Source organism: Indicator indicator, chromosome 7 (assembly GCF_027791375.1).
Source record: "Indicator indicator isolate 239-I01 chromosome 7, UM_Iind_1.1, whole genome shotgun sequence".
Classification (NCBI taxonomy): Eukaryota; Metazoa; Chordata; class Aves; order Piciformes; family Indicatoridae; genus Indicator; species Indicator indicator.
The window spans coordinates 15554630-15683559 of NC_072016.1; the positions used below are offsets into that span (position 1 = coordinate 15554630).

General features: G+C 39.1%; 2 protein-coding genes across 4 annotated transcripts; one reads left to right on the top strand and one right to left on the bottom strand.

Moving 5' to 3' along the window:
• Positions 1–10976: 10976 nt before the first annotated feature.
• KIF20B (kinesin family member 20B) lies at positions 10977–50581 on the bottom strand. The gene is made up of 33 exons (XM_054382239.1): positions 50432–50581; positions 49856–49942; positions 49643–49750; positions 49328–49466; positions 47056–47240; positions 45288–45336; positions 44444–44632; positions 43107–43218; positions 42591–42662; positions 41959–42105; positions 40395–40557; positions 39156–39404; positions 38261–38400; positions 37523–37667; positions 36422–36695; positions 35783–35844; positions 35445–35564; positions 33789–33951; positions 27019–28219; positions 26449–26587; positions 25331–25453; positions 24788–24848; positions 24019–24144; positions 23626–23753; positions 22532–22687; positions 21540–21716; positions 20810–20965; positions 17398–17517; positions 15693–15896; positions 14611–14688; positions 13755–13890; positions 12321–12463; positions 10977–11054 (listed from the first exon to the last, which is right to left on the bottom strand). Exons 1-33 carry the CDS (start codon positions 50579–50581, stop codon positions 10977–10979), a joined length of 5580 nt encoding a protein of 1859 aa, XP_054238214.1.
• Positions 50582–71304: 20723 nt separating this feature from the next.
• PANK1 (pantothenate kinase 1) lies at positions 71305–96961 on the top strand. 3 transcript variants are annotated; one of them, XM_054382224.1, is made up of 7 exons: positions 71305–71557; positions 80224–80576; positions 88982–89235; positions 90812–90988; positions 91428–91551; positions 96191–96316; positions 96902–96961. In XM_054382224.1, the coding sequence occupies exons 1-7, from the start codon at positions 71305–71307 to the stop codon at positions 96959–96961; spliced, it is 1347 nt and encodes a 448-aa protein (XP_054238199.1). The 3 variants fall into 3 exon arrangements, with proteins under 3 accessions (XP_054238199.1, XP_054238200.1, XP_054238201.1); XM_054382225.1 differs by lacking the exon at positions 71305–71557 and adding an exon at positions 71977–72004; XM_054382226.1 differs by lacking the exons at positions 71305–71557; positions 90812–90988 and adding an exon at positions 71977–72004.
• Positions 96962–128930: the final 31969 nt, after the last annotated feature.

Sequence of the window (128930 nt, forward strand, 5' to 3'; positions counted from 1 at the left end):
TCTTCCTCCTCCTCTTTTTCCTCCTCCTGATCTCTGGCTTTTTCATCCTCTTTACATTTCCTACCATTTGCTCCCTCATCAGGCTAGATAAATCTGGCTGCTGCTGACTATAATAGTCTGTGAAACTCCAGCCCTAATTCAGAAGCAGAGCTCAGTACTGATAGAAAGGAGATGCCTTGGCTTTCTTCCCCTGTACTCCTGGCTGCACCCCTCTCACATCTTCTGTGGGGTCCTGTCACCAGCTGATCCTGCTCACTACATCAGCAGAAACCCACACCTCATGCAACAACTCCCACAGTAGCCTGTTAGCTGAAACATCTTGAATCCCAAATGTGAAAAATCAAGGTTTGCTTTGTAGGAGCATGCTACAGCTGCCCACAAACGTTTGTGGTGAGCTCACTACATGTTCTGTGTTTGAAAGAGGAGACATGACATTTGTAATACTGCTTCAGTGCTTGTCCTCAGATGAAGCTGTTTTTTGAGGCAGAATCTTGTGGGCCAAGACTTTGATTTTAAAAAGACTACTGACTCCTAGAAGAGTCCAGTGATGGCATTTGCTGAGAACTGATTTTTTTTCTAATGAAGAAGATTACCTTGCATTTCACCTGCTAATACCAGGAAACTGTGGCATGAGCACATCTTGCAAGGTATCTTTTTTTGTTCTCTCTACAGAGCACAACAATGCTCTGGTTGACACAAAGTAAAAAGTCACCTCTTAATCAAGAGAATTTTTATGTTGAGTTATAAATTTTTATTTACTGTTATGTATCCCTGGAGAGCCTGGAATCTCAGATGAAAATTACTTTCTTTACTTTTTTCCTTCAAAGCACATAAATCTCATTCCACCTTCCAAATATTTGTCTCTAGAGAAAACACATTTCCACTGCAATTGCAAAAGCTCCACTAAACCAAGAAGCCATTCTACCACATCCAAAATGCCATCAAAGCTCTCTCCTCCTCCCTGCGTCTGATGCTTCTTATGCCCTCTGAGTTTGGTCAGCGCTGTTGTTGCACCACAGGGCAAGACATTGCCTTGGAGTTGAACCCCCTGTCTCTGTTCACCCTTTCTAGCCCACAGTGTCAGGCAAGAGATTACAGTACTCTAGGAAGGATGCTGGCAGTCACCTCCAAATCAATCACCAGAGCTCCTGGTCTCCAGCAAGAGCCAGATTCAAGCTGATTGGAGCAGTTCAGTATTTATTCATCAGCTATTCCTGCTGAAGTTCAAGCTGAAAGAGAGCACAGGGTATATAACATTCATCAGCACATCTGAGCTGGGGGACATGCCTCATGCCCATGTCACATGAGCTCTGCATCCTACTGCTCCTCTGTGCTCCTGCAGCAGCAGTAGTACTTATCTCCTTACTGAACAAATACCCCTTCCCCAAACCACAGAAGATCAACTTGCTTTGTTCATAGGGCAGTTTTCTGTAGCTCTCTAAATGGTCTGTTGGGTGCTGGTGCCAACACTAGAAATGGGAGCAAGGACATCAGGGGGACAGGACTTGTATGTCTGACAGCAACAGGCCACTAGGTCAGCTCACATTCATTGCTGAATCCTATTCTCTGGCACAGTCAAGCAGAGTGACTGTGAAGCATGCCCTGGCTCAGCAGAGTAGTTGTAACCCTTTCTCACCCAAGGACTTGCTGTTCAGCCATCAAAGAAGTAGGCATGACATCCGGCCAGTGAAGAGGCATTTGCACTTCTGAGAAAACGTCAGAGATATTCATTCCCATGTCAGGGAAAAACCTACAGCAGTTGCAACAACTTTTGATTTAATTGTGAGTAGATCATGACTCTCTTCTATTTTGGATGTTCTATTTACATTTTACCTTAGCTTTCCTTGAGTTCACAGTAAGTTCAATGTAATTGAATAACAAGAAGTCATTTCCCACCCATGGATTGATAAATCTATGAAGTGGCCACAATAGGGCAGAAATGCTCTACATTCTTGCACAGAAGGGGGATTACAAAGAGAAGAAGTGTCACTAATTAGACTAACTTGTACAGACGAGGGAAAAATTAGACAAGGCTTTGACATGTAAGTCCTCATAAGTTTTAGCACAGGCTGTAATACCTGCAGAGCATGACATGCCATAAAGATCTGAAGCAGGTGGAGCTGGGGTATGATGGTGACCAGGACAGAGAAAGAGACCTCTTCCCCTGGGTGGGGAATAACCAAAGAAGAATAGAAGAAATTAATAGATCTATAGAAAACATGACCTTTCAGACAATGCTGAAGATCAGAGAACAAAAAAAAAGGGCCATATTTAAATATGTAAAAAATGGTTATAAAGGAGCTATACCCTATAAGGACAGAACAAGAAGTAATGAACTGCAGCAGGAAGATCTAGAGCACAGGGAAATCCAAGAGTAAAGAGAATGAGCTCTTGGATGAGACTTGCAGAAAGGTCTGGACTCTCACACACTGGAGGGCTTTGATACTGGAAGGTGCTACTGCCTGTCAGTGATGGAGCAGAGAGAGCTGATTCTCGGAAAACTCATTCAGTCCAACTTTCTTCAGGCTCTTATTCCTACAGCTTTTTCTTTCATCCTACTTCTAAGTTCTATGTGCTGCTATTTCTGAGGCCATTTTGACTCCACTCAGTAATCCTTTCCCTAACTTTTCTTGGGGATAATCTGCCGTGATTTTCCCTTAATTTTCTATTGTTTACTGAAACACTCAAAATACAAAAACCACATGAAAGGCATTTGAAGTCAGCAAGATCAGAAAAAAATGGGATATGATTATGCCTAGATATTTTCTGAAGTTTGTTTTGTTTAAAAGGGAAAAAATGAATTTCAGAGATTTACAATGTAAGTCATTGCCTGAAGATTGCTTTCCATAAAGGTTAACTGCAGCTACAGTTGAAGTTAAAAATTAGCTTTATGCTTTCTAGAGGAGTGCTATGCTTCTGTGCTTTTGTCATACCCCTCTAAAAGAGATGACACTTGACAGCCTGAAAACATTACTAATCTCTATTGCAGAAAAATTAGATCACTGACTGTAGGAATTTTTTTGCTGATAGACAACTTAGATAATACCACCTCAAATTTTTACCTTCAAGCTCCTATATTTCCTAGCATCAGAGATTCACAGCTTTCAAGGAATAGCTTTGACAGAATACAGATCAAACTTCAGAGAAGCAGGAATTCAGATTTCTGACACAAGATTTTTGTTTTCAGACTACTGTTGGATCTCTGTGAGGGTTCTCTGATTCCAGGAGTCCTGGCACCAAAACCATGAGCAAGAAAAAGTTTATCTAAGGTTGTGGAGACAGACTTGCAGGACTGCTTTTTGTCAAAAGGTTTGTGATATTTGCTAAGAGCAGGAAGCTATAAATGTGGCAGTTTTGTGTGTGTTTCATTTGGTTTCACCCTTTGGGTTTTTTTCAGTGCTACACAAAGAAGCATGGCAGAGACTAAGTACCCGTTGATGAAATTTAGTTAAAATAGCTGAGGCAGTCTGAACTTTATGCTTCTGCTGATTTTGAGGCTATGCTGCTACTCATTTCTTTTCTTAAAGTCACCTTGTCAGCATCTGCCTGTCAACAATTCCATGACAGCAGAGCTTTTGTTTGATCTGTGTCCATGAAACAGTGACTTTGTGTTGTTTTGGCAGGCTGTAAGCCCCAGGTTTCTTTTCATTCAGAACCCACAGGTTGTATCTCAAGTATTTGCTTCTGAATATTGGGCTTCACAAAGCCACAGGTCTAAATTCTGCTTAGAGGTAAGTTTTCATGAATCCAACACAACCACAAACAACTGCATTCAAGGACAGTTTTGGCAGACTGTAGTTAACATAGTAGGCAGTCAGTGCAGCTTGAATAATACAATAGCTAAACCAATTTATTTATCATTTAGGCAATTTGTTCCAATCCAATTTCTAAATCAAATCACCTTCCAAGCTGAGACAGGACACTTCAACAAAGAGGTAGGTATGTTCCCAGCATAATGATACAGTCTTCTCTTTCTGCTTTAGTTCTTAGTGTATATATGTGTGATTCACAGCATTAGAAAGTAAAGCTGTGAGGTATGGAAAAAAATGTCTAATCCATTATCTAAAATTTAATTGGTACATTCTCATATCAGTATTCTAGTGTACTAGTCCAATATCCAAGTACCTGATGTTCCAGAGTGTTCTGAATGTATTGCTGGGGTTTTGTCCATCACTGCACCTGTCATGAGCTGTTCCAAATAATCTATAATTAGTCTTACTACTACACAGACTCATTTTGCAAGTGCAAGGAAGACTGGCAGCAACCTAGAGAAAGACATTTCAAAAGAAAGATAATGTAAAAGCTAATCTTGAAATTCTCTGCCCACAGTTTTACTCTAATCAACAGCTGTCCATGAGGTAATAAATTAATTAAATTTCAGTCATTTTAATGCTGACATTAAAAAAAAAAAACAAACAAGTATTTAGTAATACATTGCACCTGGAACCCAGTTTTTTATTTAAACAATAAGATTTTATTAAATAATAGTTTATAATATCTCGAAAATTGTAGGTTAAGAAGTTGTGAGAAGTGTTATTGTGCTTCCTCTAGCAATAAGATCAGACAGTAAAGCTAAAACCAAAACCTAAGCTGATAGTTTAATTCTCCACATAAATTAATTCAATGCTTTCAGTCTCAGATGAAAAGGAAACAGTCATCAGCTTGTTCCAACTGTAGAGAACAAGACCCTTAAGTGTTGTTTTGCTGTAGATGATATTTTATTGAAATTCAAATATTAAAATACTATCAAGTAGCATAAATCTTCATTAAAAACCAGAATGAGCTGTGGAATAATGCTGTGTTTATTTCAAAATCTGGGGCATATTAGGAAAAAAAGAAGGGAAAATAAGGAAGGGTAGAGAAGAGAGACATTTCCTCTCATGATAGCACAATTTTAGCACTTCATAGGGTTCCTCCCTTCACCCTGTCTACAAGAACAGAAGAGCACATTGATATCATGTCCTTAAAAAGATGACAGAAATTAAGCTCAAAGCATTTTCTTCAGAATTAGTTTCAAAATGGTTGGTGATTCAAATTTAGTAATTGGGTAACGTTTTAGCTGGCTGAACTGGTTGGAAGAAAAAGGCACCCCAAATATCTTGCAGACAGGCTTTCTACTGAGCCTGATTTCAGAATTATTCATCAAACCCCTGAAAGCAAACAAATCAAGACTGTTTCCCAGTGGCTGTGGAGTGCCTAGTGCTCTGAAAGCTGTGCAAAGGGTGATTTACACTTTATAAGGGGAAAACTTACACAGGTGACTTTCACAGTTAGGAAAGATAGAGCTATAAGGAGAGAAATGTTGGAATGTGTTCAAGTAACACGTTTCTTGGGGTGTGCCTCTTGTGTTGTTTTTTTATTTCCTAAGAGGGAGGCACCTTATTTAGGTACCCATGCCTCACATTTAATATCCAATCAGGGGCCATGGCATTCTGCCCTGCTAAGAAAGGAATAAGTGACTTTTAAAACCATGTGCAAGCATAGAATTGTCTCTGTAAAACCACTTTCTTCAGGAAACCAGCCTTTACTTCAACACTTAGCTATGCTCAAAGCATAAACCTGCTTCAAAGCCATTTTTGAAAGACTTGCCTGTTACAACAGCAGTGTGTTCCTTCTGTAGGGACTAAAGGCATGGATTTTTTCATCTTTTCTCCAAATGTCTGCTCCTCATCAACATCTTAAATCCTAACCAGGAAGGCACAGATAAAACTGATTTGGGTATGTTTGGGGGTTTATAATGACAAAGCCAGAGTTTCTTCTGGGAGAAAGGGAGGATGTCAGCCTGTGCAGCATCTCAGCTATCATTGAAACCTATCTGTTCCCACAGATGATCATAACATTTTCTTCCAATAATGAAACACTTGAATCATGATCATAATATAGTTCAGAGGAAGAGGTTATGACCACATGTATGGGGAGCAAAGTGAGGTCTCCAAACACCTTTCAGGTTTAGAAGTCAAATCCCAGTTTCACTGCAATCAGCAACATGGTTCAAATAATGAAACAAACCCATGAAAAGTAACATCATATTAAATGCTGAGAATATGGTGTAGCTGGGAGTAAGTGCAGGTAATTTTATTCTATTTGCCACTGAGCAAGAGGCAGCTCAGAGTATTTGCAGAAATAAGCCAGCGAGTTTATCTGTTCCTTATCTGACTGCTAGGTGGGGTTCATGGCCCAGCTCCAGAGAGTAACACTAGACCATCCCAGAAAGCTGCAGAGAGGAGCCAGCAGTTCAGCTTGCTAGGAACACCTAGTAGCAAGAGAGCGGTACTAAAAAGTCAAGTAGTCCCTTCGTCACCTCACAAAGCCACAGCTCTGGTGAAGCCCTCTGACAAAACAGCTTTCCAAGATGTCCTATTGAGTCAGGGTGGCTAACTGTCAGATAACACAAACTGGTCAAGACTTATGTTACATGTTTCAATTACTTTACATGAAGCAGCTTCTTTTCCCTGCCTGCTGCTCATTGTGAAAAGGCACACAAATAAGTCTGAAACTCTACAAACACTGTGATATTTCATAAAAGGTCAATTTTGTAGCAGCAAAGCACAAGATCAGTAAATAGTATTTTATTTTTTTTACTGGTGGAAGCTAGCAATTAGGTTGTTCTCACACCAATGTTGTGTTTTTTAAAAATAGTTCTTCTGTGATGTAATTACAAGTTATAAAATGCCTGATCTGGGTGAAAGTCCTGGTAACATCTCTTCTTCCAGGGTATTCACTCTCACTTTTTCTATACCTTTGCCTTCAACATCACACAATCAATACCTTGCAAATTTCTGGAAATATTTGCTCAAGTAATTTCCAGGTTGCAGTTAATCTGAGTCAGCCTCACTGGCCTTACTGATCATTGCAGGAAATAGCATTCCATTTTGCAATTTAGTCCTGAGACATTCTGCTGTTTACTGGGAGCATCTGTGGCTACTGTTGTGTCTGGATAATACCAAACAGTTAAGTTTCTGAAGTTCAAGTTTTTGAAGAAATTAAATATAAATGCATCATTTTGGTGATTTCCTGCCCCCCCACCCCACCCCCCCAAAAAAAAGTAATTTTCTCTAGAACACAAACCTGGATATCACTAACTTTCAAGCAATGAAAAAGCTTATTTTGTACAACAACATATACTGATTCTGTCTTCTTCAGAAAAAAAACCCCAACATATCTTTCTATTGGCAGCTGCTTTTGAAGCAATTCACTCCTATCAAACACTCTGAAGTACTCACTCATGTCAGCTTCCTTCCCCACTTCCATTCTTTGAGCAATTGTATCCGTAAGAGATTGCATGGGGATACATTTCCAGCCAAGAACCTTTCAACAGGCTCATCTGACTACATCCAAAGTTTTAAAGGTCACAGAGGGGAGGATTGGTATCTGGATTTTGCACAGAGCCTGTATAATCATTTTGGTGTTGCTTTGAGGCATTAGGACATGACACCTGTCAGAGCAGGATTACTGTTTAAGGGCTGCTAACCACAGATGACAAGAACAGAACATCTAAATCTTCCTTGATTAGTCATGCACATAGAGGCTGGATAGCTTTCTCCAAATCTAAACAATGAGATTTTCCACTTTATACAGAGTCTCCAAGATGATGAATTATACCTACTCACGAGGTACAACAAGATGATCTAAAAGAAGACATGCTGTTTAATGTACAGAGATGTTTTATCTACACAAACTACCCCTTCCTGTGTGGGGAATTTTCAAATCTGGCATGAGACAGCATTGATGCATCATGTCAGCAATTCATCTGAGATTAGGAGGACTCCTTTGAAAAAGCACAACACACTTCAAAAGAGACGCAATTTCATGTTACCCCAACCTTCTAGTTGTTTAATGAACTGAAAAAAGCTGGACTTTCAGATAAAGTCACAAACCCTGTCTTTTCTCCTGGATAAAAGTTTCAAAATTAATCTGGAGGCTTCAGTGCACAGCAGGAAAAGATCATATTAAAGTGCCAAATTGAAAAGTCAAAGCTTGTTTCTCAATACTCTTCATTTTCATTGATCATAAAAACCAAACCAGTGTTTTAGCACCTACACAAAATGTATTTTAAGTCTGTATAGTAGATTACTGATTTTGTTTAGAGTTAGCATTTCTTGAAGAAAAAAAGGAAACCCAACTTCATCCAGCAATACAAAATCTACAAATATTAAATGCTGCAACTTTGGAAACAAATTCTTCATTAATGAATCTGATCTCAGTTTTTATTAAGCTTTTGAGGACCTTTAGCTCTGCCCAATGAATTTCTCAATAGAAGTATCCTTTATCTTTGTTTTAAAGAAGTATATAAACTTCTGTGAAATATTACTGTGCAGCAATGGATGACCAGGTTACATCTGTGAATATAAACCTGTATTTCTCAGAATGCTAACCAAAACCCAAAATCCTGTGTGACAGAGCTATATTGCTTGTGACTAGGAATTTGCCAAAAGAATATTATGTATCAGTGTCCCATTCTGAGATTTATACGAAGCTTGGCTATATGGGATAAGTCAATTCAAAACGAAGAAAAAAACCAAAAAACCTTCTGCCCTCCTGCACCTCGCAGGTGACGTTCTCAGCATGGGTACGCAAGATGTCAAGCAGGGGCTCAGCGCCATCTCCTGGGGGTTTCGCCACACAACACTCCCGTTCACTGGCTTTGTAGACACCCAAGCAGACGTATTTTAAAGTATTGCTACTTTTCTTTTCTCACAGAACTAATCAAGTTTCAAGAACGTTCAAGTAAGTACTTGAATTTATTACACAAAGCCATCTTATTAATGAAAAAACAAAACTCAAAAATATTCTTTCATTTCTTACTTCCCTTGACCCTAGAAACATGCACCCTAACCTTCATGAGCTGTCTGATCAAATGCCAGTTTGTCCTTGTTTTCTTTTGCCAAAGAACAAAGCTTGACCTGTATGAAACAGTGTCATATTTTCCTTCCAAAAGTCTTCCTTATGTCTGTAATTGGAGTGTCATGAGGATGGCAAAAGAAAAAATGTTCATACTAGATGAGCTGAAGCTGAAGAGCAAGGTATAGTCCCTTCAAGATGAGGGTTGACCATTGGAAAAGTTTGGACAGCTTGACAGAAGTATAGCATAGGTTATTTTCAAATGTTATCCTTTACACGGTGATATTCTTAAAAGGAACTACTCAAAGACAACGGTGTTGATGTACAAGGCACTTTGCAGGTGTTACACCAGAAATAGAACCATTTTGCACTGTGGAAGAGTTTTCTTCTTTGTCTGTGTAAACAAGAGAGTAGAGAAGCAAGGCCACATCTTAAAACTCTGTTATTAAAGATGTAAGGATCCCAGCTTCTCCCCTTGGGAAAAGAAAACCTCATTTTAAGTATCACAGGTTTTCAATAGGCACTGAACTAGGTTGCCCTGTTTCGGAAACTAGATTTACTAAAATATGTAAACAAACACCCCCAATCCCATCACCTCAACAAAACCCAGAACTAACCAACCAACTGAAAAACCCCAGAAGCAGAAGAGTGGAGGTCACTTGCTACTCCAGAAGAATTTCTTTGGGAAGTCTCTTAGGATGCCAGCCCTGCATGACCCAATTTTGTATATAGAAAGTAACTTTTTTCTTTCAAGAAAAACAACTGTAATCTCATGCTTGTGCCAGTGAGTCAATCTGATTATTTTTTCTCTTCAAACAAAAGAATGTAGAGCAGCAGTTCAAGAAAATAAACAAACAAGCCACCTGCCACTGTTAAATCATGGAATCATTTCTGAAGGTCAGTAAGGTTGAAGATGCACTATCAAAAATGAGTAGCACTTACCTGTCTCTATGAATAAGCTATCTCTACCTTCTACAGACCAGCAAGTTGATGCTGATGAACTAGCATGGGTTGGAAGGAGGTGTTAAAAAAATGTCCCAGGCTGGATGCTGACAGAGAACTTCTGCAAACTTTTTGTGGTCAGGCCAATAGCAAACTTCAAAAGGCAATCTTGTAAACAAGAGACTTTCTATGATGCTAAACTTTCACCATGTATGTGCAAAACAGATAGATAGGGGACTCTAAATGGAAAGATAACAGAATCACAGATATGATGTGTCAAACTAAGATGCAGTAAGTCAAAATAATCCAGTTCTCCAAGTGAAAATGGTATCATTTTGTTGACAGTCATTCAAGAAAATTAAAATAAGAAAACCGCATGAGCAAGAACTTCAAGTAAATGATCACTTGGTATTGCCCTGCTTCATCCATGCCAACAGCAGGTCAAAGTAATTTCAGCTCTTTCTGAAAAATCACTAGTACTGCCCTTCAAACAATGCAAAATCCTACAAAATAAAAATCACTGCCTGTGACTGATGTCAGTATAACCTTTGAACAAAAGTGTTTTAAATGTTTTGTCAGTCACTGATTATAAGTTGAAAGTAGCTGTTCTAGGAGCAGAACTGGATGGTTACAATAAAATATCAATTGTCTGAGGGTGGGTCATGTCCAATAGCAGATTAAAATTATTTATGGGTCAATAATATGATTATAATACAAATGACTTAATTTAGAAGAGAAAAGACGGCTTAAACTATGCAAGTGATGAAAAACATTAAGTTTCTCCATATAGTGCCAATTCCTTAATTTTGTCCATTCACAGTTTTTGAACCTTTAAAGAATTTCAGGATATAGATGTTTTGATTCACTTTTTTTCCACTCAATGTTATGGTTGGTATACTGCCACCTGAAAAAAAGCTTCTTAAATCATTCACCATGGGCATGGTTCTAACTGCACAATGGATAAATTGTAAACACTTCCAAAGACACCAGCCCTAAAAAAGATTCAGACATAAGCTTTCATGAACAGTATTTCAGCTTTAATTAGACAGAGCTGGAAATCATCAGAACAATTCCATACATCTATATACACATTTGGAAGCTCAACTAAGTATCTATTACTTCCTATATACAATAGATGAAATATACAATGGAAATATGCTTTAACTAGGAATTATGAACATGCTTCTGCAAAATTATTTAGCTAGTTTTGATCGCAGTCTTTGCTTGATAATCTGATGATCACTTTCTTTCTCTTTTTGTTCTACAAAGACCTGAAAGAGACAATATTTCAAGAGTCACTCAGCATTTCTTCAGAGACAAATAACTTGCACTTCTAGACACAGACAACATGTTTTTTCCTAGAAGCTGCTTTTAGGATGACATTTGTCTACAATCTGTTAGTCACAGGATCACAGGGTGTTAGGGGTTGGAAGGGACCTTCAAAGATTATCAACACCTCCTAGCACAAAGTCCATTCTATTAGTGCATCACAATAAGCAACTAATACTGGGAACATTAAAAAAATCCATTTTTTCTAAAACATATTTATATAAAACCTAAATTAAAACAAAAATTTAGTATAAAACCACACTCAAATTCCTTTAGCTTTCTCTGTCCTGGGATTCTTTTCCTTTCACTTCTTAAGCCTCTCTGGTTTTGATCTGCATTTTCTTCATCCTCCAATAGAAAGCTTTTTGGTTTCTACCACATCCATTCATACAACTCACAGAAAATTCAGTAATGAATCTCACTATGGGCAAACGAATGCCATAGTGAAAAAAGGACTCAATAGAACAAGGAGATGTACTTCCAAGAGAGCAAGAGTACACTCAGCACTACAGTTACTGTCAAAACCTTAATGTTGGATTTCACCAAGCCCTCACCTATAAGACTCTTTATAGGCTGGCTCAGACAGGGTAACACAATTTAAGCACACACAGAAGGCTATTTAAATTGTGCTTTGCAAAAAAGCACAGATGTATCCACATCCTAAAGTAACCCAAATATCAACTGGGCATAAATGGAATCAGAAATTATCTCAGGTGCTTACTTGCCCTGCAAAGTTAATTATACAGACAGATCTTTCTCTCCAGTGTTTCAATTAATCTGTTCCAAATCTATGGATCCATTAATAGCATCTATTTCCCTTCTCCCTTTAGGCTACACTTACAGGAACACCTACTGGAAAACCAAATTTTCACTCAACTGCTGTTAGCAGAGGAAAAAAAAAGTAATCCTCCACATACCACAGCTAAGATATCAATAAATGTGATTTTAAAGATACCTCTGTGATTTCTGTATCACCTGTACACTAAGTCAGCAGTCAAACAGCAGAGGTGAGCAAAGAGAGAAAATTAAGTAAAACAGCAGAAAGACCAAAAGAAATAATTAGTTAGAATCAAGAAACAAGTCAGTAATTTCAAACCTCTTCAACAAAATAATCAGACCTCCAGGTTTGTCCTGTCCTCCTGACAGTTTTAAGCCAAGACTACAGAAACACATTACAGCAGGCAGGACAATAATCTGTAATCATTTACCGAGGAAGGAGGACTATCCAGAGGGCAATAAAGGTCACCTGCATAGAGTTTTCTCTTAGCTCGCTTTGGCTGGAGCTCATTTTCTTTGACACCTTCTGGTTCTGCAGACTTGGGAGAGCTTATTGTTGCCATCAGCTTCTTTGCTAGAAGAAAACAATTTATAGTAAATCAATGTCTTACTCATTTCGTGAGCCTCAATTTAATAGAAAAAGCAAGCTTTATTTAAAAAAGTTTAAAAATTAAACAGATGTACTCTGAAGTGTAAGTATAAAAATTCAGATGTGGTATTTAACCACCACAGTTTTCTATAACTGGAAAGTTTTCTGTAGCTTCAGATGTAAAAGCTTAAAAAGGTTGCATTTAAACAGTACATTAATAATCAATTAAGATTCAGATTTCACTGGAAGTTAAGCACTGCAAGAGTTGAAGAACAGGCTTGACTTCTTTGTGTTGACAATAAGCACAGGGTAGAGAATTTTCTATATATACCTGTACTGTTTTATCTAACTAATACTAGCTGTATAAAGAGATGAATGCATGCATATTGTGAGATAGGAGGAAATAAGAAATTCCAAACAACACTAGTTTACATGAAAGGAAAAAAATACAGGCCACAGTAACAAAGATGAAAAACTAGAACTCATTTTCTCAAATTAAGTATTTTCTGAGTGAAATTTTGAGTGGTCTGAATTTGGATTCCATTGGTAATGACATGTTGTCCTCATAGAAGCAATCTGACAAACTTGGATGTTTGTCAAGTTAGTAAAGAAATCTTAATTTTACCTGTCTTCACTGAATGACCAACCTTGTTTTAACCAAATAGTGTCTTTTAGAATTTAATGCTGGCAATTTCTTGTGACCTCTGCTAACTGTAGGTTTTGGGTTTTTTTTATACACAGAACTAATCTTTCCCTCTCAGATATGTACATCAAAAATCCTTAATATAATGTCCAGAGAAAAAAGAGACAGGAGAAAAAGGGATGGCATATAGAACAAGATAAGATTTGAAGTTCAGATTCAGCTCTTGAATTTTTTAGAGCAGTAAGACAAGTTTCTGAAATTGCTTTTAACTGTTTTACTGTAAGGAAGAATAAAGTAACTCAGGTATTTTGAGCCTAACAGTTATCACTGCTTTTATAATAACCATGCATGCACATATTCCACACTGTGTCCTTTCATTCCACCTGGTTTACCTTTCACCCTGAACCTAAATTTCAGAAGCATATGGTCCTTGCAATCAAGGCAGCCTTTTTCATGCTACCAGATTCACTATAGTGGGCCCCAGTTTAGCCTCCATTGTTTCATAAGCAAAATAACAACTGAATCCAGCAGACATGTCCTTTAACAACGACCACATTAGTAGTTCATGGTAGGAAAAAAAAAATTCACAACACCCAGAGAACATGGAGTAAGCCTTATTTATTCTGTACGAACCTTTAGAGTGAATAATTGTAGGAGAGCTTTGAAAAAGGTCTCCGATTTTTTGCAGTGTTCTGTCTTTCTTTTTAGGTGACTTTATACCTGAAGTAGATTCTTGCTTTCTTAAGAAGTATTCTTTTCTAGATGACATCTGTACAGAAAAACAAGGAAACCAACTTAAAGTTTAATTCCATTTTATTTGACTTCAATATGATTTCAAGCTGACGTTTTGCACATTGCTACTGAGTTCTCAATTCATTACACTAATGATACAGCAAGTGATGTACACAATCTCGTTTTATACACACAAGAGATTAAAAATCGTCGAAGTTTCACAGGATACATCTAAGGGTATGAGCACTACAGGAAACAATTTCTTTAAAAAATACCCAACCAATATATTCAAAGTTGTAGAGTATTTAGTTAGACAAGCTGGTTTAGTTATAAATAAAACAGAACAAAACTGCTAGGGGAAATAAATCTACTATTCATCCTCTCTGCACATGACCAAGTTACTGCTAAGGCCTAAACTCACCTGTTTGTAACTGTCATGCATATAGATTATACGAATCTTAGTCTTACTTCAGAAGCATTGCCTGTAATATCACATGTAGTAGCAGTACATTCAAACTAGTCTTCCTAACTCTTCCTTCATTTAGCATCATTGTACACTGCAGCTAGTACACACTCTTGGCAAATACAGGCTTACTCTCTAGTTAGGAGTTTAGTAGGAAGACAACATAAGTGTTTAAGAATCATACTAAAATACATGGATAAGGATAAAATACTGCTGCATATGAATGTTTACTGCTTTTGCAAGTCCACCTTTACAGAAAAGGCCAAACTTCAAAAAACTAGAATAAAGTCAAACCGTTTTCTTGTTGCTTGTAGAAGGTGAATTAATCATGGCAGGTTTTGTGTTTTTCTTGTTCTCACTTTTCACAAAATCCTAAGAAAATTAATATGACAGTATTATCAACCATGGGAGTGACTGAATGAGAAATGCTAGAATAGTAACAGGTATTTCACTCTCAATCTGAAATAAGCTTACTCATTGAAAGAGATTACCTGCCACCTACCTAAATCATCCACAGGTCACCTCACTCATATTCATCTGCTAGCTTCAAGAATACTGAGAAGTATAAAGATTCATAAACCCCACAAGGAGGATCACATATAAGTACCTTAGGGTTTCATAGACTTTAAGTGTCTTAAGAGATAGCTGTGTTTGTGGTAAACATAATAAAAGGCAAAGGAAAGAAACGTGCAGTTCAGGTAGGAGCAGTGAAGATTTTTACCACCTTGACGTGCTGTGGAGCCTTAGTCTCACAGCACGTTAAGAAAGCTGGATCATGTAACCTCACACTGAAGCAATTAAAGAGGAATTAAGGTCCACAGAAAACAGAGGTTCGGTTGCTGGTGCTGTAGTTCTATATAGTCCCTCCAAGTACAAAAAGATCAAAGAAAACACAAGGAAGAAAAAGAGTCAAAAGGAAATGGTCTTGAAACTTTGAAATGCACTAATTAAGCCCAGGATCTTAATTTGTGACTTTCTGTTAGAAGAGATTATAATTGGTATGAGTGCTTGCCTAAACCAAAAGCAGCAATTCTATAGAACCGATCTGTAATCTCACACATCAAAGCTGGAGACAAGAGCAAATGGTACCAGCAAGGAAAGAGAAATGGAAAACGTAAAGAGAATGTGCAAATCAGGGGGGTCAGATCCTGGATAAGCTATGAACTTAATCAACACAAGCCAGAGATCCACTATTTATTTGTGGGAGGGGGATCCACTATTGACTTATTTGTGGGAGGGGAAAAGAGGTTTAAACACACCCTAGGTACATCCTTAGGGCCTCAGAGCCACAAGATAAAGATAGAATCTTAATCAATTATCAGAGTACTGCATTGAAAACCTGCACAATACATTTTGTCAGTTGTGTTAGGCCATACCTCATCCATTTCTTCACTCTTCCTTTTCTTTCTTGCCTTGTTCACTTTAACTGTATGTGGTAAGGTACTGCCTTGGTGCCTCACCTCCATCTTATTGGGTTGCAGAGGGGTGAACTGGATTTCCATCTCTGGTTTGGGGAATCGACTAACTTTGCCACTTTCTGTGGACACTTCAGAAGAGTCAAGGACAATTTCTGAATGGTCCTGCCATCATATAGGAATCAAGAAAACAAGTTTTAGAACAAGTCAAAAAACCTCCTATAACATGTCCCTCCCCCATGGATTGCAAAGTAAGCATTCCATTTTCTATCTGCCAGCTTTTGCACCACTTATGAGAGCAGTTTTGAAATCTACTTCAACTATAGCAGAGTTTAAAAAAAAGTTAATTCTATCTACAATCACAGAACTTAGTTTTCCCTGCTGATCTCAGTCCAATACTTTTTCTCAAATAGCTTTCCTGAGAGGCAGACAGCTAGAAACACTTTCACAGCTGGCAACAGTAGAATTTCAATTATTTTCTTCATCTTAGCTCTGCTGCTCCTTAGAAGTAAGTAGTAACAGAAGTTTGATAGACAAAACTATAACCTTTCTCTAGCTTATCTTTAGGGAGCTTTCCCTTCCCTTTCTAGTGTAGAGAAATTAATTGTGTAACTGAGAAGGTCCAACTGACAAGTCGTGATCCAGATTCAGCCTGTGGGAGATTTCTACATGACTCTATGTTCTCTGGAGGAAGAGCAGGAATTCAGGAATCACCATTGCCTGAAAGCTGAGGGACTTGTCTTGTACCTACTTATAGCCAAACTGCAAGATCAGCACAGTGCCTGTAGGATGGAAAGGTCAGTTTGCAGAATTCTTCCTCTGCAGCACTTACCTTCAACCATCTACTCAACCCTGTTTTTCTTAGCAAAGTCAGCAAGAAAGTCAGAGCTGCAGTCTCCCCATTTCCTGCATCTCTGTGGCAGCAGTTGAGCTGCTGGCTATCATACAAAAATTAATTCAGCAGTTGTTTGAATGAAAACTAGAAGACAGGCTGTTGAGGCTGTGCAGGTGGCTGCTAGTACTGCTGTTCATCCTGAAGGGTACCTTTCTCTCAAAAGTGAAAATGACCAAAGCCCACGGAAAGCCAAAAAGGTATTCACCCTCTTGACAGGCTCTGTTGGGATTCTGAGTAGGAATACCAGTACCTCTGAACTCCCAAGAATGAAGTGGGCTAATAAAAAACATTTTGCTTTATTACTGCTACACTTCATGGAAGAATTAGCAATCAAAAAGTTACATGTGACTGGTAAGAGTCATTAGGTAACAAAGCTACATGCAGGAATCCTGCAGTGGAAGAAAGCAAATTCAATTTGCCTTGATATTGCTCATCCCTTTAAAAGGAGCTGATTAGGTTTTTTTGTTTTGTTTTGTTTTTAGTTTTTAGTTTGTTGTTTTTTTTTTTCAGGTGACTTCTCACTTCATAAATGTCAGTGAGAGGTAAGTTTTCAGAGCATGCAGTTGAAGTCAGATAAAATTGTTCACATGATTATCTGAGACAGCTTTTATTTCTACCAAAAAACACTAGTTCAGGTGATCTGGTCATCAAGAGAGATTTGCAGAATTCAACAATTGTTCAGATAAGAGGATACAAAGTTCTTCCCTATTCCACATTTAGCAAAATCCACACAACTGCATATAATTTTCAAATTTAAAGTTTTGTACCAACCTCGCTTACTGAAGAAGCACTACTAGGACATCGAGATAATGAATAATTCTCTTTAACTTCATCTCTTACTGGAATACCTTGTCCAGTTAAAGGATTAGTCTTGCTTTGTTTTTCCATAAACTGTAAATATTTAGAATAAATAAAGATTATGTCACACTCTAAACATCAAAATAATGAGTTTTCTAAAGTTACAGCACAAAAAAAGAGTAGACAGCTAATGAACACCTGGACTGAAAGACAACACAAGTTAAAGGCATGATGCAATCATAAAACATACCCTGCTGGGTCTTACCAACAGTCCATCTAGTTCAATATTCTGCCTCTGAGAGTGCTAAAAGAAGGTGCTATTGAAGGATAACCTGGGTGAATCCTGGTCACCTTGTCACCTGTTCACTCTGTCATCTCCCAGCACTCTCAGTTGTTGCATTGCAAGTGTCAGAAGGTATGCTTCTGCCTAATCCTCAGAGTATCCACCTGTGAATACATTTATTGATTTCTACTACAATTTTTTTCTAATCCCTGTTGAAAGGACTTTTGTTTCCACCACCTCCATAAGATAACTAGCTACTTCATATAGGAATGTGTTAATTTTATTTCTTTAAAATTATCTCCTAATAGTTTCATCAAGTGCTGCCCAGGGTTTGCAAGATGTTAAGAAGGACAGCTCTGCCTTCTGTTCAACCACCACAGCCATGACTTTGTAAGCCTCAGCTCCATAACCCTCTAGGTTGCCTCAGTCTCTCCTAATCAGTGACAGCTTCTTCACCTCTCTTCACAAAGCAGGAAAGACACATTACCTCAATTACTTCAGTTTTTGTTTATCTTCACTATGCATTTCCTGATAATTATTTGACTTTCCCCTGATTCACTTCAACACAAGCTTAAACATAGAAAATTTCACCTTAATATGAGGAGAAACTTCTTTACAGTGAGGGTGCTGGAGCCCTGGAACAGGCTGCCCAGAGAGGTTGTGGAGTCTCCTTCTCTGGACACATTCAAAACCTGCCTGGATGCATTCCTGTGTGGACTACCCCAAGTGATCCTGCTTTGGCAGGGGTGGTTGGACCTGATGACCTCTGGAGGTCCCTTCCAACCTCTAACATACTTTGATACAACCTAACAGTTTCTCATAATAATAATCCTGTTAACAGCCTCTCCTTATTCATGACACCAAACATTGTTACTACTGGCTTCAGGTAAGTACCTCAGCACCAGCTTTTCACAATGATTCTTCTCTGTAACTAACTTTATAGCAAAATAATTTTATGCTGCTATTACAAAGCTGTATGAAGCAGTAACCCTTCTGAGAGCTATTTTGTCCTCCTTTATAAATCACAAGCTTGATCTATATGGTACGAGCTGAACTGATGAATCACAGAATCAACCAGGTTGGAAGAGACCTCCAAGATCATCAAGTCCAACCTATCACCCAACCCTAACTAACCAACTAGACCATTGCACTAAATGCCTCATCTAGCCTCTTCTTAAAGACCTCCAGTTGACTCCACCACCTCCCTGAGCAGCCCATTCCATTAGGTGATCACTCTTTCTGTGAAGAGCTTCTTTTTAACATCAAGCCTAAACTTCCCCCTGAACAGCTTGAGACTGTGTCCTCTTGTTCTGTTGCTGGTTGCCTGGCAGAAGAGACCAACCCTCACTGGCTACAACCTCCCTTCAGGTAGTTGTAGACAGCAATGAGGTCTCCCCTGAGCCTCCTCTTCTCCAGGCTAAACAACCCCAGCTCCTTCAGCCTCTCCTCATAGGACTTGTGTTCCAGACCCCTCACCAGCTTTGTTGCCCTTCTCTGGACATGTTCAAGCAACTCAACATCTTTCTTGAATTGAGGAGCCCAGAACTGGACACAGGACTCAAGGTGTGACCTAACTAGTTCTGAGTACATGGGCAGAATGACTTCCCTGATCCTGCTGGCCATACTATTCTTGATAAAGGACAGAATGTCATGGGCCTTCTTGGCCACCTGGGCACACTGCTGGCTCATGTTCAGCTTACTGTCAATCAGGTCCCTTTCTGCCTGGCTGCTCTCCAACCACTCTGTCCCCAGCCTGTAGTGCTGCATGGGGTTGTTGTGGCCAATGCATAGAACACAGCACTCAGATGTATTAAGTCTCATGATGCTGGACTCTGCCCATCTGACCAGCCTGTCAAGGTGCCTCTGCAGAGCCCTCCTATCCTCTAACAGATCAACACTTGCCCCCAGCTTGGTGTCATCTGCAGACTTACTGACGATGGACTCAATCCCCTTGTCCAGATCATCAATAAAGATATTGAACAGGATAGGGCCCAACACTGATCCCTAGGGGACACCACTAGTGACAGGTCTCCAACTGGAAGTGGCACCATTCACCACCACTCTCTGGGCTCGGCCCTCCAGCCAGTTCTTTACCCAGTGCAGAGTGCTGCTGTCCAAGGCATAGGCTGACAGCCTGGCCAGGAGTTTGCTGTGGGGGATGGCATCAAAAGCCTTGCTGAAGTCCAGGTAGACTAAATCCACTGCCTTCCCCACATCCACCAGGCAGGTCACCTGATCATAGAAGGAGATCAGGTTGGTCAGGCAGGACCTGATGAAGTAGCAAGAAACTAGCTGAACAGTCTTATTTTGCAGTAGAGGGGAAAGAGATGAAGAAATGCATTTCGGCATTTAGTTCAGTTCTGCAACAAGAGGAGAATTGCATTTTCTAGCAGCCAGGGAAGGGACTGATAGGAAATGTGTCCAGCCTTCTTCATCATTAAGTAGTAATGGAGCTACATAGCATTAATTCAGCTTAGCAGAAGTATCTCATTAGATACTGTTCATGCAGCACACAATAGTCTTGGGTCAGAATCAAAAGTCTCAGTGCCGTTGCAAGCCTTTAAATTTTTGTTCAGAAAATATGCAAAGTTGGTCTTTTCATAGTATAAGTTTCCATTACTCTTCTGGTTTGGTTTAAAGTGGGCTGAAAGATACTGCTTTTTCACCTTGTGAACCCTCCTTGGGCTTGCAGCTTTTGTTACAGATTGACATCTATTACCAGACTTTAGATGCTACCATAAAAGCTAGGCTGAAATCCCCTTGATGCTGACATAATCAAACTGAGATGACACTATAAAATGCCATCAAATCTCTATAATCTGGATTAGTTAATGAGTTCTTCCTTCATGTACATAAGTTCTATAATGTAGAGAGAGGTGGCATTCTATTAACTAAAGTACTTTTTCTGAAACAGTATGAAAGGCAGAGGGAGAAAGAATGAAGAACAACTCAGAACTGAAGATACAGTTCAAGTAGGAAGAACTATGAAAAGTAACTTTCAGGAGATTCCTAATGTTGAAATATATAGTGAGAAATCAGCAAAATAAAAGTTAGTAATAACATATCATTAGTATACACTTCCTGTAAGTATAAGAAACATACCTCTTTGTTTACAGTCTGATCTACTGTATCTTGTCCTTCAGGTAAAGGTACTTCTGCCAAGGACTGAAGACATCCATGGTTAATTTTTGGCTTCAGTTCATTTAAAAAGCCATCTTTCTCAGCCAGCTGTTTTCTTAGTTCCTCTATATCAGTTTCCTTATCCTAATAAACATAGCAAAAATTGCCACAAATTTTAGAATTGGGAAAAGAAATTAAAGTATAAGCAACGTTACTTGGTAGTGTAAGTTTCAGAATTGTAGGCTAAACCAGTCAGATATCCAACAAAAAGCCAGTAATTTCATGTATGAAATGAAAAAGGTCATTAACAGCCTGGGAAGGTTTAATGCAAAATTTTTAATTGCATTCTACTTTTGTAGCGTTACAAGAAGTTCATCTGCTATTTGCTCATGAAGTCTTTGGTGCTGTGAAAAAAAGGCAGTGAACTGGATAGTTGTTTTGGATTTCCAGTCCAACCATGCAACAAAATGATCAAAACAGACTACACTGTTTTCAAAAGCTTTGTTTCTTTGAAATCGAAACAGCATCTGAAGCTTCACAATATTCAGTAGTTCAAATAAACAAACAAAAAAAGCTGCAAAGTGTTTAAGAATAAGAGCACCAAAACAGAGTGTCAGTGTAATGTTTTGTAGAATTAACAAGCACCATAACAACAAAAAAACACCCCAGACACAACAAAAGAATAATCACACAGGAACAAGAAAAAGATCACCTTTTCTGAATCCTTTAGTGCAGCCTGCTTCAGTTCTGCTATTTCTTTATCCTTTTGTATCATGTTAGAAGCCAAAGTCTTGAGCTGTATTTCCAAAGCTTCTACTAATTCATCTCTTTCTTCACGCCACTTTTGAAGATTGCTCTCCTTTTCTACCAGCTGTGCAGTAAGTCTTTCCTAAATGGGAATAAGGGAGGTTAGAATTGAACACCACTTCTACACTGCCTCAACTGTTATGATAGTTTGGCTTTGCATAGTTAATACTATTCTGTGGACTTAGTAAACTCACAAGCCTATGCCGATCTTAAATCTCACATTAAACTAGTTTCACCACAAATATGCAAAAAGCAAACCATGCTCCAATTCAGAAATCTGTTTATTTACACATACCAAAAATTCTTTGCAAATAGTATGAGAACCACCACTCCTGCTAGTTTGCTTTGTGATTTTGCTTACTTGAGACTTGTTAACAAAGTCACAAAGTGAAAGTCATCCTAAGCAACTAACAACCCCCCTCGTACTAATTGCAGGCCCAGAAAGTCATTGTTAACTACTTCCATATTGAAATACAGTTTCAGATTGTACAAATTCTTATGAATTTCACATTTAAGAAACTACAACTCTGATACAGTCCAGTGAACCACTATGTATGCACCTTGTATGCACCTTCTATCAGTAGACTCTATTTTGAGAGCCTACCACTAGCATTTTGACCAAGTATTTTTACTCTGTATCTGGAAAGAAGCTTTTTTTCTGTCACCTCCTGCTTGCCTTTTCTCTTCCTTCTAATGCCTCATAAGCTTTTTCATTTGTAACCCTTCTAGTCTTCCCTTTTCATACTGGGAAGATCTCACCTAGGCTTTGCCATGTGATGAAGTCAGGGAATTTTGACAAAGACCAGCAACCCTCAAGCACCAACACTGTTGAACACTTGACATGAGTTTTGCTGTGTACTAGACTTATACCACAGGACTTTGACAAGAGTCACTTACAATTTCTGCTTGTTGCTCTATGTGACGTTCTCTGCCCTCTGCAAATTTTCGTATTTCTCTGTTGCGATGGCTCTCAGCTTCTTTTACTTGACTTACAAGTCTCATTTTTTCCTCCAGCCATTTTTTTCTATCAGTTTGATACTTTGCCTGATTTTCCTAATTTAATGAAAACAGAAATAACATAGAGATAAAGCAGTCTTAAAATCTAGATTACCATTAAATGCATTCATTTAAAAAAGATAAACAGAAATACTTCCATAGTTTTAATCCAGCATGTTTCCAAGTGCAAGTGTTACATTCTCATTTCCTGTTCTCCATTCAAAAAACAATAGCTATTTTCAGCACTTCTAATTCAGACTGGCAAGTCTTGATGGAACACTACTTTTTGTTCCCCTTTTAAAAAACGCTATTGCACATATGTAACAAACACTATTAAAGTTAGACCAAAAGTACAGGTAAAAAGATCCCTTCATATTAGAAAAATCCCTGATCTTTTATACTGCCTTACAGGACATGTTAGAAAACTTCAAGACTGAAAGGCAAAGAACGTAATAGAATTTGAATGGTACACAGAGTATCGCACACCCAAGAATGTCACTTCTATCCACAACAACTTTGTCTCCTTTTCTATCACAAGCTAACATCTTGTCAGGTATTCTCCCACACAAGATATAAGGCACCAGAAAAGATGCTTGAGGAAAAAAAGCATGCTTTCTAATCCAAGGAGATCTTGAAAGAGTTTAATTCAGTTGCCCAAGCAACTGACAGGGAAGAGGTTCAGAACAGATATCAGGAGTTATACCAGTTAAGACAACTGTTAGAGGAGCCCAGCTACAGAAGCACCATCCATGGTAACAAAATAGTGAAGAATGTACTCCATTATGGGGCATCAGAGATGCTGTATATTACAAAGACACTGCATCTAGACTTCACTACACTAATACACTGCAGCTTTTAGAGGAGACTTCCTTTACAAGGGTTACCATTTACTGTAGCACACACTAGCTCTTGAAGATAGCAACATAAAAAAATTTAGACTTCTAATGAAAGTTATGGCTTTAAACCTAAGTATGAATTACGTCACTGTATTTTACCTCCAGTTCTTTTTGCAGTTTCATTAATTTGTCATTTTCATTTTTCTCCTCATTTTTGATCTTTTGCTGGCAGTTACTGTTGCTCTGGTTATTCAGGTCTCCATATTTCTGCTTCCATGCTTCAAGTTCTAGTCAGTACACAACATGAGGTTATATAACATACAGTTTCAAATGCATATTTGACCATATTCACATCCTTCTACTAGTTACTTGGATTTATTAACTGTGACAGAAAAGGGACAGTGGAAGCCTTTAAGTGCTACAAGCTTGTTAAATACTACATGAAATTAATGCCTAATGAATAGTCAGCAAATAAATCAGAAATTTACTGCAGCTATCACAATACATCCAAAACAATTATGCCTCCTTGCTGTACTTCCATGAAAAGATTACCCTGAACTAATCTGTTGGTCTCTTCTAATTTGGCTTCAAGCACTTGATCTTGTTCAATCTGAGTCTGTTCCTGTTCTTCTAACGTCATCCGCATATCTTCAATTATTTTTTCCTTTGCACACAGATCTGAAAGTTTGAAAATAAATGGACAGATGAAGCCCCTCCTCATTCCCATTGTTTTCTCACAAAGTGCTCTCATGACAAATTGCTCCCATTTCCTGAGATCAAAACTTCTAGTAGAAAGAAATAAAGCATCTCTACCAAACTACCCCACACCAAAATTCTTAACTGATGTTCATCGATGTGATTTAGCTGTTTCATTGCTAACGTCAGTCAGAGCATGGCCTGTATTATATGAACAACTAACACTTTTTGAATAGCTAAATTTTTATCAAACTTGCCCAAACTGCTCTTATGGTAGTTAATGATTCAGTGTTTCATTTTGTTAAAAAGGCCAAGTAAATTAACAAATAAATACAGCAAATCCATGCTTTCTCTGAACCTTGTTTCTTATACCAACACTATTTCTTTACTCTTGAACCAATCGTGATTCAATAAAACTTAGGTTCTGACATCAACGACTTCAACGACTAGTTTGGAGTTCTTAGTATTTTAAACTATAAATATACAAGTGTCTCTGAAGTCATTAATAACATGACAAGTCATTATGTTGCCATGTCAAGAAAAGCTAACACCCCAGTGAACAAAAAAAGACCTGCCTTCTACCCCACCAAAATCCTCCCAAAGCCAAGGATGGTTTTTTTCTGACCTTTACATGTTTTCTCATACTGTTTGGAGATTTCTTCCAATTTCTCCTTATTCAGCTGCTCCTAAATACCGCATGGAAAGCATTTAAAGAAAAAATATTAAAAGAAACAAATATTCATGCTAGAAATAAATAGCTTTTTATTCTGAGCTTTAACAAGTACTGAATGCAGTATTTAAGACAAACAGCCCAGAATAACTAAGTTTTCCAATATAAGGGAGCATTCAAGCTGATTGAAAAATAAAAAATAGGTTTAGAGAAAGGTATGTTAATAGCAACATCTAAGTGCCACTAATCAGAATCAGGGTATCTGCAGATGTTAAATACCTATTTACTAGACAGGTTATTCTGTTTAAAACAATATGAAAGTGTCCTGCAGTGAAATGTTCTTAAAAAAATAAAGCCTTTCATTCATCATTAGAACTAATTTCACCTGGTTACTCTTACTTTACCCTGTAAGCTTTCTCTTGTTGCTGGGAAAACTTGCCTTATCAATGGATTAGTTAGAAAACATTAAGAACAAGTAAAATTTCAGAAAAAAGATACCTTTTGAAGCTGCAGGATTGTGCGCTGTTTGATTTCCAGTTGTTCACTCAAGTTGTTTTTAGCTTTCTGAAGTTCATTAGTTTTATCCCTCAGAGATTTCTCCTCAGATCGCATTGTAAACACCTGCAACGATGCGCAAAGATGGCAAGTAAAGCTAACGTTAAGCTATCAGACTTAAAATCCCTCTAAGTTACCTCAATAACCAGATACTTTAAGAGTCAAATTTTTACAAGCATCTTAGCTACATCTCAGGGGCTAGAAAAGACTACTACAGATCTTTCCTAGAGCAGGATTTTCACCATAGAAGAGAGTATTACATTTAGCAGGGCAAACAAAAATAAACCCAAAGAAAACAGAGAATGCCTAACCAGGAAATAGCCTTATCAAACTACAGATTGAGTGGGCCTTTAAAAAGAGGACAGTTTCCTGACACCTGATTCCATCCAGTCCTTGCTTCTTCTCAAATAGAGAATATACACTGCATGTTGAGAAAGATAAGGTCCTTCAATATTAAGCTTCTAGGAAAGATGGTAGTACATTTTAAGGGCTTAACTTTCAATCCCAAACTCTTGCAAGTCGTTTGGATTTCAAAGCTCTTGTGATACCCCATGAGGTTCTAAGAAATCTTATTATTTGGTAACTAAATACTAGCAATTAAAATCCATGAAAGTGATTCCTTCCTTTTTGATTCCTTCTCCTCAACAGAAAACGTAGTTCAGATTTTCTGATTACCCAGTCTTTTCCTCCCAGAGATCGGTACTTTCCACAAATCTGAGGCTCTGAAGCCAGCACAAGTAATGTAAGGCTATTATTGTTCTAAAGATTATAGGATCCTCCCCCATGCCCAGATTAGCCATAGCTGTCACAAACCTTCAATAAGATGTACTACCTCTCTGCAGTATCTATACTAATCTGTGTTTTGACACATAGTCCTTAAGTTTACAGCTTCGATAGCAACGTAACTTAAGATTCACTGTTGCTCTAAATGCATGACTGAAAATAGCCTTCCTATGTATGAATCACTCCTAACAATCATAGCTTGAGATTGTGAAAACAGGTTTTAATAACAGAACCTCAAACAATCTTGCAAAAGAAACTTTTGGCCAATGGTCACCAACCTCTTTTTGTACTTGCTGAATTTGTTTCTTAGCGTCAGAAAATTTCTCTTTCAAATCTACATATTCTTCTTCTTTCCTCTGCAAATCTTTTTTCAAATTCTGGACAAGGGCAGAGCTCTCAGAAAGATCTTTACGTAGTCTGGTGTTAAAAATTAACGTATGTAAATTAGTGTTACACATCTCAAAGAAACAGCTTTTACACATCAACTCAGACTCTTTGATGATTTCATTCATTAATAGAATCTCAGCTCTACCAGATCAATGATAATCTTATTAGTTTTACTTTTGGATTTCAGCTTCTTGCTACGTAAGTAACAAACTACTGTTTCCTCCCATAATAGTTCCACATGATTTAGGTTTTTTGATAGACTATACGAACATGAGGAAAACATAGTCAGCAAAATATGCAAATAAAATTCAGATAGTGCATTAAGACTTCTAAGAGAAAGGGTTTGATTAATAAAAGCTGATAAACATGCAAATGCATTACATCAGAATACACTGATGTTCACAGAAGGTAGTTTTAACAAGTCTATTTCTCAAAGGGCTATGAGTTATTCCATTACTTACAATGCTATAGATTGTGTTTGCTCATGCTCAGTTTTCTCCTTTTCCTGAAGGGACTGTTTCATATTCTCCAAGCTGTTCATCAACTGCAGAACCTCCTCCTTCCGATTTGCATCTTGATCATTTAATTCTTTCAGTTTTCTGTCTGAATTGGCACATTTCTCTTGCAAAGATACTTTATTACTTTCTAGACTTAAAATAATAGTTTCCTTTTCATGAAGGACTTCTTCTAACTTTTCTATGGTATCATTTTTAGCTCTAAAAGATTCCAAGAGGCATTCAAGCTCTCTGATTTTTCCCTTGTAACTGGCAACTTCCTCCTCAAACTCTGCAATTACTCTGTGATCCTCCGCAGCCTGCTTTTCAATATCCTGGTTTTTCTTCTGGATTTGCTCTTGTAACTGATTCATAAGATCTTTCTCCTTTATTGACTGATTTTCAAACTCATTTAATTTTATTTTTAGTTCATTATTATAATTCTCAGTATCATCAAGTGCCTTTTTTAAGTCTTCAACTTGCTGAAGTAGTTCCTGAATCTGCTGACTTTTTTGTGAAGAAGCCTTAATAATATTTTTGCATTCCTCCCAAATACTTTCAACGCTAGAGTGAAAGGAACACTCTTGTCTCTGATCTGCTGTAGAAGCAGTCTGGGGCTGCACACATGCCAGATTCATTTGAACTCTGTCTGGTTCATCTTTCTGAGAGTCTAAGGAATCATTTAGATTAACTAAGTCAATATCCACAGCATAAGACTCTAAATTACCTTTATACAACTCTTCTACTTTGGACTGCATTGCTTTAATTTTTGAAACTTTATCAATTATACTTTTTTTTGCACATTCTACTTCACTATTTAGCTGAATAATCCTTTCTTCCTGTTCCCTGTTTATAGCTTTCTGTTTGTCCAATTCTGAAACAATCTCCTGATAGTCAGCTCGACATTGCTTAAGGTCTTCACTTAAGCTGGAAGCCCTTTCTTCAGAAGCAGAGATCTCGAGATGCAAGTTTGCTATCTGTCCAGTGAACTCTTCATTTTTGTTCTTTTCTTTTCTGCATTGGTCTTCAAGTGCAGCTAGTTGACCTTCCAAGGTTTCAGTTCTTTCCTTCAGTATTAATATTTCTTCATTGTTCTCAGAAGTATTTTTCACATATTCAGTTCTCTTTTGCTCTAGAGAATCATATTCCCAACTCTCCTTCATGTCTCCTAAAAAACCAAAACACAAACACCCAAAACATAATGAAACACCCCATACAGCTCAAGTCGATTACAATCAGTAACACAAGTCATTAGCAATACCAAATAGTGATTACTATATGGAAAATAGTCACCATATGAAAGCCACACTCTCATATCATACTGCATTTTGAAGTCTTCAAGTAAAACTCTCTGAATGGCTTAACATGCAATGGTTGCCTCAGACTTTCAGACCTAGTTTGCAGCAAAAAGTCTTCAACAACGTTAAAGAATATTTCATCATTGCTCTATTGCAGGATTCTGTTGAGGAACATGGGTTGGTGATGACCAGGCAGTGTTGGGTTAATGGCTGGACTTTGTGATATTAGAAGTCTTTTCTAACCAAAGCAATTCTCTGTTTCTAGGATTCTGTGATTCTACGATAATATTGGCATCCCTTCCTGACAAGTACCCACAACTCACATGTGGCTTTGGTAACTTCTAATTTTATTTCACTCAACAGATCCATCCAGCCAAGGAAATGGGTCTTTAATAGGTCCTCTGAAACATGGCCCAACAGCTCACACTTTCTGGGGCATCTTAAAATTTTCTTTGACAAATTCAGATACTCCAAACAAAGGGAGAAAAATGTATGTCTAATACATGTCTTTAATAAGCTCTTAACTCATCCTGTGGTATTTCTCCTTTCAAGCTTGTATTTTGGCAAGGCATTGGAACAGGCTGCCCAGGAAAGTTGTGGAGTCCCCGTTCCTGGAAATGCTCATGAAATGAACAGATGTGGCATTGTGTGACATGTTCTAGAGGTCATGGAGACGTTGGGTAGAAGGCTGGACTTGATGATCTTCAAGGTATTTCCATCCTTAATGATTCTATGATCCTACTCTGCACCACCAGGAAAAAGATCTAGCTAGATTTACTAATATCTGTGAGCTAGACAAAATTTGGTTACATGTAGTTTCCACCTTTGCTGGTTCAACAATCCCTTTAATACAGCCAGCAACCTCCCATGATATATTTAGAAAAGCAATGATATCATGGTTATACAAATAAATTAACAAAAGGAGGACAAGGGAGAATCTCCATCCATTATTGGATGCAGGAAGAAACACGTGACAAAGGCTGAGGAAAAGGCTGAGGTGCTCAGTAGTTCCCTGAACACTCACCCTCATGAGGTGGGAGGCAGAGAGGGTAAGCAGAATGAGGTCACCACTATTAAAAAAGTGTTAGTCAGTGACCTGCTACTTCACTTAAGATGCACACAAGCCTATGGGAGAGGGTGGATTACATCCAAGCATGCTAAAGGAGTTGGCAGATGTGCTCTCCAAGCCCCTTTACATTCTTGACCACAACTTCTGGCTATCTGGGGAGGTTCTGGTGGACTGGAAGGTAGTGGATGTGACACCCATCTACAAGACAGGACAAAAGGAAGACCCAAGGAACTATAGACATGTTAGTCTGACTGCAGTCCAAGGGAAAGTCAGAGAACAGATTACCTCAAGTGCTAATACACACCAGATAGTGGGCAACCAGAGGACCAGGCCCAGTCAGCATGAGTTTTATGAAAGGCAAGTCCTCCTTGACAAATCTGTTCTCCTCCTATGACAAAATGACCTGCCTAATGGATAAGGGAAAGGCTGTGGCTATTATCTACCTGGACTTTCATAAAGCCTTTGACATGGATTGCCAGTGAATTCTTGTGAAAAACCTGGATGGTCATGGCTTGGATGAGCACATGATCATCTGCTGGACAAAACATCGTCTGGACAGTCAGACCCAAAGAGTGGTGGTCAACAATGTTAAATCCAGCTGGGGGCTAGTCACCAGTGGTGATCCTCAGGGCTCAGTATTAGGACCACTACTGTTTAACATCTTTATCAACGATCTTGATAAGGAATTAGAGTGCAGTTAGTAAATTTGCAGATGACAGCGAGTTAGGTGGGATCATGGAGGTGCTCGAGGGTAGAGGCTCTACAGAGAGACTTAACAGATTGGATCAGTGGGCTAAGGTCAATGGCATGTGCCTCAACAAAGACAAGTGCCAAGTCGTGGACTTGCCATAATACAAGCTTAGGAAAGCGTCGCCAAATTGTCCAACACAAAGGGACCTGAGGATTCTAATCAACGAGTGGCGAAATGAGCCAGCGGCATGCTCAAGTCACAATGAACACCAATGGCATTCTGGCTTCTATCAGAATTTTGTGACCAGCAGGAGTGTGGAAGTGATTGTCTCTCTGTATTCAGCCTTCAGTGAGGCTGCACCTCAAATACCGTATTCAGTTTTGGGCAACTCAACACAGGACAGACATTGAGGTGCTAGCATGGGTACAAAGAGCAACTAAGCTAGTGAAGAGCTTAGAGAATGAGTCTTATGAGGAGCAGCTGAGGGAACTGGGACAGATTAGTCTGAGAAAGAGGCTGAAGGGAGGCTTTATTTCCCTCTCTAACTACCTGAAAGGAAAATACAGAGTCAGGTGCAGGTCTCTTCTCACAGATAATTAGTAATAGAACAAAGAGGGAATGGTCTGCAGCTGCACCAGGGTAGGCTTAGGCTAGACATTAAGAAAAATTTTTCACGAAAAGAGTAGTCAAGCATTGGAACAGGGAAGTATTACCATCCTTGAACATGTTTAAAGGCTGTTCAGATGTGGTGTTTTATAATATGGTTGAGTGGCAAACGTGGTAGAGGAGGGTTAATGGTTGGACCCGATGATCTCAAGGGTCTTTTCCAACCTGAATGCTTCTATAATTTATACTCAACATCCTCTTACTTTTAAAACGAAGTTAAAAATCCAGTCCCAAGTTTCCCAACTAGATTTTTAGACCTTCCTTTCCTTTTTTAAAATTGGTTTCTAAATTAGATAAGGATAACTCTTTATGTGTTACAGTGCTTCCATGTAAGGGGATTTAGAATGGGTGTAGATGCTTTGCACTGATACCCACAATCATGCAGCAAAGCAGGATGAATACTACTGCGAGAAGATACATGACACTTCCTACATGAAAACCTTCTGGAATGTAACAATGACACCAAGCTGGGAGCAGATGTTGATCTGTTAGAAGGTAGAAGGGCTCTGCAGAGGGACCTTGACAGGCTGGACAGATGGGCAGAGTCCAACACAATGGCATTCAACAAATCCAAGTGCCAGGTGCTGCACTTTGGCCACAACAACCCCATGCAGAGCTACAGGCTGGGGTCAGAGTGGCTGCCAGGTGGAAAGGGACCTGGGGGTACTGGTTGACAGCAGATGAACATGAGCCAGCAGTGTGCCCAGGTGGCCAAGAGAGCCAATGGCATCCTGGCCTGCATCAGGAATAGTGTGGCCAGCAGGGAGGTCATTGTACCCCTGTACACAGCACTGGTTAGGCCACACCTTGAGTACTGTGTCCAGTTCTGGGCCCCTCAGTTTAGGAAAGATGTTGAATTGCTGGAGCATGTCCAGAGAAGGGCAACGAGGCTGGGGAGAGGCCTTGAGCACAAGCCCTATGAGGGGAGGCTGAGGGAGCTGGGACTGTTTAGCCTGGAGAAGAGGAGGCTCAGGGGTGACCTCATTGCTGTCTACAACTACCTGAAGGGAGGTTGTAGCCAGGAGGGGTTTGGTCTCTTCTCCCAGGCAACCAGCACCAGACCAAGAGGACACAGTCTCAAGCTGCGCCAGAGGAGGTTTAGGCTGGAGGTGAGGAGAAAGTTCTTCTCAGAGAGAGTGGTTGGCCATTGGAATGGGCTGCCCAGGGAGGTGGTGGAGTCACCATCCCTGGAGGTGTTCAAGAGGGGATTGGACGTGGCACTTGGTGCCATGGTTTAGATAGTCATGAGGTTTAGGGATACAGGTTGGACTCAATCTTTGAGGTCTCTTCCAGCCTTCTTGATTCTATGATTCTAAGAAGAAAATGCCCCACCCCAAAATATGGGATGCAAGTCCTAGAGAAAGTACAAAAAACCTGAACTTCAGGTCAAGATAACTCACTGTCTTCCACAATAAACCGGTCATAGGCCACTAGCATATCTAAATTCTACAAGAAAGCTGGCAGTGTAGCTGTGCTCATTCTATTATGCCAAGTACATGTAACACAACTGGTTGAAAGTGTGTGTCTTTATATATGCAGAACACACCTATTAATAAATTGTATTATGAAACATTTGATAACTCAGTAGAAATCACTGCCTTATTTTCAACACCCACAAAATAGTCACTTTAAATGTCTGAATAGCTTGTTCTTACCAACAGAAAAATTTCAGTGCTGACATTAATTGGCACTGTTAGTCATTCACTTAAAATTCTTGTTGGATAAAAACCTATGACTTTTGGTTTTTGGAGGGAGGGGTGGGGAGGGATAAGTACTTCGTTTTATTTTGTTTTGTTGGGCTTTCCCCTTCTTTAACAAGCTTTATGAAGTTCACTACCCTTCTGCTAGCATTCCCTTGCTCTTTCACTTCAGAACGCGAGGAACAATAGCTCAGCATTACTTATTCAGCATTTGTACCTGTGTTTTCTGTTTTGTATCTGTTTTCTGTGATCTTGTAAGTTTGACAAGTCATCTTGTAAAACATTATCCCTCTTTATGAAGATGAAATGAAAAATGAGAAGCAGAAACCATCTATTGCTTTTTTAATCCCATCCTCACCCAATGTCTGGAAGATTTGCTTTTATGTACCTCATCTGCTGGAGGAAGGCAAGAAAGTAAAGGGATACAACAAGACGACCTTTCATTCTCATTTTACATGTGTTTTCCATAGTTCTATGAGAAACTGAACCCCAGCTGTGTCCTAAAGTTAGAAGTGGGCAGATCTTACAAATAGCATTTTGAACAAGTTAGTCACACATAGATCAATTAAGTTTTCCATTTCATTCAAATCTATTAAGATTACTCAAATCTTATCCTTATCCTTGAAGGTCTTCAACTGCAAGCAATTTATTAATCTCATTCTAAGAGGACAGATAAACTCACAAACAAAGCAAGTGAAACAAAAAAGACTAGAACTGCATGTAAGAGGTGCACAAAACATGCCAACTGTGGACTTAATTTTACTTCCATTAAAATGGAAAGGTTTTCTCCTTTGCCACCACTGTCACCATGCTGGTGCATTCACAGCATACAAATAGAATGAAATATGAAGTTTCACAACACATACTAAGGAACTGAAAAATTAGTAAGTCATTGAAAACATTTTGGCTTAGACAATTAAACAACACAACAACAACAAACCACCCTCACAAAATAACAGCACCAAAAGAACTTGAGGAAGAGATGTTACTCTCATCAGAAGTCCAGCAAGAATAAGTTTGGTAAAGAAATTGCTTAAGAACTACAGCACAGTCTGTAAGTATGTTAATGGATGACAAAAAGCAGCAGAAAAGAAAGTCTAAATATTTTATTTTAAACGTTTAGGAGTGAACAGTATTAGGACCTCCTGCAAAACAGATGATATTTACATCACAGTTGCTTCCATTCACAGTTTAACTTAGATCTATTTTCTCCTCATAATGCAAATCTTTACACTTCAGCTTTTGCTTCTGTTCTGGAACAGTCATCAAGTGTTTTTGGAAGACCCCCTGCTGAGCAACAGTAGAAATCGTACCTTTCTTTGTAGGTGGCTCTTCCACAGTAGGCTTATTTTCAAAGCACCGTTTCCTTCCCACTTCCAACACAGTTTCCTCACAATCTTCAAACTGGCTGCTTTCAACTACTATGCTAGAGTTGTTTTTCACCAGCTTTCTTTTAATGGAGGTTACAGTCCTGTCCTGTATTAAAATAAGATTACTTTAAAGCTTTACAAAATGAGCATTTAAGTCTTAGTAATGTTTTACATGCATATATGTTTAAAAAACTATGCAGGTCACATGTATAACAGTTGTCAGAGGAACAAGTCAGTTACAGGCCAGTTACTCAAATCAAAAGCAGGTACACCTTCAGATACTAATAAGCACAATGCTTTGCACTGTACAGAAAGCAGTGCAAGAGACTAGGAAAATACAAAATGAAAGGCTTGCATGCAATTCTTGCAGTGTCAAAGGAGCTGATGAAAAGCCCAATTTCTTCAAAGGAGAAGTGCTCAGCTGGAGAAGTCCCTCACTGTCTTAACCAGTAGAGTTGCAAGTATTAACTGCCTTCAGTAAAGCCACAGATCATTTTTGTCATGACAGATCTGATGCAATTTGAAAACCCAGTCAGTTATGTCACATATGCTTTAGTCTATATCAGACTAAGACTGAAGTTTCTTTACTTGCAAGATGACACAATGGCAAGTCATACTGGTTGCCAAGAACTAATTCATGGTCGTGTTTTGAGTTTCATGACACCGTCTTGTGGAAACGCCAGAGCTGGAGCTTTGCTCTTGGAAGGAGAAGTAATAGGAAGGAGTCACAGCTCTTAGCACTTTCAAAGCATTCATACTATTGAAAGGCCAAGTTGCTGTGGGGCACAGAAGGCATAGATGAAGCGTAGACAAAGTCTTAACTTTATAGTAGACGAAAGAAATAGATCATCTCATTTAAAATTTTCTCAGAACTACTTCAGGTTACTGGACAGCAGGCTGAAAAAAACCAAAAACCTAACTATATGTTTTCATTTTTATGCACAGTATATATTTAGCCAAGCTAGTCTGTTGGCATTCAGCAGCCAGCAGTAGAGTAGCCAGTTACAAGTTTCATTAATAGCACAAAAAGCAGAGATACCCTGGCCATCCACTCTGTTCGAACTGTTGATCTGAACACTTTCACCCTTGTTCTTTCCAATGCCATGTGTGTTGCTCTCTTCTGCTTCATCCCCATCCCCTTTGAAAGTGTGTGCATAGTGTTTATGAGCAGAACAGATTTTTGTGGCCAATTTATACAACCACTGTCCTTTCTCTAACTTCAAGTGAATTTGACCCTTTGCTGTAGCAAAGTTGCTTTTCCTCTCTTCCATTCAGACAAAACCAACAAAACAAAAAAGACAGTGACATAATTCTTTTTCCCATTGCTTAAGTCCTCTCACTTTGATGAGTTTTCTTCCCTTCCCTTTCAAAGTAGCTCTTTATAGTCTTGTCTGCAGCCCTCTAATAACTCCAAATCACTGCCTTTCAAAAGTCATTTTCCACTCCCCTGCCATTTTTATGTAACTTTAGTTTCAATGTCAACTTCACCTGCTACCACTTGAAGCAAGTAGCAGTTAAAGAAAGTGTCCATTTTTCCAAGTAAAGTCTATGAATACAGATTTTATTTGCATAAAGAAAATTGAGATATTTAAGACTTACATAGTCTTTTATGGTTTCTTCAAAATCGGATATCAAATCTTGTAGTTTTTTAATAACATCATCTTTTTGCTCCACAATGTCCATGAGTTCCTGAATCCTTTTATTCTGTGTATTCATTTTCTTGGAAAATAAAGAATAGTGGTTCAGTCTGTTTAATTAACTACACCATGTATTTAGAAGCAAAATCATTTAAGCTAAGCTTGATATATAGATATATCTAGATATATATACACACACACTTTTGAAAAGCTTGAAACATACTATAAAGGCATTTAAAGCCATCAGAATTCTGTATTGAAGCAAATAATTTTACACAAGTTTTCACTTGAGAAAGTTACCTCAGTTGCTTCTTTAAGCTGCTCAGCAGACTCATCCAATTTAATCATCTGTGTTTCCAAGTCTGTAACAGGAAAAGCAGCCAACATCAAATAAGCAGTCATTACACAGTTTACTCCACAATCCATTTTCCTAGATCTTCTGGTACCTCATTGGGTTTTGAATATATTTGGCCTTACAACCCATGCAAAACCAAAATTCCCATATTCAAAAAAAAACTGAAGAACTTGGCATGTCAACTTCTACTTACAGCAAACATTTCTACTATATCAAGAGACTTCTGCTGAAACCTTATTAAGAAGTATTGCTACTTTTTCCTCTATGAATGTTCCAGAAGATAAGTGAAAACACTGCATCAGCAAAATGTGTAGAAGAGTGGCTCTACTGTAATATCCATGAAATCAAGAATCATGCAGGTTGATAATTTAACCCACAATTCAGAAGTTTACAATTGATAGTTTTAAGGTTTGCCTTAAAAAGTAAATAACCAAGACCTGTGGATTCGTTCAACTTGAACATGCATAAAGGTGGTGAGCAATTGTTTTGCATACATTTTGGTTCACAAATCCAGCTCAACTGGATTATTTCTATTGTACAGTAGTGATTAATTTCCTGCTTTTCACATGACACACTCATCTCACCTTTGGTTTTCTGTGTCAGGTTCTCTTCAGTTTTGATTAGTTCATTGGTTGTCTTTGTCAAATCTTCTTTGGTCTTAGTTAGTTCAGAAGTAACTTTTCCCAGTTGTTTTTCAAGCCAAGCTACAGCTTCCTGTGGGTCCTCCAGGGACACAATATACCTATGTGCTTCTTCTGCCTGCTTTTTGATGTCAATGACATCATTCTGCAGAGAATCAATAAAGCCCTCAAGATCAACACAAGTGCCTGGCCCCTGTGTGGATCCCTGGCTTTCATCCTGAAAGGCAATTTATATCAATTCAGAAATAGCAAATAATTGCACAATAGCCATTAGGTCTACAAAAAAAAAAAAATTGAAGACCATTACAAATTCAAATTGGCTTCAGGTACAGTTAATTTCAGCTTCAAAGCACTCTTGTGGATTCATATCCAATTTGATTGCCAGTTTCTTGTCTACCTTCATACACAAGTCTCCTTTATCATGTAACAGCTACTTCAATAGCATTTAGTGACCCACTACCACATTGTATTTTATATCACCACAAAATCATCCCCCCCAAAGTCAATATAAAAGCTAGTACTTTTACCAGTTAGAATATTGAGTGAACACACCAAGTGAATAGTTTTACAAGGAATACGTCTGAAATCATGCATCAGTAAAAATTTGAGGTGAAATATGTTTGTAGCAACTTATGAAATAAAGTTGTACTCAACATATTGACTTTAGGTTAAGAATCTAGGTAGGTTTAAGTATGTGTACAATTCTCATTACTCTACTTGTAACTACAATAGACTTGAGAGAAAAAAAAAAGTGTCTCCACTACAGTCTATATATGCAGCCTAAGAAATCATCTTCAGATACTTTAAATAGGCACTTAATGCTTTTACCCTGATGTTTGTGCGTATAGCTTGTGCTGTAGAAATGCAGGAAGCTCCAGATTCCTAAATACATACCTTACTCCTATTAAATGCCATAAATATATCTTGCTGAGAACACAGTTACACAAGCGGCAATTCCTTGAAACCACAACTATCTAATCCTTGAGGTAGTTAGTAAGAGGAATTTTACTGAGGGGGAGAGGAAGAGGGTGAAGATAAAAATACCAGAGGTCCAGCTTGTTCCCTGCAAGGCTGATCATCCAATTTACTTTTTTCACTTTCAGTACAACTGTTTATAAGTTCCTTGAAGATTTCCAGGCGTCTTTCAGAATTTTCTTCAAGCTTTTCTCGTTCGTAAGAAAGGCATTCTCTATAGGAAGAAAAATATGCCAGCTAAAAGCTGCTAACCATATCATGAGCTATTAAGAAGCTGGTAATGCAGTTATCTATAAACAAAAAGATGTTTGTGTGGGGGTTTTTTTAGCACAATAGAACCACTTATAAAAACCACTTTGTAACATCCAAAACACATACACCTCCCTGCAAAAAGAGAGGGAGACAAAATATATACAGGCTATGAATAGCAGTTAACTTCAAGCATCTTCCTTAAGCTTCTTCAGCCAGAATACCACTTTAGAGTATCATTGAGGCTTCAGTAACAAAGAATCTCAGTGTCACTTTTATAGTTATCCTGTTAACAAAGCTCTTCTCTTAGTGAAAGCTCTACAGGAACAAACACTGCTTACACTATATACACTCCCCTCACTTCCCCCCCCAAAAAAGGCCTTTCCTACACAGTATTTTTTCCTGAACTCAATCCAAACAGGAACTGAACTTTCCACAGAGACAATAAGTTTCATGGAAGAGTGTGGTCTCATTTCTGTAATCCATCTCTCAATCAGAAGTGAGTTTAAATTTCATTTTTTAACTGGTAAACTTCAAAAACACTCAAAGCTAACTTACTTGAAATTTATTTCCCGCTCAGCAAAATGTTTGGTAAATTCTTCCATCACTTCTTCACGGATTTTTAGTTCCAGCAGTAACTTGTCCTTCTTTTCAGTAATAAGTTTCTCCCTCAACGTTTCTACAAGACTTAGCAGCTTCTGAAATTATCATTAATATTAATTTTTTCATGAAGAAATAAGCTTCTCAGAAGTGTTATTTTTTCCCATTCCTCAAACTCTACGACACTTTAATCTTCCAGCTGGCAAAATTTCTCAGTTCTGTTATTCGCTTGCTCATAAGCCAGAGGATTCATGGAATAGATTGAAATACCTGTTTGGTACTAGCACAGCAACTTTTAAATTTGCATAGAGTAAGTATTTACAAAGAACATCAAGCTTCTTACAAGAATTCTTGAAGTTGTCTTAAAAAACAGGCTTAAGCACTACAGGATTTGTCTTATTTTCCAGATGCTCATTTTTGAGGCAATATTAATTATGTCTCCATAAAACAGTCTCTAACTCTCCTTTGCCATCTCCTTGTCTTCCCTAGAAGTGACTCAAATTGTTTCTCCTTAAAGAATGGTTTTCAGAGATTTCTTGTATCCATATACAAACCAGTCTTCTGCATTGCTACAAAGCAGATAATACTTGCTGTGCACTGACCATAGATTACTAAGAAGAGAGGAAAGCCAAATATTTAATTCTTACTGTTTAGTCTATATTGTTGTAGTTTTACCCTAATAGACACTAAATCATGAGTAACTGTACTTTAGTTCTTAATGCAGGATTTAGCAAGAATAAGGATGATCAAAGAAAAAGAGGAGAAAAAAAAGAAAGAAATTGAGCAAACTGGGGGAATACCTTGCTTTTAAACTCCATGCCACACTAATTCTTGAAGTACCCCTGGCACATACCATAAATTCTTCTTTTCCAAGAATAACTTTTTCTCTGTCTTGCTGCACTGGTTCTCCTGTTGACATAGTATACTCTTCCTCTGACTCATCACCCTCATCTTCAATGACATCTTCTAGGCTTCTGTCCCACAGAATAGAAGCTCTTTTCCTTGGGATTGGCATCTTAGTGTAACTAAGTAGTGATTCATTTCCTGATTTTTGGCCGAAGGACTGATCTTGGGGAAGAATAGATGGGTCTACAACTATAACCTATCCAGAAAACAAAGAGCAAAATCATCAGTACTGACACTTGCAAGAGACACCTGTTCCACCTTCCCATGAGTATCCTGAACATAGTATTCCCCCAACTTATCCTCAGAGTCACTACTTAGATCAGATATCAGCTAGAGCATAAAGGAGGGCCTTCATAGTCTATCTTTTTTTCCTGAACCCAGGAACACCAAACCTCACACGCTCAACCACCTACAAGACAGTTGTCAATTCATGCACCAATAGAAATCTATTTCCCACACTTTCAATTTTTAGTTGCATTGCATGAATGTCATCTTTCAAACTATTTCTTGAACAGCTATATTACCCTTAGTCTGCTTATTAAGTACGCTAGAGTATGATTAGCCTGCTTTGACAAGCCCATATTCTAATGTCCTTTGAACCTAACTGTCAACAGCAGTTTTCCATGGCTCCCAGGAAGGCTGCAGCACTGATCTCCAACACTTTTGTCTTCCTACTTCAGAGTTACATCACTTGCTTCTACTTCCTCTACCTAACTTCCACCTTCTTACTGAAGGACATAAGACATGTCTATGGATATAAAGGTGACCTTTCAAATTCTGTTTGGTGCTCAACTGATTTTATCAATATTCTGAGTAAGAAAGTTAAAACAGCAGTAGGATATGCAGCTAGAACTGCTCCAACATAAGAGAACATGTTACAAATACAGAACTAAAATTCACCTAGATCTCAATTTCTTCTTGTGTTTGGACAGTCTCATTAAGCTGGACATTTTACAGGAACTATGCATTTTCAGTAAGAGATGGTCCCATCCCCAAGCTCCCAGGGAAAAAGTCCCAACAAAGCATTTTTGAAAACTTTCAGGAAATAAAGCCTGACTATGAGTAATTAGAAAATAGGATTGGAATATGAGGCAGAAAAATTCAGTAACTAAATTAAGATTCTTATAAGTAAGAAAAGTTACTCTTTAAATGCAAATTTTAAGTACTGATCAACAAGATAACTTACCTTTTGTGCAATGGCTGAAAACTTCAGTACACTGAATGTTTCATCATATGCTGAAGCACATTGGCTTATATTTACTATCATGTATACTCTCCCCTTTCCATTGAAGAATCCTTGCAGGAAATGAGTTAACTTACTTTCACGAAAGGGTATGTGTTGCTGCAGCCTTTAAAGACAAAAGAACAGATAACCAGAAGATCAAAGATTTCCAGTGAATATTAAGAGTTAAGCCTGAAGATTTAACTATTTACAAAACCAGTAGTCTTTAAATCAATTAAAATTGTTTTAGACTAGATACAGCTGTTCATGAAGAGATTGCATGGCTGTCACCACTGCTCTTTTAGCCCTTATCTCAGATGGGCCATTGCAACTCAATCAATAGGAGCACTTAAAATCAAAAGCACATTCAGCATGTAGCCTAGGGTAGGTCACATAGCCTCATGCTACATCAAACGATATCCCATGCTGAACATGGAGATACTTTTTCCCCTCATCCCCCTCAAGAGTTTGACATACCCTAAAATCAGAAGTTGTGCTCCTGAACTTTACAGATAATTACGTAATTTTTTGATGCTTATGGGAAATTTTATAAGAATTCCTAAACCTAAATGCATCCTTGCCACTTAGTAAGTTCACTGCAGCTATTTATTGAGTTATATGAATAATTCTACAGGAGTCAGCAAGATAGTGATGCTCTTGCCAGAACACAATTACAGTTCATATACAGCCTAGTTGCAGGACAATAATCAAGACTAACTTAAAGTTATTGGTTCCTATTCAACTTGCAACAGCCATCTATTAATACTTAAGAGAGCATCACTTTCAGGTGTGAACAACTTTAAATAGGTTGTCAGGAACAGCATAAGTGAATCTGACAAAGTGCATCCAGGCTTTATCAATCAGCACACAGAGTTCATTAACTTCTGGGACAGAAACAAATATTCACATAAGAACCTGCAGAGAAAGCAATTCCTGGACAGTTCCATCCATCTGTGACGATATATTGTGTTGGTTTTACGGAAAGGTAAACTTTTTTATTATTTTACACTTACTTAAATCCCCCAGCTAGGGCATAAATAGTTGGAAAGCTTTCTTTTGTCTGCATATGGTTAGCTAGATCAGGAGGAGAGTGTTAAAGTTACATCAAGATTTAGAAGAACAAATTTTGCCAATGAGCGCACAGTTTCAACAGCACAGCAACATCCTGCTGATGAGAAAATGTTACACTAGAAACATGTAGAAAATGTAGTTTACAAAGGAGTAATAAAAGGCTGAAAATTTGACTCTTACTATGACACATTTGAAAAAGAGGTTGTAAACTTACTCCTAAGTTTGTTTGATAAGCCAGCTCAGAAGTTAAATTTATAAAAATGTTTTTAGGATGTTAGAATTTCAGTGCTTTCAAAGAGCAGAACAAGGCAAATTTAAGGTAAAGTTGATGTTGTGAAGTCTCACAAGTTCATAATTATTTTTTACAAAAAAGTTAGCATCGTATATGTTAAACAACAGCTTTTAAACATTGTAGACAACTGAAAACCACAACGAATTTGCAATTCAAAGGACTTACTTTGACTGTTGAGAGTTCTTGAGTGCATTAATACACTTGCCTAGAATCAGAAGAGAGGTGTTTATATTTCCACTCTCTTTCAATCTATCACCTTCATTGCGGGTCTTGGTCCATCTTTCTGAGCCAGCAAGATCACACATTGTCAATCTGAAAGCAAATATGGAAAACTGGATTGATTTATTGTAAAACACATACAAATGGTTCAATTTTTAGAAGATCACTTTTTCTTAGAGGAAGAATTTGTTCATCTTCATCTGCATGAACATTTTATCATTTTCAGTGTTTTTTGTTCAAGCAAGTTCTGCACTACATTCTGAAACACCCTTTCCCAACATGCTTCCCATTTCCCTCCTGCCCTTGTCCTCTTCCTTCTGAGGATTTACAGGAGTTCAGGACTATAAAAGAGTATTAGAACCTTGTACTGATAAGAGGAGATAAGATATAGAAGAGCATTGCAAACTGATGGCTTGAAATAGAAGGCCAAGTACTATGTAAGTGCAAGAAGTGGAGAAACCACCATATATGCATAAAGCTCTACAAAGGAATGCTGGGTGTATAATGCAGTATCAGTACACCAAGGTGGAATATAATCAACAACTTCATTGCAAAAAAAGACAGCTCTTTGAACTTACTCATTGACTTGAATCACTTGTGGTGTTCCCGAATCTTCAATTTTTAGCATCTTAACTGTGAATATGCTGTGACTAAAACAAGAATTTTAAAATCAGCAGAGAAATGACAAATTCGGACAATACCTTCCAAATATTTTTAGCCTCAGCAACATCTGTTCCAAACATTGTTGGACCTGTCAACATATCTAAGCATATGGTCTATCAGTTAACTGCCTCTTGCAAAAAAGTTTGTACATAGCACTTACTTGGCTTTTTATTAGACCTTTGGATAGAATAAGGCTTGAAGACTATTTGATAAAATGCTGTACCTTTCATACATATTCATCTTACTGAAGGATTGAATCCTTCTTGTTTAAAGCATTGGGCCACACATTGCTAAAGCATGCCAAAACTGCAGCCTAGGTATGCAGACATTTTTAAAGCTTCTTGCCCTCCTGAAAGCTACAAGTCATATTTCAGTTTCTCCTTCCTCCCACACATCATCCTCTGGCCAATGTTATTTGACATGTTTCTCACCTTCTGCTGGAGCAAGTATTTTGTTTTGTGCTTGCAGTACTCTGGTGTTTCAATCCTAGTTTTAGAAGTTTAATGGCTTCTTTGGAATTGAAAATCTGAATCCACTGAAGATCTTTACAAAGAACAAATATTTTATAAATATCATTATCAAAAATAAATGTATTAGTAGATAATATATGCACACCAAGATTAATACATTCACTTGAGGCATGAAAACATTTTACTAAGCTTTTAAAATTACAGAAGAACATCAAAATTCCTCCTTCTATGGGAAAGCAAGGACAATCACATCACATCATTTCATCCTATTAACACACTAAAACATGTTCAATCCAAATTAAGAGAGCAAGCTCAGCCTGAGCACTGAAAAGCCAAAAAGGTAATGTCCAATACGAAATCCCTATGTTCATATTCATCCAGGCAGAATGCTATCTGGACAGCTTCTCAGTTTTAGCCTATCATGTCATTAGAGGTCACCAAAAGTGTACCAGCAAAAACACCAGCTGTAACTAAGAAAACCACAAAAATCTGGTTTTCCTCAGTAACGTTGAGAACAGCCTTATACTTCCAAGCTTTAGGAAAACCTTATGCTGATGCATAGCTCAAAGCAGACCATTTCCTACATAGCACATTTTCTCATCTTTGAAGAAATCAAGGAGCTAGGTTTATTGTCCAATTCAGCTTTTTGAATTTACAGTGTGGCATATGATAAACAAAAGCAACAACCAAACATCTACAAAAAAGCCTTTGATCTAGAACTGCTGTCATGATTGTCCAAAGAACCTGTAATAATCAAATGGGTTTCAAATCCTAATTTTTTCCATGGCCAGAAACAAACATTCAACTGTTAACTCTTCACCCAAAACCAGTTACACCACTGGTTTGATTAAACTAGAGTACTGTAAAAACGTAATTTGTAGTCAGACTGAACTTCCTCATATTCTCTGAAGTCTGTTTCTCCATACAAAACCCTACAAGCGCACAAAACACCAAAACCAACCCCAAAACTACAACTGCTGAACCAATTGTAAGTATAGTTGAGTCTTAAGAAAATAAAAAAATAAGCCACTAACAAATTTGTCAATTTTTTTTCCCCAATATTCCTCCCATTTCAAAGCAAGGTAGTGGAGAGCACACAAGACTAAGTCAAGTATAAAGAGAAAATGCTATTAAAAGGTACAGCTACTGCTATGTACATAGATTTCTTTTCATACTCACAGCAGACATCTCCAATGCCACAGTGAACACAGGCAGGGACTTTCTAATCTAAAGAACAGTTACAGGAACTTTGACTTTTCAAATTACATGCTTTGCAATTTGCAATATATTCCAATTACCTCTGACATAAGAGCATCCTTTGACATCTTGAGCAAGACGTAGTGGTTTTCGTTTCTTATCATTTGATATTGGATTCAGTAGATCATATAAACATTCATTATAAATCTCAAAAATTGAAATCCAAACAGAATACTTGGGGTAATTATTCACAGTTGTGCTAGGCTCCTCTTTTAAGAGTTCTTCCAGGTCTGCCAAGCATAAAATATTACAAGTCAATATAGGCCTAGTAAAATTAATTTAATTTAAAAGAAAAAGAATGCAAATTGATATTATAGCAGTCTCCTATGAAACACTTATCCCAGACCAAAAAAAAATTATTTAAAATTCCCCCACCCCCTCTTGTAAGTATCTGGAAGTCACATGCTTATCCTATATGTTTGCAAGAGATCTACTCTACTACTTCCTTCTCCACTTGCAAATTACATATCAAACATGTACAAGTTTGTTAGAATTACTCAGGTCTCCTCAATATCTTTAGAAGACAGAATTCAAGTGACAAATACACTTCATTCTGACTTTCTAAAGCAAACCCAGTATTTCGGTAACTTTTGAATGCTCGAATTAGGTTTATCTAATTACATATAGGATATCAGGATACCACCAGGACCCACAGCATAAGTGGTACTACTTTTAATTGCTGTAGTTTCATCTTATTTAATGTCTGTTCAGGTATTCTTCTAATCATTTCATCCTTGTGTTTTCTGCCCAGCTAACTTGCTCAGTATGCAATTCAGTTATAAAAAAAAAAAATGCCAAGTAGTTCTATTATTAACATAGACCAGAAGCCAAAAAGCTGATCTCAGGAAATACTCTTTGCCAGCTTTTACTGCAATTAATACATACCATTAGAATCAACTGCTGCTTTGTTGTTACAGCTATTTTGATGGTCTACCTACAAAAGATAACAGAGACTTTAAGACACATATTGACAGTGTACCACCAGTTACTTTTCTAACATGTTTACTGTCCTACTATGTAGAAATACAGTGTAGATGAAAGAAACCAATACAAAGATTGTGGCTATACATCATACATGCCTAGCTCAACACGTCTGTACACGCCTACTCAAAGGTTTGTCCTTAATATTGATTCTTGACACTTCCCTCACCTCATGCCACATCACAGAATATAGCATTTCAAATTCCTGAGCCAGAAATAAACTAAGCACAGAAAGAAAGAGCAGCTTACACAAAACCAGTGAGATTTACCAGGATGATTTGCAGGAGTGCATTTGCACTTTACACATTATTCTTTATCTGGTGAATCTAGAGTCCTGAAGTCTTATTATTGATGTTTTGCCAATTCGTAGTTTCGTATGTTACAGCTTGCTAGGTCAACCCTCAGAAACTTTTATATGTAGAAGACTCATACACTTAAAAAAATGAAGTAAGCAACCTTTTGCTTCATGATACCAGTTATATATTAAATTCCATCATATAACTGTTAGAAAGAGAAGGTTTTTCAGGGTTTTTTTTAATGTTTTTCAAGATTACATTTCATATAACTCCAAGATTTCTATAAAAACTCCTCAAATACTTAAACATTTAAGTAATCCAAACTTTTAACCCAAACTTGTCTGCTTATGTAGAGGCAAACTTTGCAACCAAATTTATAACCTGAAGCGATGTTCCTATATTCAGTTTTATAAACCAGAGAGGAGATATGTATTCAAACATATATACATGACAGGTCCTTCTTAAGTCTTAAACACTGATAGAGATAGATTTCACATATGCCTGCGTTTTCAAGTGTTGAAGAATTTTGCTGCCACCTGCCTTTCACACTGGAGAACTCCAGTTAGCCATCTTAGGGATAAAAATCAGGGTAACATCCCATGACAGCTAGAACACCCCATTATAATCTAACATATAATCACTAGGTCGATCCTTAATTCTTTTCATTAAATTTTTTTAAAAGCACAGTAAGAGTTTCTAGTTCAAATTCCTTGGGTGTGCTCAATTTTTTATATTGTTCTATTCATTTCAGAATTAAAAACACCAAGAAAAAGGTATGCTTACACAAAATACAAATCCCTCATAAGTGTGATTTAACAAAACATCTTTAGAATTCTAAGCAGCTCATAAAAGTGAAGCATATCTCTGGACTGCTTGACCATGATTTGTTTAATAAAGTCCAACAGAAACCCATTTTAATTGAAATCTGTAGAAGGTCCACTGTTTCATAGAGCTCTTCTCATTAAAAAAAAAAAACTGCTTCCTTTGAGTATATTTTCAAAACTAGAAAAAAGCATATCAAATTATTACTTCCTTTCAAGTATGCTAAAAGACAGGAAATTGTTTATTGGAGCAGACATACTAGCATCCCCACAGATGAAGAGACCATTTGCACCAGTAACCCCAGAGGATAAATAAGGTACCCAAGCTATAGAAAAAGAGCTTAGAATTTACAGGCTATCAAGTATTCAGCCACAAGACAAAGTCATAGGAGAACAATCCATCAGCTCTATTACTGCCTTTATTGCTAACCTGACAGTAAATGCATGCATCCATGCTTAAATACAGATAATCTTTTCCCACTAAAAAATGAACAGGGTACCATTGAGCTACCTAATGATGCAGGTACCCCTCTAGTATAGAAAATGCTCCTGTACCTCTTTTGATAAGCGAAGCATAGAATTTCTAATAGTGTTTTCTTCTCTCACTTGCTCCTTATTCAGCCTTATATAATCTCTACACCGATGGGGTTTGAGATCCATCGCTGTGTATAGTTTTCCATGAATACTTTTAAACAACATATCCATAGTCCTTGGTAAAATACCACCATCATCTTCTGTTCCTGAAAGTAACATAAAAGGTCTTGATTACTACTGTGAACAAGATATACAGATAAATGAAGGCAGAAAGAGAAGCAATTCTAATCTCAAGACGTACATGAGGGATTTGGGGACCACTTACAGCATGAAGTAGTTTTTGTATTTTCAAGGTAGCAAAAAGAGTCAGTACAATGTTTTGAAAGATATTTGGCTTTCAGCTAACATAAACCAATAAAACCAACAAACCAAGCTACAACCAACAGACATTTAATAAATATTTGCAAACTTTCAGCCATATTTCACTGAAGGCTGCCTTCAAATTCTCTTTCAAGGAAGTAGCTTTAAAATACAACTTCTCTCAGCTACAGACCTGTACTAATTCCAAACCTTAGAAAAAGAAAATTCTAGAACCCATGTGAAGACTTAGTCCTTCCTCTGTCCCAGACCCTTTTCACAGAACATAATACTTCTGCACGCAAAAGGCAAAAAGGAATTAAATTACAGCTTAAGTGCATGCCTCATCTTTCTGGATCTAGATGCAAATTTAAAAGGGTTCACTTAACTTTTATTTCTAAACCAGAGAGAAGGGGAGAAATAGAAGATAGTAGAATAGACAATGCTATTGCATCTCAGACTTTGACAGCATCATTTTCCAGCCTTTGAAAATTTTTCCTGTTCTGGAGACAGATTGGCTTTTACTACTTCGAGCACTAGCTGTGTTATGTCTAACTCAGAAACTATGTAGAATCTGGCTGGCACTCAAATACCAACCTAGTAAGAATGTATCACATTATGTTTAAAATACTCTCCCATTACATTTGTTTCTCCTCCTTTTCAATAATTTTTTCTTTATTGAAAGGCCACTTGCAAATCAACTGAACACGAACAAGTAATAGTCACTGGCAAGCAACAAACCTAAACTTCACTTCGGTACTTACCCATCCACCAAATACAGACTTCTATGCCAAGCTAAAGTAGAAAAGCTATACTGACAGCATTGGGCACAGAGGAGCAAACCACAGCACCCAGTAGCCAACTTTCTGCCCTGCCAATACTTACCACAAGTTTATCGTTATGTCCTAAGAACATAACACTGCGTAAGACTGTCCAGAGCCTAAAAAGCTGCAAAACAAGTATTCTTAAAAACTACACCACACAATATACCCTAAAATAGTCCAACATGGTGGACTGTACACTCCAGGAATTTTATTCTCTGTTATTTACCAATTATTTACTAGGACAGGAAAGACTACCCCATTATAACCCCAGATTCACAATAACTGGAAGTACTGGCAGTAGTCTTTAGTTAAAAGCTACCTAACAGAAGATCATTTAAAAGACAATGTCACTTCAGTCAAGATCCATTTCATATGGCATAAAAAACTCATTGTCTTCTACTACTTCTGTGTATAAGAATTAAGTACACCAATCCTAGAAGCTATACTGCAGTATATAGGAGAAATTGTTTCCATGTGAATCAAATCACCTTGCTTGTTAAAATGCTTTGAAAAATTGAAAAATGATATCTGATCAGAACGTAGCTTTAGTGCAGATCAGTACAGAAATTGTGCATCAAGAGACTAGGTCTCCTAGGATATTAATAAGCTCAGAAACTTGACACAAGACTAATCAAACATGCTTCAAATTTTTTCATTCTCTGCCTACAGTAGTTGAAACAAACTACTCCTTAGGTGAAAGCATACAAAATGCATATGACTTTAAATAAAATTACAAAATGCTAGTCTGGTGTAAAGTGACTCACACACTTTTGACATTGTGATATATAGAAGTATTTTCCTAATTCCACCTCCCTAGAGGATTCTAGGATCTAGGTTCTAGATACTTGGAGGAAAAAGATCACACACCTGGTTGAAATGACAGCCTTACAAAGCCGTATCACTAGTTTATGTAAACTCTGGCAGTGACTTTGTTGGTAGTTTCGTATTTGTTACAGCAGCAGACTTTCAAAGGCTATTTATTAATATTCATGAGAAACTAAATGTGTAAGACCAACAGTTTAAAGAAAGGGAAAAAGTTAGAATATTTTTGCCAAAAGTAAGAGACACTTTAAAAAACCAAAATTTATTCAATGAGAACACATTTCTAATACCTTGGAAAGTATAGGTTTTCCCAGCATTTGTAACTCCATATGTGAAAATAAGACGATTATATCCATCTATGAAATCTTGGACTGGTTGCTTGATAGTCCCTTCAAAGAATTCTTCTTGAGTTGTTTCAGGTCCAAACACCTGAGCATTACCAAGAAAAACTTTATTAAGCAGCAATCAGGTTTTTGAAGAATCTTTTAAGTTTTATGCTTATCTTAAGCACTACAGTTTAAAAATCTACTTGGTTTAGTATTAAATCAACAAGTTTTTACAGGAATACATAAAACCCCCGCAACATTTAAAGACAATTCTTTTACTTGTGAAAAAGTGAACTTCTGGCCAGTGGCTTTTTCACTTAGTCGACTCAAGGAGTTTTTGGGGGGCTTCAGTATGATGCTTTTTGAATCTTCAAGTGAAACATAGTCCTATTAAAATGGAATAAAAGCAATGTAGGCATGAGTGTAAAGAGCTCAATTTACAGGAAACAAAATAATCAAACACCTGAAGTATTTTTACAATAAATGTCACACCTGCAATTCATTTTCCCTTTCCGATGATGTAAACGGCCTAACACGCAGGCAAACGTGTATGTGTCCCTTAGACTCCAAACTGCTCCTCTTGAAATAAAAACAGAAGTTAGGAAAATTAGACATTTGACTACAGTGTTTGACAATGAACATGTTAAGACAGTTTTATTTCCATCAAGGTAATCTGAACAGACTTATTTCATGGCACGGGAAGCAAATTAAGTTACTACATGTGTTGTAAGTACTTAGGTCCCTGTACAAGTTCACTGTGATAACTTAAGAGTTAAACATGCAGTAATATGTCCAAGACAATTAGACATCAAGAATGAAACCCACAAAAAATATCAATAATTAAGCTGCTTTGAACTGGCAGCTAGCCTCATTCACAGAAGACCGATGAACACAGTAAGATACCAATACAGTGCCACACAACTTTATGTAATCCTACGTAGCTCCTCCAAATTAAAATTCTACATGTACTTTTTATCTTCTATAAAATTCTGGTCATTAATACTGATGAAAGAACTAAGCTTATTACAAACAAAAATCTAAACAACACAAATATTAAAACTTTCTTACCTGACTCGTGTCTGACCTTGAAGCCAAAGAAAATTTAGCAGAGAGATCTGCTTTAATATCTTCCATATCTACTGCTCCTGTTCTTTGAACCTCAACACTAGCAATATAGGACAGTCTCAAATTCTTCTCGTTATCCAAAGTCTCTTCCATTCTGCAAGATAAAAGTTGGTTTTTGTTTTCTTTGTTCTTTCTGATCATATAATGTCCTCTAAGACTTCAGCAGCTCTGCAAGTCCATTTGAGATCAATAACTGCATTTTCTTCATGACAAAAGCTTTCTTCATCTGATTTATAAGTTACATAGCAAGCCTCCAATAGCTGGGAAGTAGATCTGCAGAGCAGTTTGCATCATGATGAAACAAGAACAACCATTCTTCTTTCAACAAAAACTATTTACTGGGGAAAAGCCCTATGCATATATCATAACCTTGCCAAAAGCCACATCTGACAAGATATAATTCTTAAAAAAAAAAAAGCTGTCATACTGTCCCATATCCACTACCCCATCATTCCATTACAGAGCTCATTCCTAGAGTAACTCAAACTTATCTCTAGAGGACCTGATAAATATGAAGCTGCAATGTATTATCATTATAAGACTAGGTAAAACAGAGTTCAGAGACACTCTGAGACTATTAATGGATCACTAGAAAAGTAGGTCTCATGCCACAACACAAAAAAGCACTTTTTAGCTGTTTTTTCAGTCATTTTACAGATCAGCAATTCATTAATCCATAATTTAATGACTTCTGTGCATCTCAGAATCTAGGCAGTGAAAATTTGCTATGGAAAGTCAAAGTAAGTTGATTCAGTGTTGATAGTATACAGGTAAATTTCAACATGACTTTAGGGAAGGCTTGGGGTTTTTTGTTTGTTAAGGATTTATTTTTTTTGGGAGTGGTTGTTTGTTTTGTTGGGATTTTTTAAAATATTAGTATATCTTGACTGCACTTCAGTCTTCTGTTGCTTTTTCAGGTGGTATAACAGATGTGACTTGGGAGCTTTTGTTTTAAAAAAACAAAAACCCAAGCATCTCCTTGGGCAATTACACAGAGTATGGCAGGAAGGGTTCCAGCTATTAGGCACCTACAACATCACCTCCTGAAGTTTTGAGGCTTTAGGCAATTCAGTGCTCTTCCAATACTACATTCCTGTGTCTATGCTACAGCAACGCATATACATTTTCTCTAAATACTAATGGAGAACATGGCAGTGTGCATTAAAACGACAGATCAGGGCTGGTTCAAACCTGCTTTGCTCAGAAAGAGTGTTGCCTTATTAAGCAGTCATAAATTTTTTCCCCCCCAGCGTAAAACCTGAAATATGCTTGCACTTCAGTGTCAAGACATTTAATAGAATAGCCTTCCTACCTAGCCTGTAAAACATAGATATCGAATTTCATTAAACTAAACAAAAATCACCAAGTGGCAAAAAACCAAAAGTCATACATAAACTAAGCACCAATGTTTAGTTTGTTTCTTCTAATCCACAGGGTTGTTTGGTGTGGTGTTGTGGGTAGGTTTTTTTGTTTGGTTGAGTTTTTTTCTCTTCCCCTTTTCTCGTCAGGCAATTCTAGGAAAACCAGGAAGAACTTGGCCTGCAATATTAACACAACTTGAAGAAACACTGAGCTGCAAATAAGCTACTAGTGGGAAGAAATACACCTGTGCCACCATGGTCAGCTACTCAAAGTCACATTGCAAAACGCTTTATCAGGCCTTGACAGAAAAGATATTGGTTAGATAATGGACATTTCAATTGCCTTAAATAAGAGTATTTTAAAGTGTGATTTGTCAAGATTGCACTGTCATTCTGTGCCTTTTCCTGTTAGAAGCAAAAGACAAATAGCACTGTGCATACAACAAAAGTTGGAACTGAAAGTCTTCAGGTGAGCCTGGCAGTCAGCAATAAGGTTCAAGCACTGACAGCACGAAAACCCGAGATGTAGACTGTCCATCTGTCTCCACATTGTGTCATATAGCTCCGGAATTACCTTAGACGTTCTAGTGTAAACATGCATATTGCCTGTCCGCAACCAGCAAAAGGCATTTGTATACTGAGACATGTTATTGTTACCTCGGCTTATGGCGACAATGCGGTTTAGAGTTGCAGACACCCTAAGAGAAAGGGATACAGAGTGGCACATAGAACGAGGTGTGGTCAAAGCACACACACAGTCTGTAACCCTCACGTGAAGCACAAGAAACGGTAGAAAAAGCTCTAAAACACACAATAAGCTTTGCGGCTTACATAACACATAAAGTACTAACCTTTACACTCACAAAAGCTGTTTTAAAAGAATTTTTTCCCTCTGGAAACACCAACCTTCCACTTCAAGGCTTTGCATTGTTTCCCCGTTCTTACGGGCCGCTACCTCATGGCTTGGTCCGCATCATGGCCCTGGGCCGGCCGTTACCCGCGACTCGCACAGTACCCGCAACAGTACTTAAGTACTCACACACCTTCGGTGACTTTTCACCTACCATAACGCTAGTAACGGCGATAGCAGCAGGGGAAAGCAAAGGGACGAAGCCTCAGCGTCGCCCGCCACGAAAGCCACCCACAATGCTTCCCAGCCCCACCGCCCTCGCCTGCCTCTCTGCCTGCCTCTCTGCCTGCCTCTCTGCCTGCCTCTCTGCCTGCCTCTCTGCCTGCCTCTCTGCCTGCCTCTCTGCCTGCCTCTCTGCCTGCCTCTCTGCCTGCCTCTCTGCCTGCCTCTCTGCCTGCCTCCTCAAGCGAAAGCCCAGTAACTCTACAAACTGCCGCAGCCTTACCTGAAGGCTGCACCACGCTGAGTAAGCCCAGCCTCTGACTCCCAGTGAGAGAAGTTCCGTTACTCCCCCTCCTTTTGCAGGCAGACACCACCGCTCACAGGTATGGCACGGCCGCGGCTTGCTTTTCAAATCCGGCCAATGGCAATGCGCGGCGCCGCTAGGCCCTCTGGGGAGAGAGGGGCGCCGGATGTTGCTGCTGCCAAAGGACCGATGGGAAGTGTAGTTTTGATGGGGTGGTGATGGTGTAGTCTGTTGGCTGGACAGGCGGCGGCTTCTCGGGCGGCAGCTGGGGTTTGCTATGCGGGTGGGTACGAGAGGATGTCTACTGAGATTTCTGTATTGCACGCACGCAGAGCCGTCAGGGCCTGTCCTCTCTTGCGGCAGCTGGACCTCTACTGCCACGGGAAGGCGCCCTGGCTTCGCCAGGTTGCCCCGCGGCCTGCCCGCAGCTGCCCGCCTCGCCGTCTGCACTGCCTGGGCTTTGCTGGTTTGGCAGATGGATATATGTAAGTTAAAACTCGTCAATGCTCCGGGTGATTACACTGCTGCTGGCTCCACGGGCGTTTTGGAGGCCGAGAAGCAAGCTGAGGCTTTGCAATCTGTACAGTCCGTATATAATCAGGGTAATAGCTATTTACAGGTAGTGAAAGGGAAGAGGCCAGGTACCTGCTCAGGCTGCACATGTTCTTTGTCAGAACAGGGATCAGCAGAATTGGGAAACTCCGGGTTTAAGTTCAGTCAATGGCTTGTGCCACACCCCGGGCTGCAATACTGATGGAGTGACAGCTGTGGAATATGCTTACTGTGGTATCTTTGTTTAACACCTACCCCAGGTGGAAATTCTTGTTTGGAACTACTTTGGCTTGATTCAATTTCTTAAATACGAAAGCAATACCAAAGATATCATCCTTTTCTAGAATGTCAGGGTGTGGGAATGTACAGGGTTTGGTAGCAATTGCCATGAGTTTCCTTTTAGACTTGGACTGGAAGTCTTTGAACTTTAATAAAGAACATTTGCTAGGTTTAAATGGAAATAAAACTACAAGTAACTTGAAAATAGTCAGTAATTACCAAAGCCAAACGTTTGTTTTTCATTTGGAAAAAAGCATGCTAATAGATGTTGTATCAGCTGCTTTGATGAGGTTGTCTTGATTAAGTCCCATTTTTCTTTAAGCAAAGGCTATGTTATATCAATAAAAATGTGTACTAGATTTCAGTTTGAATGCATGTTGCAAGAGTTGGTCTGTTTTAACAGTAGAAAATGATGTGCCTTTGAATTTGGCAAACAAAACTGAAAACTCTTGTAGACATTCTTTCAGACTTAGGCTAGCGTTTTTTAAAGTATCTTAATTTCTCTCCTGAACAGAGCAGTGAATTTAAGTTACGAAGCTAACCTAATGCTAAACCACCTTTTTCATACCAGGAAGGAACTGAGAGGAGCTCTCAAAGAAAAGGAAAAAAAACCTCCTGCTAAGAACCCTAAAAGTAGTTTTCTTCCCACTTGTGGGATAGCAAAATTGTAGATCTTCTCATAATGTTTTGCAAGTCATATTCCTAAAAAGTTGGGGTCTGTTTTCTGCAGAAAATTGTTTTGCTGAGTTGAGACATAACAAAGCTCATGGCACAAGCAATATTTTAGGTTTGTTTGAATATTAGATTTCCGAAACTATTTGAATAATATTGCAAATGCTGCATAATTTAAACGAATATCTCAAAGGGCTACCATCAGCACACTGAAAGACCAAACTAAAACACAATCTAACACATGCTCCTAACCTCACACATCAGATCAGATAACCAACACAGCCTGTTTTGGAATGGGAGATGACAAAACTCCTATGTAAATAACCTTTATGGCTTTCCACCAGTATAGTCTCCTTAAAGTGGTTTGTGCAAGGACAGCCAGTTGCAACAAAGATTTCTGCTGCCAAAACTGCTAATCAGATTTCAGGGGGTAATAAGTTATGTTTCTTTCCAAATTCTCTGCAATTTATGGAGCAAGGCTGCCACTCTCCAAAGGGAGAAGATTTTTTTTTTTTTAATTATTCATTATAACTCTCACCATTACTCTCATAAGCTTGATATATATGGCAGGATTGTGCATAGTTTGGGACAGACTATGTGGATAGTCTACTCAGATATCTGAGTGATGAGATGATGCCTTGTGAGACAGCATATTTAAGATAGCTTTTACATTGCTGTCAGAAGTATTTAAAGACATAATACTGTTGAGGCCTGGCCTAACCACCCTTCAGCACATCTAAGCAGCAGCCAAACCAGAACTGGCTTTGTCACTGTATTGAAGTCACCTTTCCTGGGGAATTAACAAAGTACTTCGGTTTCCCCTCTGCACTTTTGGCTCTATGGTGTTTCCTCATGCCCTGACAGCACTGCTTTCCTGTCCAGGTTGGAGGCAAGGTCCTTCTACAGGGTTCATTCAGAGCCAACTGGCATTGAAACTTCTAAATCAGCATCACAGGTATCTTGGAGGAAGATGGTGTATTGCATCATCCTGGTAGTCTGCCATGTCAACCCCTTTTCACAGCTATCTTTCAGTATGGTGCTTGTCATTTATCTTGTTTGTACAATTCTATGGATGTATTTCACACTTCCTTTAATTTGAAATACAGTCACCTGAAAGTAAAGAAACTTTTTCATTACCATCCAGTGTAAGTTGACTAATGCAGTGTTTCTTCCTTTAGACATAAATGCAACTCACATTGCGGCAAAGTGACATGGCCCAGGGCCTGAGGCTTTTGTGGTAATGTCCAGAGATAATGCCTCAACAGTGCTGCAAGGCCCTCCTGGCCCTGCTCACCCTGCAGCATGGGTGGTGTGTCCCTCCACCACCCTGACCCCACTGGGCTCCCAGGCAGACCTGTGGCAGGAGAATCAAGCACAGCTGCAGGTGCTCCCTGGCTCAGGAGGCTTCATCCCAGGGGCAGGTGATGGTATCATGATCTCAGAGATGGCAGCGGGGCTGAGTGGCAAAGAGCAGTTGGCTGAAGTGTCCAGGGCTCTTTTCCTGGGGGAGCAGGGGCTTTCTGCCAGCCCAGCTGTTGTTTTGTGTCTAATTTAGTTAACTGACTAATTGCAGGATTTTGGGTGGGATAGGAGGAAACCTTCACTAGAAGGAGTTTATGAATGGTCATGTGGCTGCCCCCTTAATGTGCTCTGAGACCATAAAATACAATATGGAAAATTAATCATAGACCTGCCAGCGAAGGGGATTGGAAGCACATGCCAGTGTGAGATAACCAGCCAGGAGCCTAGGGAGGAAGAAGAGGGTTGCTGATGGGCAGCTGGAGGCAAGCCATAGCACCTGATGCTGGACTTGGGCCTTGATGCTTGGCATCTGGCTGCATCTCAGGATCAGGGCTGGCTGCTCCAGCAAGTAAGGTGTTGGGAGTTGCCAGTGTTCTGAGGTCATGGTTGTTTAAAAAGTCATTCACTGAGGAGAGAAAGGGAGCTCACAGCTGGGGACATGGTTGTGTTAAGAAGGCTTGGGTTGTGTGTGTTTCTCAGAGATGCAGTGAGACCACTTGGGCCCATGTGAGTGTTTTGTGTAACGAAAATGTGCTACATGTGTTCAGTATATCATCTTTAAATCTTCATCATTCCATTTGAAAACCTGTGCATGGAAAACATAGTATTACTCCTTGAGCAAGAGCTGTGTTGTCTTATATAGGAAAAGATTTGAAATATATTTAATGAGGTTCAGTTTGCATAACTCAAGACTTAGTCTTTGGAAGGAGCGCAACTGAGACAAAAAAAAAGCTATCAGTGTTTCTTCCTGCTTCTCTTTCAGCCCTCTGGCTATTCTTTCTCACCCTTTTTGAATTATTTCATAATTCTCTGGTGAGCTAAAGAGATCATTTCAGCTGTAATCAACCTTTCAATCTTCTAATTAAACAAAAAGTTTCAAAATCACTTATTTTTATAATACAGCATAAATACAGTACTAAATAATGGCTGTTTTGAAGGTCAAATGTAGGATTTTGAAATCGGAACCTTCTACCTCTCATCACCAAGCTAAAACATACCTGAAGACATAATTGTGTGTCTTGGATCATTTTACTTACCGTGTGTGTAAGTGCAGTTTCAGTGTCGGGTTCTTTTAATATGAACAGCTCTTTAATAAGCACATGTAATGAAGCACCTCATAGTGATAGTCTTCTATATTGGCTCTGGCAACTAAAGCAAGTAAATGGCTTGGATATTGTGAGGAATTGGGAATGCAGGGGGTTTTGTTTGTTGGGTTGTTTTGGGTTTTTGGTTTTTTTTTCCATTCTTCTGATATTATGAACAGGAAGCTGTTCAAGGCAGGATCATTAAGGCCTTCCATTAGGGCTGTTGTACTTACATTTTCCTAATGTAGTGGGTTTCTGAACCTCACAGGGGCTTTGTAACATTGTCACAGCATAAATTACAATAAAATATGTCTCTTAAATGTTTCTATGATACACCTTATTCATTTGAACTCAAAATTCAGAGCAAAATTTAATAGGCTGCCAAGATGAATAGTAACTGAGAAGTATTTTGCGTGTATATACATATTAATATATGTTTTGCTGTGAAAGGAAACTGAAGCTTTACTAACTGTAGGACAAAAATAAAAATTTACTTTTTTTTTCCTTCTACTTTTTCTAGGATCTTTCTACAAGTTTGGCAACAGATGTTATAAGACAATGATGGCTAAGTATTTTGATGCTTTATTGCTGAAATAGACTGAAGCATTTAGACACCTAACACCGCAATATCAGCCAATATAACAGCAAAAATGACCTGTGTTGGAGAAGATGGTAAGAACTTTTTTCACTTTGTGACATTATTGTTTGTCCTATAAAGCCTATCAGCTGTTCTGTCTGACTTAGTTATATAGTGAATAGTGTAGTTGCTTATCAGGTGTTTAAGATAGGTGTTGTGAATAGTAAAACTGTTGTTTAAAAAATATAAAGTCAAAGGGCTTTTTCATGAATGCATTTTTATATGAGAAAAGATTACAACTCTGCCGTATGAGTTTTAAGAACAAGTCTGTGTAGATGACTTTTCCATAGAACTGGTTACTAAATACAGTTTCTGGGGTATTTCTGGTGTGCCCCATAAAATTAACTCCGTGCCAACCAGACCCAGTACACTGTTTCACTTTGGGTTATGATCATGCTGAATCATGTAACTAGGCAATTTTGAGGTTGGTTGGAAACCTTGACAGAGAATCCACAAGCAGATAGTTGGTAGGTGTATAATATTCTTCCTTCCTAGTCAACATACTGATGTCTCAGGACAGTTAGAAATGGCACAACAACTAGATTAATAAATTGAATCCTGTACTTAGTAAAGTCAATTTGAGTTTTCACATAGCCAGGATCTTGCATCTTAGTATTCCTATGGATTTTGTATCCTTATATCCTTTGGACATAAAAATTAAGTGTTATTGTTGATACAGGAGGGCAAATGCAGCCCAGAAACATTGACTGCTTTAGAAAAGGGGATTTTACATATACTTCTTTTTTCTTCTCTTTCCCCCCCTTTTTTTTCTTTTTATTTCTTCTTTTTTTTTTCTTTTTTTCATCTTTTAATTTTTAAAAATTATTTTTAAGCCTGTGCTTACATTCTGCAAATGTTTGCATAATATCTTTTAGCTCTAAGTTTGGGACTGGGCCTGTTGCCACTTTTTGCCATACAAGATATTAATTATTTTCTTTGCAGACAGTGTGTTAGCTTGTAACCTCCAGGTTAAGGGCTGGGGATGAATGCCAGATCTTTTTAGTAAAACTCTATTTCTTTCCATGTGTTGTTGATTTTTATACAATCATCTACAGAGCTGTATAAATACCACCATGGGTAACTGTAATTTAAAGGTAAGATCTCAGGATGGAGTTTTGTAAAATGAAACATATGTTTGAGTTCTATTTCAATTGAGGTTTCAGAAGTTTTATTTCAGTTCCAGGCTGCTTGTGGAAATTCTTGGTGTAATAAATTCAATCTTAAATCCTTAGGATTGCTTTTTTGAGAGCATTGTTTCTTCTTTTTAGTATTAAATAAAGTACAAGCTATAAATGGCTTTCTAATGGTTCCAGAGCCCTTAAAACATCCCCAGAAAATTTTACCAAAGACATTCTATTGATCATTGCATTACATTCTCAACTGTTGCACTGTTTTTTTATTAGAAACTTAACAAGATAAGTTGGAACATTAATTCAATATGTATCTAGAGTAATGCAATTCTGAAATGGGAAACTGGCCAAGAAACTAAGATGTATCTAAATATATCAGATGTATAGCTGATAGCCAAAGTAACTGAAAGGTTTTCATTAAAGAGGGGGTGTGTGTATATTTATGTTCTGGATATAAGCCAGAAGAGCAGACACTGTCTCAAAAGATGCCTCAAAAAGATGTGGTTCAAGAGCAAGAAGCTTACTGCTCATGTAACATGGGCTAAATCCAAGAAGGAGGGTGTGTTACAGTGTAGCCATTACAGTGGTCCAGTATAGTTGTGCTGGTTTGAGTCCAGACAGATCCTGTCTTGCCCCAAGAGGGACAAGGGAATAACACTCACGCAAATGGATTGGAGAGTGATGGAAAGTTTAAATGGAAAAGCAATTGATGAAACTACAAAAACTACAAAGCATAGTGACAAGAATATCCCAAAACGTACAGAGCCCCTTACCTAACACCCAAAGGCTTCCCAATTCTTCCCTTCTCCCACCTGAGGGTATACCCAAACCCCCAGGGCTCTTTCTTCCCCCTCCCACTGCTAGGCTAGTCTCAGGCTGGCCAGATCTCATCTTTCGTGCTCTGACATCCAAGACAGAGCTTCTTTTATTCTTGGCAAGTGTTAAGTGTCTGTCTTGACCTCGGACATTAGTCATGTTCTCTGACATGATGTACTATTCCTTGGAATGTCATCATGGCTTTGGGAACTAGGGGTTTCACCTTGAACTCATGTGAAGATGCAGTTGGAGGAGGATAGTCATGCCATTGACCCTCAGATGTTTTAGCTTGGGCTTCCTGTAGACCCAGTGGCAAAAAAAATGCTCAGAATAGTTTCAGACATAAGTTAAATTCTTGTTCTGAAAGTGCAGTTATGCTACATGGTACAGCTAAGTGATAGAACCATAACCTGAATTGCCTTCTGGAGTAACCTTACTTCATTCACTAGCATCTTAGTTTAGATATCAGTATGTCTAGTATTAGGTAACACAGTTATCCTACAGCATGAGAAAAGGGCAAGGAATGATTGTTTAGAAAATAGATTTCTTAACCAGTGACTTAGATTTAAAGGATCTGAAAATGGTGGCTCTTCGACAACAGCAGATGGCCCAGGGCATTTCCTGTCTTTTAATAATTATAATTATAATAACAATATAATAATAGCAATAGTAATAGTAATAATAATAATAATAAATATATTGTTATTATTGTTGTTGTTGTTGTTATTTTATTTTATGCTTGTATTTTATTATTATTTCAAACTCCTGATTGTCTGTCCTGTAGGGAAAACAGAAGGCTAGGAGCTTAATACATACTAGATATCTGCCCTGCATAGAATGAAGCCATGCTCCTCTGAAAGGAAGAGCCTGTATTTATGCTTTGCAAATTGAACTACAGTGCTTTTTGCAGTCGTAGAATCATAGAATGATTTGGGTTAGAAAGGATCTTAAACCTCATTTGGTTCCAACCCCCCTGCCATGGGCAGCAATGCATTCTACTAGATCGGGTTGTTCAAAGCCCCATGCAGTCTGGCCTTGAACACTTGCAGGAGGTTGCGCCCGCAACTTCTCTAGGCAACCTGGTCCAGTCTTCACTGCCCTCACAGTAAAGAATTTCTTCCTAATGTCTAATCTAAATCTACTCTCTTTCAGTTTGAAACCATCATCTCTTGTCCTGTCACTACACTCCCTGATAAACAGTCCCTTTCCATCTTTTCTGTGAGCCTCCTTTGAGTACTGAAAAGCTGCTATAAGGTCTTTGTGGAGCCTTCTCTAGGCTGAATAACCCCAGCTCTCTCAGCCTATCCCCATAGGGGAGGTGCTTCAGCCTTTTGGTCATCTTTATGGGCCTCCTCTGGACCAGCTTGAGCAGGTCCATGTCTGTCTTACATTGGGGGCCTCTTGAAGAGAAACACAGTCTTCACTGAAAGTGGCACAGTAGATAAAATATCATCAAAATTCATAAAGGGTGATTCTCAAAAGGTGGATTCATGAGCAGCTAATTTTTTTAACACATTCTTGTATCATTATTTTCAGCCAAATCAGCAAGTGGATCTATGTCACCAAACAGGTGCTGAGACAGCAGAAGAGGAGGCAGAAATGCTGGTGGGACAAAAGGGCAGGGTTGCTGTTCAGCAGTCTTAGATTGGCAAAATTGCTTGTGAAGTTGCATCTTTGGCAATTCTTCAGCAAGGAGTTAAATATGCAGACAGATGGATGGATTGCAGTTTATAGGCATACCCAGACTTGCAGAGTTAGTATTTCCAAATGTAGTTGAACTTACAGTTCACATGCTGCAGCCAAGGGTAAGCAGAGTTTTGAAACAGTCCAGGCTTCCTTACTGAAACTTTGCTCACAGATGAAATCTGAAGAAATTGAAAGTTTTCAACCGAAATGAGTGTTACCAAGCACTGATTGTTCTGCCCCTCTGTGGTCAGAGTAAAGCCCATTTTGCAAGTACTGGGATGTAAATGGCAAAATTCCATTGTTAATAATTCAGTGTTGTGCATCTGCGTTTCTCTTCACTGTTTAAACAGATGATAGATCTGACTGTAGTTCAGTCAGGTACTGTTGTATTACCACATGTGACTGAAGAATACAGACATTGGCAAAGCATTGTAAGATCTTTTGAGGTGAACACCATTATAAAAAGAAGATAATTATTCCAACAATTAATCCAAATATTCTATGTAGAACAGATCGAGGCATTGTGAAAAGAGCCAAAACAAATTTAGGGTAAGGGAGGAATCCTTTTATTGTAAGGATAATATTAGTATGAAGTTAGAAATGATTCATTCTTGAACTCATTTGTAACTGGATGACTCATGCTCTTAGCAAATGAATTAACTAAGACAACTTATTCAAAAATAGATGCTATAGTTTTATTACTGTTTTAATCAGACGGCTATTTCTGGTACAAATAAACATGAGTCTTGATTTCAGGTGTAACAAATACAGCTTTATGCTTTAACTTACACCACAGTGCTCCTTGAGGATGTGTTACACATGCCATTTTTTTTTCTCATCTGATGTTTTCAGTTCTAGGTGGCTGGTGGAGCTAGCTACTGGGTGTCTGTAGCAGCTGTGGCCATCCAGAATCTCATCAGTGAACCTGGGCAAGGAAATTCTAATGTGGTATGTATTTCTTTCCATCCAGGAGCTGTGAATAAAATTTTCACCTCAGAATTCTTAATTGCTTGATAAATATTATTGAGCAAACGTTGATATGGGGATGATGGGAAGATCCATGCAGCTTTGCTTGTGATGGATATGGTACCACATTGCTGGCAACCCCCTCTCTTTCTCTGTTTCTTTTTCTCTCCCTCTCCCCACTTTGGTGCCTGCATTTTGTAGTATCACAAGTGAGGTCAGACTTGCTGAAACCACAACTAATGCCAATACCTGTCTATGATGGGAAGAGGACACAGACCACAAATGTGGGATTTCTGGCCTCTTGTTAGGCAAGTCTGTTACTTGCTTTTCCCTTTCCTCCCAGTTCCCATTGTACTTGACCTTCCTATGTATCATTAACTCCTGTCAAAGTTCAGTGTCACTGGTTGCTGATAACTCAGTTTCATTTGACTATGCATACCCTCTTCTCTAAATAAATCATGTTACCTCTGTGTGGACATTTATCACGCAATGAAAATACAGAACACCATTTTATTGTGATTGTTCTGAATTATTTTCAGCTGAAGTAATAAAGAGGTAAGTCTTGACATATTTAGGTGAGATACTCACATTTCTCAAGTACAATTCTTAAATTGGCAGTGTAACTTGTAACATTAGAAAATTTTCATGTGCATTGCAGATACCTATACTTTATTCTTAAGAAGTAGGCTATTTGGTAGTATAGGTAAAATTATTCTTGTACCAAGACAAAATATCTTAAGAAGGCTTCATTGAGTTTCTGTTCTCTTTATTTTGTTCAGTTGTAAATATAGCAGACAACAGATGAAATAACCATTGACATAGAGAATAACACAAATTATGTCAAACAAGGATTTCCTACTGTGTTTTGAGGTCAGTAACCTGTGTACCTAGAACTTTGATCACACTGGTAACAGCCAAATGACAAAACTCATGTGGATGTATATGTAAGGATGAATAGGTGGCTTTTCACTCAATTTTACAAGCTGAAATGTCAGTAAAAATGTATGTTTCCAACAGGCTAAAAAAGCTTCAACAGAGAAAGCTAATACTGATGAGTTAAGTTGCTGAAACTGCAAGCAAGGGTTGTCTTTTTTTGCTTGCTTTGTTGTTTTTGAAACCTATATAGGTCCTGGTTTTTTATGAGCAACATGAAGGAGGAGTCATTCCGGGGCCCTGCCATATCAAAGACAAGACAGCATGTTCTGTCTGATGAAGTGTTAAGTTTGACTGCTAAGCGGCCAGTCCAAAGCACTGCTAGATTAATAGGCAGTTTTGCTGGGAATATGACTTCTAGGGAACTGAAGCTGTTGCTTGAATCTATGACAGGCTGGAGAAAATGGGAATTCCTTTTAAGAAGATTAACATATTCTGATGCTTCAGAAATTTGAAGTCTTCAAAATTTCCATTTAGCACTGATCCTTCCTAGGCAAATGAGTTAAAAAATCTGTGAATGATTCTGGAATACTGCAACTCAATTTTCCAGTTGGAAAGCATGAATATTTTAATTTCCATTTTGGGTCAAACTGATCCAAATGCAGGTTTCAGTTTGGTGGTGAGACCTGTCTTCAAACCCTTTCTCAGATCTCTCACTACTTTTTATTTTAACATTGTTGCTTGTTTCATTTAATGAGAAGTGGAAGAGCAGTCGTTCAGGTCACAAATTCCCAATAGGCCAAGAGTGTGTTTTTTATTAGTTATATTTTATTGCAAGAAAATAATTTTGTTAAGGCTAAGGATCCTGCAGTGAAATGCAAGTTGCCCTCTATGCTGGAGAGACCTTGGCAGTTACTTTCAGACAAGTTTCTTTTTTTCTGTGTGTACAGGTTGTAAAAACCTGGAAGTTCTAAACTGGCTTCTTGACAAAAATAAAATGCATTGCACAGAACAGATTCTTCACTGTAATATGTATCTGAAAGGTCACCAGTCCCACAAATATCAGAGGATGTAACAATAGCAAATGAACCTAATGTTAGCAAAATGTTTCGGTGCTTCCCTTTGTTACTAAGTAATCCGAGCCTTTAGGAACAAATTTGTCATTTGTATCACAGCCCCTTCCTACACAAAGCTCTCATTCTTTGCAAGTGTGGATAAAAAGATACTTTTTAAAAGTTTGACATTTGAGTTTTATTGTCTGTGTTTTTTCCTTAATCTTACAAGGATGTATTAAATGTTTTTTTCAGCATCAGAGTCCTAAGCAAAACTTTTGATTTACCTATCTGAAAGCAAAGTGATACTGTTCAAGTACTAAAGTTTTAACTCCAGATTAGTTGCAGTGTTTGGACTTAACCCTGGTCTTAAATGCTCTTTTGTATATACACTTCCCTGCTACTGGTTGAGGAGAAATATCAAAGGTGGGGTGTGTTTCAGTTTTGCACTCATTCCCATCTCTGGACTAGTTTGGAAGGATGAAGGTAAAAGCTCTGTATCCGTTCTGTCCTCTGATGGACACTGTGTATTCCCTCCTGGTTTAGAGCAGTAAGCCAGTTTTGTCTGGTTTGCAGGTGTATGTCTAGCTAGAATAGTTCAGAGAGATGCCTTTTATTCCTTTTCTACAAACAGGCATCAGAAGTCTGTTTCCTTGATATTATCTGATTTGTAATCATTTGTATTCATGGGAATTTCATTTAAGCTCTGGGAATACAGACCAATGCAAGTGAGAAATCTCTGTGCAGACGAGTATTGATAGAAGAACCAGTTTCTCTCCTCCTCTTCAGAGGAAGGAGAGTCTTTTGTAATTGTCAACCTCTCTGTTGTCTTTCAAAGTGCTGGGTTTGAAACGGTTGCTTTCCTCCTAATGGCATTATAAAGGTCCGTATAAAAATGTTGAGTTGAAAAAAAAAAAAAAAAAGTGAAAATATTCAGCCAAGTAAAACCAGTATGTGTGCCTACATGAGGGTAATTGCCTGTGGGGGAGCAATCTGCCAAATGCTCTGCTGCTTGTTGCAATGATTTTTTTATGATGATGAACAGTATTTCTCAACAGTGAGTTGTGAACTTGTGTGTTTTCCAATTTAATTTTGTTTATGTAAGCCTTATATTTGAAAGTAAGTAGCAGTACACTGAGCCAAATACTTAGGTAGGAGACAGAGTGGATGGAAGCAAAGGAAAATGTATTTGAAAGGAGATTTTTTTAGCTTTTTTTACATACCTAATAGCTTGAATTGATTACCTGGCTTTTCCTTTTTTACAAACTGCAGAATAGAAACTGTGGCACAGAAAAAAGGTGATTCACCTCCAAAAACTACTTTGTCTTCGCTGGCTTGTACTCCTAAACAATAATCAAGGACTAGATTTTCAATGTTTACCAATTTAGGAATTTTTATATGAAATAACTGAAATAAGGCACTGAGGTTTTTTTTTTGTTGTTGTTTCCTATTAGAGATGGGCACCAACAGCTCTGCCATGATTCAGTTAAAGAGTAAATGCACCAAATTAAGTTGTATTTGTATAGTCGGACACAAAGAAACAGGAATTGGAAGGGAAAACTTTAGAAAGAAAAGGTTCTTGCTGTTTTGTGACTGCTGCATATTTGGCTTTTTTCAGTTGGGGCAGAAGACGTCAACTACGATCTCTACCTCAGAGCTGCCAAAGGATAACTGTAGAAACTGCTTGGGCAACTGCAAAGTCTGGCTACAGGGATGGGTAGGCTGGTAAGACCAAACTCCATCTACATACTCTTTTGATTGTTATTCCCTAGTCTTGGCTATTGTTGTTAGATATGTAAGTCATGTCCCAGACCAGACAACTTCTTCCAGGCAGCATTCATACTCCCTTGCCTGGACACTAAGCTTGGTGATTGGGCCAGGAAATCTATCTATGCTCTACTTTTCATCAATGAAGGGAAAGAACATTCTTCCTGAGGGTAGTTCAGACCTCTAAAGCTAAGTTCCTGCTTAGACAGAGTGTCTTTCTCCATCTTTATTGATGAAAAGTGAAGCAGAGATGGGTTTCAATGCTGTGAAGAGGGTCAGGGCTTTCCCTCATTAAATAAGCAGATTTTGTTGAAGTGTCACAGAAGGCATAATTGAACAGAGCTTGCATCAGGAAGTGAGTGGGGAGGAAAGGAACTGGTGGTCAGTAAAATCTTTCTTGGCTTCCATCTGGCAAAGATTCAGGCATATGACTAACCGTATGCCCTTCACTTCCTCTGTCATCCAATATCAGTTTTCCCTCTCAGATGCATCAGTGTTTGGGACAAGCAGAACTCTAATGCCAGCTAGTTGTTGTCATAGTAAGGCTTAGCTTTCTTGTGATCTCTAGAGACATTTGTGTGCCTTTTTAAATACTTTGTCATTGCATTTTCTAGATAAGGATTGTACACAGTTTTAGAGCTGTTTTGTCCCGTTTGATTTACCCTTCTATTATTTGTCATCGTATAGTTATGTTTGACTGTTGGTTTTCTAGCTCTGCAATTTAAAATAAGGGGAAAATGCATTAAAATGTCTATTGAAGGTCCTGCACACACCAAAAAGTATGCGTGAAAAGCAATTGGGAAGAAATACTGGACTCTTAGACTTGGCACTTTTTGATATTTGATATGTGAATATATCTAAAATAAATCAACAGTATCTGATCTTTTGCAAGGAATGCTCTTACTGTTTTTATGTTAATTTATCAAGCTCTACTGTATTTGCTTTATTTTCAAGGGGAAAAATTGAATAGTATGACTTTGCTGTAATACAGAAACAAGATAAACATAGAAGTAACTTGAATAGAAATAGAAACAGGAATGGCAGCATGCCAGCAACCCCTTGAGCATAAATCTGCAGGCAGCTATGCCATTACACTTTTTGCGTTGCTTAATATAGTTTGTGTAAACTGAGACGTGCACATGCTCCTCATTACCACTTCCCTCCAAAAAATGACCAAAGCTTTGTAGCTGGCTGGCTTTGAATTATAATAACACCACTGGCACTCTGCAAAATAGTTTTTTTTTTTCAGTTCTTGAGTAATGGATTTACATGTGGACTGCACCTGTTTGGTGCTTATTTTAGCTTGGCCTCAGATCAGGGATATAGGACCCCCACAGAATGAGGGAGGGGGAACTAATCCTCATAGGTTCCTGAGACTATCAGGCCAGGTTGCCTGATGATAACATACCTGAAAGGTTTTTGGTTGTTTTTTTTTTTGGTTGGTTTCATCTGTTTGGTTGTTAGTTGTCTTTTTTGTTTGTTTGTTTTTGAAACTGTAAGGGCTGGAGCACAGTACCACTCATCCTGTGGCAGAGTATCTTAACCACAGTTGGTTAGTTGTTAGTTTGCTAAAACTGACTCACAGAGTTACAGAATTGCAGCCTGCCTCTCTTTATTTATAAACAAATAAACAGAGGTGAAAGAAAGCTGGGTGTCTGAAGTGCAAGTGGTTATGGAATAATCCATGAAGTATTTGCCATACAAATGTGTACTGTGCAGTGAGTCAATATAGTAGACTTGTTCATGGAGTCCATTTGTGTCCTGGATTCTTCAGCATGCTATGTGTTTATAGTCTTTTTCCCACCAGATTGCTGGTTTACAGTAAAATACATAGGAGAATATTTAAAAAAAACCAAGTAATTTCCGCCTATTCCTGTTCAGAAAGGAAAACAGAAATACTGAGTAAATGTTAATACTGAAAGAACTGGAAGCGTCCTCAATTTTGTTTGTCAGTATTGCACTTCTGCCTGGAGTGTTGTCTTGCAAGTTAGACTAAACACTGAGCAGGCTCATAGGGTTTGTTTAGGAAATTAGGACTGTGGTTGCCTCAAAGTGTTATAAACTAAACCTGTAATATAAGCCATGACTTTGTTGACAGATGTGTGTTCCACCTAGTTCTTGATTTACAACCACTTTAGTTTCTGTATATTTCAAATATACAGAAATTTAAATCTTTTAAATTCGAGGGATGTAGAGTAGGCAGTAACACTGAATGTGTGTGTGTGGTAAGAAGATAAGATAGTGCAGTACTTATTAAAAAATACTGGCTTTCAGCCACTTGTACTGTGATGCATTGTATCATAAATAGTACGGGTAAAACCCAAGCAGACAGCAGGTCTTGAGGCAACTGCTCAACTGTGAGAGTAGCAGGATAGTTTATTTCTACTTATTGTCCTATTTTCAAGAGGTGAAACTATCACTTCTGTCATATTCTCCTGGGTTGTGTTTTCCAAGACATTCGAGCTTTTCAAATACTAAGTATAATGTGGGACCTTCACATCACCAATATAGCCCCTTTGCAGAGCACAGGCTGTCTGTATCAGGCCATGAGTTCATGTGTGCAGAATAGAGGGTATGTGAAACCTTTCTAAAAGCTCATTCCAAAGTTAAACAAGCATAAACAAAAATAATACAAAAGAGCTGGTACTTTGCAGTGCAGAAATCAGTTCATGTGGTATTTATCAGTACAAGAGTCTGAAATTGTTTTGATAAAGCAGCGCAATGGTTTGAAGCTTAATCTCTCCACAACACAAAAGTGTTTTCCTCCATTCCTGCTGGAGGCAAACTTGCACACTTAGAAGTGAAGTCTGTTCCTCTGTCAATTAATTTGGACTGTCTTCAGCATTCCTCCATTTTTATATTTTTCTTCAGCATTATTTGAGGTGACATTTGTTGTTACAACATGCCATTGGGCTGCACTGTCCTGACCTTGTCAGTCCTAACAGTGTTTTCCTTATGTACTTTTATTTATCAGAGTCTAGTTCGCTTCTATCCTGGGCATGATTGTGCAATATTTACAGCAAAATATTAGGGAAATATTTAATTAGAAATGAAAGATTGGGAAGAATGTCAGAAAGGTGTCAAGGCCATGCTTTCTCCTCACTCTTAAGACAGGATCAGCTCTACTTCGACTGTTCCTCACAGATACTTAACTTTTCCTAGAAACTTGGAGCAGTGAATAGTTCAGTCTTCCAGTGCAGTCTAATGCTTGTCTAACTTGATTCTAGGAAATTCCTCAGGTCTAAAGTGAAATTACCTTACTGCAGTTCTCTCTTATGTATTCTTTCTTATTTCTCAGCAACTGTGATACATCTCCTTTGCTATTACCCATTCCAGATTTGAATATCCTTTCAAATCTTAATTTTCTGGACTAATACTTGATGTTTTCATTTAATTGCAGAGACAAATAGATTTGCAGGAATGATTCCCCTCTTTTCCACTGGGCTGGTTGTACGTACAGTCAGTTTCCCTCTCAGGCATGGAGAAAGGGACAACCATTGCCAACTGAGGATAGTACCAGTAAGGATTCCCCATGTCTTCATAAAGCCTAACCAGTGAGCTGCCTTGAACTGGAATGTGGTATGAAGGTCCCTGCCAGTCCAGGCAGCAGACTTCTGATTTTTAGTTTAAACATAATTTAGTAAGTTAGGGACTTTTCAAGCAATTTCATCATTTTGGAAGCACTACAGCTTCTTCTAGCGATAAATGTATATAGTCTGCCTTTCTTCGTACTGTCTTCAGGGTAGTCACTTTTGGGCTGGCAATTACAGCAGTTACTTATGCATTGGGATGTGAAGGAAAAACGTGAGTGTTTTAATCATCCTCAGAACATTGATGGCTGTTTTTTAGGACAAAAATTTTACTTGTCGTTTGTTCTCTTTGTTTCCCCAACTTAATGTGCATGTTTTGCTGTGGCTTGCTCCCAGTTACCTAAACATAATGTTCTGGTCCCAGCTGGGAACTGGGGAGAATGTCACATTACCTCTCATGAAGCAATTTCTTACTGTGTTATTCTGTTCTAGAGGCAGTAGAATAGTTCTTTAATCTTTGTATGTGTTCTACAGCGGAGGCCCTGTCCCTAGTACGTATTTGAGCTGTAAGGATAAGCCTGTGACTTGGTTTTGTTTAATGACAATCATCCATGTAGTGACCAGCAGTCAGTATGTGAAATGATCTTTTCGTGCAGAGCAAAACTCAGTGTTTCTTTTCAGTGTACACATGACACCGCAGCAGCAGAGTTCACCCAGTTTTACTTTATGTCCACTTGATATTTAAGACATTTCATTAAGAAAGTGTATTTTTACACTTGGATGTCGCAGTGGTCAGAGAATAAATCACAGTCACGAGTGTTATCAGTGCTGTGGTGGGAAGGCCAAGATGCTAAAAAAGCATGAGGTCAAATACACTCAAGGTCACACTGTGCCTCTGAGCTCTGGAGGAGACACGTGACAATGTAGACAAAAACTTGAACGTTGGTGCTGATGCAAAAATAACTTTGTGTGAGGTACGAGGTGTACCAGGGACCACACCAGAGGCCTCCGAGAGCTAAACACCTGAGTCGCATGAGCGTGTGCATGTGGACACTGAAGCGAAAATGACACCACAGCCGGCTACCGGGTCGGGCCTGCCCGGTGTGTGCCAGCGAGGGGAAAACACGGGAACGAAGTCACACCGACATTGCACGGGGTGCGGGTTTCTAACGTGACCGTGCCCTTGGGGTCCCACACCGTGCGAGTGAGGGCAGTCCGCCGCCCCGGCGCGCTCTCGGGGCTGCTGACGGAGCCCTGCAGGTGACGAACGCAGCGGCCGGGAACGCGCACATTACCCGGGGGCGGGGGTCGCCGCGGCCCAGGCGGAGGGCGGTGGCCACCCCTCTGCAGCGCGCTGCGGCCAGGACGCCTGCGCCGTGCGCCACCGCCGCCGGGGGGAGGGCCGCCGCATCCCCAGCGCACGGAGCTGCGGGCACGAACGCCGGAATGAACGGAGGCTTCGCCGCGCCCAGCCGGAGCTGAGCCGGGAAACAAAGGGGGAGAGGCAGTCGCCATGGGAGAGCAGCTCCGTGCCCAGGCCGCCGCTCCGGCAGGGCCGCCACCGCCCGCCGCCTCCTGCTCCCTGCTCGGCGGGCTGCTTCAGAACGGTTTCCACCCTTCGACTCAGCCGCTGAGCAGCGGCAGCTGCGGGGAGGCTCCGCACCCGCTGCTGCTCCGCTCGGAGCTGCCGCCGCTCAGCCACGGCTCTCCGCCCAAGAAAAGCAGGCTGCGCCGGAGGACGGACTCGGGCCGGCGGCACAGGCCACGTAAGTGATGAGCGTGGCGGGCGAGGCGCGGCACTGCGGGGTGCCGCTGGCATGGGTTGCCAGCCCGACAGCCTCCGTGTGGCGCTGCTGCAGCCCGGCCCGGTGTCAGGCAGCTAGGGTCTTGCACCGCCTCCCCTGCGGAACGCCGCCCGGCTTCCGCGTCCCGGGCGTTCTCTCTGGCCACCGGCTGGCCGGCCGGGCGGAGCGAGGGCCCCGGGTGTCGGCCAATGCGGCGGCGGCACCCGGCCACGGCCCCGCTACCGCGTGGGCCGGGTCCGCCCTGCGCCAATGGGGCGGCGGCGGGCGGGGAGCGGCGGCCCGGCACAAACACGGGCGGGCGGTAGCTTTGCACCGAGCTGAGTACAGTGTCAGGCAGCACCCAGGTTCCTGTCGGCCTCCGCCGCTTCCCAGACGCGCCCATGAAGCTCATCGTATCCAAGCAGCACTGTGAGTAGCACCTAGGCCAGCGAGGGGCAGGCCTCTGCTTTCAGTGTTGGGGAGGCACTGCGGCCATAGTACATGTGCCTTTCCCTTCTCCGAACACTGTTAAAATTAATTTAAAAAAAAGGTAGATGTCGAGGCTGTGTGTGAATTACTCAGTCTGGGAAAAGAAGAGCTTATATTGTGAACACAATGAATTAATCGTATGCTGCTTATAAGCATCACCTGTGGAATTTGGTTACAGGGGTGTTAGCAAACTGGCTATTTGATTTTTTTTTTTTGAGTCTTTCTGTACTTATGTACAAAATTCTTAAGATGTGTTGATTAATACCATGTTTTACTTGATTATCGTTACTTTCCTATGAGTAGTTGTGGAACTGTTGAATAATTCTGTGATGAAGTTTACAAGTAAAACAATCCAGTAGAAAAATGGTTTCTTTGCACTCTCACTTCACTGGCCCTTCAAATAAAACCAACACGTTTGCTGCTTTGTTAAAAGTTCAGCATGTTCCAAAAGGGTAATTGAGGATAGTCAGGATCACAGCTACCAGCTGCCAAAACTTAAAAGATGATTCTGTTCAGTAGGAAGTCGTGTGCATTCAGCTACTCAGGATTTTTTTTTTCTTTCTTTTGAAATGCATACTTAAAAAACTTCTCTGTATAAGCAGAACAAAATAGGAACAGACAGACCTCTAGCTTTCACAAGGCTATGTATTAGCCAGTGTCTTCTCCAGCCTTGAAGTGTTTTTTGCTGAGCTACGTGTACTGCTTTGCCTTAGAATTTTGTGTATTAATCATGTAGTGCTCAAGGTACCTTTTCTAAGTTAGTCTTCTAACAAATCTAACATATTGGTGACTAAAGCATTCTCTATCACAAACTGGTTTTGTAGTCTTGGTCTAGCTTCGCATTGTTATACATTAACAAAAAATGCAGCACTTGAAGTAACTTTTCATTTGAATTGGTGTAACTAGGAAGAGTCAGCACTTGCATATCAAACTCTTCATAATAATAAAAACTATTTTGAAGCAAAGAATAAGGCTTTTAGGGATTCTTGTAATTGCTTGAATAACAAGAAATGAGCTATTTGGAATTCCCTTGCCATTTTGTAGGGGGGTAAAGAGTCCATCACTGTGAAGAGGTAGGTAACTGGCTCTGTTGCCAAGATGTATGACAACAGAGACTTCAGTCATGGAGTTTTAATGAAATAAGACTTTAATGAAAACAGCAAATGAGGGAGGTGCTCTGTAAAACTATTTTGAGTGCAGTTTTTTTGCTTAATAAAACATGTGAATACTTGCTAATCCTACAGTTTTTAGTTCATGTGGTTTACTTTGTACAAGAATAAATTTGCTGTTTAGTCTTGATGTAAAATGTGATAGTTTAAATTAATTACATTATACTCATATTCTCCTGGTGCTACAGAGCTTTCCACTGTATCTAAGGTGAATACTACATAGTCATGGTTTACTTTATTTATTTTTTATTTAATCCTGGTCTTTGCAGATGTTTGTTCTGTGCCTAAGGACACATTGCAAAATGAAGTGCAGTTGCCACATGTCATGGACTTCAGTATTGATTGTGGGGCTTGTTTTGCATGGTGGAAAAGATGGTGAGATAATTGGCATTTCCCAATATTTCAGCAAATGAAACCTATTTTCTCCAGCAATTAATCTTTTAAATCCTTATGAATTGAATGTTTTCTCGAGTGTTCTGGTGTTCTACCAAAGTGAAGTAGATGTCTATATACCCGTCTTTTTCCCATCTGAAAAGGAAAGATTCTGTGTGAAACCAGTGCACTTTGCTGATTGGCCTCCGATGAGACAGATTCTGGGAATAATTTGTCTGTCTTTTGACTCACCTACTTCTGGTGAGAAGCTTGGTTTTGCTTCATTTTTACTTTAGACAAACTACAGTTGGATGCTAGTCTTTCTGGTTCAGATCATTAGTGCAGACCCTTTATAAGACATGGGTTTGTGTTACCTTTCTGTATCACAGCACATCATCATCGATAGCATACCTCTTGTGTATGTCTTCCACTGTGAAGTGCTCCAGGAGAGAGTAAAATACTGAAACTGTGTGAGTTCTGCAAACTTCAGAAGCGTGTCATCTCATTCAGTTTAAATGTGATCTTTGAATAGAAGAAAGAAAAAGGAGTTAAGTGCTTCTACCTCAGATGTAGGGAAGAAGCTGGCTGCACATCTGAATTCTATTGCTCTTCTTAGGATAAAGCTTTGGAGTCTCTATTCAAATCATCTTGCATCTTACCTCAGGTCAGCTGATAATTGTTAGGGGTTAAAGAATGTGTATTTTGAGGCATTGTGATCATTTAGCAATAGCAGTTCTAAGGCATATTAGTTATAGTTTGTAAGCACTTCAAGTTGTAGCTTCACAGTAAAGAATGCTTTCAGCGAGTGTTTAGGTTGTTGCACCTGTGGTGTTTGGCTGCAGCACGATGTAGTACTTAGCCAGGTGGAAACTGTGGAAAACCTGGGCTTTTTCACCTGTGGCAATGTTAAATATGGAATGCCATGGTTACATAGTATAATTTGGTGAAGAATACAGGAGTGAAAATGTTTTTGGTCTTGCTATTGAATAATACCATGTTATTAGTTACTGAAATTCTATCCAAGGCATTGGAACATTCCACAGTCTTTTAATCTTAAGGATTACTTCAAGTGACATGCTGCTTAAAGTTAATTTCCAGTTGATTTTAGTACAGCTTGGAGCAAGGGTTGCCTAAGGAATAGGACTGGTCATATAACAAACTGACCTATTTGGTGTGTTGTGGCCCAGCAATCCATCTATCAGTCTTATCACAAAGAAAAAACCTTGCCAACAGGAATAGGAAGCTTATGCAGATAAGACAGAACCTAGCCTGATGAAAACTATCCAAGAATGAGATTCTTGGTAGGTAATCATTGCTGCTTCTATATTTGTAAGTTTGGCTTTTCTTTGTTAGAGTTGTTTTGGTTGCTTGCTTTGGGGTTTTTTGTTTGGTTAGGTTTTTAGTCGTGGGTGGGGTTTTTTGTTTGTTTTCTTTTTGTGTCTTTTTTGGTGTGTGTTTTTGTGTGTTTTTTTCCTGGGTTCATTGGTTGTTTGTTTAATGAATTGCTACATGCTGGGTAGTGACCTAATCTACCAATGCTTCTTTCAGAAATCAGCTTTTGGTAATATTTTTATTCAATGGAAGACAAATGCTTCCTTTTTACAACATTTTAAGCAATCCAAACATTACTGTGTGAAGTAGAAGTAATTAAAAAAATATATGTAAGCTCTTACCAGCTTCTATTTTTAACAGAAAGCAGTTTTCACACTCAGATGACTCTTGCTTTTCTGGTCTTATTTTTGTTTCTCTCTTCTACTTCTTGTTAGAGCAGGAAGTTCTTTCATCATTGAATCATCAAGCAGTGCAAATGAAATGGAAAGGGACAATGTAAATGAAGTAATAGGATTTCACCATATGTATGTCCAGGAAGAAAAGTAGCTGAACTTAAGATATTTTATCAGAGATATTTATGGCTAAAATATCAGATTATTGATACCACCATTCAAATTATAGGTGAAAAATTGAGATACTCTATATGTTCAAGGAAACAGAAGTCCTATAAGAGAGATGTATAAGCTGAAACAGGTTTTGTAAAAGAAGAAACCTTCACAAATTGGTCATAAATAAATCTAGAGTCCAGGTAGTGAGAAGAAAGTTCTAACCAGCAAGGGTTCAGGCATAGTCTGGTTTTAAGAGTTGAGAAATAAAAAGATTCAGCTTACCTAATGGGGTAGTTGCTTAAACATATGAAAAGGATTACCCTTGGTTACCCTCTTTAATGGGGGGAAATGTTAATCAGTGACCCAGGAGTTCTCTTTCATTTTGACTTACTCTGACCTCTCTGTCATAATTTGATATTTATGCTCCACACACCCTCCTTATATTTTATGTTAAGCACAGGATTTTTAAAACTCACATGTGTTCAACTGAATGTAATATGCCTTATAGGTTCATAGCCTTTTAAAAGTTGCTGCAGAAACTAGGTAAAATGTGACATGGAATTTCTCATGGGTGAACCTTTCCCCCAGATAGCACAGCTGTTGGTGTTCATCAGGTTACTGAACTATGCAATGCTGTAGATACCTTCTGTTTGTATTGTCACATGCTTCTGCAGCTGAATTTTGGAGTAATGGAGATTTTTATATCAAGATAACAAAGGAGAGCAGTGAAGGGGGAAAGGACCTGGGGATCCTAGTGGGTGGAAGGATGACCATGAGTCAGCAATGTGCTCTGTGGCCAAGAAGGCCAATGCCTTTCTGGGGTGCTAGAAGGGGTATGGTTAGTAGGTCGAGAAAGGTTCTCCTCCTCCTCCTCTACTCTGACCTTGAATGTTGTGTCCAGTTCTGTGCCCCTCAGTTTAAGAAGGACAGGAAACTGCTTGCAAGAGTCCAGTGCAGAGCCATAGAAATGATTAAGGGAGTGGAACACCTTCCTTATGAGGAGAGACTGAGGGAGTTGTGCTCTTTAACTTGGACAAGTGGAGACTGAGGGGTGACCTCATTCGTGTTTATAAATATGTAAAGGGTGAGTGCCAAGAAGATGGAGTCAGGCTCCTCTTGGTGATGTCCGATGACAGGACAAGGGGCAGTGGGTGCAACTTGAGGCATAGGAAGTTCCGTGTAAACATGAGGGTGACAGAACGGTAGAACAGGCTGCCTAGGGGAGATGTGGATTCTCCTACTCTGAAGAGATTCAAAATCTGCCTGGATACATTCCTGTGTGATCTACTTTAAGTGATCCTGCTCTGGCAGGGGGGTTGGATTAGATGATATTCTGAGGTCCCTTCCAACCCCTAAGATTCTGTGATTATGTGAAACCAGAAAATAGTTGGTGGTAATTATTAGCATTAAAGAGAGTTAGATAAGTGGAGTCTTTGATTTATGCTAGACTTTTAAGAATGCATGATTATCTTAACACTTTCTGAATCAGTTGTGTGAGACCTAGAACAGGTAGGTATTATAGTGTTGTTATTTTTATGACTCACTGCAGTGTACTAAGAGTAGAATAGTTCTATTTTCTGCACAATAAATTACATTGATCCAATAGGTATATCATATACTGACTGTGAGAGAAATCAGCTCATAACAGTCTTATCAGACAGTTTTAGTTAAATGCGTTTTTTTACATTGTGAAACCATTTCTGCAACACACTGTCTTCACTTTTTTCATAGTAAACCACACTAAGATGCAGATGTGCTGGATCTCACTTTCCCCTCCTTGCTTTCCTGGCTTTTAATAATTCAAGGAACTAGATATTTATTCAGGTTATCAATGAAATGCTGGACTTCCAGTTTAAAACAAACAAAACCCCCCAAATAACCCAACCCCAAACCTCCCCATTTCCCTTAGGTTTGTGGAGACTGCATCTACACGAATGCCTACCTTGCATCATACACCTGGATTGTAGCATTGAGGACCCTAATAATTTTGAAGGCCTCTAAATGGTCTTTCCCTCCACATTCAGAGAAGCAGGAGAACCCAGAAGCACTTTGTTGTCTGCATGTATGCTCCCATTAGCAGCCCATTCAGTGGTGTTAGGAAAGTCGAAGTGCATTAGGTATCAGCTAAGGTGAGTTATCTAAAGATACTGAGAAGAACTGATGTTGCTTCAGTGGTGCATTTTGGTTTGGAACATACTGATAGCTAAAAAAGATACAACAAATACATTTTTAAATAATCAGTGGAATACAGAAGTGTTCTCACTCTGTCACTTTAGTTGTATAGAAGCTGTATGAATTTCATTGTGACTTATTAGGAACTTTGAGATTTGGGTATTGTCCCGATTGGTCAACCAGTCAAGTAGGTTGTCTTTACTACAAGTGATTCCAACAGATAGCTGATGTTACCAGCTGTGAAGAAAACTAAGCTGCTCTTCTGAGTGACTGAAATACAGGTTATTGTGAACTGATCTTGTGGTCTTTATTTGTGCTGAGGAAAACTGCTGCTCCTCTAAGAGCAAAGTCCATTTCTTTCTGCAGATCTCTGGCTCACAAAGAAATGAAAAAGAGCTTAGATTCACAGAGAGAATAAACTAAAAAAAAGGTGTCTTGGTGTTTCTACTTGCTCTGTAAATACGTGTGCCTGTCCCAAGAGCTATACAGATTTGAAATAGTGTCATAGTTGTTTGTTACAGTACTTATTATTTGATAATGACTTAGTTATGACTCTTTAGAATGTTAAGATACAAAAAGTCTTGGCAGTCACTTAATAACTCTGGGTTGTTCATACTTAGTGCTGGACTTGTGCTTGGTAGGAGGGTGGGATGCTGCTTCTGATTAAATCTACACTATAGCTTTAAAACAACTGTTAGTACAGGTAGATGTAGTAGATTTTGTGCCCTCAATGTAGGGTACTGAAAGTTGGCATGCACTTAGCTACAGGCTAAAATTAAGCTTCTTGTTCACATAGTTAAGATGTGTTCAAGGAGGAGGCTCACTGTTCCAGTAGGATGGATAATTAAAGTTCTCAATAGCTTAAATAAAAATTTGTGTGAATCACTAACAGGATTGGTGTCCGGAGCTCCACTGTAGTGCTGTACAGCTTGGACCAGACCACTTTTGCTTAAATATTTACCTTGTACTTCCAAAAGTCTTTGAGTTACAGGTTAGTGTATGGTAATATATTTTGCCTTTGTAAAATAAAGCCCCTTTTAAAAGCACTTGTTTTGAATTCTTCCCATTTCAGGGAGCTCTCATGCATCTGTATGTGTCATATCTTCTCAAATCTTAAACTAAACTGCATTTCAGCATCTGTGTCTTGCAGCTTGCATGGCATGGAAAAAGAAATTAAGACTTTACAACAGATGACAGTAGGTGTTCCTAGAAAAACTGATTTGTAAACAAGCTATTTCATGGAAGTTTATGCATTATGCCTGCCTTGTCCTTATGGAAAGAGGAGAGAAACTGATGTTTGAGTTATTTGGTATACAGCAATGGAACAAAATAACTGTTTTAAACATCTGACATTTAAGGAGTGATTTGGGAGTGGGAGGGTGTATTAACAATTGTGACATTTAGTTTCAAATCATTCAGCCATACAAGAATGATGCTGAAACCCTTATGGTAAGAAGTTCAAGTCTCTAAGGTCCCTTCAGCCTGAAGTTGAGTAACTTAATAGCAATCTGATTATGTGAGGAAGAGCAGTGTGATCAGTACTTGATATGCTTATTAAAATCTTTGCCTCAAGTTGTTCACATGTAGTTTTACTGGTAGAAATATCAGTAATGCACATGAGATGCCCTAGGTGGTAGAATCACACATCTAGCAAGTCTACCTGATTCTCCCTAAAAGCAAAGATGACTCTGTGACTGGTATTTTAGAAATGGGTCTTAGCTATTAGCCACATACTCAGTACTTGCAAATAAATCTTAGAAACATTACTAGCCTTGTGCAGTACCTGTGTATAGGCTTTACATTCTCACTTACAGCTTCTTAAGGTTACATGGCTTACTATGTAAAATGTATACATGCCTATATAAGCAGAGCAGACAGACCGCCCTGGTTCACTTAGTATCTTCTGTCTGCCTGTTCTCCATAGTCATTTACTCTTGATATTAACAGAACAAAGGCTTTGGTAGATCTAGGCCAGCTCTGTCAAATATATATACATGCTGAAAGGCAAGTGGCCTTTCTTGTATAGATGTATGACAGGCTAATACACATACCAGCAAAGGGAGCCTGTACTCAAAAGAAAAGGACTGTGAGTGGTAAATACTGAACTTAAACAAGGCTTTCTCGTTCTGCTAATATGTGCAGGTGGTATAATTCCAACAGAGGCAGTTCTGGTGGGTTGAGAAATCTTACTCTCCTGTTTGGTTGTTTCTTCCTCCCCTCCTTTTATAAATTGGTGCCAGGAGACAGACTGGATGAAATGCAGTCAGTGTGCTCTGTCAGGAGGTGCTGACTGAAGAGTAAAATTTTTTTCCTGGGAAAAAATTCTTTCATTTTATTAAAAGCTGCTTCTCTAGAGAAGAATATTTTGAGATTTTTTTCTTCTTCTTCTTTTTTTAACTGATCTTTATGAAGTCTTGGACACCTAAGTAACCCTCAGCTTTCAGGAGCAGGTGCTGCTGCTGTGACTACACTGAATTATCATTCAGTAAATGTTTTAAGTGATATGGGTAACCTGTACATTTGTAATGACTTTCTTTTTCTTTCTCCCCATCCTCCTTGTCCTTAGCTTTTCCGTGGTTTGGGATGGATATTGGTGGAACTTTGGTTAAACTGGTCTACTTTGAGCCTAAGGACATTACTGCAGAAGAGGAACAGGAAGAGGTGGAAAACCTGAAAAGCATTAGGAAATACTTGACCTCCAATACAGCCTATGGTAAAACTGGCATTCGTGATGTCCATCTTGAACTGAAAAATTTGACTATGTGTGGACGCAAAGGAAACCTGCACTTCATCCGCTTTCCCAGCTGTGCCATGCACAGATTTATACAGATGGGTAGTGAAAAGAACTTCTCCAGTTTGCACACTACGCTCTGTGCCACAGGAGGTGGGGCTTACAAGTTTGAGGAGGACTTCAGAACGGTACGTGAACAGTTGAAATGGGTTCAAGAGGAAGTACTTTGGGAAAACGTCATGGGAGTCCTGCTATTAAAACTTGCAGAGAAAATAGTTTTTGTGTGTCCTAACCAGTTACAACTAACAGAAGCAATTCACATTTGTTAGTTGGGAGAACTGCTGTCAGCATGGAGGCAAGGGTTATTCTACTTGCTGGGTATTCTAATGAAATATTGCTCTGCAGTACATGTTTGGAGTTTATTTTAGAGTACAGCTGTGATTATCAAATGCCTTATTGGCTGAGGGTGTGTTATGACAGTCTAGAACACAGAGACTAATACTTGTTTTGCAGACTGGATACATATTGGAAAACCAGAAATTAAAATACAGGCTGGAGATTAGATTCAGGTTCCCTTCCCTTTGTATTAGTCTTCAGGCAGACTTAAGAGTCTGGAAAACCATGCATGGAGCAGAGGGAGAAAAGTGTATGAAAGCATGACATTGGCAGCTGGATTTTTATTCCAATTCTGGGAGTATGTCATGTGAAAGGCAGTTCATGGGGTGAGCAGGTGCCCTAGAATTTAAAAACAGCCTCCACAGGGAGCATCAAAAGCTTATGTAAATCTGAATTACTTAAATGCTGCTGTTTATATAAACTTCAGCAACAGTCCTAGCTCCTAGATGAGCACACTGCAAAAATTGTGTGGCGATGGAGGCATAGAGAGCCCCTTCTACAAATTGCATTATAGAGATACAGTCATTTGGAGACAGTTGCCTGTTGTGTATCTTCCTCTGCTGGGATATATCTTCGTTTATTTTCTGTAAAAGAATGACTAGTCTGCCTGTGCTGGTGCAGTCTCACTAACATTAATGTGAATGATTTACTTGGCAGGCTGGGCTGACACTTGTGCCTCTAGCTTTTGACCTTGTCTTGAGGGCAAGCGATGTCTGCTTCAGTCTAGGGAGCCATTGTACCGATTTACCAACTGCTGTTGCCTGCAGTCCTTGGCTTTGTGTGCTTTGTTTTAATTCCAGACATCCATTCCTGCAATAAAAGAGATTACTTTTTTTTGTCAATACCTATCAGATGACTAGATTCTCAGAGGATGCTGAAAGAAATCAACATGAAGTCCAGCGATTCTTGTGTAGGTGTAGTCATTGTCAATAAATGTTGCACATGCAAACAGCTAGCCTAATGAAAGGTTATCAAATTTCTGAGTTGCTGTAGTAGGTTGCTTCTAGTGCCAGGTTTCTTACTTTGGGCTGGTTGCAAGTCTCTTATGTGTTAGAGTCTACTGATGATTGAACCCTCCAAAGTTTTTGTTTATTTTGCATTATGTAAGGATGTTGGCAACACAGCAGGACAGTGTTACTTAGTGTAGCTTCAGTTCAGGTGTTTGAGCAGCCTTCCATGTGTCCAGGGCATGATTCAGGGGACATTCTCTAGTGACAATGGAAAGTCACTTTGAGACTTCCTGAAGAGGTTATCCCTTTGGAATGGTTAGTCTTCCCAAATTCATCTCTTTGCATCATGTAATAGCAACTAGAAATGCTTACTTGGTAAGTTCATAACCGTCTCTTCCTCAGCTCTACAGCTGAACTGGAAGTTACCCAGTCGCTGTAACAGCTTTGGCTTTGTCTGGTGTAAAGATGTAATTTTGCAGTGAAGGACCAGTCTCTATCATCTCAGCTGCAGTAGTTGATGAAGCACTGGAAGCTTGGGATATTTTGCTAGCTATTGTACAAAAATACAAGGTCGCATAGCAACTTATTGGACTTAGGAATGAAATCCCATATCTTTGCAGTGTTACTTTGCAGTTTGTGTGCTGCATAACTTGTAGGTAGTTCAAGAAAAACACTATAATGGTTGGCTGGGGTGTCCTGTAACAGAGCAGTCAGTGATGTGCTCTCACCTGATGTGTGCTTTGGAGGCCTCCTCTTACAGCTACCCAGTTCCACACCTTCCTTTATAGCAAGTATTTCTTGGCTCAAACTGTAGTATCCATAGAGTATTACAGAAGCAAAATACTACATGTTACTTGAAGATTTGTTTGCTTAGTCTCTCTGGAAGGGTTGAGTGTCCTAGGTCCTGACACTTATATTTCTACACTTCATTAGCTATTGTAGCAGCAGCTGGCTATCTCAGTGTGTTCCACTGCTTGCAAATTGTCATTGGACAACAGGGCTGCACTCTCAATGTATTGAAATATCTGTTGCAAATACTTGGTCACTCTAATGCACCTGTAGAGGTAGAGAATATGTGCCAAGTCTAATATCTTGCTGTTGCAGGTTTCAGTATTGTATAATACCATTTATGGAAGAGGCTTTAAATGTTTCTGTTACTTAGAAGCAATGTAGATAAAAGTAAGTATTTTTGATGAAATTAACAACATTCACAAAAAAATCTGGTTGAATGCTAGGAAGCTTGCTAACTGATAAAGGTAACATGCTTTTGTTCTGACTCTATTTCCTTGTGTACATGCTTGTCAGTTGTTTGTCTTTTGTGGTATTTCTAAATGCTTATGGGACTTCAGAACTGCATAGAATTAGGACAAAAGATCCAACGTATTGCAAAACAACATTTGAATCCCAAAGAAGCAATCATTCTACAATTACAGCAGGTTTTTCTTCCTTAAGGCAAACCCCTTTTGTCACTTGCCTGTTCCAGTGTCTCAATTCTAAATCCCTAAATGAGTTAGGTTTGATTTAGACATCTCTTTTGCTTTTATATGTTAAAAATAAAACTGAGTGGCATCTTCTGTTTGCCCTTAGCCTGCCTTCCGTGCTATGGAAAGACAACTAAATCTGCAAAGCTAGATCGGTTTACCAGTCTGACCTCCCTTTCATGTTAATCCACACTGGTGGATAGGAGACCTGGAGAAGTCTCTATGGACTGCAGGCAACAACGATCAGTAGCATGGCAAATCATTTGATTATTCTTAAGATGTGAATGCTTCCCTTAGAAGTAGGAAAACTGATTCTAGACCACAGAAATAATTTTACCAACCATATGGTTATACTTAATGTTCATTAAAGCCCATAATTCACTGAAGGGACTATTTTCACTTTAGGGGATTTTTTTCTGGGTTTGTTTGGGGGTTTTGTGGGATACTGGGGGAGATTTTTCATGTGTGTTGCTGTTGTTTGGGGGTTTGTCCCCCTTTCTGAATGACTAGTCTTTATGGCCCTTTGACTTCAGTTAGAAGTAGTTTTAAGGCGTGGATGAGTCTGTTGCTTAATCTTCCTGCTCTATTGCAAAATTCGTGTTGATTGCAGTGGCTCAGTGGTGGGGTCTTTGTATTCCTTTTCTGAACAGGCAGCTACAGAACCTGACTTACCTTGGTAGAAATTTTACTGATGGCTTCAGTGGAAGCAGAGCCTAGACTGAAAACCGTAACTTAATGAAGAACATTTGAGGCAGGGGAGGAAGGAAATATGATACCAACACACAGTCAGGCCTTGACTTGCCCCATAATCTGTAAGAAAAAAAGCTTTAAGTGTAAACTTGGCTGTTGGAGAATGATTTCTTTGTGCCAGTTACTAGCTCATTCTAAGGACTGACTTTGTGGATGCATGTGGATGACATGTAGACTGTTATTTATCTTAAAGCAAGTGAACTCACTGTCCTGTGGTTTAGTGTAAGCAAGCTGTGTAACTCTAAGTTTCTGTAAGACACTCAAAAATCTTGTTGTACCTCACTTGCTTGAAGAGGTTGGACACTGTTGCTCAGGTCATAGGTGCTAGCCTGTAGTGTGTAGACTGGGCTGGTGTTGAAAGTGGCATCCAGAGAATGGCTGAAGTAATCATGATGCCTTCTATTAACATGAGCACAAGAAGCTAAGAAACTCTTCAGAAGAAATGGGGAGAAGCAACATGCATCTTTTCCTTGTCAAGAGAGGGAAGAGATCCTTACAGCTAGCTGGGTAAGAGGGCAGATCATCTGGAGGGGATCTGAGACAAGTGCTTTTTTATCTCCAGAGCTGGTGCAATCTGTCTTCTCTGCCTCAGCTAATGCTGGGCTTACTCTTTACTTGAATTAGATTGTCATTTGAATGCAAGTAGGTATTTCCCGGCCTCAGGATGTGGAACTTAGCTGAGGGGAGTATTTCATTGGGGCTCAAAACAAAGCAGGGTTGCAGTTTGAGGTGAGGACAATCAAAATACAAAGGAGGTGAAGTGTGTCTTTATGAAAGTTGAAAGGAAAAGCTAGACTGTAAACCATTATAAGAAATAAAAACTGGAGCAATACCCAGAAGGCATATAAAAGCCAGAGTGATACAGAATATGAGGCTGTTGTAACTGATGATATAAAAATCTGCAAGATGTTATGTTCCTAATACTTTCTTTCAGAAAAAAAAAATCATGTTTCTCATTGAATTTCCAAGAGACAGAACTTCATTTAGGTCTGGACATTCCTGTGCTTGATAGAACATGGTAACAGTGTAAAAATTCAAACTGGATGAAGTCTTTCGTGAGTTGGAGTTTCACTGAAAAGGTGTCTGCACACCAGTGTTGATCCATTAGGCTTCAGCTCCACTGCATGTGTGTCATGGCTGCCCTCAGCTAATTCATGGGCTGTTCCTGTTTTCCCTGCTGAGGTGGAAATATTTACCATAAAGAAACAAACGTGATCCAAGTCTTTGACATCTGTGCTTCTATGTTTCAAAGCAGCAGCAAGTTGGTACCACGTTATTTCCTTATTGTTGGATACTTAAATACAGCTAAATATTGTTTTACATCATCCATAATACTTTTTTTTTTTTTGAACAACAAAGTAAACAAAAAGTCCACCCTAAACTTGAACAGTCAGTACCATTTTCCAGCACCTCTTGCAAGTGTACAAGAAGAGGTGAGCTTTCATTCTCCTTAAAATAGCATCTGTTCACAGACACAGCACACCTCGTGTATCCTTGAAATCAGATGAGTTTTGTGAGTTTGTTGCTAAGGTGTGAACTGTCTTGGGGAAGTGTTCATTACTTCCTTGTTGTGTTGTACCTGCTTGTAAATGTGATTGAAGTCCTGAGTCCCTTGTTTTGATGGTCCTGAAGCATTCATTGAAGTCTAAAGTGTTTTCCTCCCCAGTATTTAAAAAACAGTGGAAAATAAAGAGGAATTTCTACAGACTGGCTATAATGCATAAAAATTGTTCTTTTAAAAAATGTACATACGGTTTTCCTGTAACCATTGTAAATTTTCCCTCCAGGGTCCTGTATACTACTTTGTTCTGCAGTTCTTCCTCTCATAGCACAACTTTCTGAGATAAAACTCTTCTAGAGAGGCACTATGCTGAGTATAGTTACAGGAGTGTAAAACAGGGTAAGTTAACCATTATGCTGTCTGCCTTCACATTAGGAATTTTAAAGGGATGGAAAACATCTGCAAATGCATTTTGTAAAAAGGTTGTAGGAAAAAAACTTCAATTAAATTGTGCTGCTACATGGAGCTCCCAATTTTGTCTTGCATTTTTGCACATAAACTTCAGCTCCTGCAAGAAGAGGTTTGACAAAGTGAAAGATGACTACTGGAGTGTTGTAGGTCAAGTGGCACCACCAGAAAAAACGTTTGCCTACACATGTTATGATGTTTACAGGCATGTCTTTCATGATGCAGTTTTGCTGCTTATAAGTCATTGTGAGCAAAGAAATGAATAGAGAAAAGGCAGCTCTAAATGCAGGGGCAGGGACTGGCAGTTGTGACCCTGGTTCTGTCTTGGCTTCCTGTACAAGACTGTTACTACGTTTCTTGCAACCGTGCCCTGATTTGTGTTCAGAAACATTGGTGGCTTACTGGGCTGTTTGCATCCCCAGAGGTCTGGTGGCTGCAGAGCTTGTGGTGCCCTGAATGAAGGTGAATAGATGAGGAATACTGATGCCAGCCTTGGTCGTTCCAAAAATTAAAACCAGACCGCTGTAACAACACAGGAAAATAGTTTTGTAGTCTGCTATGAATATCATACATAAAGGGAAGTAGTAACATGGCTTTTCTGCTTACACTATATCATCTGTTAAATATAGCACAGAGCTATAAAAAGCAGAAGAAATTCTAGTATGTCTTTTGTACATCGAGGGCTGGACCTAATAAATCCCTCTATTACTTAGTGCTTGAAAAAGAATCTTTGATTAGTTTCTTTTGTCCTTATGAAATTGTTGGGTTGACTGGAGAGTTTGTAGAAACAAGGATTTTTTGGGTGTTTTTGCACTCATACCAGAAGTGTTTTCTCTTAGATTTGTATTGCTTGCTTGCTTTTATCTTGCAAGGTCTGCCATTGATGCTTTCCTATTTATAAAACTGTAACATGGACGAAACAAATGGAGCTTGTGGCTGGGTGTTAGGCCTGTGGGAGGTTAGAGGTTTTTGTAGGGGTCATAAATCTGCTAGTGACTTGTCTTTGTATAACAGTTTTGGTTCATAGCATGTTTGATTGTTCATGCTATGTCTGTTTGGTCATGCTGCATGAAACATATACAATAAGATGAGGAAATTGAGACTGCACAGCACATAACCTAGAGAAAGACTAGTATAGAATCTTTCCATATTTTTACTAACTATGTGTGAGATTAGTTGGATTTGAACAAAAGAAATCTAACAAGTTATTACTTGGTGGGCTCCATACAATGTCCATTGTGAGAAAGTGCTTGCAGAATTGATTAATGCCCTGTGTTGTATATCTCTTAATTGCAGCTTTTCCTCTTAACCTAATCACAAGAAATTGCTGAAATCCAAGGGAGCCTCAAGTTTTTTTGTAATGTTTCTTTTAAAAGCTTTTTCTCCTGATTCATATTTGTTCTTTTTATTTGCTGGCTGCATGTTTCAAGTCTTTTATGCTGAATTTCTGCAATTGTAATTGTGTAACCATGTGGTTACCAAGAAAAAAAAATATGAAAGGATTACAAATGTTACAGGAGAAAATACTAAAACAAGAAGAAATAATCTCCAAGTGTCTCTGTTGCCCTATGAATAACTGGCTCTATATTGAGGTCTTTGAGACTGCTGATTTGATTTTGTTGGGCTTATTTCTTTTATATGGCTCCAGGATTTGAGGACTAGCAAGCTGAACAAAGAGTTGAATAACTTTCTCTTCAGGCGAGTTAGAGCTATGTACAAGCAGAAAAAAAAACTTCAGGGGATAGATTTAAATAACTCAAGAGAATGTAACCTATTGGCCATGCCTGTTCTGCAGAAATATCTTTCCTTTTTATACTGGCTTACTGTACCTTCCAGAATTAAAATTAGGAGGTGATTAGCCTCACAAATCTTTTTCATTAGCTGTTATAAAAACATCCTCCTATATGCAAATGTTTGAGAACCAACTCTGTATTGTATAACTTCCTTTTGTTCTTGATGACCTGTTGCTTTTTCTGTTAGAAAGCTGAGTTAGGTGAGACATCCTTTGCAGGTATGAGGATGCACATGATTTCAGGGAATAGATGAACAACTTCACAATTAGGTATTTTCTCTCTAACACAATCTGAACTTAATGTCATCTGAAAAGGAGACTTTCTACAGATTCTCAAGATAGGATACAATGGCAAAGGGATGAGATTTATACCTATATTAAACAGGATGCTATGGCAAGTAGACATGTTCAGTCTTGGGTGAACTTGTGAGATCTCAGAGGGAATGTTCTTTTTAAGCTCTTAGAGTTGTTCTTCTACCTTCTCTTACAGTTAAATTTTCATGAACATTTTGCTGGCAGCATAGGTCTGACAATATTTGGGTATTTATGTCGTTTTTCACCAAATACTGGGAATACTTGATTATTCATGAGGCATTTTGAAGTGCTCACTGTAGTTTGAAGAAACAGCTCTTTCAGATTATTGGTGACATATACTGAAAAAAAAAATTAAAGCTCTTAAGCATAATCCAGTGCATATTTAATGCATATTAACATAATCATGTCCATTTTGTAAGGCTTTAAATACCTTGTTCTTTAACTGAAGTTTCCTGATCTTAATGCTTCTATTGAATGTTTCATTATATTGCTGGGAAATGTAGTTGGATGATGAGTTAAAACACTTTGCATCCTAAGGAATGCTGCTGTGCAGGCATTTGTCAGATAACTGTCCAAAAGCTGCAGGCTGTAGCTCCTCATGGAATGGGGATGAGGGGAAAGAAATGTGTTGTTTCTGAATAGTGGTGGGGAGGGGAGGAGAAATGTTTCCTGCTTGCAGAGCAGAGATTGTCTCAAGGGCAAAGGAACTAAGCAGCATTACTATGCAGCACATCGTTGTCTTGGAAGGTACCCAATGTCTGGCAGATAGCAAGATCTTTATTTTTGACTTTGTGCTTAGCCAGATCTTTGTACTGTTTAAGTAGCGTAATGTGTTACTATTAAAAGTGATCAAAGTGCTTCTGCAGAGCCTGTTGTACTTCTCAGTGTTATATTATCCTAGGAAATGTTTATTACTTTCTTCTTGTCTTTTTTTTTGCAGATTGCAGATCTGCAACTCCACAAACTGGATGAGTTGGACTGTTTGATCCAGGGCCTCCTTTATGTTGATTCTGTTGGTTTCAATGGCCAACCAGAGTGCTACTATTTTGAAAATCCTACAGATCCTGAACAGTGCCAGAAACAGCCTTACTGCCTTGATAATCCGTATCCTATGCTGCTGGTTAACATAGGCTCAGGGGTCAGCATCCTAGCTGTGTATTCTAAGGACAACTACAAAAGAGTCACAGGATCCAGGTAAACTTAGTTTTATGCTCTTCTAATTCTATTTTCTTTCCTCCTTAGTAATGGGATAGAACCAGACAGTGTGACTAGCATATGCAGCCCTGAATGGTGCTTGTCTTCCCATTCTTTTAAAAGCCCACCAGCAGCAAGGCTAGAATCATAGGATTCCTTTAGAGAAAGGGTCTACATCAGGGAAATTATTGATGTAGTCCATCCAGAATAGTAGTAAAAATACCAATAGATCTGCTTCTGCCTCATACATGCAAAGTAATTTTTAGTAGTCTTAAAAACAAACATAAAACCCCCACCAAAACAGAAACCTAAAAAACTCCCCTTCCAAAACAACCACTAAAGAAGCTTTTTGGATTTTCCATGGTCCCTTACAGAGCTGCATTCAGTTCCTCATTGCATGCTGCACATGACTGCCTGTGTGTCTTCCATTGCTTTCTCTAAGGCATATCTTTGTCACAATAAGCCATGAGCCATGTTTCTGTGTACAGTACAGATGAACACAAGTTGAAGAGAAAAGGAATTGGTTTACTTGCAATTCTGGTTATTTTCAAGCATAGACCTTATGATATCTTTAGATATGCTTCTGATCCTTTCCACTGTGAAAGTAAAAGCATAACTGCAGTGGGTTACTGACTTGTTATAGGTGATGAAATTAATATTGTCTTGTGGCTGGTGTGCTGAGCTTCCTGTTGTTCAGATGCTGAATATGTTACAGTGCTACGAGATGTTCTTAAGAAAAATTTGCCTAACAGTCCCAGAGTACTGATTGGTGTCCTTATCTGACCTCCTCTGCTTTTTTGTGAAGTGTAGTGTCTTTCTGATACTTTTGTTTACAGTGACTGCATTCAGTGCAAATAGGCTAACTTTCTCAAGGGTTAAGAAAAAATGAGGAAGGATATGAAAGATAGTAAGTTGAAGTTCCTGTCTGTCAAGACTGAAGTCCAAAGTAAAATCTTAATGAATTGGTTAGCAACCTATTATGCACAAATACTCAGTGATAAATTTATGTAGTCAGTAAATACTTGAGCCCATGCAAGGTACTTAAGTGCCTGCTTCTCCCTCAGTTCTTTGAAGGGCAGAGACTTTCAGGGCTGATTCTAACCTTGCTTTAAACAGGAAACAACCAGACTGCTTCCTGCCAGTGGTCAAAGATAAAAGATAGATTTTTGGCTGCCTCCCCCTGCATAGATACTTTGATTGCTGTTTGTTATTTCGTCGCTGACTTAAACGATCTCCTAGCTAATTATTCTTGCACAAGGAAAACTTGCTAGAGTGCTCCAAATAGCAAACTGACATCTGCAGTGTTTGATAGGACCTTGTTCTCAGCTAACACTTTAATATTTAAATAGGAAAAAATATGCTAACTAAAGATTTGAGCAGTTCAGTTAAAACCACACTGGATGTTGTTTATGCTAAATAGAAACTCAGTTTAGGGTGTCTGTCTTCTCTGAGGAAGGAGTTGCAGGATAACAGTTGGTAGCTATGTAGAAAAACTGTGTCGCTTACGGTAGTCTGAAGAGCTGTAGTGAAAGTTTATTCAAGCTGTTGGTCTGAAGGAACTGTGCTTTTTCCAAAGTCTTGGAGGAGGAACATTCCTGGGGCTGTGCTGTCTGCTGACTGGTTGCGAGACGTTTGAAGAAGCGCTGGAAATGGCTGCAAAAGGAGACAGCACCAATGTGGATAAGCTGGTGAAAGATATTTATGGAGGAGATTATGAGCGGTTTGGCCTCCAAGGGTCTGCTGTAGCCTCAAGGTATGTGTTCATTGAACTGGTCTTAAGGAGTTTCTTGAGAAACTTACTCTGGGTGCTGAAATGAACGCACGATCCCTGGACTGTGCACTATGTCCTTGTAGAAGTGTCACTGAATGAATTGTTTGGTTTGTCCTTGGATTTCTCACTACTCTTTGGAAAAAAAAAAAAAAAAAAAACACCCACCCCCTCCCAAAAAAAACAACAACAACAACCCAGGTATAAACAATGCTTGATGTAGCTTGATTCCATTTTAATTATGCTTATTGCAGAAGAAGGGTCTTTGCTCATTGATCTGCCTCTCCAGATGCCTTTTCACATTTCAAATCTGTCTGAAATCAATGGCTATCAAATCCAAGCAAATCTTACTAAATAATAAAATTTGAGGGCTTTTAGCACTCCTAAATAACTCCTATTAAAAGGAATAATCTTCCTCACACAGCTTTGGTCATATGATGAGTAAAGAAAAGAGAGATTCCATCAGTAAAGAGGACTTGGCCAGAGCTACTTTGGTCACCATCACCAACAACATAGGTTCTATTGCTCGCATGTGTGCATTGAATGAGGTAAGACAGCATATTTACTATGAGCTTAAAAGCTTTATAAACAGCATTGATTATCAGAGTACAAAAGTGCAAACTGTTGCTATATTAGGTGTGAACTGGCCTTAGTAAATAGGACACCACATTAAATCTGTGCACAACTTTACTGATTTGTGTTGTGTATGCTTTAATGCAGAGTGTGGGGTACTTGGAACTCCAAGTTGGTTAAGAGTGGAGAAAAGTGGACTGTAAAGATCTCCTTGAACTGTTGATGCCGAGAGCTGTTCAGTTGCTCTCAAGCTGTAATACATAAATATTAGTGTCTTTGAAATCCAAATTAACACTTCCAGTTACCTTGTAGTTATTAACAGATCTTACTGTCTCCTAACAGATGTTGTAGTTTGTTTTTTGGTTTTTTTTTTAATAGTGTTTTGCTTGGCTTGTTTCCATAGCATGAGTTCAGATTGTGTATTGTGTTAAATGTTTTGGTAGATGTAAGATCGATTCTGTTGGGTCTGAAAGAAGAGAAGTGGAGTTCGTTTTCCTGCCTCAAACTCCCATCAGATGTTTGCTGCTTTCTTTCCTTTGGGCATGGTAAACATGGATGGATCATTCCATTCATGTAGCTATCCAGCTTCCAGCAGCTTAAGAAAAGAATGAACAAACAAACAAAACACCATTAAAAAACTCCCACGAACAAAAACCAAAATCCCAAATATTTAGGCACTTCTTTTGAGCACACCACACAGCCCAAAAAACCCCAAAACAAAATCAATTAACTCACCAGTCTGCCATCTCATTTTATGGGGTCCTTTCTAGCTTTTTGCTTTAGGAGAAATGGCAAATAATAAATGACGAGTGCTTTTGGTGGGTTTTGGTTTGGGGTTTTTTTTAATAAACTGTTACCACATCTCCCTTCTGATCTTTCCCAAGACAGGAAGTTCCTCTCCTACAGAAGACACTGTCACTTCTCCACTCTTTCATTTTGCCTTCTTAATCTTTTTATGGTTCTAATTTTGGGATCAAATGATCTTCATGCAGTATTGTGACTGTGGTTGCACAATAAATTTATGTGATGGCATGTTGATAATTTTTTCATTCCAAGTTCTTTTACTAAGAGTTCATATTTTTTAAGAAACCATCCACAGTACCGTCACTCTTTCTTGAGTTGTGGTGGCTGATTTGGAATACTGAATCCTGAAGGCTCTCTCTCTTCTTCCTTTTGTTTGTGTCATTTAACTTTTTTAATTGAAGCTTCCGCTGCAATTTTATTCCTCAGACACGTGGATGTAAGTCTCTTCAGTATTGTTATGCTGTTAATTTTTCATCCTTGCTCTCCTGAATAACTCTGTATACCAACAAATGTTGTGTTTCTTGCTGATGTGCTCTTCTAGAGCACTTCCAGCTATGTTGAACAGCCCAAGTCATAGTGTAAACCCCTATCAAATGCCACTGATAACCTCCTTCCATTGTGAAAAGTGGCTGCAGACTTTGTTGGGGGAGTGGGGTTTTGGCAGTTTGACTCTCAGTCAAGGTGATTCTCTTTCAGTATTCTCTTTGCTTTCAGCTTCTTTACAGTGTTGCCTTGTGGCATGGAGTTCAAGCAGCATTGTACAGGGCTATCAAAGCATGGAGAGTTGCCACAGGGAGCCACGTGCGATGCATTCAGAGGAAGCAGGCTGCTAATAAAACTAATGCTTCTGAGTTGCTGTGAAAGTTCCTAATATCTTTTTGTGGGCAGGCTTACTTAAACTGGACGTGAGCCACAGGATTTTTCTGAGGATTGCAGATTGATGTGTAAAGTAGTCTTCGTTTCACAGTGTCAAAGCAGAATTTCTCCAGCACTTGAACTGAATTGTTTTGTAGCCTTAGAGAATGAAAACTTTATTTAGTAGCTTTACATGCTATTAAAAAAAAACCTGCAAATAAGCTAATCTCCAGATAGCTTGCTCTTGGTAGGGGGAAGTAATCCTGTTCTAAATAATTTTGACACCTAAATTGCCTTTGGGAGATATGGCTCTGATTCTCACCAAGCTTGATTAATGAAAAGCCCAAATGAGAGCTTAAACAGTTGAATATGCTATATACTTTTGTGGAGTTCATGTGTATTAAATTAGGTTTATGGTGAAGCTCGCTTTCAGGTTCTTTGAATAAATCAGTTTGTGCCCTGCAGCACAAGATTTGATAAGTTGGTGGTTTGTTGCTTTTTTTTTTTTAATTGTGTGGGGCTTTTTGTGCCTTTTTTTTTCCCCAGTTTTTTGTTACCCAATTATTGCAGCTTTAATATTGTGTGGGAAATGACTTGCATATGTGCAGGAAAAAAATGAATCTGGGGAATAAATGAAATATTTTATCTGCAGAACTTCAAAGCAAAGTTTACTTGCACAGAGTTGGCAGTGGGGTAGAAAAATTCCATAGTCTGGAACCATTTGTCTCTGTTGTCAAACAACATAGTCTGTCCTAGGCACAGCAGAACTGCATCAAAGAAACCAATCTCCTTGGTTTACACTTTTCTTACTAGCAGAACATGTAAGTTGCATCTGAAAGAGGCTACTTGCAAAAATGTGAAGGCTTTTTAATTACATTTGTGATGTAGATTCCTGAACTCAATTATATTGGCAATTTGTGTATGTACTACATTGAAGGTATAGTATAGCTTTCAACTGCAGGGTAGTTGAATGCTTTAACAAGACCCCACAGAGTACAAAAAAAAGTGCATGTCTTTTGAAGGGTGTTGCAATCTGGTTAGTTTGAGTAAGCATTTCATCACCATTCTTTCATCAGTTTAAGATTTCTGTCTTTCAGTAGTGAACAATTTAAAATTGGCAATACTCCCTTAAGAACATTTAAGAGAGCTTAAAAGTCAGTGTTTTCCAGCTCCTGAAAAATGCTGGGTTTAGTTCAAAAATCTAGGATACAACCTTAATGTAACTTTTTAAGTCAAGGAATATTGGAAAATAAAACTGATGTGAAATTTGCATGTTGATATATAGTGCTATTGTAGTAGATATGACTGGCATTTTTAGATTAAAATTTTTCAGTGATTTTTGTACTTGGGCTAGGCACTACTTGTTTGAATTTCTGGTAACAGTTGCTTTGTATGTATATGCAGTCAAAAAAGCAATTTTGTGAAAATGGTGTTAAAATGTAGATTCTCATCAATTTGATGGTATTGCATTTACAGGAAATTACTTACATATTTGTCTCTGTCAGAAATCTCTTCAGAGACAAAACTGCTTTGTCAGAGGATTCAGAGTGCTCTTGGCCATGTTTAGTAGCAGCTATTTGAAATTTGAGAAGTTCTTATTTTCAGTCACATAAGTTCCTAAGAATGAGCATGAATGCATGGTAATGCAACTGTAGAGTCTAAAGGGATAGATGACTATAAACCTGAGTTACTTAAAGTTTGTGTTGATGTGTTTGGTTTGAAGGCAGTCAGACACGTAACTGAGTCATCAGAGACAGGATGAATGAATTGCTGCATCTGGATATCAGCACTCCCCATGTTGAGTATCCAAGTGAGGATATTCTCTGTGGTATTTCACATGCACAGTACTGGACATGACAAAACTGTGATCTGTAGAAAATTAGTTGCTGCAGAACCAGGTGTTGGGCTTCACAGAGCTGTATGAATGCAGAGAGGTAATGCTTAGTGCTTCTACCGCTATGCAGATTTTTGCCAGTAATTTTCAGCAGAGGACACTAGAAGATACTTTACTAAGGCTCCTTCAAGACTCATGTAAAAGCTAGGTCTACAGGATTTGGCCTCCTGCTGAATCCATTTCTGGTGTATGGTGAACATCATATGATACACCAATTCAAAATGCAAGCCCAGAAGCATTGCAGGTAAATGCAATGGCTAAACCAAGGCTTGATAAGATAGTTACAGGGAGTTGTTTAAGCACCATGCAAGTAAGGGGAATGTGTAGCTTTCTCACTGACACTAGTGCTGTCTGTTCAAAATTCTTAAGCTTCTGTATGAAAACGGAGTTCAAGTGAGCTTTGAAACAAAGGAATGCAATGCATGTCAAGTGGCATGTTGGCTGCATTTCAGTTGTGTTTTGAGAATGCAAGCACAGTCTAGATAATAAATAATGAAGAATGCTTATTCCCATCACTACATCTCTTAACATAATCCTTTTCAGATACCCTTCAGAGATTCTCACTCTGGTTTAATAATCACAGTGATCTCTAGGAAGTTGCTTCATTTAAACTGAGGGCAGGGAAGATGTCTTCAGTGCAGCCACATCATACACAACTGAAAAAAAAAATGGCAAAACCAAAGCCAACCAATTCTCAGAAAACATCAAACAAAACCAAGAACAAAAAAAAGTGCACACAAAAACAACTCTGCCAACCGGCAAAATGCTGTTCATGTTGGGGATGTCTTGGGACTGTTAAGAACATGCTGAGTCTGATACCACAGTTGATGAATTTCTTTGGAATAAAATTTCCTCTTTTTTAAATTTTTTTTTCTTCCGCTTTCAGTATCTCTGTTTAGCAGTCTGTAACTGCAATTACTGGTTTTAACTTTTCAGTCTGGAGAATTTAAATGTGACCCAAAATTCTCATTACACTTCAGTGGAGGCAAATGTACCTGTTGAATGAGGCATAGTAATATATCTAAATATCATTTTTCCTGGTCTGCTTTTCAATTTTGCAGAACATAGACAAGGTGGTATTTGTTGGCAACTTCCTCAGAATTAATATGATTTCTATGAAGGTACTAGCGTATGCTATGGATTATTGGTCCAAGGGACAGCTGAAAGCTCTGTTTTTGGAACATGAGGTAAGGAAATACGGATTGAATCTTTGATTTGTAAGTACCAAAATCTTGTGGTTCTTGATTTGTTGAACTTAGGAGAAAGAATTCAATGCCATTGCTTTGAGGTGAAAGCACAAAGTTCTGCATGAATGTAATTATAAATTTGTTCAAGAGTACTATTGCCTTGTTAACTCCCTTGTTTCATCACTAATCTTCTTATACTTGCTGCTAAACTTTGCACATCTCTTGCTATTGCTTTCTGTTCATTTGCCTGGCTTTGCTCTGTAAGCGTGATTTTGAGGTGACTGTCGGATGTGTTCATAATGGAAATGATACTTCAGTACATCACCATTGTAGTCATTTTATAATTTCTTCTTTTTTATCAGTTGAGAGCTGTGTAAGACTTTTTCCAGTATAAGGCCTCTTCTTGGACCTAATCAAGATCATGTTAAATCACTTAATTCAGATACAGCAAATACTTTGTGCAGCAGGGACAATATTATAAGAAAAGTCTTTTAATTGGCTTAACAGCACTGAGGACTGCATGCTCATGCTTATGTCATATTTTGAAATAGAATTGATTTTGGCTTGCTTTTGCCTTGTTTAAAGGGTTATTTTGGAGCTGTTGGAGCTCTTCTAGAATTGCTTAAAATGACAGATGATCAGTGATGAAGCTGTCTGAAGAGATTCCTACTGCAGATGCTGCTGGATAAGAGTGAAAGCCACTATAAGGATGGAAATGAAGCCATTATGGTAGTTCTACCTGCTGGATTTGTAAATAATTTAAAAATCTTTTAGCTGATCTTTAACTTCTGGGTTTTGAGCTTATACGTCAGAATTCATACTGGGAATAACGAGGTTTTTTTCTGTACACTGTATTTTTTAGGGGGAAAACGTGCAAAGTGGCCAAACACAGACTTTATGAATTTATTTTAAAAGTAGATACTGTTTAATGTAGGACCTGCAAGATGAGGCATCTGCTTTTCTTCTGGGGTTTACTGATTAGCGTGGTGATTTTAACCTCATTTAGCAATCACTCTAGGAGATTTTTTTAATCTTATTTTCATGACGTTTCATGATTTGTTCTTGGTTTCAAATGAAACTACAAAGCTGATGCATTTTAATGTGAAACAAGTTGCTGATTATGTTTTAGTTTTGGGTTTTTGCCTTTCCTCATTAGATGGGACACTTTTTTATTTAATACCTCTCAGCCCTCTCAGAAAAAAATGTAAATTTGCAAGCTTTCTGTGACTACATGCGTTTCTTGGCAAGGCTGTCAGAAAACCTGGCAAGGGGGTTAAGATTGTAAGTTTTCAATAGTCATGACTTGCAGCAGGAACAGACTGCTAACTGATTTTGCAGGACTAGTTCTCCTCTATATTAAGAATTCTAAACAAGATATGAACTAAAATTTTAGTTACTGGCTTGATGTTGAAAATCTCTGATCTATGTGAAGAGTTGTGTACTACAGATGTTATTTATGCAGCACATACTTGGCAGTAGATGACAAAGGGAAGAGATTGTTTTCCTTTATTTGAAGACTTTTCTGTAATCTGAAATTTTTAACTTGACCTTAATCGAAACCAACTGATAACTGCATTATGCAAAGCTTTGTTTCTAAAACTAGAAAAATACTGCATAACCTTTTTTTCTGGTTGTCAGCTAAAGATAACTTTCCCTCCAGGACACTTTAGATTTGAATGTTTATTCCAATATAGTATTTCCTACATATTTTTTTTTAATCTGTTGACCTCTTTAGATTTAATTTTTATCCAGTTGAATTGAGACCCCTTTGAAATCTATGTACTTAGATTGCTGCATAGCCACATACAAGCTTGCTTTGCTTGAACACCATGAAGGGTCACATGAAAACCAGTCCATAAATTATTTTGTCTTTCAAATCTGTATGTGATGTCACATAATGTGAAGAGCTCATCAGAGGAGCAGTATAAAATTCAGACACTTGTATTCTCCAATGTATTTTTGGAAGGGGGCTTATTTCACTTTTTGAATAGTCATTAATTTCTGTATCTCCCAACAGTTGAAATAAATTAATATTAAAACTGAAGTGTTAACTTGACTGATGGAAATAAAGACCACTACTGTTTTGACAGTTTTAATGTATCTGTGAAATTATTTATTGAAATCAAAGATGTGTAATATGTAACACTGGTTTGTAACACACATGACTAGTTATTTCTGTAGTAATTCTTTGGAGTTTGACTTTTGGGTTTGTTTTTTGGGTTTTTTTTTTTTTTTTTTGCACTCTTCCTTACATTGCTATGGTATTTGAAGCTTAGAATCATAGAATTGTCAGGGCTGGAAGGGTCTTCTAGTTCCAAGCCCCCTGCCATGGGCAGGGACACCTTACTCTAGATCAGGTTGCTCAGAGCCCCATCCAGCCTGGCCTTGAAAACCTCCAGGGATGGGGCTTCCACCACCTCCCTGGGCAACCTGTTCCAGTGTCTCACCACCCTCCTGGTGAAGAACTTGTTCCTAACATCCACTCTGAATCAGCCCACTTCTGGTTTTGTTCCATTCTCCCTAGTCCTGTCACTACCCGACATACTAAAATTTTAGTCCCTCCCCACCTTTCTTGTAGGCTCCCTTAAGATACTGGAAGGCCACAATAAGGTCTCCTTGAAGCCTTCTCCTCTCCAGATAGAATAGCTTCAACTCTGTCTGTCTCCATAGGAGAGGTGCTCGAGCCCTCTGATGATCCTCACAGGACATGTCCTTCTTTGGACATGTTCCAGCACATCCCTATCTTTCCTGTAGTAGGGGCTCCAGAACTGGACACAGTATCCAGGTGGGGTCTCACCAGAATGAAGGGTGAGAATCGCCTCCCTCAACCTGCTGGCTACACTTCTCTTGGTGCAGCACAGGATATATGTTTAGCTTTCTAGGCTGCACGTGCACACTGATGACTCATGTTGAGCTTTTTGTCCACCAGTACCCCAAAGTCCTTTTCTTCAGGGCTGCTCTCAAGCCAGTCACTGCCCAGCCTGTATCAGTGCTTGGGATTGCCCCAACTAAACTACAGCATGAGACAATTGCCATGTTGTAGTTGGTATTTCATGTAATACTGAACTTGAGATACACACAGATAGTTCTGCTCTGCTTTTCTAAATTTTCTTGAGCAAAATGAAACTTTTATTAAGCTTATTTGCCAAGCTTTGCTGCCTGCCACTAAAGATTGGTCTGTATGTTTCAGGTTTTTTTAAGGAAGACTTCAGAATGTTAAAAAGGTAACTGCACTTAATTATGGTGAACAGTAGAGGGAAGCATAACATCAATCTAAATATGCCTTGTTAAAGCAGTGGTAGAGAAATTTGTGGAGTTGGTTGGTTTGTTTCGGAGGAGGAGTTCATATTTTTTTTTTCTCCCTGGTCAGTTTTTGAAGGGATTATGTATCATTCAGGTGTTCTTGCATTCTGAGCATTTATGGTTACCTAAAATCTTCCTTACAATGTGAAGTAAACAAATATGAAATAGCACTTAAGATTAAAATCCTCTAATCCTAAAAAAAATTGCAGAAATTTAACCCATTGAGAAAAAATACATATATGAACTATGCAAGATGCATGAATTGAGGCTGTGTGGTTGAAGGAGGAGAGCACAATTCCAGCAGCCCTAATGTTAGCTTTAAGACTCCAGGGGCTGTCAGGTAAGTGTTCACAGCAGTTCTAAGAGAAGTACAAGTTAAAACTTTAGTTTCAAAATACTCATTTGAAATGGTTAAAGGGTAAGTTGCGCCAGTTTAAAGGCTGGGGAAAAAAATACTCTCCAGTGTATCCTCTACAAATGAGTATATTTGGGAAAAATACCATCACACTAAATTAATATGTTGAAGAGTTACGAGAAGTCACTGAGTAGGAGAAACTAGAGGGCAGAGTACAGGGGGAGGAGAATCTCTCTAGACTTGCTGAATGTGCTTTTCTTAATGCACCCCAGGGTGCCATTGACCCTCTTGACTGCAAGGGCACATTGCTGTCCCATGGATAACTTGCTTATCTCAACTTTTGTTTTTCTCACATGTACCTTCTCCATAATTAAGATAATGGACAAATGGCAGTGTAATTGATTTCTAGCACCATTCCAGTATTTTTGCTGTAAGTAAGCACTTTGGAGAATCATCGTTGTCTTCAGTTGTTCTGATTGTATTTTGTATCCAGTTGCTGTCTACAGCCCATCCGATGGGAGGGTTCTTTGTCCTGCTTCATCATCCAGAGGTATCTAAAGAGTCTGAGAACACTTTTGCTTGGTTACATAGATGAACCTCTACTATAAGTGGAAATTTGAGCACGCAAAGCTTGGAGTTGCACTGAGAACCTAGAAATACCCAGATCACTGGATGATTTTGTTTTGGGAATGATGAAGGGTGAAGGAGCAGACTTCCAAAGGAAGATCAGAGAGTTTGCAGGTGTAATATATCTTGAAAGCACTTGTTTCAGAATAAATTGATCAATAGGCCATGTTAACCTAGCTTCTTTTTCTGAGATGTTAAGGTAATTATTAAGATAAGTAGGAGCATAATGATTGGAATTCTTTGCTCTCAGTCATGGTGGCTTGTGACAAGATCTACTTCTTTTGAACTCAAACATTCGTTATTGTTACTTCCCAATTTTTAATGGTTTGACTAAAGTTTAAATGCATCCCATAGGAAAAATGGTCTATGTTTTAAAGTTTTTAGGCCTAATGGTTGGGGTTTGTTGGTTTTCGTTTGTTTTTTTTTTTTTTTTAGGTTTTTTGTTTGGTTTTGTTTTGTTGTTGTTTTTTTTTTTAGTTTTTAGGGTTTTTTAGTTTAGTTTTTTTAGCCTCGTGTTTTTAGGCTAAATTACTGGGGAAAAGTTGTTAATATTTGCTGGTGAGAGACGACCAAGTATTTACTCGATCAGATTTGATAGCGAAGAGCAGCGTGGAGTACATGGGGACAGCACAAGTTGGGTGTTTGCAGCGCATTCCAACCTCACCAAAGCTGTGCTGGTGTTTCACTGTTTATCAGTGCTTGTCTTCCCGTTAGACTGTCACAAGATAACTTGAAAGTGATTTTTGGCAGGATACAACAAAATTTTAGAGATGGAAACACCGTATGAGGTTGAACTGGTGACAAAATAAACATGCACCATTGTTTCCAGTCAGAGGAGTTCTTCTGCTGGGATCTGTTTTAAAAGTACAAGGTGGCTTTGAATTTTGCATTAAATAAAATAAAGGCTATGGAAAAGACTACAGCCTGTTTTGTGTCTTGCTGCTTCGCAGTACCTGGGAGGTAGAGGACATCTGTTTTCTAGGGTACCCTGGGAAATAAATGTTTGTTTAAACCTCAAAATCTTACTACTTAAGTATTACAGGTCCTGACTGGAACTTTGTAGTTGCATGATTATTGGTGTATTTGGAGAAAAAGAGGGGACTGTGCAGTAAGTGTCTGTTCTCCCAAAAAAAAAACCAAAAACCCCAACAAAAGGCACTTAGGGAAACAAGATAAATGAGTAAGAAATGCTGAGCTTGTAAGCTGAGGCTTACAAGGGGTAAGGGGTCAAGCTACTGAGCTTGGGGAAGTGCCACACCACTTTAGAGGTTTCTGGGGGTAACATGAGCAAGGTGGGAAGCGACACTGTAGGGTAAGCAATAAATTAGTTCTTTGTTAGTTCAACCAGTGAGAGAATGGCAAGCAGTTCTAATTCAGAGGTAAAGGAAGGGTGCAGCTAGGGAGTCATGAGATAGAGGAGTTAATGGTTAATAGTTGTGTCAAGCACTGCTGTGTGAAGCACCCAGCCATGGGTGGTGAGTCTATGGGTTTCTAGGGACAGGTATGCTCTCTAGGTGCTGGCAATAGCCTGAATAGCCTGCTCTCAAACATTGCCTCGGGAAGTGAGACACAGTAGGGATGTACTGGCCTCTGAGTAATTTTTTTTTTTTTTAAATCCCCCTTCAAAACTATTGGCAGAAACACAGCTCTTTTCTGCTGGCCTTCAGCAGTTTGCTTTGTTGTATGCAGCTGTGCAAAACAACTGGCTGCAGCAAGGGGTCGGCAGCCTCCTGCAGCTTCTCCTGAGGTAAACCCCAAGCTGCTTACAAATGCTTTGGTCCTGCATGTTTTATTTCTAAACACTGTAGATGCAACTATGAAGCACCAATTTGAAGTTATGATTTAAGATAATGAAAGAAGACAAATGGCATTCTATTGTACTTAGAACAGCAGTGTGTCACTCCACGTTCTTAAGTGTTTTTGGGTTTTTTTTGTTGTGATGATCAGGACACTTCTAGCTTCAGCTCTGTCTTTCTAAGTTGACAATTTCACTGTTACCGAGCTTTTTGGATGAATCTCCCTTCTGTCTCTGCAAATGTAAAAATTAGAGCAAATCTGAACATCACATCTAGTACAAAGCAGAATCTAACCAATTCTGTGATGTACCAAAGCAGACTTGGCAATGCATATACAGGATTGAGTTTACCTCTGTTCCTGAGATCTCCATTTATGCCCATCTGTGAGGATGTGGCCTCAGCTAACCTTGTTACCACTTTCTTACATAGTAAGTTAAGAGCAGTTTTTTTTCCCAAGTGGCTTGCTTTTTTTGGTTTTAATTCTTTTGTCTTGGTCTAAATTCTCTACTGCATTGAAGGCATCAAGGAGCAATGCTTAGAGCCAGGAAGAGCTTCACCGAGAACAGGCAGCGATCTGACAGTGCAGGATTTTGTTGCAATAGAGACATTGGTGCTTCAAGCTGTAAGATGGTGTGGATGCTGGTAGGTTGACACTCACTCAAGGGTTTTGTGACTGGGGTTTTGTTTTGCACTCCTATGTGTTAGCCAGTTGCACAAAAATGAAATGGCTGGTCTCCACTTGTAGGAGTTCCTAATGTACATGCTAGGTTGGGTGGAAGTGGGAACGCACGTGTGCCAGTAAGGATAAGAAAGTGAATGCCTCAAGGCCATGGGAAAAATGTGCACATCAAAATGTTCTTTCATGCAAGCTTTTATAAGAGTTGCATCAGTTGGGAAACTGAAATCAAAGTATCGTTGTGTAAGTCAGTAAATCATTACCAACTGGCAGATGTAATACTGTGTTGAGATCATAGTATTTTGATCCTCTCTGCTGAATCTAGCCCCTCTGTCCTCCCACTGGCTTTACCTCATCAATGTCCTGATTGTCAGCATACCTGTAGCCCAGAGTGCCACAGAGGCAGCATGGTAAACAAGGTCTGTGAACATCTGGTTTGTGACATGGGGTAAGACAATGTGGGCAAGGCAGCTGAAGCTATGAGAAACTTCTCCCCTGAGAAGACTGCATAGGCTTTACCTAGAGAGTGAAATGACAAAAAAAATATTACTGGAATTGTTTTGGACAGTGGGAATGCTCTCCCTGTATTTGAAAAATATTTTTACTCTTTTTGTATTTTTTATAATGAACTGTAAAATAATGCATATTAATTCAAAACAACTGAACAATTTTCTATTTTCAAAGCTAGTTAAATGAATCACAAAATGCTGAATGTGATTAAACATTTGAGTTCCTTTTCGCAGAATGTTTTGTTTTGAACAACCTCACCCCTAGTGTTATTTGAATTAGTAAACAAATACAGGCTGTTCTTATGTCCCAAGCGTGGAGCATGCTGTTACCCAGCTAGCATTCAGCATATTGCACTTGGCTACAACAGGCTGTACAAATACAAAAAATCAGAAATATTTACAAGCTAAGCCAAAATCCTTCCCAGATTTCCCAGTGTTGTAGTAGCTTTTAGCTTAGAAAGTAAGTTATCTCTTCTTTTCAAATGTAGGAGGTGTGAAGTCTTCTCTCCAGCAGATTTGCCTGTGCAGTGTGGCGCACCCTATGTATCACTGGTTTGCCTTGAGGTGGAAAGAGTGGTGCAAAGGAAATTAAAGCTGCTTTCTGATCATGGCTGCAGACTGACCCATAACCCATTTCACAGTTTCTGTTACTTGACTATTAAGAGCTTAATTTTTAACCTGCCATACAACTTATCCCTGATCTCTCTCTTACCTGGAATAATTATAAATTTTTCTTTGTCAGATTTCCATGAATCCCTGCTTCACAGTGTTATGGCAATCTTGTAAGTTTCATTTTATACGCATTACTATAAAAGTTCTCAGATATCAACCCTGGAATTCTAAGTGCCTTTATCAACAGCAAAAGAGCTGTTGTTAATATCATCCTATGGAGTCCATTGTCTACTGCTTTGAAAACATGATAGAAATCTATTTTTCCTCTTCTGGAGATCATTACACTTGGCAATTGAAATGAATTCACAAAAGTAAGAGAAAAACTAGGAGTTTTCTAGCCAGTTTGCATTTCAGTCCCTGACCACTCCATCTATCCTACTGTGGTAGGAAGGCAATGGTGTATGACTATTACCTCAGTAATGTATGGCCACCAAAAAACCCCAAAACACAAAACAACAATACAACCCCAACAAACACAAAAAACGCAAATAAACAATGTTTCAATACACAACCATCAAATAACTGCTCCTAAAAACATACAAGCAAAGTACCTTAATTAGTGAAATATTACTTGAGAAATCTTACTTGAGAAATGGTACTTGAGCAATAGTACTTGAATGAGAAATCTGTCAATGAAGAAACCAGCTTCTGTCCCTAGTCATAAAATTAGCAGCGTTGGTCTTACAGCAATTGAATACTAGATAACACCATTTCACATCTCTTTACTGATTTAAATTTCATGTCCTGAGCAGGTAATTTTTAGCTCCAAGGCTCTATGCAGACATGTATTCATCACCCAAGAGTAGTGAAGGATGCCCCTCTCCAGTGTACACTTGTACACGCACATGTGCCAATGTGGTGGTCCCTTATGGTTTGCAGGCTCACAGCTAAGTTTTGAGACCTCATGCAGCACCTGGGTGGTTTTGCAGCATGAAAACCTGGTGAGAAGGTGGGTTGGCTCATACTGATCTTCTCGCCCTTACAGGGATGATACTTCAAACTTGCTCCTACCAAATAGTGCCAGTGGTACAAAGAAGGGTCAGGCACTGTTTTTTCCCACCGTATGGCATGGCCAGAGTGATTTCAGTCCCTACCCCCCTCCTCCCCTAAGGCCAGTGTGGTACCCAGGCATGTGAGCACAGGCAAAAGTCAGCTTGCACCTGCAACTCTCTGCCCACCTCTGAGTACCCCCCTGCTTCCAGATGAAGCCTGTCTCCTAAATGTACTTCACATTTCAAGGGTCTATTTAATTTCTGTACTAAAAATAACTTGCTGAGAACCCATGAGACACCTTGCTTTGCTACTGCTGTGTGGCCAGAGGGAACTGAACCATCTCAGCACCAGAACAGTAGCAGCTTGTCTGGCTTTACCAGCATGAGGCTGATGCCAGAATGCAAGGCCACAAAGAGTTGTCATAGCATTTAACACAGTATCTTGCTACACATTGCAGATAGTTTCTGGTGTGCATTTAGCTGGTTCTGGCTTAGGTCTCTGTCCACACATGCCTAACTCTCAGAGGGGAAAAAAAAAAAAAGGCAAACAAATGCCTTGCACACATGGAGAATTAAAAAAAAAAAAAAAAAGCTCATTGTGTTGCATAAGTGCCCCTGGAACTAATCTGGTACATCTCCAAATAAAACAGAAAGCTTTGATGCTTGGAACTTTCTCTCTGGCTGGAATGACAATATTCTTTTTGTTAACTCTGTGAGTGTTTGCTGTAGATATTACCAATAGGCACGTTTTATTTAAAGGAGTATATTAAAGTGTAAAATGAACTTTAGCCTGTGAATACAATTACAACAAATGGATGGTAAAAAAATGAATTGAAAGTGATACTTGCTGTTAAGCTGTGTATTTCTCAGGTTGAGCTGGAAGGAAAAAATGTCCTCACCTGAGACAGGTGTACCAGCAGTCAGCAAGTACCAGATGGAGTTTTGTTTTAGGTATGGCCAGTTCTTGCCAAGTGTGTGGTTTTCTGTGTTGTGGAGTTATGGAGAATTGGTGGTAGTTTGCCATCTTTTACTTGGCATCATGCACTGGTTTGGAGAATAGAATAAAGAAAACCTGCTCTGTCTTCAGGCTTTGAACCTCAGCCTTGTTAGCTTGTGTGCTTCCCCAGCAGTCTGTATAGGTAAGGGTGTTGATGAACAGGATTTGACTTCTAACAGCAGCTCTACAGAAGAGCACAGCAAGCCATACTGGTCATCCAGCAGGTAGAACAGAAACATAATGCGTGATAAGTTGTAGAGCCATTGACATAGCTAGTTCTCCTGGAGCAATGTTACAGGACAGAATTTGGTGTTGGATTCCTTCATGGATTGAAATAGCCCAAGCCTCAGGTGCACAGTCAAGTGGATATGGCAGAGAGACTAGAATGACTGTGCAAAGGTTTGCTTCCAAGTACAACTAATCAAAATTTATTATTCCCACCCTGTGAAGAATTCCAATGTGTAATTATTTTTTTTCTGTTGTGAAATGAAATTTAGACAATTTGAAAACTACTTTTTTCCACCAATAAAGCCTGCTAGCAGGAAGCCTAGCAGGCTACCAAAAAAAAAAAAAGGCATGTGACAGGCAAGATTTATTTTTCTTTTTTAAGCTACTGCCTTTATATAGCCACAGAAAGACATTTCCATAGAACATTTGTTTTAGTGAATGTGTGTTTTCTAGTGAGAAATTGTTACACTGGAAAATTCTGACTATTTAGAGTTCTGAACTTTGTAAAATACAAGCATCAAAATATGTCCAAAAAGCGTATTGCATGTGCTCAGACAGGTAGCAACAGAGCTTGTCCTCACCTTCACAAAGGAATCTCTGGTCACAAGTGATAAGCAAGTAATTTATATCTTTGCCTTAGAGTCAGCAAGGCATGGATTGTAGCTGTAGAGGGGTAGCTAAGGGAACCATAGAGACTATAGTTTCTCCAGACTGTAATGTCTTTTGCTTAATTTCCAGGGATGCTGGGGAAGCTGCATCCCTTTGGCTATAGGATGCTAAAGGTTGTAGATCCTCATGTCACTGACCAAATCTGGAAATGTTACTCTCATCATGCCATTACAGTACAGCTTTGTACTGGTGGCTGGTTCTGTCAGGAAGATGGAAGAAATGGTAAGAGAAATGGAAGGGTTTCAGTTTACTACAGAAAATTGTATGTAAAGATTCTGTTAAAGAACATACTTTAAGAATATATATGCATAGAAAGGCCATTCTTCAACTGTACTATATACCTAGCCATTCTTCAAACTCTAAAAGCATTTTCCTTGTCCATTAAATTCCATAGTATTTCAGTTTGTGATTATTTCTGTGGCTTGGAAAGTGTAAAGGAGTGTACAGGTATTATTCTTGTTTCTGTAAGGACCAAACCACTCCCCTTTCTAGATGTGTTGTCGTTGCCTGGTCAGGTGAGGGGATGTACTCCTTTGATATGATTACAGTAGCTCTAGAGAAGTGGCATGTATAGTCCTGCAGTCCTGGAGGGATTAAGATCATTACAGGTGCTAGCTGGAGCAGTACAATGGATCTTTTATCTGGTATTAACAGTTGAAACTTGCATGAGGAAATCTGTTCTAGCAGTGATAAGAGCAAGCCTGTTGTGGACATGTAAAGCATGAATGTAACCCAAAATTCTTGTGTTTCTATTATTGTTAGAGCATTGCTCCAAAGAATCAAATGAAGTCAAGCATAATGGTTTGGTGATACCTAGTGTGTGATACTTTGGCACTGAAAATAACTCTGTTTAAAATTTAAATAGCACAGAAGTGTGTTTTTAAATTGTTCCAGTGCCAATGGCTGGATCAGCAGAGCATGAGCAGTGTTACTGCCCCTATGTGTATATTCATGGTGTGGTTCTGTGATGCTCTGACCACATCCTTTTGACACCAGAGGAAAGAAAGCATCACCTGTTGTTAACCCAGACAATCAAAATGTCAGCAGACAACACAGATAACCACTGTCATGCCCATTGCTGATGGGGAGTAGTCATAAAGGTGCTACCAACCAGAGCTGCAGAGGAAGTTTGCTGCTATGCTGAGATCCCTGGTCTTTTGGGTGGTAGCTTCATGCACAGGTCATCTTGTAGTACAAATAAAGCTTTTTGCAATTATGTTTGTAGAGTATTTTGGCATGGGAAATCTTTCAACATGAAGCACAGTTTAATCCAGATAAGGTTAAAAAAATTTCCGAGAACTGTATTTACAGAACTGTTAAAAAAAAAAAAAAAAAAAAAAAGACAAACTCAAAATCTCATCAGGAAAGTAAAAGATCCACTTTTTTTTTCTTTTTTCCTTTTTTTTTTTTTTTTTCTGTGATGGAGGAAACTGAGCCCCTTTCCTCTACAGCTGCTATTAGCTACCCCATCACAGGAAGGAGAGTGCTTGTGCTAGGGAAGCTGTGCACCAGGTGTGGGCTGCCCAGCACACAGGTTCACCCTGCAGGGTGCAGAAGGAGAAGGCACTTGTAGAGCAGTCTGTCCTAGATCCTCTCCTGTAGCGAGTAGCTCTGTTACCTGGAAAGGGGAGTCTTTTACAATTAATAATCTGCCCAAAAGCTGCCATGTTCTTACCTAAATCGTGTGCCCTTTCCTATGGCGAAGGGTTTTGAAGTTATCCTGGAAGAGTTGGTGTAGCAAATGCTTCCCAGCCACTCTTTCCTCTGCCTTTGCTTGCACGCTCCTGGGAGGTTTGCACTTGCAAACTTATAGCAGCACTGAAAAGACAGCAAAGCCTTGGGTGAAAGACAGGAACCAGGCACCCCTTGTCTGGTGACAGTGTTTTAGGAAGGATTACAAAAGGTCCCATTTTATCTTTGTTCTCATGGAAGGTATCACGGGATGTTTAATATCCCTTAAAGACCTGCTGCTTCCCGGATTGTGTCTGAAAATCCATGCAGCATTCAGCAGGCCACTTAGTTTATCTTCCCTGGATAAACAAAAGGCTGCTGGAATTTGAAACTCGTTCCAAGAGTCTAGGGTCCAAAGCCTGCTGAAATCTGCATGTGTCCTTCCCGTGGTCTGGGATTTTGAATGGAGTTTGGAAATTTAAAGACCAGCAAGCAATGGCAGCATGACTCCTAATGGAGTGTAGGGCATGCGGTATGTGACAAGAGGATCATCCGTATGTACAAGTTTTGGTGTTATTTCACCTCTTCAGTGTTACCTGACTTTGCAACAATTCAAAAATACCTTCTGAAATGCCTGAGCGCACTGATCCCGAAATCCCAGTACAGGCTTTGCCTTAATGGGGAAAAAACAACACTTCTTAATGCGATGAAAACACCCGTGACACTGTTGAGGCGCCCTTTTCATGTTGGTGAAGGTCCCATGCTAGGAGGGATTCCCGGTCCCTCTGATGACAGCTCGGCGGGACCGTAACCCACGGTAAGGGGAAGCGCCCCGCCGAGCCCCCCGGGTCCCGCTGGGCGGCAGTGAGAGAAGGAGGTGGGTAACCAAAGCTGCCGGGGACGCTCCTGCGGTGCGTTTAGCTCCTCACGGATCGGAGACGAAACCGCGCTCCCTCCCCGCCCCAAACGCTGGGGGCTCTATGCCGCAAAGCCCCGCTCCGGGGGCGGGCGCTGCCCCCGCCTCGGGCCCGCGGCAGCCACCGCCCCGCGGGGACAGCGCGCACCGGCGGGACCCGCTGCGGGCGGGGCGGGGGCGGTAGCCTGCAGGTAGGGGCTGCGTGGGGCGCCGTGGGGCTCGTCCGGGAGCTGCAGTAGGGGAGGGACGGGGCTGCCCCGCGGGGGGATGCGTCGGGTTTGGGGGGTGTATCACTGGCAGTGTGGGCAAGGCTGGGAGTGTGCGAGGAGGGGGCGCGGAGCGGGGCGGGTAGCGCCTTGCTGCCTCACGGCGCTTCGCAGAGCTCTAGTGGGGCTTCGGCTGGGTCCCTTTCGTGCCTGCCTGCATCATGGAACCTAGAACTGCAGAAACGCGAAAAAAATGTGGGTACCTTGTGGAGAGTGCTCCTGCCCATGCAGGGAGGTTGCAGCTGAATGATCTTTAAGGTCTCTTCCAACCCAGATCATCCTATGGCTCTTAATGTAAGCCCCACCATTCAAGAAGTGTGTGTATGTGCAGAAGTAACTATAAGCCGTTTGTTAGATAACATGTTAGTCCGTTAATGCATATACAGCGTTTCAAGTTCCTAAAAGGTATGAGGAAAACGTAATTCTCTTTTTTTCCTGTTGCATAAGGAGAAAAAATAGACCCGTTCAGAGCCAACTGTAAGAGACAGCAGAGCAGGGCTGTGCTGTGTGCGCTGTGGCCGTCTGTACGTGGACTATCTGGGCTGTTACCTGGACTCCCTCCCTTACACAGCCTGTAGAAGTGGCTCCCAAAACAGCTCTGGAAACTGCTCAGTGATGGGCTAAAAGAGCTGGTCTGTGGCCTTCCATGGAAATAGCTGTGAAAGCGGCTAATCATAGTGATCCCTTTCGTGAACAGCTTTGATAATTCTTCTGGGATGTTAATACAATTAATTTCCATGAGACTACTTAGTCCCTTTCAAAACTTCACTAGGTGTGCAATAACATACCTAGGCCAGGTGGGTTTGTCAACATGTGTCTTACAAGAAATTTTGTGTTCATGGGCAGACTAAAATCAGGAAACAGTTCTATTTAAGAAAAAATATGCAAAAAGATACAATGAGCAATATCTTTATTTTGAACTTTCTAATAATTTGCCACTTATGTACTGTTTAATATCTCTGGGGTTAAATTATTGACTAGGTATTTGGGATGAATTTGAGGTTGTGTGATAGCTTTTTGACTGGATTGATTTCATGAAGTTAACAAGAGGGCTGGGGTAGCTGAGCCCATTTGTTGTTTTAAGTCCTCCCCTGCAGTGGCAATGAGGAAACATTTCCGTTAGTGCTGGGAAATTGGAGGAGAACATAAAACTTAATGAAGTGAAGCAGGATTGTATTTTGCTCAGGGTGATTCTATTATGCCTCTGTTAAGGACATATTATTACTCACCTTAAATCATTATTGTGTTTTCGCTTTTTTTTTTTTTTTAGCTATATGTGGCTTATTATGTGGCTTTTGGTTTATAGTTTTTCACTTGCGTTATATTTAAATTTTACTTTCCCATCTTTTGCAACAGTTTAACAGAAACTGTGTTTTGATGGGATGGTTTCTCAGCACCTTCCTTAGGGGTTTCCATGCTAATGCCTTTCAAATGCAATCATTAACTTTTGCCTTAACTCAAGTTGGAAAATGACAATGAAAGAGTAATATGTATGCACAGTGTTCAGCTTGATTTTACAAAGTTTTGTCAGAATTGATTTAGCTGATATGTAGATGGAGGAAACCTCAGTAACCTTCTTTCCCCCCATCTTACACATTCACTTCAGCTTCAAGCTGTAGTTTCATTCACCTAATGAGTGTCTTACTAGAGTACATCTCCTAACTGATTTGGTTTACTGGGTTGGTTCTCACCCAAGAACTGCAGGGAAGTGGACTAGGAGACCCACATGGATCCTTTCCAGATCTGTGTTCCCAGACAAGGTTCCTATGGACTGGGCATGGGGGCAGGGGGTGTGTGTGTGAAGATTTTTCAGATGTTTTGATGCAAACACAATTGTTTCCTCAGGGAGAAATTTGGCATGTGCTTCCTTAGACAACTGTGCTTTGCGTAAGCAGCCCCCTGCCACCCTCTGAGCTGTACTAGTACAAACATTTGTGGGGCTGGTGCTGAACCGCATCAGGGAACTGCCACAGGTTCAAAATCGTCTTTTCTTCTTTGATTATCAGTTACTTCTAACTCTGATCTGTTTGACTGTGTGGCTGCTGTGTCAGGGCTGAGAAGGCAGCCTGAGAGGAGGGAATATGTCGCAGGGAGTGGGAGGTAAGGGCTGTTTCTGCTGGCATTGTGGCTGCTGAAAGAAATAATTGCTTATCAAATTGTGATCAGCAGTAGGTAACGTGGTAGTTGCATGGGGAACGTATCTGAATGCTCAGGTATCTTAATATAGTTGTGCTCATGTAGTTAACAATATACACAAAAGACTGATGCTGTTTCTGTTGTGATTCTGAGTTTTCACCTAATCATTTTACTTTTGTGATGTATAGCTATCTGTTTGCATAACTTTGGGGTACATTTGCCACACTATTCTCTCTTGCACTAATAACATTTCAAAAGACCAGTTTTCTGGAAAATAGACCTAGGCATCGTGAGTATGTGAGTTTTGTTAATCAGATTGTATTCAGATGGATAGATGGATGCCTAAAATTCTAAAAGGGAAGATTAAGTCACTCCTAAGAGGGTACCTCTTATCCTAGAGAGCACAATTGTCACCTGCGTGCACCGAAACACTTTTGAAACACTTTTACATGTGCATATAATGTTAAACATTCTTTGGAATGTAGTGTAGACCTGCTGTTAAATTCTGAATGGTAGAAATGACTAGGTGAATAGCACTGTTTCAATTGGTATGGGGAGACTGAAAAGTCAGCGAGTATAAGCCTTCTATAGTCTGCTATAGCTTACTTCAGTCTAAAGACCATTGATGGTTTTGTGCATTGTTTCAGGACTTGGCTTCATTCTTACTTCAGGCGTCCTGTTTTCTGTTATTATGTTACTGGAGCCAATAAGAAAACACTTTCTGCACATTAAGTTCTGTGTAGCATGTATGCATATTTGGAGAATGATGGTACGCTTTCTTATTCACAAAACTTGAAGGAGTAATTATTTGCTATTGCAGTCTTTATCCAAAGGAGGAAAATCACAGAATTTTTTGTTTTCTCCTAATTTATTAGAATTAATTAAAAATATGTTACCTTTACTGTTTGTGCTATGCTACAACTGTCCTAGACTACAACTGCAGTCTGGATGATTTTCTCATAGTCTCATGTACATTTAAAAAAACAGATTTTTTTGTTTTGGTTTGGGTGTCTTTTTTTTTTTTTTAATCTTCAGTACATCCATTCTTTCCAAGAGAAAAATGCTTTCTTGCCAGCAGCCTTATGACAGCCAAATACATCTTCCATGAGCTGTGTTGTTGCCTGTGTTCATTGGCATATATTGATGTTTCTGGTGAGCAGTAAAACTGCAAGCTACAACTTGTTTGCAGGTAGTAGGCACTCAGCCCTTTCTATGGAGAAATTCGACTTTAAAAACAAAGTCAAAGATGTCCATGCTAATAATTAAATTTTTCTTCACTGAAAACGAAGATGTTTTCTGTTCTGCTTATTGAACTGCAGACAGTTGAGTTTTCTTCTCTTAAAGTTGTCTGTGTTCTGGCAAGTGGGAAGAGCTGTTGCAAATAGGACTGTACATCAATTCAGCTGCTCTGGTTGAAGATATCCAGATGAAGGCTCTCTTTTTCTGGATTGTCTGTTTCTCTCTCTTAGGCTTCTAGAATGCTGGATCTAACTACATGCAGGACAAGCTGTGGTCTTCTGAGTGAAAATCTTCAGAGTTAAGGTCCCTCATCCTTCTGCTTTTGGAAGAAGCATTCTCCAATTTCAGTGGTGCTGTATGCCCAGCTGCTCAGATGACACTTGTCTAGCATGGTCAGAAGACACCATGGTAGCACAGGTCTGGATCCTGTAGAATGCAGGTATACCCAGAAGGCCCATTCTCTATCTTTCCTTTCACTGTAAAGGCAAAATCCATTGCTTTTGTCTCTGCAGCATTTTAAGTTGAGTGGGCCCCTGGGGCAACAGATTATTGCTTCAGCAGCAACGTAATTTACTCAGTGGTAGGATTAGGCAGCAATTTGTGGCAGACTTCTTCCCCAAAGCCTGCAGCAGCTGGGAATTGTGGAACTGGCTTGAGGGAATGCGACAATATATTTTATTAGTGAGTTGGGGTGAGCTTAGTTATCATTAATAAAATTCTATTTGAAAGCTATTGAATACTTGTTTCTCAGTTGCAGTTCAGTGTTGGAGAACTGCAGGTTATCCACAAAGCAGGGCATTCCTGCTGCTTTCCCTTGGGACTTTAAACAAAGGAAGCAGCACTTTTGTTGTTGTTTATGCATTTAATTTATTAGTTTCTGTTTGTTCCATTTGATGGGATAATGAAGTGAGAAGGAAGTAAATGAGGTGATCTTCAGTGTTGGCTTTTAGGCAATGTTATCTGCTTTCACTGAAGGAAAACACTTTCCTGGTGCTTAATTCTAAGATGGTTTTCTAGGCTTTGGTGTGAATGCTGTCTTGGAGTATTATGTAAATCTTTTTTGTATATGTTGTATGTCTAGTGTGTGTTGTGGTTATACCTCCACACTTCTGTGCATCAGGAAATGGGTTTGCAAGTTGATGCAAAGTGTATTTTGGGTAATGCTATTTAACTGAATAGAGTTAAAATTAATGTAAAACCATATCTCAGAGATAAACTGAGCTCCTTTTACTATTAAACATTCTTTTCTTTAACTCTTCTGGTCATCACCTTCCATTTCAGGTGAATGTTATCCTTGACTGGTTTTTGAATGATAAGTACATTAGTTGCTGCCAGAGGTTAGTCATAATGGTGTCCAGAAATTATGGCAACATGCAGCCCTAGGACATATGTGGATATTTAATTATAATGTACATTATTGTTTTTTTAACTCACTTCTACGTTGTTTATGGAGAACTAATTTGTCACCTTTTTCTTTTCAACTCTCCAAGTTTTTTGTATGATCCAGGAGAGACTGAGAATTATGTTTTCTTTCTGCTGGATGAAAGTTAGCCTGTGATTATCAAGAGAAATGTCTCTTCTGGTCTTAGCAATTGGTGATGCCATCAAAACAATATCCATAGCTTGTCAAGAGATGTGACCAAACTTCCAGGATTCCTCAGCTGGCCCAGTTTGCTGGTGTCCTTGCTGTCACACACCGTTTATACTCCATTTCTTCTGGGGTATCAGTGTACCTAATATTTGGAAGCCACTCTTGAATTCATTTTAAGCATTAGATAAGAGAGCTGATCAACATATGGTAAAAAAAAAAAAATCATTTCTTAATTGAGAAGCTGGCAGACTAATAGAAAACATTGTCTTTGGATATTTAAAAAATGAAAGATGTTTCCTAGAGGCAGGTTTTGAGTACAAACACCAAGAAAATAGTTTAGGTAACAACCACTAGGCTCCTGCAACCCCTTGTCTGAATAGCACTTGAAAGTAGTTTTGAAATTGGGAATTTAACTCCTCATCCTCAGTCCTCAGCAGCACAGTGCTGGCCTCTTGTTCCCCATTGTTCAAGATGGAAACAGCCTCCTGTTTTTCACTTTTTTTTCCCTCCCCCCTTCTTTTTAATTCAAAACTTCTTTCTTTCCTTCCTGCAGTTTCTGGATTTCTCCCAGTGTAGATGTGATGACTCACATTTCCCAGATGTGAAATGCACTTGGAGAAGGAAATTGTCATCAACACATTCCATGAACTTCCTGGATTGCTTGTGCTCTGCTGTGCTGCCCCTCCAACAGATAATGGAGTGGGAACCAGGGCATGTGCACATGGGGTTGCACCTATCTGTCTGTAGAGGACCTCATCTTCTTGCTCTTCCTTGTTGGAAGGCCTGTAGCAGGCCCCCACTATAATATGACTTGTTTCTGACCTGCCTTAAATTCTGGCCCACAAGCTCTCAGTCATCCCATACATGCCCAGTGGAGCTCCATGGACTTTAGCTGGTCATTGATATAGAAGGCAACACCCCCTCCTCCCCCATCTATCCTTCCTATAAAGCTTGTAAAATCTAACAAACCAACACCACTTATTTTGGCTAGGCATTTGGGAACCCTTTTCATAAACTGCCCTCTGCCTACTGACTTCCCTTTTCTCTCTTTCCCAAACTTCTGTAATTGTGTTTCTTTATTTAAAATAATTAGTCTGAGTGGTCCTTGGGGCAGCTATAGTGTGATACCAGCAGTAGCAAGCACAAAGTCCATTTTTTGAAGGGAATGAAAAAAGTCCTTTGTGGGCAGAGAGAAATCAGCTGAGCAAGAAGAGCCAGCTGAGGGAAGCAGCACCTTCCCCTGTTGAAAGGACTGAGTTAATGCAAGGGTAGGTTCTCCACTTGAGTGATATTAGTGCTGTGCTCCAGGAGCACCTGAGGCTTTTTGTATATAAGCTGTTTTCATTATTAGGTATAGAATTAGTGTTTTCTATTTCCTCAACTAAACCAGTTCAGACTGTTTCTGTGTGCTTCTGATACTTTGTATTAGAAGTGGCACAGATGTTTAATTTGGGAAATGCAGTTGCCATAAAATGCAACTTGATGACAGCAGAGGAATGGGCATTGGATGAAGGTGCTGAATGTGCCATCACTAATGATCACAAAGGATCTTCAAGCTCTCAGCAAAAATATGCAATTTGTGTAATTTTGTGTTGAAGGGCCTGGCTTCCATCCTAAATACGTGAACATCTCAGTAGTTAAAACAGAATGTAATTGGCAAACAATTAAATGGGTCAGGTTTAATTTTCATTTTCACAAACTGACACGTGGCTGCGATGAGAATTGGCAGGGCAAAAGACTTAGTAGCAGAGACATCCCTGTGCATCCCAGCCAGAGCTGGCTTCCTGTAAAAGCAAACACAATGTTTCTATACCCCAGTCTTTAGCTCAGTGGAGCACAGCAAACATTCCAACCTTTGAACAGTTGCCATTTTGATTTCCCTAGGGATCCAGATGCAGAGTACGTAGAGCAGTAGAGTAAGGCAGTGCAGAGGAGAATAGGAAATTTGGGATGAACTGTGACTCATTCCCTGCCTGATCCACCATCCTCTGCTCTTCATGAAGCTGGTTTTAAATCTCTTTCTTGTTTGTGGTCAGAGTTCGTTCTGCCAGTGTCCATTTAATTTACCCTGATGGCTGGAAGTTGGAAAGAATAAATAGAGCTAACCCACAGAGCTAGTTTGTTCGTTATGAAGTTAATGGAGTGGAGACTAATCCCTGGGAGTTGCAGTCCACATGATGTAATTCTGCTGCTGCTTATGGTGCATGCTACACCGAAACAGCCCACAAGTGACTGATGGTAAAATGGTACTTACCAAAGTTTCTAAGTTCTCCTAGTTTGCCAGAAAAGATGGGATAACAGAAATACATTAAATAAGAGCTCTTGCATGGGCATCTCAGGCATATCAGCAGAGATTGTTTCCAGAGAACGCCTCTAGTAGGCAACTTTACTCTTTTATCTAAATTAGGAAGTAAATCTTGGGACAATTGTGAAAACCTAGTATGTTAAGCTACACCTTGGACAAACTCCGTAAGAACTCCAGGCAGGATAACATGTGAAACAGGTGGACTGTGCTTTAGGGTGGCCGTGAAGGAGGAAAAGGAAATCAGCTGGCACTTGAGAAATTATTATTAGTTGGTTGGGATTTTTAATTTTTTTTTTTTTTTTTTTATTCTGGTACATTTGGAAGTTTGTAGTGATTTGACAGTTATCATATGCAAGTTGCCCTAACATGAAATGCCTGCTCAAGAAGAAAAATGGCCAAATGATACAGGATTTAGAGTGTGCAACAGAGCTTTGTTCAGCCAAGTTCATAGGAAGACATTGCTAGCATTATCTTTCAGCTTTTTTTCAGACTACCAGCATACAACAGACATTACTTAACTGGAAATGGACACTTAGCTCAGTGAGAGATTTCTTAGCTGAGAAATAAATGTTAATTTAATTTGACTTTAGATTTGATTTCCGGTTTTAACATGAGATCAAGATTATCCTTTACCTATTAGGGTGTTGATGAACTTATGGAGGAACCAACAGTTCCCTGTAACAAATGTTCTTTGGGATACTCCAAGTTACTCTTTCAAGTAATTCACAAGATGAAATTTAAATAATGCTATCATGATAGATATAGTTTATTCAATAGATAATGTCAATTTCCATTGTAAATAGAAGGTGTTCTAGAAAAGAACAAACACTAGGACCTGTTGTCTTTCACAGAACAAACTTAATTTCACCTGAGAGGATTTTAAAGAATATCATCCTTTGATCATCAAGATATAAACATTGATTTTAGGCATATTTTTTTATTGCCTGATAATTCTCAAGTTATTTTTGCTTCTTTTGCCATCCATGTAATAAGCTGTTTGTAGTGAAACCGATCTTACTAAAACAATCATTGATAATGGGATCTAGTTAATGGACAATTACAAGGCTGGCTAGAATAACAGGATAAGAGGATAACTATTGAGTCCTCCTTGAAAGTTTCTTGGGTTTTGGTTGCCAAGTTGCCATGTGGTGATTCTTTGACCAAACAGTACTTGTATAACTGTCTGATCTGAACAGCTAGCAACTGCATTTCTTCATGAGGGCTCCTTGGCCAGTAATGTCAATAGAAAGCTGAGAGAGAGGAGGCAGGACTAATTTTTTTTTTTTTTAAACATACTCATAACTCCTGTTGGAACATGGTACCAGGTCGAAAGCCTATTCTCATTTCTCCATTTTTTTCCCTGAATTTTTTAGCCAAGTACTTGTTTTTATAAACTTCCTAATGCAGTGGTTCAAAATGCTGTGATAAATGGCCAGCAGTTGGTCTGTAGGATCACACAAAACTGCAGCAGAGCCTGCATAGTTTGCTTCTGAAGTGTTTTCATTTGAGAGTTTGCTGGTAGGAGTTTTTGAGGGGAGATTTGGAAGGCTGGGCTGGTTCTGTGGCTGTAAATGTTGTGCTGCTCTCAGCTGCTCTAATCAGGACTGGGTTTAATAGGAGGAAGAGATGGAGCATTTATATCTTTTATTGCCAGTTCTTAGGTAAACTTCTAGAGGACTTTCTTAGATAGCATCAGTCTCTTTCTGTCTTTCTTTAATTCCCCCCTTTTCAAGTCCTTTAAAACTTCACCTTTTGGTTTTTGTATTATTGCTGTCTAACATTTAACAAGGTGACTCCCTAACATCTTGTCTTGCTGCTCGATGTGGGCTCTTTTTCTCTTTGTTTTATAGCTATCTGCCTTTTCAGTGTAGATGTTGAAAAGACAAATATGATACAATCTGAGGAAAGTGGTTTCCTGTTTTTCTACATACTGACTCATTACTCCTAATGTAACTCAGAGGTCTCCTCTGTAAAATTTCTGCCCTCTCTACTCACAAGTTAGTGTTTTTTTTTTTTTTCCTGCAAGAAGCACATGTGGGTCCTTTGCTGCAGAGTTCTTGGTCTCCTGCTTTTTATGAGTTAAGATAATTCCATTCTTCTCCTGGCCAGCTATTTTTTCAAGCATTCTTTCCAATTATATTTCCATTCCTTAAATGTGAACATAGGTATGTTTGAACACTTACTGTAGTATTCTTCTTGTTGACAGTCCCATGGAACTTGTACAGGAACACCAGAGAAAATTAAAATGGAAATAAACTTTTAAAAAGTTAGAATTTCCAGAAATCTGGAAAGCAAACCATACTTAATAGGACAGGTAGCTTTTTTTTTTTGGTGTGTTTCACATAGCAAAAGAAAAACATTCTCTGTGGAGAGAAATGTTCTTTAATTTAAAATTAAGAAACTGTATTTCTGGGCTGCAATAGTAATTAGCAGAAGCACACCCTTAAGTAGCATGGAAAGTTCTTGCTGATCATTTCTGAAAATGATGTAATGAAGCAGCTGCACCAGTATTGGCTCGGCAGAGGGAACTTCAGGCACTTTTCTTCAAGTTTATTTTAGCTTATAGGGAGTCTTTAAGACTATTAAGCAAGGATCTAGTTGAAATATGGATAACTTTGTGAGGCAAATGGAAGACTGAGAATGAAGAATGTGCTCATCTGCCCAAGATGCATCAGTTTGTTAACTTTCAGTGTGTGATTTCACTAAGACAAACTGTTACTCGTGAGTAGATGCATGTTTTCACAATGTTCATGCTGTCAAATATGCTATTCCTGGTCAGAGATGGGTTTTTTTTATGGCATTCTAAAAGCTTTTCCTCTTGACCTCCATCTGTTTCCTTGTCTTTCATTTTAGTATTGTCTTTCATTTTAGTACTTGTTTCCTTCCCAGTTTAGTAACTTCCCTGTTGTTATGAGGTTCTGAAGTTTTGTGTGTAGTGATACACATACAAACCTTCTTGTAGAGCTTCTTGTAGAGCTATGTCCATTGGTATGTACCTGTGGCTATAATATCTACTACATCTCTTTATAATGTATTATAAATCCAATATATAAATTGTATCTTATAAATTATATCATAAAATATTTTATGCTTTTATTTATTTATGTATTTATTTATAATAGAGTAAATGTGATCTGTGCTGTGACTTCTCAGAAATACCTAACCCTGTAAAGCAACATACCTTCAGTATTTGCTGTTGGAAGCCTGTTTTGGGAAACGGCAGACATCCTGGCTTTAATATTTCTATTTTATTTTCAGTATTTAGACTTTTTCTTCCAGTCCTTTTGGAGATATATATAAAAAAAATATGTTATAATTATATAATTATTAAAGGGAAAATTAATAGGGGCTTTGAAATGATAGTAAGGCTATATTAATTTTACAGAGTTGCTGAAAACCTCCCAAGAAAAACAGTGGTCACAGTGACAGTTTGCTATCATGTGATGTGTGTTGTCCATTAGTAGAGCACACATGGCATCAAGTATCCTAATAGCTGTGTTTCATAACATAAGATTGTGTGAACAAAAGGAAATAACCTGCCTTGCCTTTTCACACCTGATCAGGTTTTTCAAACAAATCTTGCACACGGAAGGAGAGGATGATGAATTGACTCTAACAGCAGCCTTAGAATGTCAGATTAATAGATGTTATCTTCTGGGTAACTTGTTCTGTAGGTACAGAATTTGTTTTTTAAAACAGTTATCTCCTTTCCCTTTAGAAGCAGTCGTGTATGATTCACATCTTGACAATTAACAGTGAAATGTATTTTTCTGTGTGAATTGTTAAAAACCTGACAGTGCTGCTCAGGCTCTGACACTGAGAACAGGGGGAAAAGATATCTTTAAGTGCAGTTCCTAGTTCTACTAAAATCCAGTCACAGAACCTCACAGACAAATCAAATTAGTTTTGCATAACTTGCATAAGGCTTTTCCATAAACAGAAGGGCTGAAAAGACAACTGCAAAAAGCTCAGTGTACAAGCATGCTTTCTCTAAGTACATCACTGAAGTTTCTAGGTGAGGACATATGGATTTCCTGCCTCCTTTCTGGCTTCCCCTCTGCTGAAGTGCATCTGAGTGTGGTGTCACAGCTCTCCCAACATGCTGCAGAATGGCTGCCAGCACTTCCCCAGGCTGTGACCCCCCCAGTTAGGGATGTATGCTGGAACTGGTGTGCATCTGCATTATTTCTTATCAGAGACAAGACATAAAAGCTGTCAGCAGCCATAGCCTTTGTCACTTCCAGGTGTGTACATGAAGATGTGTCTCCATAATTTGGAGCCTCTCAGTTTTACACAGGCACAGCTGTACTGTTGGTGCCAAGCACTCCTGGGGTGCCTGGTAACATCCTAATTTTCTCTAGAGGGGTCAAATAACATTTGCTTGGTACCTCCTTTGCCAGGTCATCTCCAGCTGACCTAAAAGAATCCTTATCACCACAGTAGAATCTGGGATGTGCAGTCAGTGAAAGAATGGAGAGTAGTGATTTCCACAGACTGACTATGTAATAGTCTGAGAAAAAGTGTTCTGTTCTCACATGTTCCATGGAACTTTTGCAGTGATATTCTTTCTCCAGGCAAGATTTTCCTGAATATGGAAAAAATAATAAAACAGATATGGGAAAAGTGTCAGCTGAAGACCACTTTGAATAAAAAGCTTTTTCAGAATTTCCAAACAATTAGGGTCATATATTAACATTTTTTTAAGAATACAATGGAAACTAATAAGGGCTTGATCCAGAGAAGTACACAGATCCTCACACAGATAGGGATGACTTAGAAAATGATTGGACTATCACATACTGAAATTTAACAGTAAACAAGTAGTGCTTGACAATGTTTAGTTACGATTAACAATATGTTATAAAGCTCAGAAAGTAAGTAATAGATAAATGTAATGTCATTAGAAACATACAGGTAACTGTAATTAAACAAACCTTCCACACCCACTGCCTACCTACCATGTGTTTACAGTAATTGTAAACACATGATTGATAGGCTCTGGTGAGACCACACCTGGAGTACTGTGTCCACTTCTGGAGCCTCTCTTATAGGAAGGATCTGGACGTGCTGGAGCATGTCCACAAAAGGGCCATGAGGATGATCAGAGGGCTGGAGCACCTCTCCTATGGAGACAGACTGAGAGAGTTAGGACTACTCAGTCTGGAGAAGCGAAGGCTCCAAGGAGTCCTTATTGTGGCCTTCCAGTATCTTCAGGGGGCCTACAAGAAAGCTGGGGAGGGACTTTTTAGGGTTTCAAGTAATGATAGGATTAGGGGAAATGGAACAAAAATAGAAATGGGTAGATTCAGATTGGATGTTGGGAAGAAATTCTTCACCATGAGGGTGGTGAGACACTGGAACAGGTTGCCCAGGGAGGTGGTAGAAGCCCCATCCCTGGAGGTTTTTAAAGCCAGGTTGGATGGGGCTCTGAGCAATCTGATCTAGTGTGAGGTGTCCCTGCCCATGGCAGGGGGGTTGGAACTAGATGATCCTTGAAGTCCCTTCCAACCCTAACAATTCTATAATTCTAAAATATTAGAAAAAAGAAGTATTGGAAGAACGTACAGGCATCAGAAAAATAGCAAGAATCAGAAAATTCTGACATAACTGTATAGTGAGAGCACAAGATAACATCACCAGCAGCAGCAGCTCCTCAACTGAAAATTCAAAATATTCTCATAGCATAGCAGCATGGCTCTTGGCTATCTTCAATTAGTAGAGGTCTCCACTCAGTGAAAGAAATGTGCATTTGATGGAACATGCATAACCATAACCTCGCTAAGGACTAGCCTGGCCAGAAAGGGCTAAAGGCTGCCATTATAATTTGCTTAACCTTTTGCTGTAGACCCCTTTTGTTAGGCTGTTGATTTTCTGTTAGCCCCACACAATGGTTTCCAGAGCAAAAGGAAGTTCACACTATGTTTTTTGTCTTACTGCTACCAACTCAGCAGACAGTATTTCTGCTGGGTCTCTGGCCATGGTGTTTGGCTTAGCAGTTTCTGGCAAATCTGACAAATTAAGGAGCCAGTGTTGCAAATCAATCATTGTGGGAGGCCAGCACAACTCTTCCTTTCCCAGTGACACACTTCTCGGTAGGGGAGTGAGTAATGGATGTTGTGCTGTTCTATGACCTGTATTTTTAACGCTCTTTTTCATGTTTCTGCTCTGAGTACCTTTGCTCAAATTCTGCCTCTCTGTTGTGCCACACCACTCACCTCTGCCACTCTGGCATCCCTGTTCTCTACTACCTGTTTAACATTTCTTTGGTTTCTGTGTTATTTCTCCTGTTTCCACACCTATGCTCTGTTCAGTCTGTTCTGTTCAATAGACATACCCCTCCCTCATATGCACAAACTGAAGCAAATGAAGAACATTTGCTGCACAGCAATGGGAGTTGTGCTGCCATACAAATTATCTTCTCTATCTTGATATGTTTTGGATGGCAGGAAAGTTTTATTAGTTATTTGTATGATGCTTAGCACTGTGACATCCACTCTCTGATTAGAAGTCCTGAAGTACTACTAGAATACAAATAAGTTGTTAATATTGCTCTTATTCTGTAAAATACTCCCTAAAAGTATAAAAGATTTATTCAGGTAAATTATAGATAAAATAATTATTACAATTTGGTTTAGTATTCTTTTTGTGTTAGCCCTGTGACAACAATTAGAAGTCAGGTTGTTTTTGTTTGGTTGGGTTTTTTTTTTTACTGTGGTTCTAGTACAATTCCCTTAATGAACTTCCAGCTAAATGGTTCTTGTTAACCATTTGTAACAGTGCTGCAGAGGTACTGAATTTATGGAGATTTGAGAACCTGAATGTGTGAGCTACTTATGTAGATACATGTAATCCTTAGGCTTACTGGCTTGGACAAGAATATTTCAGTGGACCAGCCTGCCAATCTTCTCACTGGAGCATAAACTTGCGTTTTATCTAGAGGATGATCAGAGACATCTTTAAGTAGAGAAGAAAGCTGAGGATATACAGCAGTAGTCTTACAATGCTCAGAGTTATTGCTATTTAGGAACACAGAGTTGGAAAGGACCTCTTGGATTGTTTTTAAACAAGACAAAGTTGTAATCACACAGCTCTTGATAAATAGCCTCTGTGAAATCAAAACAAGCTGTACTTTGCCAGTTGAACAGCTAACCCAAGGTGCAGAATGGGACATCTCTTGCTTGGAGAAAATAAATTAGATTAGTAATAGCCTTTGAATCCCAAGAGCTGTACAGGATTAAAGAGTCTTAACTTCCCATGTATTTAGGAACTACTTGGATTTTATCTGCCTGCCAGACTGCTGACTGTAGTGGCTACAATGGTATGCAGTTGCTGGAGGGGTGAAGCAAAAGGAGGCTGAAAAAGTGCCATTTCTTGACAATTCTGTTGATAGAAGATTCTGCAGTTATTGGCATCTTCTCTGCTCATGCTGTATCTCACTAACATGTGCTCTGCTGTATTTGGTGAGATGGAGGAAGTTTGTTAAGGGGCTAGGAAGCCCCTGGAGGGGACACTGGTCAGTGGGGAGGAGAGATCCATGACACCATAGTAGTAAGAGAAACCTGTGACAAGAAGGTAATAGGCTATTAAATGGTAATCAGTATTCTGCCAGCTATATGTCTTCCCTTTAGCCTGCTGCTTGGTTGAAGCTCATTACTATAGATTGCTACAGATAAGGTCATCATTGGTCCTTCAGGATCTAAAAAATGAGCTCTTTCAAAACATGCTCAATATTTAATCTTACACATTTCTTATGATCTACAGTCACATAGCACATTCTCTTTGTTTTCTAACATTTTTCTCTCCCCTTCTTCTATCCTTTGCTGCTCATTCTGTGCCTTTTAAATTACTTTTTATTCATAATTCTTCTTTTCTTTTCTTTTTTTTTTTGGAATGAATATAGCAAATGACTACAAATAATGCTTGGTACAATCTTAATGTCAAGAAAAATAAGAAAGACAGTAGAACTGTCATAGAGCTACATGAATAGAGTATATATAGGAAAACATTAAGACTGCCCAAGAGCTAGGTGCATAGAGTGGTAAATGTAGTAAATATATGCAATTCCATTAACTTTCACTCTAAGCATTAATGAATTTTCTCCAGCTATGCTTAAGCTGCTTTATACTTGTTCTTCATAAAATTCATGTACACGAATGTTCTCAAAGTGACTTTGAAAGCCATGTACATTGTTTAAAAAAAAAAAAAGGGGTTTAAATTTATTTGGATTCTGTTCTGGGACTCTGTCCTGGTATGCTGGAAACAGAGACTATCACAAGTTTCTCAGGCCTTGCCTAAGCCATTGTCACTGTGAAAGCAGCAAATGGAGTGTAGAGCTTATATGTATCTTACACTGATCCAGAAAGAAAATTCTGGGTAAGTCTCCTCATTCTTCTCTTACATACAGAGGCAGGTGTTGTATTCTGTGCTTATTTATGCTGGTACACATAATTTGGGCCATTTCCTTTGGGTAAATTGCACAAAATCCTTCCACACAGTTCTAAGGAAATTGCAAAGATATCTTACTATACAGACATTTTATTTTGTGTAGCTAGGATAGTGTGAAGAAGCAGAAAGTGGTAGGTTGAGAACACCCAGTATGGTCTGGGAGCTGTGTGCTCCTGCTGTGGGGTTGTTACACAAACCTGACCTTGTGCCCATTCCTCTTGCTGAACCTGTATTCTCCTACAAATGCTGTGCTTTCAAAAAAAATACAAACTGTTTGGCGGATGAGATGGCATTTCTTGAGATGATGGAGCTGGCCAGGTAGATCAACACTGTAAAGAGAGCAGCAGAATGAGGCAGGAAAAAAGTAACCCTTTGGTCCCTGGGCAGGCCTCTGTGACCTTATTCCTCTATCCTATGTCACAAAACTGCTTTGCATCTTCACTTCACAGTGTTGTGATATAATTATTCGACCAATTTGTTTAAAGAAGAAAATCTTTAAGGTGGAAAGAGGGGCAGGTGCAGGGGACAGCGAGTGCTTTGCTGGCTGTGTGCCAGGTTTTAAAAGGTCAGTGGCTCCCATCACTGTGCCAGCCAGTTGCTAGGCTGCCGTGGATTTTTGTGCTCCTTTCCTCGGCAAAAGGGACCTCGTGATGAGGTGCGAGGTTATAACAGTGCCTTTTTAGTAACCTCACCCCCTTCTTTCTGCTGGCTGAGCATGCTGAGCAAGGCAGATGCTCTCAGGAGCAGTTGTTTTCTTTCCAGGGTTCTCAAAAACAGCTGCTGAAGTATTGCCAAATTAAACCGAATGCATTAATTTGAGGAACAGAGTCACTGTTTAGTGATCTGTCAGGGCATGCTCTGTAACTAAGGTTTTCCTATGCATCAGCAGAATTTCTTGTCACCTTCACCCCACATATCTTCTTTGAACTCACAGCAAAGCACATTTGCTTAATGCTTGAGTGAAAATGATGTAGCAAAGGTTTCACAGTGTAGAGGTTTTTCATGAGCTTTTCTTTTAACTCTGCTTTCCTTTAGCCATCTGAAGCAGTAGGAATTTTATGCACGTCTGAGACGTGTCATAACAGCAATCAGCACTGGCAGTGGGGATCAGGCCTTACAGTGCTAAAGGTGAGGCAAATAGGCCATACGAGTCTCAGCCTGCACTAGAACGGTCTAAAAAAGATGCAGGGTAGGATTGGGAAGGGGAGGACATGGTTGTTCAATGTGCTTTCTGCCTGTTCAGCTTCATTTAAAGAGTCCACAATCTGTACTGTCCATGATATGGATAATTAGAAAACAGCACCAGAATGTACGCAAATTGAGTTTTCTAAACTTAGAAGAAAATTGCCAGGTTGACAGAAGTGTTTATTAGACATGCAGCAACAAGAAAGGTAATTATTTAACTTGCCTGTTAGTTCAGAAGCTACAAAAGGCACAGTACTCCTTGAAGCAAGCATGAAGTCAAGTAGATGAGATTTGCACTGATCCTACTATAGGGCAGTTGGATGGCCTATTTCTGTGTTGGCCAGGCATTTGTTATAATACGATTGTTTTCAGTTGCTTGTAACCTCAATAAATGTTTGCTGTTAGTGTGTAAGTTGGCAGGCAGGGTTCTGTGAAAACAACAGCAAGTGACCATGTAACCAAATACCTAATCTATGTTTGCTTAGTCTGATATGTCATTAGATTCTCAGGTATGTTGACATATGGCTAAACTGAGAACTAGGGTCTCAAACCCCATCTGAAGCTTGCCTGGAAAGTTGGGCCACAAGTTTTGGCACCTGGCTATTGATATTTGTTCACTGAAACTAGTTAGGATTCTGCATGTGGAGACTGTTGACTCTGAAAAAAAAGGGATGTGTATTTCTGCTTATTGAAGGGTTACTATTATCTCTTCTGGCGTTTCTGAAACTTCCTTCTCCATCTTTAAGAATCAAAACACAAAATGACATTTTCATCACTTCAGAACAGGCAGTGAAAGATATTGCTCAGATTCAAAATAAGAAGCCCTGCCTTGCCAAGACTCTGCAAATGTGCAGCAGAGGTATGTCTGAAGTGCTCAGGATCCCTCTGTGATGTATCATGTGCTTATATAAACTTCACCTAACTGCATTACTTGAGCTTGCCAAAAAATGCTTGGGCAAAATAATTTGAACTTTGTCAGTGCTTTGTTAGTTCAGGTGGTTGTCCTGTATTATTAGGGGTATATACAGTCATCCATCTTAAACCTGAAGTAACTCAGTAAAGCCACCTTGGAGGCCTGTAGATGAAAAATGTGGTGGCCACATGATGCTAAGCATTGGTACTTGCTTTGTTCAACTGAATTTGACAGGATAAGGTTCTGGGAGATTTTATTGCCAGTTGGGGTATAATCTATTTGTGGCACTCTGGCTTCATTGGATTGGATATCAGCATTTTGTGGTTAGGTTAGACAAAGACACCCACAGAAGTGTTGAATTGTGTTTTCCATCTAAGTAGACAGGAACGTGATGATGATCTGCTTGATGATCTGTTCATTCACTGCTCTGGCATGAATTATCATGTAACCACTGCCCTAGCCATCAGATAACTTGTTGATCCAATACCTGTACATATTTAATGAGTCACTTTTGGCTTGGAACTATACAGAAAGGGATGTATAATTGACCATACTAGTTAAAAATAACCAGTCATTAGTTCATGGCAGATTGCTCAAAATGCAACATAAACCCTGCAAAACTGTCTGTTGTTGGATGGATTCAACATGTGAGATGTATGGTTTACTCACAAACTAGCAATGCATGCTAGAAGGCAAACACAGAATGTATGTGTCAAGTGACAAGTCCATGGATGTCTTCTGTATGTCTTCATGTGCCTGACATCCTCTAACTTTTGACTGCATGGATTTTCATGTTCCCTCATAGATTTTTTGTGGATAATACTACAATTGCCTACACATGCTTCCTTATTTTACTTCATTAGCCAATCTGTTTTCTGTTTTTTTTCCTCAATCTGTCTGTATTTGTGTCAAAGAGTTTGTTTCAGAACATAGTGTGGAGGGAAGGAGGGTGTGGGTACACACTGGTATTGCTGTGTGTTTGTCCTGAAGAGAACAGGTAAGGTCAAAAAACGAAATTTACCCTTTAAGCAAAATGTCGCAAGGCTTGTGAAGAGGCCAGTGATGTCCTTTGGGTCATATGGGCACCCACAAAGGCTTCTCAGAAAGCTCTGCCAGCTGCATT

Bases quoted from the DNA above. Each gene is read 5' to 3' on its own strand.
- PANK1 (XM_054382224.1), top strand. From the start codon at position 71,305: ATGGGAGAGCAGCTCCGTGCCCAGGCCGCCGCTCCGGCAGGGCCGCCA. The intron at 71,558-80,223 runs GTAAGTGATGAG...CCTTGTCCTTAG, and splicing joins GGGCCGGCGGCACAGGCCAC to CTTTTCCGTGGTTTGGGATG. The intron at 90,989-91,427 runs GTATGTGTTCAT...TTCCTCACACAG, and splicing joins GGGTCTGCTGTAGCCTCAAG to CTTTGGTCATATGATGAGTA.
- KIF20B (XM_054382239.1), bottom strand. From the start codon at position 50,581: ATGGAAGAGACTTTGGATAACGAGAAGAATTTGAGACTGTCCTATATT. The intron at 35,845-36,421 runs GTGAGATGAGTG...TTCCTGTTACAG, and splicing joins CCTGACACAGAAAACCAAAG to ACTTGGAAACACAGATGATT. The intron at 12,464-13,754 runs GTTCGTACAGAA...GTTTTCTTCTAG, and splicing joins TACAATTATTCACTCTAAAG to CAAAGAAGCTGATGGCAACA.